A 144,179-nucleotide genomic window follows, 5' to 3' on the forward strand; every position below is an offset into this window, starting at 1 on the left:
TGGAGGGGCAGCTGAACACATCTTCAAAGCAGGTGGCTCCCGCTGAACTGAATTCGGTTCCATGAGCGAATACGGCTCTAGGGGTTTTTGCTCGTAGTGTTCACCACCCTTCGACAATGTTGTTTGTCCGCCACGAGGCCAGAACACAACTTCTGTCGTGGTAGTCAGGAAAGCGCACCGCTTCTGCAAATAAAATAGAATGTTTGGCATTAGGGAAATTCGTTCTTTTTGTCTACTTACACCATGGTTCAAGCATGAGAGATTGTTGGCGTGCTTAGCAAGAAGTTTTAAAAAATTGATGCTAAATTAACACTCACGAGGCGAACATGCTCAGCAAATGCACCAAGTGAATATGTCAGGCAAGTAAATTGAATTATTTTCCCAGTGTCACTTGGGCATCGCCGAGTATAAAAGCTGCAAGAGCAGCTAGTCGAGTGCTTCAACCTCTATAGAGCGTTTAAGCAGACAGCAGTGTTTAGAAATAAGCACTCTGATACAAAACATACACAGATGAAAACAAGTCAGTCATCCCTGCAGTGTGAGGCAGCAAACAGAAACGCAGAAAAAAATGAAGACTCATGTGCGCGAAAAGAAACGGAGGAAACAAAAGCAGTTTCAATGCAATTACAGGAGTACAATCAATTTCAGAGTGATTTGCCCGAAATTTCAGCAGCGCTCACATTAACAGCGTTTAGTTTGTTCGAAGTACGTCGTAATGTGTTTTTGATACTTTATGCACCGTATGTAGTAGATATTTTAGCACACCAGTGTTCGGTGTGTCTGCCGTGGAATTGACGAGTGTTAGTGCTAAGGTCTTCTAAGTGACGAAGGTGGTTGCTAATAATGCGAAATCATTGTTTTGTTACGAGTGAATAATCAACTGGAATTATTTGGACGAAGAAATTCATTAGTTGATTTTGTCAATTCCTCTCACAAATTGAGGTGTATTAACTGAATCGGCGAACAAGTCGTTAAAGAATTATATAAACCATTAATTTATATTACATTCAAGTAATCACTCAAAATAAATGAATGAATTATTAAGTGAATAAATAACCGGCCTAATTAATTCAATTAGTAGCTTACTTAACAGTCATCGGTAATAAAACAGAACTGATTAGTTATTTACTGAATAATGAGTTAATACTTTGGAGTGCTTACTACACGCTCTAGCAACGAGACATGTGAAGATGTGGTAGAACCGAATTGGCTGTATTAAGAGAAATGCTTTCCCATTACTGCAGGTAAGAAAACTGAAGTGCACCTCTTATATTTTTCCTAACTGGTAAGTTCTCCATGTGTCAAGCAGTCTTAAGTGTTAAAGGCCAGATATTTTGGCTATACTGACAAAAAAGATCGACAGTGTGGGCGAGGAAACACTGGTTACATATCGCACGTAAAACATTACTCTGAAGCAGGCAAATCTTGCTTTTATTAATGCAGTGGCAGTTGCCCACACAAGATAAGCTAGCAGTAATTCAGGGGTCAGAAAAATATACATTGATACAGCAGAAGTTGTACATTATATATATATATATATATATATATATATATATATATATATATATATATATATATAAGACACAAGCCAACAGCCACAGAATCCAAGGGGCACAGGGGATTTTTTTCTTTTAAATTAATTTATTTATTTTGTGCTGTTGATCAATTTAGATTACCGAATATATTATCGCTTAAAGCTAATTGATTAGGAAAGCAGAAGAAAAAAAACAAAAAAAAACAACCACATGCCGCCGGTGGGATCCGAACCCACGACCTCCGAATTACGCGTCCGGTGCTCTCTCTCTCTCTCTCTCTCTCTATATATATATATATATATATATATATATATATATATATATATATATATATATATATATATAGACGCCTATGCCGATTTATAATGCGTGTGATACGAGAAAACTTTCTTATTACTACTTACACATGGTCATCCCATCTCAACTGACCCGTAAAGTGGACAAATAACACAAGAATGCTTTACACGGCTTCACTTAGTTCTCAATCTAAGTGCAGATCAGGTACAAAGGGAAGAACTACGCTGTGCAGGTGCCTAGTTCAGGAGTGTACTCATGAAAGCTTTAAACATAGCGACCGTAGTGCATCATCCACAGTATGTTGAGGTATGCTGTTTTGCACAGCGTGTCAAGGCAGCTTTGATATTACAACCAATGCAGGCAGCGTCATCCATGACATTGTGCTGGGAGAAACCAAAGTGTGTTGTAGTGTTTGACGTTCACATCTTTTGAAGCCGTAGCTTTACCACTAGTCGTCTCGGGCTGAGATCAGCAAGATCTGTCAAGGTCAGCAAATAAACAAGAATGTTGGGCTGGTTCGTGCTGGGACACTGTCCCATCTGCTTCTCTGTCTCTGTACGATGTTTTATTCTCGTTAGTTAACATGTCGCAGCCAAGCCAAGGTCAAGCCGGGGACGTAAAGGTCACGTCAAGGTCAACCAAAATTTTGTCAGGTAATGAAGTTTGGGCTTGCTGAAGAGCCTAAACGCGGCATTTACGTAATATGGCGTGACGTCACTCTTTCTTTAACCTAGTACATGACGGAACCAGCGCCTTTAGGTTTGGTTAAATCGACTGAGAAGCGCTAGCTTCACGATGGTTTAGGCTAGCAAGTCTTTTTATGCCGTTCATTGAACGTTTTTTTGGTATTTCCCAGGCTAAACCATCATGAAGGTTTCTTTGATAGTTTAAAGGGTTTAGCGCCCAAATCGACTCAGGCTATGAGGGACGCCTTAGTGAAGAGCTCCAGAAATTTCGACCACTTGGGGATCTTTAACACGCGCTGACATCGCACAGTACAGGGCCTCTAGAATTTCGCCTGCATCGAAATTTGACCACCGCGGCCGGTAGCGAACCCGCGTCTTTCGGGTCAGCAGCCGAGTGCCGTAACCAGCGAGCCACCGCGGTGGCTTCGAGCACCATCGCTTCTCACTCGTTTAACCAAAGCTAAAGCACCGTCATATTTTTTTCGTATCGCTCTAGCCTGATAATTGAAGCGATCAGCGTCGGTTGAAGCTGCCGTTACTCGCTCTAGTCCGCTCTTTTATTGATCACGGCGCCGAGGTTTAACCTGCCTGTGTCAGTACGAATGAGGGCTCCGGCTTCTCCATCAAAGTGGGCGGGGACTGGTGGTGCTTGCAAACGGGATGGATGTTCTTTGAACCCTACGATTTGCGGCGTTTGCAATTGAAACTGGTGGTGCTGGTGAAAAACTTTTATTTGAAAGCTTAAAAAAAATTGTGCAACAGCATTGCGTGCGGCCTTCAGGCTGCTGGTTGTGCGCCCAGGCCGTGCCTAGTCACGATGTTCTCTGTCCAGGTCACTAAGCGAAGCTGGAGATTCGACACGGTGCTGAACAAAGCAGCCTTTCACTGCTAAGAACTGTTTAGGGGCCAAGAGGCAGGGGGCAAGTTTGCTCGGCCCGTTAATAGGGTATGTGCGTAGTCGGCTCCTGGGCTGGCACAAAGCAGCAGGCCGGCGAGTACGGTCCGGGGTTGAGGAGGGCAAGACGTGCGGGGATGAGAATGGTGTGGGCCTGAAACTAGCGTCAAAAGCGTTACGTCTACTTTTCCCACCTGCGTCAGAAACGATGGCAATGCGACAATGACCCTTTACGAACCGGTGTTCATGGGTATGGGTGGACCCCAAAAATACCTCTAAACGCTTTCCTTGTCAGTTGAATTCGGGAAATATGAAACAGCGACTGTCCTTCCTTGGCCTGATCCCACTTTCTCCTTGCTGAAAACGAGAGATAAGTTCAGGTAGGCGATGCGGAGCCTTTCTGGCTTTATCTTAACTCCATAGAACATGATATGATTGAAACAGCGCAAGGCCGAAGGCCAAAGAAGACAGCGGAAGGAAGGAGGAAAGGGACAACACAGCGCTGAACTAGCAACTGACATTTATTTGGCACGTATAAATACATTCAGCCACCAAAATAGAAAACAACGCATATAGCTCATTCATGCACCAGGATCCCTGCAAGCAAACACAAAATAAGATGCGCACTTCAGGAAGCGAAGTTCTTTTTGCGATAAAGACACTGATGCAGCACTTACACATGTATCATCATAATTCTTGATTTTCGAAGCCTCGATTATTTCCCGGCACAGCTGGTCTTTGTTCCTAGCAACAACTCGGCAAAAATTAAACAGTGGGGTGCAATCACACTTACGGCAATGCATGCTAAGGTTACGAGACTTTGTTATCTACATTGTTGCGGTGCTGCCTCAGCCTATCATTTAAGCACTGTCCTGTCTGGCTAAAATAAAACCTATTACAAGTGAGAGGAATGGAATACACGACATTTTTTTTACGCTTTACAAATTTGCACTCATGGTTTTTGGGGCAATCGGGGGTAGTTTTCCCTGGGTTGTTGACACGCGTGCACAAACTTGATAACTTAACGGGGGCCGAAAAAACAGCATCCACTCCGACTCTTTTACCAACACTTTTCAAATTATGTGATATCTTGTGGATATAGGGAATGGCTGCTACTCGCTTCCTTCTTTGACATTCAGCACTGGCGGAGCATTTCAGTTTCTGCAACGAAACTTCGACCACAGAAGAAAGCACGTGAAGCGGATAGCCACAAGCAGTAAGCCTCTCTACCTGGTTACTAAAGCTGCGTTCGGTTAGATGTAGACAGGATTTTGTAAGTGCACTCCTGTAGCTTGACATGACAATTCCTCTTTTAACAAGCTTCGAGTGCGTGGAACTGTAAGGTATCAACGGTTTATTAGCCCTAGGCTCGAAGGACCAGCACACACTGCAAGGTGAAAACTTCAGGCTCAAGTCTAGAAATCTAATTGTGTCCTCTACAGGAGCTTCATGAGTTACGTCCAAAGGGGCAAGAACAACGGAAAATACACCACAAATTTTGGACACTTGCCTACTAAAAGTTTCGCGGTCACAGGTCAGCAAAACAAGATGGTCATCCTCAAAGCGACAAACTGCCGCAACAGCTGTGCCATTTAAGCGGTTACTTAGTTCTCTGGCATGCATTGCTAGAAAGAAATGACTCAAAATTGGAGCAATGCAGGAACCTATGCAAATGCCCTTCTGGATAAAAATTCGACCTTCCCACTCTGTATACGTGGATTCAAGGTAGGCTAATAACAATTCTAAAAAGCTTTCGACCGACAGGCCAGCTGCGTTTTGAAAACGAATTTCACTATAATTTTCAATGACGTCCCTAATGCACAGGAGGAGACTGTCATGCGGAATGGACTGTCATGCGGAATGGAGTAGTACAAGTCCTTTACGTCAATAGAAAACCCTTCCATAACCCTTCCAGGTTAAGAATTCCCTTGACGTGATTAGCACTCTAGATTACTACCATGACAAGCAAATGTGTGCTTTTTCTATTGACGTATAGGACTTGTACTACTCCATTCCGCATGACAGTCTCCTTCTGTACATTAGGGACGTCATTGAAAATTATGGTGCCATGCGTTTTCAAAACGCAGCCGGCTTGTCGGTCGAAAGCTTTTTAGAATTGTTATTAGCCTACCTTAAATCCACGTATACAGAGTGAAAAGGTCGAATTTTTATCCAGAAGAAGGGCATTTGCATAGGTTCCTGCATTGCTCCAATTTTGAGTGATATCTTTATAGCAATGCATGACAGACAACAAAGGAACCGCTTAAATGGCAAAGCTGTTGCGGCAGTTTGTCGCTTTGTGGATGACTATCTTGTTTTGCTGACCTGTGACCGCGAACCTTTTAGTAGGGAAGTGTCCAACGTTTGTGGTGTATTTTCCGTTGTTCTTGCCCCTTTGGACGTAACTCATGAAGCTCCTGTAGAGGACACAATTAGATTTCTAGACTTGAGCCTGAAGTTTTCACCTTGCAGTGTGTACTGGTCCTTCGAGCCTAGGGCTAATAAACCGTTGCTACCTTACAGTTCCACGCACTCGAAGCTTATTAAAAGAGGAATTGTCATGTCAAGCTACAGGAGTGCACTTACAAAATCCTGTCTACATCTAACCGAACGCAGCTTTAGTAACCAGGTAGAGAGGCTTACTGCTTGTGGCTATCCGCTTCACGTGCTTTCTTCTGTGGCCGAAGTTTTGTTGAAGAAACTGAAATGCTCCGGCAGTCCTGCATGTCAAACAAGTAAGCGAGTAGCAGCCATTCCCTATATCCACAAGATATCACATAATTTGAAAAGTGTTGGTAAAAGAGTCGGACTGGATGTTGTTTTTTCTGCCCCCGTTAAGTTATCAAGTTTGTGTACGCGTGTCAAAAACCCAGGGAAAACTACTTCCGATTGCCCCAAAAACCATTGTGAAGTGTCAAAAAAATGTCGTGTATTCCATTCCTCTCACTTGTAATAGGTTTTATTTTGGCCAAGCAGGACAGTGCTTAAATGATAGGCTCAGGCAGCACCGCAACAATGTAGATAACGAAGTCTCGTAACCTTAGCATGCATTGCCATGAGTGTGATTGCACCCCACAGTTTAATTTTTGCCCAGTTGTTGCTAGGAACAAAGACCAGCTGTGCCGGGAAATAATCGAGGCTTCGAATATCAAGAAGTATGGTGATACATGTGTAAGTGCTGCATCAGTGTCTTTATCGCAAAAAGAACTTCGCTTCCTGAATTGCGCATCTTAGTTAGTGTTTGCTTGCAGGGATCCGGGTGCATGTATGAGCTCTATGCGTTGTCTTCTATTTTGGTGCCTGAATGTATTTATACGCGCAGCGTGCCAAATAAATGTCAGTTGCTAGTTCAGCGCTGTGTTGTCCATTTCCTCCTTTCTTCCGCTCTCTTCTTTGACCTTCGGCCTTGCGCTGTTTCAATCATATCATGTACAACCAACTCGCCCATCAGTTCGTACTTCCATAGAACATGATTGATTCTTTCTCTTGCTTCAGCCTCCTTGGCGTTCGTCGAAACTACTCGCTAAGAATGCAACGTCTTTTAAAAGGAAAGTCCGTCGAAAGGCAGATGTGCTTGTACCTAAGCTTATTGATTTTTTTTATGTTCGGTCAGGATGCCAATGCCCCGATAAGGTCCTGGGAACACAGCCGCAGGACAACAAAGGTAGAAGGGCAAGCAACTATGTCCGTTCACCACTACTCGAGCAAAACATGGTCCTTAAACGGCAACTTCATAGGTTTTAAAAATCGACTAAATTTAAGAAGTGAAGGTGTGGAACTTGCAGGTAAAGCATGCGAAATCCTTTTCAGCTCGCATTTCAAATGCTGACGTCTCTTGTCTACCAGGTCGGTAACTGTGCGGCCAGGAAATGCCTCTTCAGTGTCGATGGTTGCATTCTAAATGCACGTTGGCCTCTGAACTGGGTCAGTGCTCCGTTATGTATCGAAATATGGCTCGGGCATGTTATGGTAGTTTTTGTCGTTCGCGTCATTTTAGACTTTCATCGCATCAATTTCGGGCTCAACTTCGTGTGCGGAGTCTTCGCAGTGGAAAGTGGCGTCGTCGTGCGTTTTCCTCTGGGAAGAATCTTAGAAACTCTGCCCTCGGGAGCAGCAAGTAACGCAAACTTGTATCTCGGTCCACCGAGATTGCTGTAACATCCACTTTCGTGACGCATTTGACGGAGCGAATTCGAACCCGATGACTGCCGCAAGACGTCGCACACGCAGTTCGGAGCTAAAGTGACTATTTGGAGAGAAAGTAGGTCCACTCTAGACAAATGTGATCGCAACATTACAGTCATGAAATGTATGAGCGCGAACTCAGCAGCGCGTGCCTGATAGCCTCGAACCCTGGTCGTGGTGATACGCGGCGGCCGCTTTCATAAACAAACCGGAAAAGGGGGCGCGTCCTTCGGCTTGCCGGGAGCAGGCGTGGCGGCCTAAGCCTTTCCGCCACGTTGCTAAAAGCAGCCGTCGCTTATTGCCACAAATAGGGCTTGAAGCTATCTGCCACACGCTCCCGCGTTGAAGCTCATAAACTTCATGGCTTTACTTGACACTCTCGCGGAAGCGATAGCAACCAGCACATTTTACGGTCGTCGAAGAACACAACTGACCGCTGCTCTCAGGTGCGCTAAATTTAAAAGCTGGGAAACAAATTTTCGTAGCAAGGCCCTAATGCTAGGGCTATCATCTGGCAATGTGTTGAACCAGTAGCACGCAACTGCGATAAATCGAAATAAAAGCCGCCACGGTCTCCTCAAGGTTATGGTTCTCGGCTGCTGGCCCGAAAGACGCAGTTTCGATCCCGGCCGCAGTCGCCGAATTTTGATGGAGGTAGAATTCTGGACGCCGGTGCAGTGTGCAATGTCAGAGCACGTTAAAAAACCCCAGGTGGCTTACATTTCCGGAGCTCTTCACTACGGCGTCCCTGTAAACTGAGTCTTCTTGAGACGTCAACCGCATAAACCAAATCGCGATAAATATGGTCACGCTTCGCATCGCAAAATCATAAAGCACCGTACCAAGGTTATGAGTCAACAAACATTACAAAACTTTACGATAGTATAATCGACACCCTAATAATGACGCAGCTTCTTTCTTCTGTTCACTTCACGCTCTAGAATTCACCAGCTGAAGTTAAAAATGTGCGCCGACTTTTCAACTCTTGAAATGAATCCTTGAGTGACAATCGATGTACCAATTATTTAGGTGAAAGAGTGCATATATAAATAACATTCCACTTCCATTCCCGCTCCGGACTTCTAGAATATATTCTATACAGAAATCTGATATTTGATGAAGGCTGCCGGCATGTACACAGAACGCGGGCTGCTAATGGGGAAGGTAGGAAAGCGTGGGGCTTTCAGCGACACCCACATGAAAAACACCAACCGAGCGATGTGCAAGAGGACAGATGTACTCACGCAGTGTCTCCCCTGAGTTGCGTCGTTGGCGTCCCGGTCCTACTTGGTCGTTCAAGTGGTACGCTGCAGAGCGAAGTAGAATAGCTTGAGTTGGCTGCTTGTGGAGCGTCTAGACAAGTCGTGAGAGAGAAAAAGTTCACTTTTTGACTGCTGCCTGATACCAAGCGCAAGGAACAAGAAGCAACACTGCGGGGCTCATGTTAGGCCACACCTCATTTGGCGGACGTAAACTGGGTAGGAACAGCTGGTACACTTTGATAAACAGAGCGAACACGACGGGCTTATGAACAGGTAGACGGAAGAAACACAGAGTTCGACGAAACCATTTGCTTCGTGTCGTCTGGAAATTGGAGCTGAAAGCACAGCTAACACGCGACCCGGGCGCAAAAGTTAGGACGCGTGCAATGAGTAAAAGACTTGCACTGGTTCTCCGTAGAGTCAAGTCTTCGGCGTTCAAGTCCAGGTTGGTCATTCAGTGTACAACTGCGTCACTAAGCAGCCAGTGTAGCTGCTATACACACCGTCGCATCCGTTTAAAAGCTCGCTGGTTCTCTGTTGCACCCTGTACCGTTTATCTGAGCACCACGCCCCACCTCTCTAAAGTTTATATCGTGGCGCCATCTAGTGGCAACCACGAGGAACGAGGCTGCACACTGTGTTTGCTTTGCACCCTCTTTTTTTTATTGAATACTGCCCACCCCATTTTGGTAGCCAAGGCAGGAGCGGGTGTATGACTTGTACAAATTCATGGTCTACAACGGATAACAATAAGGAAATAAAGCAAATGTGCATGCACTCAAATTTCTGCTGAAGAAACCAGCCCACAAACAAATATAAAAAAGTGTCGCATTTACATGCAGCGCAGAAAGCATGAAGAACATACTCTGCAAGAATGAAACCAAGTACTTAAAACTTGCTGGTTTGATCTGACTGCAGATAAAAATGCTTCGGGTGATGACAGGGTAGCCACACCGCGAGTAACAATTCTAACAGGCTATGATACTTGGAAAGAGCGATATCTTGTATGCATTGGTTGTGGACTGAGGGATTGCAGTTGTCTGTGATGTTTATGTTCGCGTTCCATTATGCTCCATACAAGCCTGAAATTCTTTTTTCTGTGAGATAACTGATGATGCCGAAGAGCAATATCAAACCATGCATTTTTCGACGAGATTCTTTCGGGCCCATAACCGTTGCGCCAACGCGAGCACCATAACCTTTGCGCCACCGCGAAATACGCACGCACGCACGCACACAAACACACACACGCGCACGCACGCATACGCGAGCAAACACACGCGCACACACGCACACAAACACACACACACACACTCACACACACGCACGCAAGCACGTACACACACACGCACACACGCCCGCGCACACGTGCACACAAACACACACACAAACACACCCACACGCACACACTCACACCGCTAGCTTCTCTTGTAATGGTAATTTTAACGTACACTGACATCACACCGCGTACGGATTCTTTTCCGTTTCGATTTCATTTAAACACAGCCTCCAATGCCAGGAGTAAACCCGTATCCTCAGGCTAACCAGTTGAGCGCCCTTTTTATTCACTGATCAATTTCGGAGGGCGGAATAGATTGTAGTACCACCGAAGGTGCGGCAACAAAGGTATATTGCCGCTGTGAGAAACCCGGCAGCGGAATGACCAATGGCTGTCCCAAGCAATTTTCCATCCGCAAATAGGGCTCATCTTAGTACTAGCGAAATTATGCATGTTTGCTTCCTAGCGCTTTACCAAACGTATTACCGAAGTAATGTCAGGCCCGCATAGCGAATTATGCTCAACTTGCTTTTTTAAACCGCAGATCTCGCCCCCCCCCCCCTCTCCCTTAAGGCACCCGTCTTTTCAGGCGGAGTACCCGCGTTCCAAACACAATGCGGGGGCCACATTTTGAAGGGGGCCACGGCCATGTGCTTTGCGATGTCGGTGCACGTTAAGGATCCCCAGGTGGTAGATATTATTCGAGAGACCTCGACTACGACACCTCTTCCTTCCTTTCTTTTTTCACTCACTCCTTTAAAACCCTTCTCTTACGGCGCGGTTCGGTGTCCACCGAGATGTTTAGTTATTCATTCAATTATTTATTGACTGACTGATGATTGAGAACTTTTATTTCCGTCAGAAAAGGGGCGTCTCCCTCCTTCCCTTGGCACGTAGGCCTGGGCAGATGGGGAGTCGTGCGCCTGTGGATTAGAGGCTGGCAGCCCTTCGCTTGTTGCGGCCTGTTCCGCCAGATGGATGGCACGTCGCTGTATGGTAGGGTCCGCGCTTCGCACCAAGCCCACTCTGGCTTCTCTACTTACTACATTTTGTCCCACCCCTGTGGGTGGTGGGCACTTCCAAATTATGTGGTCCAGTATCCCTCTCGCCCCGCAGTGTTTTCACTGATCGTTGTCGCCAAGCTCTGGTAGCACGTGAAATGCCCAGACAGGTTAGTGAAGGTATGAATTTGGAGCCGTCTCCACGCGACAATTTCTTTATTCTTGAAGCCAGCATCTGACGGGGGCTGTTGTTGTTGTTGTGACTGAGAGAAGGATGAAAAGGAAATTGCACGGGCCTGCCTACTGGCGCGAGCCAAGCCACCACCGCTGCCACGTGCAGATAGAGGAGAGTTAAAAGATCACAGGAACGAGAAAAAGGAAAGAAAAGACGCGCGTCGAAGGAACAACTGCCTCCGTCGGAGCGGACGCTGCTGAAAAAACAGATAAGCGGCCGAAGCCGCGCTCGCCGAAGCGAGGTTGACGGGGGCACCAGTCTGCGTCCCATTTTATAATGGTTGATGATTGCCTCGTAATCTTTCAGACGATCGTCTTATGCCCAGTGAGCGGGGGGGACTCACGAGCTAGCCTGAGCACTCTAGTACGGAGATACTGAGGCAAATACTGCGCAATTCCTTTCCTCAAAAGACAGTATTGGCAGTGGTTTAGCTGTGGTGAAACCGGGTAAATTGCGTTAGCAATGGTGCGCGCGTTCTTCTGGCGATTCTTCGGCGCGTTGCCTTCGCCTGGTAGCATTGCGGCGTTCCTGTGCAGTCAGGCGTTGAGATTCATCGGTGACCAATGACGTGGAACCACTCTGCGAGGTAGAACGTTGTGGCCGAGCTGCATCCTTAGCACGACGCTTTGCAAGACGTTCTTCACGCTGCTCTGGCGTTTCTTGTGCACGTTGTCGCTTTCTCGCCTCTTCCTGTCGCTGCCACTTCTTCTTGGAGGACTGCATAGCAAAGCATTATCGCCAAGGCAAGCGCGCATTTATAGGCGCTTCACAGAGCGGGAGCATGAGCGCCGCCATACTTGGTCATGTGACCATTCCACCACGCTGCCAGGGAGTCCACAGAACACCATCGCCCGTTCGGCTTTACGCCTTGCTCGTCGGTAAATTGGTTTTTAAGGAAAGGAAATGTATTTGTATCGCATATCTCGGAGGATACCTGAACCTTGCCGCAACGGAAGGAAGAAGATGGGAGTGAACGAAGACACCGTATTCACCAGACGCGCCTTTGTTCATTCCAAACCATCGAGCTGGCATGGCGGAGTGGTTAGCGGGTCGTCTCGCACTACGGAGACCCTTGTTCGATTCCCCAACTCTACCGATTTCCTACTCGGTGTTATTTATTCATGTGGTCTGACTAGAAATTAGGCTAATTGCTTAAGCCATATCATTCGGATGTCATCGATGCACAGCGCGCCAATGCTGCTAACGTCCGGCTTCGAAGGCCAGAAGTGGCGGACCACCTAGTGGCGCCATCTGTCGTAGACAGAGCAAACTGATCGGCGCTGCCATCTGGCGGAGCGCGGCTGAAGCAACGCCGTTCAAGGTCATCTGTTTCTACCGACCGGGCATCGCGACGAGGTGAAACCTACACTAGTGTTGCTAACGCGATAAAAAAAAAACAATTACCCTGCAGCGACCCGAGCGGCAGACAGTGACAAGAGGACGAAGTTGCTGGCAAGCGCTGCAGAAAACGCTTACGGGGCCTTGGCCTGGGCCGGACGCTGCCGCCCTTGCTCTGCCGCTATCATCTATCCGGCAGCCTTCATCTAAACGTGGCCTCAGTCGCCTCCTTGGCGACCTCCACATCGATCTCTAGAAGCCCGTGTTTCTGGATTCCTCATCGTATGTGTCTATGTCAGCGCTGGCTTAACACACCACTTGGCAATCATGGAAGGTAGTAGCAGAGCGAAACGCCACCTGGCAAAGGGAGAGCAGAGGAATGGGCAACCCGAACGTGGCTGCCACGGGAAGGTTCCGGAGGGTGGCTACGAGCGTAACAGCCCACCATCCAGCTTTGGCATGTGGCGTGTGAAGAGCTGTTCATTTCTGTGTTTTTATTTATTCTGCTGTACGGGGGAGTCACTTGTAAACCTCTCCAATGGCTCCCCGCATAAGCTAGAAGACCGATGTGCTTGGTATGCATAGTGCACTGAAGCATGTTTGAAAACTGTGCCCTATATCCAAACAGTGTCGAGTGGTGAGAGTATTTTATGCGAAGCATACTACTTTAGCTACCACTTCAGCCCTTCACCGTGGTTATGCGCCTCCAAATCACGTGATACATGACGTCACACCGCGTGACAGGACGACGTCACGACAGTAGAGAAACGGGGGCCCACCTCGCGCCGTCGCTGTGGTTGTTCGCCTAAAAATTACGTGATACATGACGTCACACCACGTGACACGATGACGTCACGACAGTGGAGAAACGGGGGCCTACCTCACGCCGTCGCTGTGGTTGTGCGCCTCCAAATCACGTGATACATGACGTCACACCACGTGACACGATGACGTCACGACAGTGGAGAAACGGGGGCCCACCTCGCGCCGTCGCTGTGGTTGTGCACCTCCAAATTACGCGACTCGATGATGCTTCGCATTCTCGAGGCTTAACCAAGTTAAGCCTCAGCCATTTTTTATGCGAAGCATACTACTTTAGCTACCACTTCAGCCCTTCACCGTGGTTATGCGCCTCCAAATCACATGATACTTGATGTCACACCATGTGACACGATGACGTCACGACAGTAGAGAAACGGGGGCCCACCTTGCGCCGTGGCTGTGGTTGTGCGCCTCCAAATCATGTGACACGATGATGCCACACCACTTGACACGATCACGTCACGGCAGTGGAGAAACGGGAGCCCACCTCGCGCCGTCGCTGTGGTTGTGCGCCTCCAAATCACGTGATACATGACATCACACCACGTGACACGATGACGTCACGACAGTGGAGAGACGGGGGCCCACCCCGCGCCGTCGCTGTGGTGTGCGCCTCCAAATCACGTGATACATGACGTCACACCACGTGACACGATGACGTCACGACAGTGGAGAAACGGAGGCCCACCTCGCGCCGTCGCTGTGGTTGTGCGCCTCCAAATTACGCGACACGATGGATGATATTTCGCATTCTCCAGGCTTAACCAAGTTAAGCCTCAGTCTTTTTGTTTTTGTAACACATTCTTCAGACATGTACTGCAAAATCTGTTCTTTATTTGAATTTTGAAGTTCAAATGAGCAGCGTAGATACAACAGCAGACACCACAGGCCGAAGTCAACGCACGAGCCTTCTGTGGTAATTTTACTGAAACGAGCAGATTGTCCACCGCCCGCCTTTCTCATTCTCACTGCACGCAAGTATTCGAACGAGCTCTGCGCAGCGACACTGATTTCGGTCGCAATTGTCATGGATGTTTTGCACCATAGAGTTTCTTACTATTACCTAGAGGGAAAGCTGGCAAGCAGTCAATGGGGGTTTGCATAGAGGCGCCTCGTGACCACTTCAGCCACCATGGGCACTCAAAGCATCATGAGGCTAGAGTTCCTGTATATGCTCCCGCAGGGAGCAGAGTTGCGCGAATGTCCGCCATCATGTTCCACGCTGTGCGGGAAAGCCACATCTCGCACGTACAAGGGCTGCGTAGCTCGCTGTGTAGGGCGCTTGGGCTTTTTTTTTTCTCCTTTAAATACATTGACTTAATGGCAAGTTTCTAAACCTAACGCCGAAAATTAATCTGTGATTTGCCGAGGGTGTGCATAAAGCACGAAAAAAAAATATCGCCAAAGGTTAACAGCAAATCGTAATCATGACAAACTGAGGAAAAAAGACTGGAAACGGCCTGCGAGTTTGTTTGTTTTTCTTTCAGGAACCAGCAATTTCAGAAGAACAAGCAGTTCCGTTCTAAATGAGACAGCGCCTGTCCTATCCTGTCTTCCTGCGTGCACGTCTTAAGAAGAAAAAGAGTATAGCGATGAATTGTTTTTACAACTAGCACCGCCGCGTGTTCTGTACGAGTTATGCGCGGAAAATACGAAAACGCATCTCTCTAGAACCACATTAAAATAATTGTGCCGCTTGTTGTAGGCAAGCAGACTAAAGCAACGCCAATGCATTGAACGAGGCGAGTCTGACATAACGAAAAAATTAACACTCAATTGCTTGCCCAACACATTTCACAAAATGTACCCCGTTGCTAAATGCAGTGATAGGGTGGATCTTTCAAGGGCCTTGAAAACTCTCTCACTCGTACATAATTTAACTTCCCTCATTTTTTATCAAAAAGCACTATCGTTTCACCTCAGTTATTAAATTACAATAGTTCTTGATTACTGTGGCAGATTTTCCTGCCTTCTTCATCCTTATTGTTCGGAAAAAGTAATGTAATTTCCGCTTTGCATTTTTGCACTCCTTATTCGTAGATTCGGCTTAGGTCGCAGTATCAAAACATTTCGTGACTCCTGGATTTTTTTTAAAGCTGAGGTTATAGGCTGATTTGCTGTCTTCTAGCTGAAATTATTCGCGGCATCAAGATTTGCGACACTTGTTTACATGCAATTTTTGCCTATCCTACGCTCACATCTCTCACTTAATCCTTGTCAGATAGTTCTTAAGGGCATTTTTACTAAGAACAATACTTTATAGCATAGGCAGACAAATGGTTTAGGGGAGTTTAACTTCCCATAACGACTCAGGCTATGACAGGGAACAGTACATGGCCTCTAGAATTTCGGCTCCATCGAAATTCGACCGCTGCGGCCGGGATCGAACCCGCGTCATTCGGGTCAGCAGCCGAGAGCTATAACCACTGAGCCATCGCAGCGGCTGCATAGGCAAATTAAATGTTTATGCACGTGAGACCGGCATCGAAATGTAGCAAAACTTTGCATGGAATTTGCTTCTTGAACATTCATTGTGCCTTATATTTCACCTCGAACCATCAATGCAGAAGGCTCGAAGCAGCAGTACAGTAAGCAGAGCCTGCCCTAGTGATGGGCCAAAAAGTTGCAGATGCAGACTAAATTCTGAACAATTTTAATGCAGTGATATGTTACAAATGCTTCTTCGAGGGACAGGTATAGGCTCAGACTAGTATCCATAAAAGGACACTAAGTGAAAGATATAGACAAACAAGATTTTCGTTGCCTGTTCTTTATTTGATAATGTGTGGGAGTTAGAAAAAAAACTGATATGTTCAAAGTAAACAAATGTCCACAGATGAAAAATGTTTTTTACCAATGCCATTCTGATTTCGCTGTCGATACAGGCAAACGTTGGTTGTGATGGCACTGGTAGATCTTGGAACATGTTGGAAATTTTTATTTATTTATCAATACTGAAAGGCTTTCACAGCCGCAAGCAGGAAGGGCACAAAAAATAGAAGGAGAATTTCAGAGGCAACTTTTGGTGACAAGCAGTTATACAGCAGTACCGACAGCAGCAAGACAGTAAAAAAAAAACGTCAGGACGCTTAGCGTCAGGATGCTAAGCGTGCAAACACAGGCTACAATGAAATGAAAAATAATATTCAGGAACATGGTACTTATCATTAGAATCAGCCGCAACTCTGACAGTTCGTTAAGCTAAGACTGCAAATAAACTGCAAATAACACCTAACCTGACGCCACAGGTGTGCACAGAAAACAAATGAATGTAGCCGACAGCGCGGGCTCACATGAGGCGTCGAGCTGACAAGGGTTCGCACGGCCCTGCGCCTGAGAAGTCAGCTTCTCCACGGAGTGTTGAACACATGACGTCACGAAAATCATGTGATCGCCTCTCGGCGAATGGCGTTCGGAGCGGCGAGGGAAAACAGACGCGCAACTCTGCTACCTTTGGTAGCATATACAGTAACTCTACATGGGGCGGTGAGCTACCGACTGCAGAACTACAACTTTTGGCTAAAGAATAATAGAAAAATAAACGCTATCCGATAATCAAGAAAGTCCTAACATTCAATATTCCGACTGTAAATTGCAACAAACGAGCAGAAAAGCACTTAAGTGCAAAGTTTGCCCAAAATAAGACATGGGTTGCCCTCCTATTGATCAAGTAATGAACACTACAAAAACTAATATTTCGTAATTAACAGGCGCACTTTCAAAAGTAAATATCTTTCAAAAAAAATATTGCTGCTTGAACACTTTAATAGGTTTTTAATGGCATTTCAGAAAAGTGAAACTTTTTATTGGCGTCGTGTGCTGTTGCGTTTTAATTACTATGACTTTTGCACACTGCGTTCGCGCGAAAGTTGTCTGCGCACACACGAACAGCGTTTTCGGAATGAAACATCTCAGTAGTGCCACTCCGTGTTCCCGAAAAACTACGACTGTCTCGGAACAAGTAGCTCACCGCCCCATGATGCTTTGAGCGTCCATGATGGCTGAAGTTCAGCGCCGCCAGCTTTCCCTCTAGGTAATAGTAAGAAACTCTGTTTTGCACCAAGTGACGCTCCATTAGAAAATGGCCGTGCACTGAGCAGCCAAGGTCGTTGTAGTCTACAGTTTATCAAAGCGAAAGAATTACATGGCCCATAGGGAACAAAACGCGGCGCGAGCGTTCACCAGCAGCAGTAGTCAGAAAACTGCCAGATGACGTCACCGTGTCGTACACAGAAAAATAACACTTCTTCCCAAGGCGCAGGGGATTGAACCCAGGACTTTCAGATTGGCCCGCGAGCGTATACAACGCATAGTCCGAAAAAACACGTTGCTTCTTGGAGAACAAAGGCACACGTACAATATGCGTTGCCTGAAAACTGTATGCTATCGAATAGTTGTGTAATTAAAAAGCAAGGGAAAATAACTAAAATGCTTTTAAAAATGAACAATTAAAAACAAAAACGGTGCTTTCAAATTCTAACCGCGTAAGTAGTCTCAAGTGCCCTCCGAAATATTTGCTTTATATCTCCTGCAGTATACAAACTTCTACACTTCGGATCAAAATCGAAGCACTGATGCTGTGTCCAGATCTAAAATATCGCAGCAATACAATGCAGCAATACGCATCGAGGGATAAAAAATAAAAGGTGCGAAATCGTGCACTAATCTCCCTGCATTAGAAACCAAGCCGTAGAGTATGGATGTACGTCTGATTTTACGAACAATGCGTCTCACGTCACGACTCGTCAAGGATGCTTATTTATCTTCTAAGGCGCATTGTACTGGACTCTAGCGACAAGTATATTCTTGACATTGGCGCGGCCATCTGAAGATTTCACTGCCCATGACCTGACACGTGCTCTCTGAGGTCCTCTCTATTTGAACTTGTGAATGAGCACAGGGTACAGCGATAGACCTCTTCGCTAGCGTGAGTCTGCATATGACACTTTAAAGCATCTCGTCTAGTCGCTGCAAAAGCGCATAGGTCACACTTGAAGTGTCATTCCCCAGTGTGAATTCGCTTGTGCCGATTTACGCTTGAAGAGGCTGCACTTGTGAAAGGGCACATATTGCACTTGAAGGGTTTCTCGCCAGTGTGCGTACGCTTATGTACAGTGAGGTAGCTGGAGCTTGCAGCTGCAAAAGAGCATATGTCGCAATTGAAGGGTTTCTAGCCAGTATGCTTTCGCTTGTGCTTGGCGAGATGGGAAGAGTGCGTAGCTGTAAAAGCGCACAGGTCGCACTTGTATGGTTTTTCGCCGGTGTGCGTACGCTTATGTATAATGAGGCTGCTGGAGCTTGCAGTCGCAAAAGAGCACATTTCGCATTTGTACGGTTTTTCGCCGGTGTGCGTACGCTTGTGTACATTGAGGCTGCTAGACCTGGTAGCTGTAAAAGCGCACAGGTCGCACTTGTACGGTTTTTCGCCGGTGTGCGTACGCTTATGTACAGTGAGGTTGCTGGAGATTGCAGTCGTAAAAGCACACATGTCGCACTTGAACGTTTTTTCCCCAGTGTGCGTACGCTTGTGTACATTGAGGCTGCTAGACCTGGCAGCTGTAAAAGCGCACAGGTCGCACTTGTACGGTTTTTCGCCGGTGTGCGTACGCTTATGTACAGTGAGGTTGCTGGAGATTGCAGTCGCAAAAGAGCACATGTCGCATTTGAAGGGTTTCTCGCCAGTATGCTTCCGCTTGTGCACAGCTAGAGTGGAAGAATGCGCAGTTGAAAAAGCACACATGTCGCACTTGTACGGTTTTTCGCCGGTGTGCGTACGCTTATGTATAGTGACGGTGCTGGAGCTTGCAGCTGCAAAAGAGCACATGTCGCATTTGAAGGGTTTGTCGCCAGTATGCTTCCGCTTGTGTACAGTTGAAGTGGAAGAATGCGCAGTTGAAAAAGCACACATGTCGCACGTGAACGGTTTTTCCCCTCTGTGTGTGCGCTTGTGTCGAGTTAAGATACTAGAGACATTTCTTGAGTCTGCAGCTGTTGAAGCACACGTGTCACGATCGAAGGGGCTTTCGCCAGTGTCCATACTTTCCTGAGGAGTGACATTTGTCCAGTCTGCAGCTGTAGAAGGACCAGTGTCTGGATTGAAGGGGCTTTCGCCAGTGTCCATACTATCGTGTAGAGTGACACATCTAGGCTCTGCAGGTGCAAAGTGACCCGTGTCGCAATTTAAGGGGCTTCCGCCAGTGCGCATTTTATATTGTGGAGTGACGTTTCTCGAGTCTGCAGCTGTAGAAGGACTCGTGTTGAGATTTAAGGGGCTTTCGCAAGTGTGCGTACGTTCATGCCGAGTTAGCATTGCAGAGTCTTCAGCTGTAACAGGCCGTATAGCGCTCTCATATGGTCGTCCTTCTCGCACATCCCTCTTACGTTCACATATCGCAAACACCGCTGCGTCCTCGGAACATTTAAATGACTCTCCTCCTGTCTCAGGGTGCATGTGCCTCGTGACATCGGCAAAGTTCGCTGAAGCGTAGCCGCAGGAGGGGCAGCTGAACACATCTTCTTTCAATGCAGGTGTCTGCTGCTCGAAGGAATTCTGTTCCATGAGTGGATATGGCGCTAGGGGTCTCTTCTGGTAGTGCTCACCACCCTCCCACGATGGTTGTTGTCCGCAAACGAGCCCAGAACACAGCTTCTGTCGTAGTAGTCAGGAAAGCACACCGCTACTGCAAATAAAGTTAATAGAATGCGTGGCATTAGGGAAACTCATTTTTTTAGCCGACTTACTTACTCCGTATTATTTTCTTGAAATGGTTCAAGCATGCCAGATTGTTGGCATGCTTGGCAATAAGTCTTGCAAAGATTGATGCTAAAATAACATACAGGAGTTGAAGATTTTCCGCAAATGCACGAAGTCAACATCTCAAGCAATTGAATTGAATTATTTCCCCAGTGTCACATGGGTACTCGACTAGCTGCAAGAGCAGCTAGTCAAGTGCTTCAACCTCTATAGAGTGTGGCAGCAGACAGCAGTGTTAAAATATAAGCACGCTGATACAAAACATAGAGATCAAAACAAGTCAGTCATCCCTGCATTTTGAGGCAGCAAACAAAAACGCAGAAAAAGAATGAAGACACATGTACGCGAAAATAAAGGGAAGAAAAAAATCAGTTTGAATGTAGTTACAGGAGTGCAATCAATTTCAGAGTGATTTGCCGAAATTTCAGCAATGCTCATATCAACAGCGTTTAGTGTTTTCGAAGTACGTGGCAATGTGTTTTTAATACTTTATGTCCATATGTAGCAAACGTTTTAATATATCAGTGTTCAAGGTGTCTGCTGTGGGATTGACGACTGTTAGTACGAAGGTCTTCTAAGTGGCGGGGGTGGTTGGCATTAATCCGAAAGGATTTCTTGCGTCAAGAGTGATTAATCAAAGGATAATAATTGAACGAAGTAACTAAATGGTTGAATTAGTAAATTACTGATAAAAATTGAAGTATCTTAATTGAATCGACGAATCAGTTGTTGCAGATATATATAAACTGTAAAGAGGAAGATGATCAGCAGTCTTCTTTTTTTATTCGAGAAGTCTGCCATGAGGCATAAGTTGAGAAAAGGGAAAGTGGAATGTAGGGCACAGAAGTCGGAGCAGCAGAACCGGCGCGAGACGCGAGACGAGACGACGACGATCGGCCGCTGAAGCAGCAGAGCCGACGCGCGGCGCGAGACGAGAGCGTGAACTGTTCTGGGACCGGACCTGTCCTTGCCCGCTCTAACCGGCCTTCACAACTGTCAGTAAAGGCCGTTACATCTTGGTAGAGATGCGGGGTAACCTCCACCAATTAACAATTAATTCAATTCCATTCAAATCACTCAAATCAAGTAAACGAATTTAATCAATTATTGGGCGAATAAATAACCGACCTAAATAGTGACTTACATCACACGCGGATGACTTAATTACTGAATAATGAATTAGTACTTCGGTGTGCTTACTACACGCTCTAGCAACAAGACATGTGAACATGTGATAGAACCGAATCAGGGGCATTAAGAGAAATGCTTTCCCATTATTGCACCTAAGAAAACATAAATTCACCTGTGGTATTTTTTCGAACTAGGTATGTTCTGTAAGTGTCAAGCAGTCTGAAGTGTTAAGCCAAGATATTTAGACTATACTGATCAAAAAGCTCGGCTGTGTGGGCGAAGAAACTCTGGATACATATTGCACGTAAAACTTTCTCCTGAAGCAGATAAATCTTGTTCTCAAAATCTAGTGGTTGTTGCCAACACAAGCTAGCAGTAAGTCAGGTGGGATAAAGATATAGATTTACACAACAGAAGTTCCACATTAGATATATATAGACGTCTATTCCGATTTGTAATGCGTGTGATACGAGAAAGCTTTGTTATTGCGGTTACATAATCGTCCCAACTCAAATGACTCGTAAAGTGGACGCCTAGCACACGAATGCTTCCCACAGCATCAATTAGTTCTCAGTCTAAGTGTAGATCAGATACAAAGGTAAGAACTAGACTCTGCAGGAGTCTAGTTCAGAAGTGCACTCAAGAAAGCTTCCAAAATTGTGCCCATAGAGCATCATCCACCGTATGCTTATGTACGCTGTTTGTACAGCGTGTTAAAGCAGCTCTGATACTGCACCCAATGTAGGCAGCGTGATCCATGACGTTGTGCTGGGAGAAACCACAATGTGTGGTGAAGTTTATCGTTCACATCTTTTGAAGCGGTCGCTTCACTACATGAAGTCTCGGGTTGAGATCGCCGTGCATTGCCGATTACCTTCAATAATCAGCCAAGGTCAAACCTTCTGTTTAAGTTTGGAGAACAGGCGGATGGTCAATGGTAAGACGAATGGTCAAACAATTGGTCATGTCAAGGGTCAAGGTCAAGAGCCAAGATGAATGAGATTTCAAGGTGAATTCAAGTCAAGATCAGCAAGTAAACAAGAAACTTGGGCTAGTTGGTGCTGGGACACTGCCCCGTCTGCTTCTCTGTATATGGTCGAGGTTAAGCTGGGGACGCCAAGGTCAAGTCAAGGTCAGCCAAAGTTTGGTCAGATGATCGACTTTGGGCTTGCCGAACAGCCTAAACGTGGCGTTTACCTGATAGGGCTTGCCTTCACGCCAACTTTAACATAGTACATGACAGGAGCGCCGGCGCGCCTGCGAAAAAAATTACCGGTGCCTTAGATTTGGTTAAATCTACTGAGAGGCGAGAACTTCACGAAGGTTTAGCCTCGAAAAGTGTTTTTATGCTGTTTGTTGAGCATTTCTTTGGTATTTTACAAGCTAAGCCATCGTGAACGTGTTTTGTGGTTTAGGGGGGTTTAAGGTCCCAAAGCGACTCAGGCTATGAGGGGCGTCGTAGTGAAGGGCTCCGGAAATTTCGACCACCTGGGAATCTAACGTGCACTGACATCGCACAGTACATGAGCCTCTAGAATTCGCCTCCATCAAAATTCGACTGCCGCGGCCGGGAGCAAACCCGCCTCTTTAGGTTCAGCAGCCAAGTGCCATAACCATTGAGCCACCGCGGCGGCTTCAGAAACCATCGTGTAGCTACCGCTTCTCACTCGGGTTAACCAAAGCTAAAGCACCGTTAATTTTTTGTAATGTTCTAGGCTTATAATTTAAGTGATCAGCGTCGTTTGAAGCTGCCGTTTGACCGCGTGGAACCTGCGAATTTCCATCGTGCGATATCAGGGAAGGCAATCAGCTAAGCTGTCTTGTTATGCACAAATAATTTTAGAATAGGAGATTTTCCAAGCAGGAATGAATTCTATGCTTGAACAAAGCACAGGGTGAAGAAGCCGTGCTTTTATGTACTCAACGAGACATTGTTTGCAGGGGGCATAGAGTCGCTCCTGTGTGGAATGGCTATGAGATAGCTTCGAAGATGGCATAGTGATCACCATATTTAGAGCCTGCGTCGACAGGAACTCGGCAAAGGAAATTCTTTTCGGGTGATTGCGCCCAGACTTTTAAACTATAATGACGAAGGATATTCGGAGTCGTATACCTTCAGCGAGCGAGGTAGCCTCAGTGGTCTTTCAAATTAGAAAAACAACGTAACTCCTGATGGTCGCCGACATCCTCAAATTGCCTTCTTTACAGGCAAGGGTGGAATTTCTATGTATAGAAGATGATCGTGGGACACTATTTTCCAGTAGTTGAACAGTCGCCATCTGCCTCTCATTCCAAACTGCTCACATAGGGGATTACTCGCTCTAGTCCTTCCTTAGATTGAATGAGCAAGGTGTCAAGTTTCAAGGTACCTGTGTCAGTAATAATGAGGGCTTCGGCTTCTTCATTAAAGTGATGGTGGTGGTGGTGGTGGTGAAAAATTATCTGAAAGCCGAAAAAAAACTGCCGACGATTAAGTTACTTCCTAATGCGAAGTTTGAGTGCAGTTCATCACTTGTTTCCGCTTTCCGACACATTGAGGCAGAGAATTCGGGCAAGACATGTATGTACAATTCCAGACGGTTTTTTTTTTTTTTTCAGGCGCATTCCTTCTTCAGGAAGCACTCCACTCACAGTTCTTGAATGTCATGAAGGAAGCTTTGTGGTCGGAGAAATGAATATATGCTCGACTTGCTGCAGCAATGCCTGGTTCTCAAAGACGAGGTCTATGCAAGTATTTCGCGACGTTGTCACAGCCGTGGGAGGTGTAACGAGTGAGGGGAACCGGCTATTCTCTCGCATAAGTGGTAAGAAATTCCTGTTTGTCTTTATATGTGCTCCAAAGTCCCAACTAACCCTGGCAGGCGGCAGTTATTGGTTGATCGCGAGAATTCGGTCACCGTTGTCAGCGCTAACGCATGCAGCCCACATCTCTCTCTCTCTCTCTCATCACCCCACGTACCCATAAGCGCGATTCAGGCTTCTGCTCACCCAGGGAGCCAGTTATGCGCACTTCCTTTCCTTAAAATCGCACAACGTTGCCAATGCCAACGCATGCAGCGCACATCTGTCACTACCGCCGCGTAGCTTAAAGCACGATTAAGGTCTCCACTGTCCCAGGAGGGCAGTTATGTGCCCTTCATTTGCTTTGCAAGCTCCCACTCCGTTGGTTTTGCAGCGTTAAGCGCTACTAAGGCGTCTACTGGTGGTGTCAACGGACAACGGCGACGCCGCGACAATGACCCTTTACGAACCGGTGTGCATCGAAAATTCCAAACGCCTTCCTTGTCGGCCGGATTCGGGAAAATATGAAATAGCGACTGTCGTTCCTTGGCCGGATCCCACTTTGTCCTTGCTGACAACGGAGGACAAGTTCAGATAGGCGAAGCGGAACCTTTCTGGCGTTATCTTAACTCCATAAAACATGATTGCCTCTATCACTTCCTTTAGCCTCGTTGGGCGTTCGTCAAAACTACTCGGTGAGAATATAGCGTCGTCTAAAAGGAAAGTCCGTCGAAAGGGAGATGTGCTTGTGCCTAAGCTCACTGATTTTTTACGTTCAGTCAGGAAGCCTATGCCCTCGATAAGGTCCTGGGAACACAGCCGCAAGACAACAAAGGTCGCAGGGCAAGTAACTACGTCCGTTCACCACCACTAAAGCAAAACTTGGTCCTTAAAGGGCAACGTCGTCGGTTTTAGAAATCTCAGAACTTTCATAGGTCGAACGTGGGAAACTTACAGCTAATGCATCCGAAATCCTTCTGGGCTAGCAGTTGAAATGCTGACGTAATCGCCAATTAAAATGCCGATGGAATTCAAGCTTCTCCGTAGCACACAGCGCCAAGTGGGAGGGCGCATGATGACGTCATCGATGGTACCTGTGCTATCAGCAAGGAATGAAACTGAAGAAGACAACTAAAGCACGGACTGCAAACTATGCTGCTCTTAGCCTGGGAAGCTGAATACTAGCTCCTGCTATTTGAATTTCTAATACACGAAGACTCTTCTTTAGAAGTGTTATTCAACCGCACTTGTATTTCCAATCCAGTAGCTAATACGTTGTTTTTGTGTTGCCAACTGAGTTTTCTTGTTCGCGTTTCATTCGTCGCTTACAGTACATTTCCAACGCGTAAGCGTTTTCTTTGAATGAGAAAGCCAACGGCACTGAAGGCGAATGGCAGCATTAAGAGTAGCGCTGCAGGTTTTGGTTGACGGCAGCGGTAATTTGAAATATTACGGCGGAAGCCTTTAATGCCTCATCGTTGTAAGGAGGAGTTGTCGACAGAAATGTCACGCTTTTCAATTGGACGAAATGGTCGCGACGTCACAGTGCGCTAATTTCAAACGGGGCCAATTGTATTTTGGCTAGTCACCATGCAACCAATTGAAGGGATCGTATAGTGATGCTCCAACGAAGTGGAACTGAGTTTAGTTGCTTAATTAACCAATTAGCCTAATTAAGCTTTCTAGTTAGACCAGATAAATAAATAAAACCGAAAAGGAATTTGGTCGAGTTCGGGAACCGAACCAGGGTCTCTGGAGTGCGAGACGAGCACGCTAACCATTCCGCCATGCCAGCTCCATGGTATAGGACGAACAAAGGCGCGTCTAGTGAATACGGTGTCTTCGTTCATTCCCATCTTCCTCCATTCCCTTACGGCGAGGTTCAGGTGTCCACTAAGATATGCGAGAAAGATACATTTCCTTTCCTCAAAAACCAATTTACCGACGAGCAAGGCGCAGAGCCGAACGGGGGATGGCGTTCTATGGACTCCCTGGAAGCGTTGCAAGGCACTGTCGCGTTCCGTTGTTAGAGGCGTAGCTTAACATCTTAACCACACGTCAGTGACACAAGCAGCAACACTGCGGTGAAAGCTTCCGCCTCACCGCACATTAGGTCAGCAAAGTGCCCCCTGAATTTTTTCCCTTCCGTGACGTCGCACGGACTTTGCCCGCACATCGCTGGCGCATTGAGGAGAAGCCCAAAAATCAATCGCCGATCACGTCGCTAATTTAATACAAGCGCAAAAAACACTTGGCACGTTTTACCTACAGTCTATACGGAGTTGAATCCTTGAATACCGCGGAATTCTCAAAAAGTGATGCAGTTGCCATCTAATGCGTAATAAGGGGCCTTCAAGCTTTGTGGATTCGGGGTCCGCCGTGAATATAGATGACTTTAATCATGACGGCTGCAGGCAGTCCGCTGATGGCAGTGTCGCTTCTCTTGTCTACCAGGTAGGTAAGTTTACTGCCATGGAAAACCTCTTAACGTTTCAGTTGTTTTAGCACTGAATCAATTCTGCCGATAAGTTTTTACTTGCAATGAAATATTCTCGGCATGCTTTGTTTTTCACTTACTGTGGCGCTAAAGGCCAGCTACGGATTGTCGATGGTTGCCTTAGAAATGCACGCTGGCCTCCGAGTAAGGTCAGTGCTCCTTAGCGTATCGAGATATGGCTCGGGCAAGTCGTCGTACTTTTTATCGTTCGCGTCATTTGAGACTCATCTCGGCAATTTCGGGCTCAACATCGTATGTGGAGTCGTCTCAGCGGAATCCGATGTCGTCATGCGTTTTCCTCTGTGAAGAATCTTGGAAACTTTGCCTGCCTCGGGACCCGCAAATGACGCAAGCCTGTATCTCGGTCCGCCGAGAATGCTGCAGCATCCGCTCTCGTGACGCATTTCACCAAGCGAATTCGAACCGAATCACTGCCGCAAGACGTCGCACGAGCAGTTTGGAGCTAAAGTGACTATTTGGAGAGCCCGGAGGTCCGCTTTAAACAAATGTGTTCGCAACAGAAGCGCGTGCCCGATAGCCTCGAACTCTACTCGTGGCGACACGCGGCGGCCGCTTTCGTAAACAAACCGGAAATGGGGGTGTATCCTTCGGCTTGCCGTGAGCAGGCAAGGCGGCATAATCCTTTCCACCACGTTGCTAAAAGCAGCCGTCGCGTATTGCCACAAGTAGGGCTCGAGGCTATCTGCCACACGCTCCCGTTTTGACGCTCATAAACTTCATTTCTGTACTTAACATTCTGGCGGAAGCGATAGTATCTAGCACATTTTACGATCGTTGAAGAACACAACCGACCGCTGCTCTCAGCCGCGCTAAATTTAAAGCTTTCAAATGAGCTTTCAACGTAAGGTCCAAATGCTAGGGCTACTATCTCGCAAGATGCTGAAGCAGCAGCGCGTAACTGCGATAATTCGAGATAAAAGCCGCCACGGTGGCTCAGTGGTCATGGCGCTCGGGTGCTGACCCGAAAGACATGGGTTCGATCCCGGCCGTAGTGGTCTAATTTCGATGGAGAGGGAATTCTGGAGGCCGGTGTATTGTGCGATGTCAGTGCATGCTAAAGAACCCCAAGTGGTGGAAATTTCCGGAGCCCTTCACTACGGCATCACCATAGCCAGAGTCGCCTTGGGACGTTAAACCCCAATAAACAATTTAAAGATAAATATGGCGGTGCTGCGCGTCACGAAGTTGTGAATCCCCGCACCTAGGTTTTGAACTAATAAACGTTACAAAATTTCACGGTAAAATAAACGATGCACTAACAACGGTGCATCCTCTTTCATCTGTTCACTTCGCGCTCTAGAATTCGACCAGCCGCAGCTAAACATATACGCCGAATTTGCATCACCTGAAGCAGTTCGCTGACTGACTGCTGAAGCACCAATTTTAGGTGAGATAATGCATATTTCAGGAACCTTCCACATCTATTACCTCATCGGACTCCTCGGGAATATTCTGTGCAGAGAATGCGATGTTTTATGGAGGCTCTCTGGCTGTATACAAACGCGTGCTGCTAGTATGGGGCAGGTAGGAAAGCGTGCTGCTTTCCGCCACATACGCACAAAAAACCCCAACCGAGCGAAGTGCAAGAAAACACACGTACTCACGTAGGGTCTCCCTGTTGTTGCGTCGTCGGCGTCCCTGTCCTAAGTCGTCATTCAAGGCAGAGTGGGCGCTGCACAGCAAGGTAGAGGGGCTTGAGTTGGCTGCCTGTGGAGCGTATGAACACGTCGCGAGAGTGGAATTAAGCAATACTAAGCTGAACCAAAGCAATTATTTCATATGACCTGAAATACATATTTGCGCTGAAAATATAGCTACAACGCTACCCGGGCACAAAAGACAGGAGGCGCACAATGCGTAAAAGACTCACACTGGGTCTCCCTAGAGCTGGGTCTTCGGCGTTCACGTCCTTCTAGGTCATTCAGTGTAAAGTGGACACTGTGCAGCGTGCTACAACTGCGTCACTAAGCAGCCAGTGTAGCAGCTCGACGCCGTCGCAAGTCTTAAAAAGTTATCTGGTTCTCTGCTGCACCCCGTACTGTTTGTGTGAAAACCACGCCCCCACTCTCTCAAGTTTTTATTGTGGCGCCATCATGTGGCAGGCGCGAGGAACAAAGCTGCGCAGTTTATTATTTTCTTATTTTTTATATTCAATTCTGCCCACCCCCTTTTAGTAGCCAAGGTAGGAACGGGTATGCAAGGTGTACAAATGAATCGTCTATGACAGATAACAACAAGAAAAGAAAGGAAACGGGCATACAAATTGCTGCGCAAGAAACCAGCCTACAAACAAAAATAAAAAAACGCCGCTTTTACATGCAGGGCAGGAAGCATCAAAATCATCCTTTCCGAGAATGAAACTAAGCACATAAAACTTACTGGCGTGACCCGACTGCAGATAAAAATGCTTTGGTCGATGATAGGGTGGTCACATCCTGAGTAACCAGTTCTAATAGGCTATCGGACTTGGAAAGAACGACATGTTGCATTGTTTCTGCACTGAGGAACTGCAATTTCTTTGTCATGGTCGTACCCATGGCCATTCGTGTTCTGCTATACCGCATACAAGACTGAAATTCTTTTTTCTTATTTTGTATGGTAATTGAAGATGGCGAAGAACATTATCAAGTGATGTATTTTTCGACAAGATTGAAAGGTGTGCAATACCTACACCGGTCTTCAGTAGGCACGGCATATAAATCCTCAGTGCTCTTTGTTTTAACCCCAGCACCACTCCTTAGACTTCTAACGTCCCTTTTCGTATGTGGATCCCACGCCAAATCTACATGACGTTGTGGACAAGTAAATACTCTTCTGAAAGCTAATATAATCTCATTCAACACTGCGAAGCGGAGAGTGAAGGCGATAAAAAAAAATTATGGGGCCGCTTAACGCAACTTAAGCGGGCGATGCGATAGCGCTGTGTTCTGGGTCGGGTCCAATACGCACGAATAGAAGTTGATGAAGACGGCGACATCCGAAGCACAGAGATTGGCAAGCATGTGCAGGGCAGATCGGCACATGAGACTGCCAGTTGAACACGCGGGATGTATAGATGCGGCGATGGCGTACTGGTCTAATGCAGGGGCTACTGAAGCAGTACTGTAAGTGCCGCCGTCGGTTCGAAATGGAATTTTTATTTCTCTGTTTATCACATCCACATCCCCCCCTGACACACTGACGCCCTCGCCCAGCTTGTCCTCTCGTAGAGTGATGTCGACACTGCCGCAGCATCCCATCTCCTTCGGAGTGATGGATTTTGAAATTTCACTCTATCCTGTGATTGGTTCTTTGATGTCACATGACCTTGATGATGTCAAAACTCTGTCGACCAATCACTGGATTTCGTGACAGAGGACGCCAGGTTTTTGCCTCGAAGACAGCTTAACCGCTATCGCATAATAGACACAGTAGCACTAAGTTTAATGAAAGCATTTAGCGCATGCAACATGGGATATAGGAAAGTTGTCGAGCGCCGTTAAAATAGTCCGACCGAGGTTCTTCCGACGAGGGGACACGTGTGCGAAAAGTGAATGCGATTCACTGCGACGCACTGTTGCGAACGGCACCGCAACGACCGATCGCAGCTCGCCGCCTGCGTTCAACCGGACAGATGGCAACGACGGACCGAGCGCGCCGTGTCGCATCGACAAGCTACAACAGCCAATGGAAGCGCGGCGAGCGTCACTGCCATGATGACGTAGGGCGCGCTTCTCGGGGCCGAAAAGTTTATAAAGAGCAGACACTAAGCTAAATCTAGCCCCAGGAACTGTGTAATCGGTTGTTTTTATGCCATCCGTTTAGTAGCGCTACCACTGCCGGCGCGCGCGTGGGTACCCCATGCGCGCTGGCGACGGGGCAAACAAGGGGCAGACGAAGGAGGACCAGACCAGGGTTGCCGCTGGGGGCCACATTGCATCAGTTGGGTACTTTACAACCCCATCTAGCGATGAAAATTTCAGGTTGACTCCCTGGCCACTATTAAGTATTATTTTGGCGCGCCATTTCTTTTAGTAACTGCATGTATATACGCTAGCAAGCAAGCGTAAAAATGACCAATTATTTTTTAGCTTTGCTCTCGTAATATCCAATGCGCCCACGCGTTCTCCCTGTCCGGGAGGGGGGCGGGGGGGGGGGGTGATGTCGACGGCAGATGTGAATAGCAAACTTGGAGAGCACCTTCAGAAACCCCTAATCTCTTTATTTGCGATAAAGAAAGCCTCACGTGTACCTTTTTTCGAAGCTCGACAGAAAGTCCGCTAAATAAAAAAAAATCATGCGACTTGCGCATTCGTGCGCCACTATTGTACTGCTCTCAATCCTGGCTTGACTGAACGAAATCAGCTGCTGGTATGGCGCGACGGCCCCATTGCTCCGGCAGGTCGGTATGTCGACGGTGGTTGGGACGCCCGCGCGAGCCAGACTGCAGGCGTGACGGCGCAAGTGGCGCCGCAAGGCCTGCTGAATCTGCTGAATCGGCCGGCATGTTAACCGGCAACTACTGGTGTTGTTGCTTTTCGCTATGACTTACCTTGCTTCGACGATAAAGTTTAAGCTGCCATTCAGCCTAGTTATTGAGATACGCTCTCGATTCTGGAGCACTCGAGCCTAATGGGACTTCAAGCTGCACTGCTACCGTCTGCAACTGCCCGAAACGTAACACAAACGCTTGAAACGAAAGAAAAATAGATTTGGAGCTTTGTCGCGATGTTTTATGAACTTAAATGATGTAACACAAGAGTTTATATTAAATTTACAAGTTTTTTTAAACATTAGAAGTCATGTGATGAAAAATATTCTTGCTCGAACGGTTTGTAGTCAACATTGCCTTGACTAGACGGCGCCACTGTTTTGCGTTTCTTGTTTCACTTTATTTCAATTTCTGGACTATTTTTGATGGTGAAAATAAGCGCTGTTGTATAACTGATTTAAAAGACTCACAAATATTATATTTTGACATGTTAGCGGCAATGGCGACCATTAGAATGACCTTTCGCCGCCATGTCAAGCAGATAGCGTTTAACGTTTTCAGAACTCTATATTAAAACTGACTGTGGGGATAAGTTGCTTGCGGCATGCTAACGCATTTTAAGAACGCTATACTCGAACTCTCTATTGTTTTTCCCAAACTGCGCTGCATTGCAAGCAGTTCCGCTGAGCGCTCCGGCCGCCTGGACCGGCGTCAGGAACTGCTCATTTGGCTTCGGCCTGCCAGCATGTGTGACGAAGTAGTTTCGCATTGACTCTTATACTGGGACGCAACGCTTTTTGTCGTTTCTGACAGCGGCAACGTGAACAAAAATTACCTCTGCCAAACTATACGCTGTATTTTAGCAGCTTAGACAGAGCACGTCTGCCCCACCGGTCGGTGCCGAAACTACGCAGTTAGCAAATGCGCGCCATGGCATGCCTGCCGTTTCGACGCGGGTGTTTTGTGACCCCAATAACGCATAATTTGTTTCAATTCATTGTTGGTCAACATGTAAAAGAAGGGTAAACGTGTCGAACGTAAGCTGTCCGTATGTACGGGAGTGCGCTTTTTAAAAAAGACTACCGGAGAAAAGGTGACGCTTTACCATTCACATGACCCATATTGTCTAGATGATTGCTGGTACAACAGTAGGAAAGAAAAAGTACCCTTATACTTTATTAAAAACGGAAGAACACTGTTTCCAGATACAAACTCTCAATGCACACACAGTCTATATCACACAAGGTTAGAAATGGAAGCTTGTCTCGCACTGAGGACTTAGTTGATCGCGTTATGTCCTTTCTTCGTATGGCAGATTTGATCTGCTAAAGACCCTGGATATTGGTGCTCTTTTTCCTGCTCTGTCTTTTTAAAATCGATGTCTATTAACTGTTCCTATACTCCTTGCTTGCTCAGGTCATGAGCACTCCGCTGTGGCCATTGCCTGCTTTGCTGACTCTGCGATACTGCAGTTGCTGGCTAATGAGTCTTAAGCTTCTTCGGCGCTTGGCGAACAAGGCATTTTTGTCGTCGTTTCATTTCTTGGTGCTGGCCCCTGTTTTTGTGTGCTTATCGGAGGGTGGAGATTTTTTTGTCCAAGATCTTTGTGTTATAGTAATATGTCCTTCAATCCTGCGCATATTAATGGTGTTTTTTTTGCAAACACCACGCAATCTCGGGGCTATGGTGGAATTCCCTCAGTGGAAGAAAACTAGCGAAGTCCTAGAATCTTGCAATTTAGTAGTTTTTAGCATCTATAAATAACATCCTTAAGTACCATGTTAAGGCGATGGCTGATCTTGCTTCGACGAAAAAGTGTGGCAAATGTATCACCGCTTTTTTTTACACAGGGTCGATTCTGGTCGTTTCTCCACTTCATACTTTGACCAAACTGTTTCTCATTAATATAATAATCTATTTTGTGCTTTTTATGTAATAATAACGACAAAAAAGAAGTCAAAACACGTGATGAGGACATCATCATCGCACCCTAACAGACATCTGTAGGGGCAAATAACAACCAAGGCACGGACCACGAGGGCCGGGCACCTATCAGTTGCCGCCTGTGTCTTGGCCAATCCCCCGCAGTGGGCATGCGCCATTATCTAGAGGACAACAACAACAACCGTTCATAGTTCCGGTAGCTGCTCCCAGGACCGACGTTGCTACAAGGTGTACAGTATTCCAGACACCAAGACAGCGGGATCCACTGTGAGTTGGTTCTGCAGAAGGCGCTGTAAGGCGTTGAGCTGCGGCCAGGATTTCTTTTGAGACAGGCCCACTGCCTCGGTATTGTGGAGGATGGACGCCTTGAGAATGCGCTTCTTATGTGGACACGAGCAAAGAAAGCCCTTCATTGCACTTCATGCTCCCTTTGTCGACCATTCTAGGTGTCTGCTGGAACAGAGAGAGAGCGGAGCCATGGCGGAATCAACGGCAGCTCTTTGGATATCGGATGGCAAGGTAAAAAAAAAAAAATCTCTGGTGCTGACCTTATAACTGTGTTGCTAGAAATCGGTAGCTTTTCGAATGCAGTAGGGCCTACTATCAGTGAAATCGAAACGATGGGAAGACATCAAGTGTCTAGTGGCATTGTGTTTTACTAAAAGCTTCAAGTATTGTCCGTACCTCTCAAAGCAGAAGCATATACATAATAACGTAGTTGAAGGATCCCAGCAACTACTTTGTTATAGCCGTAGCTTCATTATAGGCCGTGTTGTAGGTCGTTATAGGCCGTGGAATCGTCATTCCTTGTCATATCCATTATTACATTATAAATCTTTTCATAATAACGAGTCTCGAACGCTACCTTGAATAGAGGACGCTGGAGTGACAAAAAAAGGAATATTCTAAGGGTGACATTGAAAATCAAAAGGAGAGCAATGTGGGTTAGCGAACTAATTTTACTGACTCTTTCCCTAGCGCAAACAAATTCAATGAAATGTTCTTCAGCTGTCATTTAATACGGATAATACATAATCGATTGTGTTTAAAAGTTGCAGAGTAGGTTTCAAGACAACGAAAACAGCCGAGTGCTGAAGAAAATCTGGATGATCACAGTGGGAAGCTTGCTGAGAATAGGTTGACTGAGCTCCTGCAAGACAAGGCTTTTCTAGACCGGCTGGAGAAGCATCTGACATGAATTGAATATGCCCTGGCTGGCGGACATAATGTTGGCGAATAAGTGTTGCATACGAGGCGTGTATAACTTGATCACTATATTTTTATGTTAGCAGCTTCTTTCGCCTCTTGTTGAGTGCAACGACATATATCTTTTGAGAGCATTTCAGGTCGACGCACTCATGCTTTATTAGTAACAGCTCAAGATATCATCCCGTATCTAGCGGCAATGCAAAGGAAGTATGGCTCACGAAAGAAAGGTGCAATGCCGGCCAGAGCAAGAAGACTGGCGACATGCGGTAGCCCTCGCTGGAGGCGGCAGGCAATCCAATACTTAACTGAAGGAAAGTTTGAGAAAGCTTGCTTACTTTATCATAACGCGTTCAACCTTGATCACCATACTTTACAGCACGAAAACTTCAGTTTCCATAATATAAGACCTCGCCACCACCTCAGAGCAAGAATCGGTGACCTGAGATGTAGTTTTAGCATGCGTAGCGCTTCTACGCTAGGAAATAAAAACTATCTTAAATTGCTAAATGAAGTGTTTTGCGACTTTCATTAGAAAATGGAGATAAGAAAGAAGTGAACAAATCAGCGTGTCTTATTATATGACGTATATATATAGGACTCATAATGGGTAAGGAATTGTTTCACTATGAGTAGCTCATTATTTCCGACTTCATAACGTTTACCGAAGAACGTACGCGTCCTATTTATGGCTGCCAAACGCCCAAATTGAGATTACATTCTAAATTTTGTAGAATTTCTTTCAAAAGAAGATTGGCTTTACAGATAATTTAAGAAGGAGTAGCACCGTTGCTGATGGTTCATTTGGTGTTTTGGTAAAACGCAAGTGCCAAGTCATGAACTGCTCACAGCCGACTTAAATAAATGTTTCGACAATTACTGTGAAGAAATTACTGAAAAAAGTGCCTACCTACCAGTGGATCCTGGCCCTAGTTCCTAATGTGGCCAAACCCTTGAGGCTACAAAAAAACGTCTAATAGGACTAACCACAATGCAAATGAAATTCGTATAGGGGATCGTACATGCGAAATTAAACAAATTGGATGTCATATTTAGTAGGACATGTAATGAGAAGAATAGGCTCACGAAGATTATGAGCCGACCATGGATATCAAGGGAAAGAAGGAGTAGCTACATAAGGTATATAATCGGGTGAGGATCTATATTGTTATGAAATTCCCCGTGATCTTGTGCAGGAGAGAGATGTTTTGAGATCAAGCTTGAGAGTTTTGTCCTCCATTGTCCATGCCATTGTCGATAAGAAAGGCAGGGACAGTGCGCTTTTTCGAATTCTCACAAGAAAGGTTGGCAAAATGTTCAGTTATCGCTGTCAGCCTGAGAGGTTAGCTCATTCTATCACACACGAGAATGTTCGCCTGCATATTCACTCTTATTGACCCACTTCCACACTGGTTCAAATAAGTAGTGAAGATGTGGACTTCTTGTTTGCCAGCGCCTTACACAAGAAACGTAATCGCCACGAATGACCCATTCTTTTTTTGGGAAAGAACATTCCGTGCAAAAAAAAAAATATATCTTTTGCCAGGCACTTCTTCGTTTTCAGCGCTTATCAGCAAGGTGTACCTGTATAGCCCTAAACATTACGTTTCTTGAATTCGACCCCACTGGGGCGGTGTGGGCGACGCAATAGCAATGGGAAACTGACGCCACAATATCTGAATTTCTCACAGGCGGAGAAGCAGGTGCCAAGAGATCGCAAGAATGCTTTCTTCAGTGTGTCCGGAAGGAATATATACAAGCTTGGAGTTCCCGTTACCATCTTAGTGATGTGTGCTTTACTGGGACTGACTACGTTGTCCCTATCAAAGGTAAGAGCGTCCACACCTTCTGTAAAGTGCAATAGTTTTGTTACGCCGCACCAAAGCGACAACGAGGCGGCATGGAATGAACTGAAATGCTTATTTAGAATGCCTTGCTCACCCTGGCCTCTTTGCGACAAGAAATTATCGCGTTTTCGTCAGACCGCCTCCAAATCGGCTGCTTGTGCGCTGTGGATTCAACCAGCAGAATTCGTAAAAATTATTGTGTGTCCGGCTACATACCAGAATAGACAACGAATATGGAACGTTAAAGCACAGCAAAGTAATATCCTGTTAAAAAGGCAGCTCTCCATCAAGGCCTACAATAAAAAGCTCATCGATAAGTACCATGCGTTTTGCAGCTGGTTATGACAAAACCTATTTTTTTTTTTTAGTGGCTAGTGTTTAAATGTGCACTGTCACACATGACTGCAGTAGCAGGTCTAGTTCAGCTTCCAAGAGGCATCTAAAGCCGTTGCTTTGTGTGCATTAAGTTAGACCGCGTCTTTCCGCACTGTATATATCCAACAATTCTGGACAAAAGCATTTTTGAACTGCAATGAGTTTATGAGTACACTTTTTTCATATATTGTAAGATTTCGCTATAACAATCAATATATGCGCAGATCTCCCGTCGGCAGTCTTCGATTTTTTCGGTATTAACGTTTTAAAACCGTTCCTCGTTGGTTTTCTAGGACAGTATTAACTGCTGGATGCGATCGATGGAAACACTATAAAAGGAAGATTTTGCTGCGTATCGTGAGAATCGGCCATTGTCTTCAATATTTTTATACCGCTATCTTACAGTTTCCTAACTTTCAAAATTTTTCTCAAATAATGTTGGACATGCTTCTGTGCAATGCTTTCTAAGAAGCTTTTTAGACATCTTCAAGTAAGCGCTATCCCCTTGTATTTCAGAATATGCCGTTTGCAAAACGTGCTAAGTCTGTAAGGAGGCTAACCAGAAAACCGATGGAAAGAACTGGAAGCCCAATGCTGACCAACTGCAACTGTTCATTGCCAATTGCAGTTCTTTATTTTGTACCGGTGTCGCAGAACCGAAATCTGAGCGAGTTGGCGCATATTGAAGATTTACTTCTTCAATATGCACCAACTCGCTCGGTTTTTTGTTCTTCTGCAGCTCATTTCTGGTACTCTGAGCTCCATCAGCGCTTGTTCTCCTTTCTTCGGTCTTGTTCGTCGTCGCCGCGCTGTTTTTTACTTCTTCCCTTCTAAGTACAACTTCAAGAGCATTTGGCAACATGGACCATGCGTTGTGGATAGCGATTGCTTCGCCTGCAAAATATCAGCTGAGTTCGGAAGAATGACAGGTTTCTTTGCCCAGTCAGCCACACGTGTCATGTCTATATTTTGTTGGTTCGCGATAGAGTGCTTAACATTTGATGCTGCGAAACAGGCTGCATGGACCTATTCTTCTGAGCGGAAATATACAGAACAACCAAGCCGATGAATTGAGAAGATTACCGCAAAAAGCGACTGCTGGAGTATCAAGTTTGGGCATGTCCTGTAACGTTTCCAGTTTAGTTGCCGATGAAAGAATTGAGCTGTTTTGTTTAGTATATGGGAACACGGTAAATATAAATTTAAATAAGACAAACTGTAGGGCTAATTGGCTTGACATTTATTTCGTAGCGTCATGTAATAGCCGCGAATTAACACCAGGACAAAACGAAGACGTGTGTCGTCCTCGTCTTGTTCTCTACCGGCTTCACGCTGCTATAGGAAGTAATGGCAAGCATAGAGTGTCAGCAGAAGCGGTCGAAATCCTGAAATCGTGCATAATAAAGCATTCCTGTGCCAATATGAGTCAGTCAAAAGTCATCCGTATTGGGGCGACAACTCCGATCCACATGCGCAGGAATATCATGTCCATCATTCTTGAACAAAAGTTTTCAACATTGGAAAGCTATCAGGCACTGTAATGGAAGTAATGAAGCTAATAGTCCATTCTTCTGGTGCATCGAAAAATCTTTGAAAGTTTTTCCATCCCTCGCATCGAGCAGTAAGGTCTGACATAGAAAACCAATAGGGAACGCTTTTGACGATAGCAATAATGTAAAAAATAGCAAAAAAAATGCAAACCTGCCTACAGGAGATCTGCGGATACATTGATTTTTGCAGCGAAATCTTACAATATATGAAAATACCGCGTTTATAAAGTTTTTCCCGTTCACAAATGCTTTTGTGCATACTTGTTGGGTATGATAATGCTGCAGTCAGTGGCAAAACCCGGCGGTGGGCTCCCTGGCGCAACCTAACGAAAATGTCTAACACTCAGTGATAACGGGTTTGCGCGTACAGTGGCATTGCGTCCCAAACTTAAGCTTACGGAACCTAAGGTGCGCATCGCGTCAGAAACTCGTCGCTGTAGAACGCCGCTCTCTTTTGCATTGCGCCGTATCTCATCTCGCAGTTCATCAGCCGAATAACTCGCAAAAAACACCTCGGTCGAGGAAGTCAAGCATAAAAGAGCGAGTGCATTTGGCCGCTGACTTATTTATAAAGAAATCCCTGTTCTTCCGACAAGCCAGGTAGTATTGTGACTTGGTCGCGCCCTTGACCTAGATGCAACAGCCCGAAGTCGAGAGAAAAAGCCCCGCCTCATTAACTCTTGCAATGAGCGATCCCGTTCGAGCATTTGCCTTCAGTGTGCTGGCTAAGAAATCAGCACAGTAATTGCTGGCGTTATCATTTGCCACAAGTCGGCCGCTGCCAACGGCACTCCACCGGTGAGTTTTCTCATTTCATTGCGTTAGTACGGCGATAACAAAAGCAACTTTTTTTCAAAAGTCTTCACGCCTCAAGCGCAAAGAATGGCGACGGTGTTTCAAACACGCGCGGAGAAGAGTTTATACGAATAAGGTTCAGTAGGGCATCTTTTACGAACGCAGTCACGCCGCAAATTGTCAAAGTGATTCTGTTCATTACAAACCGCTCGACTCTCAATAGAATGTTTTTCCTTCCAGATCATTCCAAGGCAGCCAGGCCACAGACTTCGAGATAATGGGGGCTTCGCAAACTCTGACAATCTGCGTGGTGTCAGCGCCATCGAGGTCCCTGTTCCACCCAGAGCACCTGCAGAGATCGGCATTCCAGCGGTGGTGGCTTTTTCAAGCAATGCTTCATCCCCTACACGCCGAGAGACAAGAAGCCGCTCCGGGAGGCGCATAACACGAAAAGCCAGGCTGTTAAAGGCTGCACAAAATCAAGATAAGAAATTGAAACCTACGCCATGCAACACAGACCACTGCCGCGACCAGAGCGATTATCTGAGGCAGACCATGAACTTCACTGCTAATCCGTGTCATGATTTCTGTGACTACGTGTGCGGGAACTACTGGCTTCACCCGGACGGCCCCTATGCTCAGGTAATTTATGCTTTTCCTGCAGTTTCTAATATTTCATTTAACTTTTAATTCCAAGAAAACAAGTGATTGTACATGTTGCTGCTTGTTTTTATGATTCTCCAGTCAATGTGAAGCGTATATTTTTCCACTACTTTGCTGCTTTGCGCACTTTCGTCGTTTAGTGATCTTAAATGGACAAAGCCAGGACCAGTTAGGTGTCTTACTTTGAATGCGAGGTGCAAGCACCTAATTTCTGTAAAATGCGCTAGGTAAGTTAGTGACTGATTTTAGGAGTTGCCGCGACAGGCAATGTGACATCCACTCTGCGCTAACATGGGCGCTGCGCTTTAGACAGAAACTTTTAACATACAGTTGGCCGTTTGGCAATAAAGCAGTATAGCGCCGAAATCGTACCAAACCTCCATTTCTTATGTAGGAGATATTGTAGCTGGCTTCAAAAAGCGGTGCTTTAAGGTGGCAAAAATTATTAAGCGCCCGTCCTACAAGGACCGTCAAGAAGAAAAAACGCTTTCCATCACATTTTTTAATAACTGTTCCGTAAAGATGCTCCTTCGAAGATATCTTTCCCGTCCTACAAGGAGCGTCAGAAAAAAAAATCATTCTCTCAGACTTTTTTAATAAATGTTCCGTAAAGAAGCTCCTCCAAAAATATATTATCAAAGTCGCATGATGCTGCTAACCATAACATTGCATGGTTTGGTGAGTATGGATTAGAAATGCAGCGGCAAGCCAATATTTTGGAGACGCGGTTCCCCCAGTTTCTTTTCTGCCCACATTGTTATCATTCCCCCCGAAGAAAAATCCTGCAATAATCAATTCTGCGCGGACATGTTAATTTACTCATCTCTGCGTCTCTTATACTTAGCGCTTTTTTCCGTGAATTTTGTGCAAGTGCGATCTCTAAGCCTACCACCCCTCTAAAAATTTGCTCACGGTCGGACAAATTTTAATCAGAACGGCCTGTGGGACCTTCGATATGGGGGATATATCCCGGAATCTGGACGTCTAGTCTGTTCAGTGCCTTGATACTTGCGACATCCCGATGAACTTGAAATACTAATCTTAGCAGTTGACTGCGCAGCTAAGAGACCGTGACTCCGTCGTCAAGCGTTTAGGGAGCGGCCACAAGAGGCGATTGGCTTTTTTTACTAGGACACTAGGCTTCCAAGTTGGCAGTAAACAAAATTAATAAAAATCTTTTCTTTCAAAGTGCCGCGGCATGTAGCGCTAATGCAGACAAAGACTATATATGGGCCACAAAACTACCCACGTGGCCCAGAAACTACCCAGAATTAGGGCTGTCACACGCCAGGCGGCCAGCTCTAATTGCATTTGCTTTTACAAATGTTTCTTCCGTTTACATACTAAAACCAAAAGTCTATTCCAAGAACTTTATTGTTTAATTACCCTCGGCTTACCATAATCAGAATCATCATCGTCAGCCTGACTACGCTCACTGCAGGGCAAAGGCCTCTCCCATGTCTCGCCAATTAACCCTGTCCTTTGCCAGTTGCGGCCAGCGTATCCCCGCAAACTTCGTAATCTCATCCGCCCACCTAACTTTCTGCCGCTCCCTGCTACGCTTGCCTTCTCTTGGAATCCACTCCGTTACCCTTAAGGACCAGCGGTTATCTTGGCTTCGCATTACATGCCCTGTCACAGCCCATTTCTTCCTTTTGATTTCGACTACGATGTCATTGTGGGGAGGTAGCTCACACCTTTCACATGGTTTGGGCGTGTCAGTCAAACCCATCTATCCCCCCTTCCCCCTTCCCCCCCCCCCCAACCCCAACCCCACCAGAGACGACTGGGAGGTGGCCCTGCTCGGCTGTCAAGACCTAAAGACCCAAAAGGCTTTGGTTCAACGGACGCGGGCGGCGTTGCTTGCCAATGGCGCCCTGGAATAGGGGCTCCACCTCGCATTGTTAGGGGACCAATAGGGTCCTACCCCAATCACCTTTCTGAAAAAAATTTAAGAGGCGATAAACGTTTTTCACCACCACCCGCGTTTGTTCCCGCACCCACTCCGGCCACTTCCGATTTCTTAACGTTAGACCTATCATTTTTATTTCCATAGCTCGCTGCGTTGTCCTCGTTGCGTTTCCAATAAGCATATAATGGCGCAGTTCAGTATTGGATTGCAGGTGGTCACTGCTTGAACTTTGATTTACAAACGCCGCAGCCGAGTTTGGTCATTAACAACATGCTATGCCACTTCGCAGATCGAGGAGACGATACGCAATGCCACGATTTCCGCCCTCAGTGTGCAAAGGGTGCCCAACTGGAACCAGAACGCCTTCCAGAAAGCCGCCGCTCTCTACCAGGCCTGCTTGGCATTCGCCGAATCGTATCGCAATGAGGTGATTGTGATTAGAACACAGGAGTTACCGATAGCAACGCACATTTTGTCACTTTTTCGGGCGCTAACAAAAAAAAATTCAGGGTGCACTTTGACTGTCTAAAGTGCGTAGGGGCGAAAGCGTTTTCCGCATAACTTACGTCACCACTGAATTACGTCTCGCATAATTGATGACGAAGTAATGAGAAATTACTAATTAGTGACTAATCACTTATTAATCACTCAGCATAAATGACTGCTAATTAATGCTGCTTAAGCTTCGCCTTTAGGAGTGGAACGTGGCAGTGTGTTGTAGCGCTGCCAGGGAGTCCACGAAACGCTACCATTCGTTCGGCGCGATGCCTTGCCCTTTGAACGCAACGCTTTTGGAAAGGAAATGGCGCTGTAATTCTCAGCCATCTCGACGGACACCTTAACCGCACCGTACAGGAAGGGAGGAAGTGGCAATGAAAGAAGAGAGGACGTAATGAAGAAACTGAAAATTGTATTTGAGGAAAGGAAATTACGCAGTAACTGTCTCACATATCTCGGTGGACACCCGTCAAAACGCGGACACAACTGCCGACACGGCTGCCGACACGGATTGCTAACGACAGCATGAGGCATTAAAGGCTTTCGCCTTAAAAGTAACGCCATTTGCATGGGGCCCTTCGATGTTGAAAGAATGACTGCGACTTTCTTTTTTGGCAAAGAGAAGTTGATCCTCAGAAGAGCCTTCACATCTCTTTGTTTTCGCCCGTGGTTAATGACATGCGCACTTAACATGTCTTGTGCTCACGTGCAGTCTGCAGCAAAAATTATTTCGAAACGCTCACGACAGCCGATCCCTGTAAATAATGCAAATAGGAAGAGGAGAACGTGCTACACCCGCTTGTGTCGATACCAAGCTCTGGGTCTGGAGACACTGCTATGATGAACTTGTTCCGGAGTACGCGTGTCGCGTAAACTTTTGCCGGAAATTCTACCAGTGTACGCAAACATGCTTTGATACAGTGCCCGGTTGAAAAAGTGGTAGTGATAGCGGTCCTGTTACTTCCTCTGAGCATGCCCACTTACCTGGTCCCGTAATAATGGCAGATGCGAGGGAGAGGGCGACAGCTTCCTTCCATCCCGAACTATTAAATATCTTCGTACCGATGTTTTTCGTGGGAAAGAACGAAACACTCCGTTTTTTTTTTCTTGAACAAAGCTCAAGAAATGCATTGTTCTAGTATGACCGCGTCGTATAGTTCCACACCAATGGGCCCATGGCAGATGCCAGTCTAGAGAGCTTACTGATTCCTAGATGGTAGGAAAGTGTTGTCTCGGAGTAGTGACGTCATTGCAATTTTGGTTGCTGCGCTTATAGCGACGATGCTGTAAACTCCAAAAAGCCCGTTGAGAAAGATCTGAGGACGTTAAATTCTGCACCTGCCCAGTCCTTTAAAGACCTTTGTTTCATTACTGCCGTACTATTGAATAAAGCCACTTGTAAATCGCCTATTTCACATTGAACCCCCGGGTGCAGTCGTGCTAGCGCATACCTTAGAAAGGATTTGGTTTTTGCTTTGTTATACCGTAAGCATCATGTCTGTGAGTATCATGTCGTATATAAACACTTTAAATGCAGCATCAATGACCGGGCAGAAAAGCTTTGATAAACTGATTTTGAGAGATCCTCAGTATATTAGAGATATTTTCAATCTCTCATCTGTAGGTTGTGGTTCAATTATTTCGTAGTTTCAATTTTCAACGCCGCAACGCTGAGTTCGCAACTGCAGATGAACCGTGTTCAATGTTTTTCAGCGTGAACAGCTGAAGGCTTTGATGGTCCGCCTCAAGCTGGATCTGCTCAATTTGGCCGCTTCCCGTAAGGTAGACCCCGTGTACACGGTGGCTCGTCTGTCGCTCGATGTTGGCTTCCCGGTCCTCTTCGAGTTCAAGCTCTTCGACGACTATTTCGTCGAAGGGAAACGGGCCATGCAAGTGAGTACATGGCCATATGTTTTAATCCACCCTACGAATGGTGCTGCGAAACATGGTACTTCACCTGTGATAAAGTACAACGACTCGAAATTTCGCCGGCCTGCGTGGCCACACCTTGTATTCTACAGATCGAGTGGTTTTCGAAGGATATATAATCCAGCGAGGGAAAATCGAGGGTTCATACAAATCTATGCAGCGTTATTTTAATCCAAAAGAGCTGACTGTTGTTCTAAAGATTACGCATTCGATTACAGTAGAAATGGTTAAACAACAAAAAAAGAAAAAATTCATAGGGACACCTGGCAGTGCGATATCCTTAAAAGCAGTTGACGGCTTTACATATACTTTTGCGTCTGTATAAAGATGGTGACAGGGACACAACGAAGGTACAGTCTTTGTCAAAAGTAACCAGGCTGCATGGTTTGCTTCTAGCTTGTATAGTGGAGCCCTTGTGGATTTCCTAAAGATGGAAAGGTGTTGAAAGGTAAGAAGACCCCCAGTCCTTACCTTTAACGACCATTTTAGCTTCAGGGAAGCTGTAAGGGCTCCATTGTACGAGCTAGAAGCAAACCATGCAGCCTGGTTACTTTTGACAAAGGGTCTACATCGAAACGTATAGTTGTCATTCTTGGTCCTGGGGATTATGTGACCGAAGGTGCATTTTTTTTGTTTGTGAGGCTTCTAATAAGATTCCATTAATTATTGCGAGGCGATACAGGCAACTTTCCAAAATATTAAGAAACTCTCTTTTACGCTAAGACATCTTTAATAAATATGCTATATCCGCAGGTAAAAACACATCGGTGAACTTTTTTTACCCTCCTTTAAAGACATCAGGGAGGTTCAACTGCAGGTTCTATGATAGAGCGTTGTGTATTTCGTCGTCACAGGGTCACTGAGAGAAAAATTAGGTTTCAAGAAAAAATGTTGGTATGCCGCACAGGATTTGAACTAATTGAGTTCAGTCTAATGCACAGTGTTCCGCACACTGCATTTAGTGTTTCTTTGGTTGCACATTGACTGAAGACTGTTATGCACTGACGAATTTTAACAAGCTTGGGTGAAAATGTGCGGTACCGAGCTCAGGTTCACGCTCGGAAAAGTACGCCAACTGATTTAATATATGCGACACGGACGTCCCACCCCACAACAGGCAATGAAGGGGACAATTATGCGCTTGCCTGGCTCGTGCCCACGAGTGGGAGACGTTCACTTCTTTTACTGGCTGTGCAGTCTTGCAAGCCACTTAAACATTCTGAATTTGGGATCAGCAATTATTTAAGCTATGGCACTAGGCCTAACCGAACTTGAACGGTGAGGCGTTATTGCTTACTAGGCTTATGCTATAATTTTGAAAGCATTCGAAATTTTACACGTCCTGAATATTCAGGTTTCCGTATACATGCTCAGTCTTCAGTCTCACTGATTATAATTTTTTAGTGACGTAAAAAGTTGTTCCACTACATTTCCTATTGATAAATTCGACGAATAATGAAAAAAGTAGAAACATTCCACCATGCTTTTCTAGGTTTCAGTGACTGTTGGCTTTCGCCATGTGTTTTTCGTCACGAATCCCCCAATTACCTGTCCTTGTGTGCTTGATAGGTTAACGATGGCCTCACTTCCGTCACTCTTGATGCTAAAGAAATCACAAGTTGGTTCTCGCTCAGCTTCCCCCCTCATTGTTCGTATTTGGCACGCGCGGAATAACAGGACGTCTCTATGTCCACTATGTCAAAGGTGGCGCTGGTGAGCATCCTGAAGGTTAGGTTACATCCAACATAAATACCCTCGAAGGTAAGAGAATGGGACAGCCGTCGTCGTAACTCAGTTGTAGAATGGCTCATGGGACATTTGGAGGTCGTGGGTTCGGGTTCCATCGGTGTCTTGTGGCTCTTTTTTCTCTTAATTTCTAAGCAATTATCTCTGAAATAAAGTCGATTACACAGCTAACTTTCCTTTGATCAAAGCCATGAATTAGAAATAAAATAAACAAGAGAACCATTTCTCTTTATTTACTTTGCTTTCAGCGACTGTGTTGGCCTTCTTAATTCTGAATGATTCTTTAGTTGCGCGCCCTGTGTGCCAGAAATGTGCTTCTACTGCAATAAGACATGTACAGCCTCACAGAACTTACCGATCACTCCAAAACTTCGGCTCAATGTCCAACGCACACAATTTATTGTCAAAAATGATCACCATGTTAATAATGCTTTAACATACTAATATTTCGACCAAACCAAACAACCTCTAAATGCATTGTAATATATCCTGTTGTGTATTTTCTAGGAGGCGTCCAAAGAAGGATCCACAAAGAATTCAAAGCTCTGTCTAAAGTGCGGGAAACGCGCATTTATTTTGAAATTGAGAGAACGACTTCGAAGCAGCTTGCTTGATTTGCGACTGAGCACAAATTAGGTACCACCCTATAATCTGCTTGCTGTGCTGATGAACTTACTTGGTACAGTGGTTGCCTCAGACATGCGGTGGTCCCTTGTTAAACAACACTGACCAGGAGGATCGGCCCCAATTTCTACTGAGAAGATTCCGAGAAAGTTGTAACGCTTTTCTTTGTAACGATATGGCACCACGTTTGCGTATGCTAATCTCTAATTAGACGGTAATTGTTTCATAACATTCCTCCGCAGGTGCGACGGTACTCCTATCTCTTTACTGGAATCGTATAGGCTGCTTAAAGGTTGCAGGGCGTGTGGAGGTGTCGTAACTCGTGAATGCTACCTGTTAGACAACGTTTATTTCCAGACTGCGTTGAAAAAGAATGCAGGGTGTGTGCAGTGCTCTTGATTCGTGAATCCATCCCTGTAGACAACGCCGTTTTCCTGCGGTGTTGGAAGTAAGGGGAATATTTCAGGATATTTAGAGAATAGGTCAGTATTTTTTATGTACCTACAGATCTGAATCTGCCATGCACATACTGTAATACTGCCTAAAATATCGTAAAAGTACAGGTCTATTAAGTGAGCGTAAAAAGGGGCAACAAATAAATCTTCCTGATTGAGTCAGATCTATATATAAGGTCACAGGAACGAGATCACATCAACGTAACCCTTTCATTCCTATTCTCACCGCCTGGGCAGTTCAGGATCTGCGACTCGAGAGGAGACTGGGAGAAGAGACGTGATCTGTTGAAAACACCGGATAGAGTCCGCGGTTACATCTCCGACCAACTTCTCTACTACTCCGGCTACGATCCTGAGAACCAGAACCACAAAGAACTTACAAAGACTGTATACGGATACGACGAAGCATGTGAGCGCATTTCTCTCCTTTTTTTACGATTGGAAGCGCCTCCCACCCTACTGAAAGTTTCGACATGACGAGTTCCATAGTTCCATACGTTTCCTTAAAGGGCAACTGCAGCACTTTTTTGAGAATTTCGCGATATTCAAGGATTCAAATCTATATAGGCTGTAGGTAAAGCATGCCAAGTGTTTTTGCGCTAGCATTGGAAATAGTGACGTAATCGACGATTTAATTTTGTGCTTCTCCTCAATACACCAGAGAAGTGCAGAAAAACTCAGCGTGACGTCATGGAAGGTATGATTTCAAATTACCACTGTCGTCAGCCACACCCAGCCCTGACTCGTTAGACGCTGCCAAACAACTTTCGGCAGGGTTCGCCTTCGGTGGCATTGGTTTTTTTTTTCCTTCAAACCAGGCGTTTGTGCGTTGGAAATGTACCGTTACCTTCGATGACGTCATCATGCGCCACCCACTTGGCGTTGTGCGCTGCGGAGAAGCTTGAAAGGCGTCCGGATTTCAATTGGCGATTACTTCCCTATTTCAAGTGCTAGCCCAAAAAGACTTCGCATGCTTTACCTGCAGGTTTCACACATTCGACCCTCTTAAGCTCGTTGATTTCTAAAACCTATGCACTTTCCATTTAAGAAGCTCTGTGGAGTCAGTGGGCTTCTTCGATTATCCGCCTCTGGCAGCCCGCGGGTTGCTTGCGGGCTGCCCGAGCGCGCTCGATTTTCTCGGGTTGCTCCGCCCACCTCCGGTGGCTGGCCGGAACGCGTTCGTTTTTCTCTGGCTGGGCGGTTTCGGGCTGCCAGCCGGCGGCCAGACTCGCCAGGACGATTTGGTGCTGGCAGCGCTCGGGCAGCTAGCAGACGACAGAGAGGTGTATGGTAGCGGGAAGCTCGCGCGGCCATCTTTATAAGGACTAGAAGGACCGCGGTTCTTCATGCGATGTTTTGCGCGATGCAGGCGCTTGTTTCGACTAGGCCACGGTGCATATCGACTGTATCGCCTGCAATGGCACCTTTTGCGGTAGTTCTCGCTGTTTATTGAGATGTTTTGCGTGCGTATGCGCGTTCGTCTCACCACCTCGCAAGCCCAATTGCTCGCTTCATATTACGATCGCATACTTCTGATTCACAAAATATGTCGGCTGTTAATTTCGTGCGCCCGGCGGATATTGCGATGGTGTTCGAGGCCTTTCACGAGAGCGGCCGGATTCCAGTTCCGAGTACGCGTTCAGACGCGCTCATATATGCATGCATGTGTTGAACGTGTTTTACGAAGTGTTGGTAGAGCGCGATACGGGAGCGTATGGTCTTCATTGCGTTTGGCGCAGTGCAAAAGAGGATATGCTTTGAAAAACGCTTGACTGAAACATGTCCTTTATTAAAAGCCCTCACGAGCACATTGCTCGAGACATCTCTGCGGGCATATATGAGGCCACACAGAATTGTCGCGCCGACCAAGTGCTGATTCGGTCATCGCCAACTGTTGTACAGCTTCATGCTGGGGCCTTCTGCCACATATACTCAAAATATCTGAGAAGTACCGCAGGCATGCACCTCCTCGCGTTTGGCTCATTAAAAAAAATAGCTCTAGTGCTGTTCGTCATGCAAACACACGCGGAACGTGAGGCGCCGACACGCAGCTAGGGCTTATTGTAGCGCCTTTCATTCCAGTGCCAGTTCTCTGCTATAAAGCTGTATTATTACTGAAACGATACGCAGCTAAATTTATACAGTGCACCCGCTTGTTCCAGGTGGACGTTCAACAAGCTGATATGCGCTTTTGCCGAGATTATGCGTTCCTTCCCCGCAGCAGAAGCCGGCGGCCGACAGACTACAGTTGAACGAACGTATCCCGATTCTTTTCTGCTTACAGCTTACAGGAAGCAGGTTACGAGCGTAGAAATTGCAACGACCACAGCAGAGTCCACCAGGGTCGATCGTCGGCGGTCATACTTACTGCGTAGTAAGCAAACACGCAATGATCCGAGAGTACGGCTTGTCGTTTGATAAACAATGCACGGGCAGTTTTTCCGTCCTATGTGGTGTCGACTGAAACACGTTAGATTGCGATTGCTCATCGCATGCTTTTGAGGATTTCTTGAAGCTTACACAGTGCACCGAAGGCACACGCTCGCGTTGTCGTTGCCGATGTACGAGGGGGTACCCAAAAGAAACCGGACTTATTTTTGTTTGAACTTATTTGTTCACATTTTCAGCACAGACCTTCAATATCCTTCAAAGTACTCACCACTTACAATGATACGTTTGTCGAATCTTTCATTCCATTTTTCAAAACATTGTTTAAATTCATCTTTTGTAATGCTTGACAGTCTCTCCGTCGTTTTTTTCTTCACCTCAGCAACATCAGCGAAACGCTTTCCATTCACATGTGTTTTCATTCTACGAAACAAAGAAAGTAGCACGTGGCAAGGTCTCGTGAGTATGACCGTTGAGGTACAGAGGTCATGCCATTTTTGGTCCGAATTTGTCGTAGAGACAGGGCTGTGTGAGCAGGGGCATTGCCATGGTGGAAAAACAAGTCACCCGTCTGCCACAAATCAGGCCGCTTCCACCGATTACTGTTGCCCAATCTTTTCAAAACATCCAAACAGAAAGCCTGGTTAACTGTCTGACCCTGCGGAACAAATTCTGAATGGACGACTCTTCTCACGTCGAAAAAACAAATCAGCATTGTTTTGTGGTTCTGTTTCACCTGACGAGCTTTCTTGAGGCGAGGTGAATTTGTAGTTTTCCATTGGCATGACTGTTGCTTTGATTCAGGATTTAATTCAGGAACACTTGAGTTGTCCCCATAGCATCGTCCTTGAACCTCTTTCTGAATATTTCAAGAGCTCCGTTCCACTTTTTCCGAGAAAAATCAGAATTTCACCGGCGCGCGCTGTTCACGAAAATCAGCCACTGCAAAAACGACACTCACACAAAACAGTCGTCACTCTAAAACTCTGCCTAAACTAGTCTGACCTCCTTCAGCGACGGCACTCGGCTTACTGACTCTGAAATGTTCGTTCTATGCATTCCTAGCGGCAAAACGCGGTACCACAGAAGCTGTGCCGATTCAAAAAATTAGTCCGGTTTCTTTTGGGTACCCCCTCGTATACGAGGGCGAGCTTGATCAGCTGCATGTTCTGCAGTCTGCGGCACGCAGCCCTCAATAACTGCAAGTCGTTGTTTTCGATACCAAGCTGCCTATTTCTACCGTACGCGTGCAATGAGACGCAGAACGCGAAGCTAGAGAGAGCATCTGCCCTCCGTGATGCGCGACTTGCTTGCCGCCGTGATTGCCGGCTGGCTGGTTCCGGTGGCCGCCAGCCCACGTGACCATGATGCGTTTTCCTGTCAGAGACGAACTTGCGGGCCGCCAGCGGGCTGCCCGAGCGCGGTTAATCGAAGAAGCCCAGTAAGGAACATACGGAGTTGGTGTGGACTGTATGGAAGCACGTATGGAAACTTACGGACTCCTTATGACGTCAAGTATCCTATACGGAAATCGTGTAGGAATTGCGTGGAATGCTTATGGAATCCGTACAGAGCAGATATAGATTTCCATATATCTTTGCGTATCTTATGGACTGAATATCCCCGTAATTACATACAGGCGACTCATACGGAACGTTTCAGGACACTTCATTGTACCTGTGTGGCCTTTGTATGCCTACCAAGAAATGCGTACTGTGCAAGCTGAAACATCCGGACATTCACAAACGCTGAAGGAAAGAATGAAAAATGAGGAAAACGACGATTTTGCAGCGCCTACCCGGAGGGTATTTCTTTTAAAGTTTACAGGTTTTTATTTTTAAAACTGTCAGAGATACGTTGATACCGTTTGTGCAGGTGGGTTATAATGCAATCCTGACGTTATTATGTACATGATAGGGCTCAATATTTACACGACGAATCGACCAAGAATATTTAATAAATTTTCAACTTTTTATTTAAGGGTTCAACAATACATTGTGGAACTGAAGGTCGTCTTCATCGAAGGCGAGTTCAGATTTTACACCTTCTTAATCGATAATGTGGCTCGAAATATAGGAGGCAGAAAGTATGCATTCTAATGTCCGTTTCAGTTGACTTTCCTGTGCTGCCCATTCATAAAATGCTACCACTGGCATTTTTATGCATAAAATACAGACACCATTTTACGACGCTGAAGTAGTTAACGTTATTTTGGCGACGACACTACGCGCAGCGACACAATTTATTAATGTGCATTGAGAGCAAGCCAACTGAACGAGATTTCGCAAGTATTTTTCGCATTCTATACTTCAAACCACTTTACCTATTAAGAAAACTAAAAAAAACGAGCTCAGCTTCGATGCCGACGTCCTTCAATTTCTCAGAATAATCTTGCCCCTTAATGTCTTAAGTATATATAAGACTGCATTAGTTAATTTTAGTTGATAAATTTGTAATAAATGAGCTCTATCAAATACATATTCTCCACCTTGCTGCACAATCTACCTGCACAGACCAAACCGAACTACCTTTGACAGTTTTTAAAATAAAAATTTGTAAACGTAACAAAAAAGGGCCTTATAATCTTAGGCGTGCCCTCCTGTCTTCTAGCTCCTTTTCTTCGGCTATGAAGAGCTTCACTTGTCGACAATCGAGGCCTTAGCTCACCCTGATGCATTAAGGCCATACATTCCTTTAAAAGCGTGCGCCGCAAACACAGCGGAATAGGCAGAATAGTGAGAAGATTAAAAAGAGACCGACTATCAGAACGTTACGTAGTAGAGGGACAGCATAGGCTCAATGTGCTACGGAGCTTCTGAGGGCAATCAGCGGCAACTGATTTCTGCACCATGACATCCGAAGAAGCAAGGCAATCTAGTTTCTTTTTTTTTTCTTCGTAACACACATTGACACTGTTTAATCTGCATTAATACACATATTCCATGTGTCGCACCATTGTACAACTTTCTTCAGAGCACTATTAAGCTTAATTTGGTCATTAATATATTTGACTTCTTGGTAGAGCACGCAGTCATCTGCAAATAGTCGGATTTTAACGTGAACTTTGTTTGCTAGATCATTTATGTATAGTTCGAATAGAAGCGAAGCTAAGACGGTGCCCTGTGGTACACCGGAAATAACTTTAACTGTATCAGAAGTATGGCTGCCAAGCTGTACAAATTGCATCCGATCGCTAAGATAATCGCTTATCCAGCGTATGATCGGCCCGTTTCCGAGAATGTGGGTAAGTTTGAAAAGCAGTTTTGTGTGGGCGACCCGATCAGATGCTTTTGACAAATCAAGAAAGATCATATCAATTTGCGACTGGTTGTTAAGAGCCTGAGCTAGGTCGTGTATAATTTCCACTAGCTGTGTAACGGTGGAAAGTCCGCGTCGGAAGCCGTGCTGATTTTGGTGAAGTATATGGTTAGTTTCTAGAAATTCTGTAATGAACTTTAAAATTACATGTTCTAACATTTTGCAGCAGCTACAGGTTAATGAGATTGGTAGGTAGTTAGTCACGCATGATTTGTCACCAGATTTGTTAACTGGGATAACTTTGGCTAATTTCCACTCATCTAAAAGGCGGCAGTCTTGTATTGATTTCGAGAAAATGAGGTGTAAGTATTTACTGACTGGTTCGGCGTATCGCTTTAAGAAAGCGTTCGCATTCCGTCTGGCCCGGCACACTTCTTTGGATTGATATTTAATAATATGGACAGTAAACCAGATTCTGAGACTGTAGGCAAACCTAATAGCTTTTTGTCTCCCTTTAAAGGCATAAATGACTGGTCTGGAGGGTTCACATCACGTGTAAATATTGAATTAATATAGCTATTAAAGGTGTCTGCCCGGCCTTTGCTATCCGCATGAGATACGGATAGCACACATATTGTGTTAGTTTAGCACAGCAGCGAAAGGCAGAATGAAAATGGAAATAAACTAGTGCTGGCCTTTTTTCTTGTTGCTTAACGATTTACATTGCTAAAGCACCCAGTTAGCCCTGTCTTACCATCGGCTATGCTGCATAACTGGCTATAAACAAAAAAAACGAAGCATGCGCTACTCTGAAAACTGCATTCAGCAGCCTTCAGCCCACTGAGTGCCGATTTTCGCTAGCAGTTGTCGGGATGTGAACACTAGTAATCGCGGTAATAGCACCGCGAGATGCCAACAAAAACCTCATGGGCTAGCCGCGGGACATTTCTAACTGCACTACATTATTTCAAAGATAACTGCGAACAGGCGAATGTATTTACAGCGCCCATATTTTGCTTAACTTCAACAGCAAGGTCCACCACTATGGACACGAGGAGATTTTAATAACGCAGTTCTTTTATGAACGCTTTTTCATTTAAATTTATTATTAATTACTCACTGTATGGACTGTTTTTCTCGAAAACCAGAGTGTTCACATTAACGATGCACAGCTTTGTACATATTCAATGTATCATTCTGACTGCATGTGTCTCCTATTTTTCATGCTAAACAAAATTTTCTACTCCTGCGTCCTTTTGGGAATAGTATCTTATTTCGGTTGCAGGTGACGATGTGAAGTCACGAACAGATAATCAAGTGTTTGACATTGCCTCAGTGCATACTATTAACCTCCGGAAAAGAAAAAACAGGCAGTCTTTATATTCTTGAATTGCATGCAAATAGCATCCGAACACTTTTCGAGATCCAAAACAATGGAAGTACCAAGAGGGCCACTGTACGCATATAAAAGCTGATTTTCAATATCACCTGTGGCAGTTCACGCTCAACCAGTCTTCGACCATCCAATCTACGACAATATACAAAACTCTTACCTTCGTCCTCGGATGTTCAACAACTTGGTTCATCTACAGCAACTTCAAACATCACTGCTAGGGCACCAACAGTCACTCTGCTGCCCACATCCAGCTCCGGCAGGAATACTGGCTCCTCCGATGACTGGTCGCTAGTGGCTGCGGCATTCTGTTGCTGACATCTCTGTCTTTTGACCGTGCCTGCATAAGGTTGCAACAGTATGTGGGACTGAAGGTGTAATTTCTCAGCAGATATTAAAGTTAGTGAACCAAGCCAGTGAACATGAGGCTACTCTTGAACCCTAATATGACCCGTCTCACGTTGTGATCAAGTGCTGAAAGGCCAATATTACAATATTAAAAATTGTCGTAATGCCGCATGTACAAGCTACGTGAAAAAAAAATGCAGAGAGCTGGGGCACTTACGTGAAATTAGCCTTTTCCATGGTGGGTAGGTCTTCGAAGGGAAAAATCTTGGCAACTTATCTACGTATGCTCTTCGTCGCGCCTTGTTGAAATGGATTCCACATATTCCGTGGTTAGGCTTCGATTCTAAAACTGCATATCATCCTCTTTAAACCTTTTCGATTCACCCTCTTCAGCAATATACATATGGACAGGATCTGCTGGAATTTTTTGCCACGATAATCTTTTGCTCTTCAATGTATTGCTGTTAAAGCCCGACACTCAGCAGGTTTCTCCACTTCTGCCCCACGTTAGCGACATCCAGAAAAATGTAGGACACACTGTTGTATACCAGTTCCTTAGTGTGACCTTGTTAAGAACCATTTGGTTTCTGGAAATCCCTCTATTCTTTGATGTCATAAATGTTTGCACTATTCGTGACTTAAGATAAAGTGGTGGGCAGAAGTACAATATATAATAAAAGCTCTTCTACGATATTACATGCATATCAAAAGATCAGCTCTTCTAAGATGCTTAGCATGCACAGTTACAGCTACTATGCACCTTATAAGCTTATTATTTGGTTGAAAGAATAGCCATGCGCTTTAGGAGAAAAAAATCAGTGCATTAAGTTTTTTGTACATTATTTTTCAGGGACTAGTTCAAGAGTTCTAATTTCTCGGTAAGCAGACTGGACTCCCGCAAATAGCGGCCCATAGCCGGCCGCCGCGAGTGTCCTGCTAGCGTTGCGCTATCCTTTTCGTACTGCGAGGCCGCTGTGATTTCCCAGGCAGTCTAGAAGTCGTGGTCGAGCAACTTTCGCTGGAATGAAGGCTACAAAGCTTGACATGGGCGCGCTAGAGGCAAGCCGGACGCCAGTCTGATGCCAGCGTCGAGCCACTAAAGGCAGCGGCTTGCGGATGAAGTCCGCGTGTTAGGGCCGACGAGTGACGAACATGCACTGTAAGTTGCAGATCGGCAGCCCGGAGTAATGCGCGAACAGTGCACCTCTTGATTGCGATATACAATATTGCGCGCCCCACCTAATCGCACCCACTCGTGTCGGGAACTGAACTCCCACGCATCGGAACAAATTCTGAATCTCACCCTGCAAGCCACAAAACAGCGCCGCAGTTTGCCGTTGACCACAACTTGATGTGATACAACTGTGTAGGCACTCTTGGTGGTGGTGGTGAAAACTTTATTTACAACTGGGGAGTTTGGGACACACAGGTCCGTGGGCCCCCGCACGGCCCCACTGCACTAAAACATTCATACCCCGGAGGCTCATGACGCTGGCAACCCGGCCGGTGGCGATGGCTTGCTTGGCCGGGTCCTCAAGAAAACTAAAAATAACTTTGTCTAAAAATAACTAAAAATAAAAATAAAAAATAAAATAAGCTACAAATAACTGTCGTCAGATCGTCGACGAGCGAGTGCGTTGCAGTTCACAAAGTCGCAAAACGGCTGCCGGCAGACTGCGCCACGGGGGGCCACACACTTTTCCCATAAGCCCTTGCGTGGCCGCTGCAGTGCCTGAAGAAGGACTATCTGACATATTATTTCTCATAAACCCATGGATTGTTTTAGTTGTTGCTAAGCCGAAGCAACGCTACCGGCGAGAGGCGCGGCGAGATGCCAGGCCGAGACGCTATACACTTGGTGCTGCGTAGTCGAGACGCAGCACCCGAAGAGACAAAGTCCACCGAGGCCGCTGGGATAGGAAGACGTTTATTGGGTAACCGGCCAGCGCTTTTAGCGGTAGTCGAGGGAGAGAGATAGAGAGGGGAGAGATGCACGCGCTGTCATGCGCATGTGATCAGGTGCGATAACGTTACAGCAGTTGTACTTGTTGTTACCCTCTTTCACTTCTTCACAGTTAGTCAGCTTTACCCAGGCAGTTGATTGCAGATAACAACCGAATTAAACATTTGCACTCGTGTCCTAGAAAGTTATAAGGGTCGACAATAACGTGATGTTATTTTCGCAAGCTAAGCCGCTCTGCTTAACATAAAACATAGAATGCTACTGTTATTTTCGTTCCGGGTAGAGAAGACGGGCCAAGTAAAAGAGGAAAACAAGAACCGTTACAAATCCCCAGCGTGGGCTCGTGCCACCTTCACTAGAGAAAGAAGAAGCAACAAAGCCCAACGAGCGGCATCTTTCCGAGTGTGGTAAGCCCTTTTTGTTCTGACTGAGAGCTGTCTGGTTGAAATGGAACTGTTGCCTTTGGTTTTGGTTTCTTATTCCAGTAGCCTATTTGTAGGAGGCGCCTGGAGGCAGGACAGGTTGTCATTTAATCGAAAACTTTCTCCGGTAGGAAGAGCACTGCTGAAATGGTATATCGATTGTGAACGCCATACCGTTTAGACTTTAACCTGGCCCCCACAACAGCTGCTGGTGTTCACACTGCCAACTGCCACATTGCTCTCGGTTCTTCTTGCCTTTTCTCGCCAAGTCCCTTCTTTCTCGGTTGTTTCAAGGCAAAAAAATTCGCCATAACGCCGCGGGCGCTCTTCTAGCGCGTGCTTCGAGGCCTCCCCAGTGGGTTAACCTGCAGACAGCAGGCCATATTTGGCGTGTTATTCGACCATGCAGTCACCAGGGCTAGGCAGGCGTTTAGTTGTAATTTGTGACCGACTTCTGCCAGCGGAAGCTTGCCCACCCCGCTCCGCTTGGATCGCTCCAGTACCCGATTGCTCCGTCGTGGCTGTCTTTAAGCTACGGGCCTTCTCACTTGCGACACTCGCTCTCGGGACCGCGCTTGCTGCTAGCCTTAGTCCAGGCAGGTGGCGCTCACATTTTAAATTTACATATGGCATAAGACATGCTTTCGAAATTAGAGAAAAAAAATTGACCGCTAACCTTCTGCACAAAGGTACATAGACCATGCAGACTCTCGAGCCGCACGGGGCATGGCCGCCGGGAACTAAGTATGGCCTGGAACGGTGTGCTTTGATCATCTCCAGGTGATCTTCAGAGAGGATGCATTCGTGGGAAGCATGGTTTGCGAGCGAAGTAACTATTTTCAATTCGCCGCCGAAGCAGGCCTAAAGTATGCGAGGTTTCCCTTGCTCGTAGATAGAGGCTACATTGGCACTCGATGTACAGGGTCAATCACATTTAAAGGGAACACGGTTCCGCGTGGCCACGTGCGTGCGGAGTGCCACTGCATCGAACCCGTTCATGAATCAATGCAGAGTGGCGCACGAGAAGAGGGACCTCGATGTGTTTCTCAGTGCCATCTGCCCCTTTGCGCGGCTTTTCCACCGGCTTGGTCGTAATAGAGCTCCGCGTCTGCGCAGCTACGCGGAGCCGTGGTCCCTCTGAGTGCGATTGACCCTGTACATGGAGGAGGTCAGCAGTGCTATGCGCAAAAAGAGAACGGGCTAATTTGTGTGCAAACCGAGTTCATCGCCATAAATGGCAGCATTCAGATTCATCAGGCACTCAGCCTGCGAGAGCGCTAAATGAATACATGCCCGAATTCGATGGACTGCACATGCGAGTTTTTCCTGGTGCTCCTTACTGAAGTTATAATCTCCGTTTCTACTTCCTTATAAGCGTGAAAAATTGTTTCCGCAATGTGGTTTCATGCATTTACCCCGAGCACTAAGCTCGAATATGTGTCGTGGTGCTCTGGCGCGAGTAGCCGGGCCTATAAGTATGTATTATGTGACCGCCATGACATTCGTGTATTAGCTCTATATTGTTAAATGACCCGTTTAGTGGAAAACCCGGTGTTGTCTTCGTTGGCGGTGGCGGTGGGATGAAAAAAGAAATTGCCACACACGCAACCTAGGTTGGAGGGGGACCCACTACTTCAATTGACCTTGCGGCGTCATCACAGCCTGCCGACTGGGTTTTCAGCCACCTGTCATCGTGGTGGTGGTGCCAGAAAAATTAATAATTTTTCGGGGAGAGGTTGCTCAACCCGAGTGTCAGAAGTCTGTGCTGGGAAGAGACACCTTCCGGAGCAGTAGGCAATCGCTTAATCGCTGCATCACTGCGCGAAGAGTTGTATGAGGAGTATGTATGATTGTCATGTATAGAAAGACCAATTCCGCATATATGGGCATTAACCCGTTATCCCTAAGTTGACGCTTGTGTACCCTGAAGGTTTTTTTTTTTTCAACATGTCAAGAATCCTTAGAGAAAACATTCGAATATTAGAAAACTGTAATGTAGTGGTATATAAAAATTGATGAAAATGGCCCTTTCTTCAAACAGGTAGCAAAATCTTTATTTTATAGTGTTTCCATCGCTCGCATTGAGCAGTTAAGACTGCCATAGAAAAAATGGCTGATATTTTCATTTTTATAGGAAAATCTTGAAATCTCTTTCATGTTAATAAATGCTTTTGTCCAAAATTCTTGGGTGTGCGCCTCCTGTTCGCAAGAAGCACGCTCCACAAGCGGTAAGCAGCGGTGTAATGGGGCATACTTCTCGAATATTGCAAAACTTGTAAAACGAGTATTACAAAGCGATGTCAACGCTGCCAGATAAATTTGGATATTAAAGGAACAAAAAATTATCATTTACATTACAAAGCGGTTAAGCTACAAAACCGGTAACGTGTCTCTTCTTTCCAGACGCTCCAAGGCCAATTGGGGCTCATTCTTGTGCCTTACGTGAAATTCTTGTATAGCGATACTTGTTACAGCGTCTCTTTATAATTCAATAGTTAGACAAAATCATTACAAGCCACAAGCTAATAGCCCGGAGAAATGTTTAAGTATTTACGCTGGCTCCAAAGAGTATTATTCCTTTCAGCTCATCGTAGCTGCCTTTCCCAGCAGTGAGGCACAACGGTACATATTAAACCCTTGTGTAGTGGACCTAATTCAGTTGGGCTTATTTCAACCTGTACAGCAAACAGTTCGTTTTCTGCGTGAAGAGTTTCTGCGGGGGCTTGTCACTCTCTCTCTCGTACACACACACACACACACGCGCACATACAGACACACGCGCGCGCGCACGCACAAACAACCATGCGTGCGCACATAGGCTTTGAAGTGGACTCTGTTTACAGACCTGGACTCTGTTTACAAAAACTCGCAACCAGTGCACCCGTCTATACATTACTGGTTGCCTGTCGGTACTGGTCAGGACAGCGAGCGTTTAGCGTTACGAAGGTGGATAGACTACACGGTATTATCCTTGAATGACAGCTGAATAAAACTTCTCACTTCTGTTAAACATGCAGCTGGCTTGTACGAAATGAGAGGCCATTTCTCAGACTCTTCTTGCTTAGCAAGGATCTGAGCGGCCCAGATATTCCTTAGTGTGGCAGTGATTAGAACCCTGCGTATATCAATGCGACAGCATTATACTTCCCCTCATGCGATTTTGCCTCCTCCGTTAGTCACAAAAGTTGCTGATTAGTGCGTTCAAGTGCACTAAGAATAGAAAGGCAACCACGGCGCGAAAATTCAAAACTATAATACAAAGGTGAAGCGCGCAACTGGGATACGGCCAGAAATGAAGGTTGTGTTACGATGGGACCCCGACTCCAGCCTGAGGATATTATAAAGCACGCAGTGCCGACTACCGGCGTAGCCACTGTGGTGACGGCGACTGCAAGTCTCCTCTGCAAGCGGCCAGCGCATCTTTGCCAGTGCACCGTATGTCTACGCACTCACGGCCGGTCTTGTTGACACCGGCCGTGACCCACGGTTCAGTCGTGGTCCAGTGGTTTGAGCGCCCGTCTCGGCTGCGGTAAGTGGTTGGTTCGAAACCCACCGCCAGACACTCACCGCTAAAAATGGGTACAAGCGTCCCCCGGCCTGCCGCCCGGCTTTCTTTAGGGGTGTACCCCGGCCTGCCGCCCGGCTTTCTTTAGGGGTGTACAGTCAGGGACAAAAGTCTCCGGACCACGTGTTCCTCTGACGAAGCCGATAGCTCTGCTATTAGTAGGCGGCTGGAGACTACACTTGTGGAAGTAAAAGTTGATTTTTTGTTCTTTCATCTCCACAAGCGCGGTCTCCAGCCTCTGTCTGATAGTAGAGCTATAAGATTGGTTTCAGCAACACGTGGTACGGAGACTTTTGTCCCCGACTGTACGTTTGGGAGAGACTCCGTAAACCCCGCTGCGCCCCTCGCGGGCGAAGCCCCGTTTCGAACGACCTCGCAGCCTGTTAAAGGTTGTACCCTTCTCTGCTGAAAAAAGTTCTATGATGCAATAAACTCATAGAGTTTACCATACAAATCATACACTTATCATACAAATTATAGAAAATTATTCAAATGTCATACATTTCTGTAAAATCATACAGTCATCATAGAGATGTCATAGAATATCATACGAAATGTATGATATATCATACATATTGTATGATATTCTATGATGAATGATGTATGAGGTTATTGCATCATAGAACTTTTTTTCAGCAGGCTTCAGCCAACGCTATTAGAACGCCAGCAGATAATCACAACGGCCGTTCCTCATACATGAGGACAAAGCAGCCCTAAAAACTCCCTCAGCGCCTACACACTGTGGCCTGCAGTTCTCTCCACAGTACGCATAACTTTCGCACTATCCGCTGGCTCACAGCAGCATCACTAGCAGTCATAAAAAAATGACCGGAAGTTGGGCTACTACCGCACGAGGTGGAATTACGGTTGCTTGACGGCAGAACTTATCTCAGATTCGTCAAGGCAACTGTGGTCTAAGACCCTTTTCTCAAGAATCTCACCCCAGAGGAACCGAGCACCACGCCAGGGGAAATGTTGTACCCATTAAAGAAACCCGTGGGTAACCGGCGGCACTGGGGATCGAACCCAGCACCTCCCGAATGCGAGGTGGGTCCTCTACCACAAGGCCACCGTGGGCCGTGGGCCGTAACCCACGGCCCACGGCCGCTGTGGGCGAGACCGGCCGTGGTCTACTTTAGGAATATTGGTCCCCAAGTCTGATGTAATGCACTTCCCGGAATGCACAGCGCGCTGGCGTCCTGACAGCAGCTGAGATGCATTCTACGTGGTTGCGTTTAGTGAGACTAGTATACGGCGAGTGATGGTTAAGCTGATCATTGCATGGTCGCCTGCGAGTGGTTGCGAATGTGTGTATAGAGCGCGTCTTCGTTTGTTCGCAGAAAGCATGGAGAAGTCTGAGCAGCAACCCCAGCGTGATAAGTGGGCCAGCAAGATCGAGTTCGTCCTCTCGTGCATCGGTCTGTCCATCGGCCTGGGGAACATCTGGAGGTTCCCGTATCTCACCTACGAAAATGGAGGAGGTATGCGCGACCGGTCCGTTCTTCTGCATTTATTGCCATGAATTCGAGACTAGTGCTTCGATTTCCCTCGGCTGCCACCGCATGGGGCATGGCTTTGAGCATTCAAAAATACCGCTCTGGCATCATCCATGACATAAGAAAGTAAGAGAATGACCGAGTGGCTTACGACAGAACGCGATAGGCCTCTAGGCTTAGCGGCACTGGCGTGAAGTGGTCCCGAATTCCTGATAAAGTCAATGCATGCAGTGGCAATGCAAGCTTAAATTTTACACATAGCTTAATACAGGTGCCATTTTCCTCCGTGGAATAACACATATGGAAGCTATTTGCCCTTTAACGGGGCATATACTCGTTCCGCGGTTATATTACAAGCACTTCTTGAACGGCGTCCGAATTAAAATAGCACAATTCTTTGACACTGCTTTATGGCTATAGAGCGGAGCCTTTATGACAGAAAAATTGAATGTAATTCGCTCCCATTTTACCCTACTACACTGGAGATGGCCTTGAGAGGAGCATCGTTTGGAAAAAAAAATTAAATTCTCTCTAACAGTGAGGTGTGACCGTCGTTGTTATGCATCTTGGAACCGACACCGACTTTCTCTATTTGTTACAAAAAACTAGGAAAAACTAGTGCTGCAGACAGCGTAGCAGGATGCTGTGATTTTTTTTTCTTTCAACGCCTCGCACAGCCTATTAAATCTTGCTAGGCCGATGAAACAGCGATGTGGGCTGTACCGAAAACTTTAGTATTTTAGTAAAAAGGTGTATGGCGCGGAACAACCCAGTACTCCGTATTCGATCATAGGTAGTGGTTCTGCATGCATCGGGTGCTGTTTCTTCAGTACGAAAATAGCGCATACACACAAAAAGGTTACATCTGTTTCCTATATTAAATCGAATTTTTGTATATGAAAGTTATCGGCTGTTATTACTTAGAATTCTGCACGCGTTTGCAGTAAGCAGTAACATTTCGCCCAAAGAACAAAAAAGTACTGCTTTGTTGCGTCTACCGTTATTACTTAATTTGGCATTGCATAGATCGTTTTTCAGGGTTTAAAATCAGAGGAATAGAATAGAAACGGTTTACACTTGAATACTTCTCCAATGCACTTCCTTCTTCTAAAGATACCACCTAAGAAGTAACATTAAAAACAACCAGCGCCCAAATTTTGTTGAGCGTTCTCTCCTTGGAATGATGCACGAGACATTAGTAAACAAGGCCTTCCACAGGATACGCGCCATTGGCCGGTGAAAATTTACTAGTGGCTATCATTTCTTATTTTTCAGTCTCGGTATCAAGAGCCGAACTGAGGCTGTTGCGATAAGACAGATTCAAGTCCCGTGGGGCTTAAAATAACTGCACTACAATTGTTTCTTCGTCCTCTTGATTCATTCCAAGCCCTCATCTATCATGCCCCAAGAGTTGCAATGCCAACAAATGAAAAGGCAGCTTTTATATCGCAGTTTTTTTATGCCTCACGTGACACAACTTCTCTTGAGCGTCATAACCACTCTTCAAGTTTTATTGGTTGATAGGGGTTTACCGTCGCAACGCGACTAAGGCTATGAGGGGCGCAATATTGAAGGGCTCCGGAAATTTCAACCACCTGGGGGTCTTTAACGTGCATTGACTTAGCACAGTGCGCGTGCCTCCAGAATTTCGTCTGCATCGAAATTCGGCCGCCGTGACCGGGATCGAACGCGCGTCTTTCGGGTCCGCAGCCGAGCGCCGTAACCACTGAGCCACCGCGGCGGATTACCGCTCAAATGCTGGGACCATAACCACAATGACATCCTAAATATATGAATTGTTTACTGCTAGGAGGTGCCATACTTTGCGATCCACCGATAATGCCTTACGTGTAACTAAAAAAAAACACACCGCATAAAATGTGTTGTCCTTGCTCCCTTATTTATCTGCGTTGGGACAAGGCATCCCATGCAAGCGGCGGCTGCTGTTGTCTTTTTCCTAGCGTACGCGTCGTAATTATTCGCACTTATTTCGAGAACTTCAAGGACCCGCTTCTATGACATTTTAGACTTGCAAGTGGTTCTCGCCAAATTTCGCGCTATCTTCGCGAGACATCTATTGCTACTTCCGGAAACAAAACTGGCTGAAAAGAACAAGGATGTTTTGCAGCAAGCGCTATGAAAACCGACGCCCACATCGATAACTAGCCCTAGAGAGGCAGGCTCTCATTGTTGCCCTGCTAGAGGCACTGCTCTGGACAGCAATGCACAATGACGCTTCCTGAGCGATAGCAAGCCAGACTCCTTACTTTTCTTTACATCTGATTTCTCTAGTATTTTCCTCTTGGCCCAAAGAAGCGTTATTGAGAAGAACCTTAGTCATGAGGGCTTGCAGGGGCTTCGAGCTTGCGGCCACCCTCTTGAATGCGTTTACTGTGATCACGTGAGTCAAAAAGGCCAGGAAGTTGAGGAGTTATTGAAAACTTATTTAAGAAGTGGCAGTCCTATTAAAGGTTTTCATATGACGATGCCCATATTTCCGCAACTTGTCTGAATGGCTAATATAGAAACCATACTGGCTAATTCGAAGTCCATTCAGTCTATGTACCAATACGGAAAAGTCGACACTCATACGCACACACTATCACTTTTGAATACACTATGTAAAAATGATAACATTATTGGAATATTCTGTGGAAACCATACGGAAGCTGTAAAGAAAGCATACTGACTTGCATTTGAAGTCACATATATTTTTCCATGTCATACGGACTTTGTTTTGACAACTTCGTATGCGCCTCGCATATGGAAGCATATGGAACTTATCAATAAGACAGGCTGTTCTATAGCTATCGCTGCGACTTGGTCTTGAAGCCAGCTTGTAGTTTGCCAGCCTTCCTTCAACAAATGGAAACCTGACCAACATATCTACTGCGCTAGCGTCCTAAATGCTTCAACATGATTTAAAGGAGTACCTGAACAGTTCGTGTGGCAGGCTCTAGTTAACATTGCGGGCGCTTATAAATTTCCATCGTGTCAATACTTCACTCTCTGCGTGGTGGGCATCGCAGCTGCGTTCCTGGTGCCGTACATCTTCCTAATTGCGGTGCTCGGGCGGCCTATCTACTTCTTGGAGCTCATCCTGGGGCAGTTCTGCAGCTTCGCCAGCGTCAGGTCCTTCGCCTGCGTTCCCCTTGCCCAGGGTAAGGGACTGCGGATTTCTGCATAAACTCTTCGGAGGAGGATGCGGATAAGTTGTGGCATGGCATAAATCTAGCAACAAGCGAGAATAACAATGGCTTAACGATTCTTTTTTTAATAAATGCATGTGACCAGCGTAGCTCTTCGTGCTTCTGCTATTTGCTATCAAATGAAGACTCCACCAACACATGTAGGTAGCACGCTCGAACGAATTGTCAGTGCCGCTGAGGTCACCGAGCGTGTGATGCCACGTTACCGGCTATGCACCAGTGAAGTTACAGTCACGTGATATCAAAGAATAAAAGATGTTTTCACGTGATGTGTTACGCTACCCTACGACACCACTGAGGTCTAAGAGGGTCACTAACATATTCACTGTAAAATGCAAATAGACGAAAGGGCACTGAAAAACTGATTATTCCGCGCTTATATTCAACGCTATTCACTAGCCCCTGACTTGACACTTAACAGTCCAGTCATCGTTGCTGTCGCCTTTCAGTACCAACATCGAGGCCGTCAGAGTCATTCTCCTGAAGTTTGCCGACTTCGCTGACTTGTTTTGACTTCCAGCACCATACTCGAAAGTGACTAAAACCTTGGGAAACGTAGCACGCTCTTACGGAATGCTGGGCATTTTTTCGATCTGTGCTTGCGGCTGTACCACGTGCACTAAAACTGCTGCTTGTCGACCTTTCGCTCGTTTCTCCGTGAACCTGCATCCCTTTAAATCGAATAAACGCAGTCGTCTGCCTTACGCCGCAGGTCAACTTGCCGTACGACTGACTCAGCAGCCTTGAGTATTTATTCTACTATTTGCCACGTCAACACTTTCTCAAGAACACTTTTTCACGCAGTCTAGGGCAGTCTGTAGAGAAGAAGATCGGTTCCCTTGCCAGTGAGGCCTGCATCAATCCAAAGTTACATTGTGAGGCTTCCTTCTTTAGGTCACGTGCCAATATTCCTCATTCTTCTCCGTCCGTTTGGTTCCCTGTGCACCAAAGTTTTCGTTCATGCACTTCACTGCTCACAGCTGAGCAGTAGGGCGTCGAACTTTTGCACCAAAGTTATGTCGCAATCCGAGTTCTCGTGTCGCTCAATATTAAAATGGTTTAAAACTTTGAGTGCCTCGTGCCCGACAAAGCTCAGCAGTAGCTAAGCTTGCCAAGCGTAACTTTCGGGTTCGTCCTGCACTTCCGATACTAGCAGAGACAGTACGAACTTTTCCTTGAAATACTTTCCGATATGTTCCCCGTGAGACAAAGTGCTCCTGTCCCCCTCAACCTTTTCGTGATTTGTACCACGCTGTCGATTCGTGGTTCTGCGTGTCGTCACATCAAAAATGACGTCATTTTACACATGCCGTCACTGCAAAGCACCCTACTGGGTGGTCCGACCATGGTGACACAACGACAGACAGCACAAGGGCGCTACGGTTGGTTTTCTGAAACAGCTGTTACCTGATCTCCCGTTGCATAGTGCTTGCCGTCCTGCGGTCTTTTAGATTAAAAAAAAGCGGCACCATACTGACATGCCCATGTGAAGAAATACAAAGCGAGGAACCCATGAAGACGGGATTTTACCGTTCTGCTCAGTATGCAGTAGCGCATGCAGTGAAGCATTGAGGAGAACAGCGCCTTCAGTTTGTCTCGTCTCGTCCTATGTCTGTATTCGTAAGTGCTGGCTTTTAATACGATGGATGCACTAAAGACCTGATATTCGGAACGAATTGACCGCGAACCTTCGAGTCACTTCTACTTTATTGCGAGGTTATTGTCTGTCATGTTTTCCTCGACTACACCGCATAGAAGCCAGCTTCAACAGAAAGACAGCGCGAAAGACGAGGCACTATACTGAAGAGCCTAGTCCGTAGTCATTCGCACAGTCTTTATCTTCAGTGTGCATCACTTAATCGCCCAGTTCGCTTTGCTACGGCAGTCTTGCCCTTGGCCGTGCACAAAAAGGCGGTGAATCTGCGCAGGAGTTCCACTGGTCATGATGTACGCCGTGTTCTTCCTCGGCATCTACTACAACGTGATCCTTGGCTACTCTCTCACCTACCTTTACTACTCCTTTTGGAAGATCCTGCCTTGGACGGAGTGTAACCCGGATTGGACCAACGAGTACTGCTTCGTGCAGGGCTCGGAATTTGTAAGTGACTCGGGTATACTTTCAGAGCCGGCCTCCCACGAACGCCGCATTCACTCAGTGACGCATAGTACAGGCCGTAGAAGTCCTCAACGCAACCTTGAAAGCTTGTGCAACATGTTTCCAATAGCGCCCAAAATGTAAACCTGATTTGTGAGGTACTCATTAATAGCCAAGCGTAGAGAAGGAACAGCGAGAGACAACAAACGCAGGGACTACCCTGATGTTTCTTTCAGCTTTTGCCATCCCCTTGGTAGCATCTTATTCGTCCTCCTACTGTTGGCATTATCTTCTTTGTGCTGTAAACATGATTACATCACAAGGGTTAACTCTTGTAAATTCTTTCATGCGGTTGACTGGGGTCTCTCACGGAATGAGGTGGGCATATGTAGCGCTTAAGGCAAGTTAGGTGCTTTTAAAGTAGTGGATTGAGTGCGCGTATCAGTTCGAGTGGCGAGGTATTCGATTTTCGAAACCTCAAAATATTCGTTTGGAGCGAATAACTTTACACGCTTGCCTCGCCTTGGTCCGGTTCAGCGTACGTACCTCCTCCGGGATTGAACCGCAGCGAGTGCGCAGCCCAAGCCCTGACCCCATGAATACTTCCTAGTGTACTCGCCTCATGCCTGCGCATTCTTTAGTATGCCGGAGCCGGTCTTCACGTGCGCGCGGTTGCAGAGGCGAGCAGGCGCAAGCGCGGCGCACAGATCTGTACTTTGTTCCTGCACTCCCGCGATACGAGCCTGCACTGATTGCAGCTGCCGCTGCAGCGGCAGCTGTACGAACGGGCGCATGCACTAGACACAAAGGGATGAGGGCCCCTTTCCGGCTCCTGGCGCGGAACGGCGCTGGCCGCTGGTTGTGCGTAATTGCTTACGCCTAGCAGGTGTCTACAGATTCACCACGAAAGCAACAACTCCGCAACGACACATGCGCAACAAAAACATCAGTCAGAGCTCCCACATACAGGTCTCACACACCACAAATAAATCTGCCTCAGATGTAGGTCGACTCCTGGTAATTATGATGGCAATATTATGAGAAAAACCTCACAGTTTCAGTGAAATTAACAAGGCTGTAATTACTCTTTTTTTCGTGTACTAATGGCCTTGTAACCTTGAAAAATACATAATTTTGCGAAATGATTACTATGCCGTTGAATGCTTTTGTGGTCGAAACCTATTCAAAATATTTGCATCGAAGTTATTCGAAGTTGTTGCCTGCGGTGCAGTATGTCTCACCTTGAACACATGCCTAACAATACAGGTGTCCTGTAAAGAAGCCAACGACTCGCTCTTGGTGCTCTTCCGGCACCAAAACTCCACCGACAGGGATGCAGTTGCCATGTACGATGGCCCGACAGTCATCATGGTGCCGCACAAGGAGTTCCTGCGACTACACGTAGGATGCAAGAACGTAAACCAGACTTCGACCGAACAGTTCTTCTAGTGAGTGAGTTTGGTGCTCTAAAAATGTCCGCCTCCAAAAATGTTTCCGATTTCTGCAAAATTTTTGATTTCTGTTTCGGTTCCGAACCTTTCTGAAACATGCGATAAGGTGATTCCCATAATTGTGTTTTGCGCATACCTAATTGGTAACCCCATCGCAATGAAATCTATACGGCCTATGCGCACAAAGCATGCCTAAAGTCGGAATCGATACCACGTCAATGTGACTTTATTCATATCGAACGGATATCAGGACGTAATTCCCATTTTATGGCAAGAGCGTCGAGACTATGTGGAGAACAAGGGCGGTAAAAGTAGCCAAGCATTGGCGGCATGAACTGGGAAACCTCCGATGTCCTACTCCCGCGGTAGTGTTTTAGATGATATGGAGACAGTGATCAGGGTTTGATATTGCATATTGCAATGCAGACAAGCAGCATTGCAGCAATAGGCCGCAGCATGACTTCACTCTGGTCATGCAGGCGGGACTTTCCCTTGCATAACCAGGGTTATCTGATCTAATCCGCAGCCATTTGTTTCTTCGCAATGCTGTTTGTATCAAAAAGAACATACTGTATCTTTTTCACTGAATCCTTCTATCAAATAATTTCCGCGCTATGGATGGCAGTTTCAAGCAAGGGAACAGCTGTGCTGCAGATATGCCGTGGAAAAATACCGAATCAACCGTGCTGCCTTTTTTTTTATTTTGTCCTTCCAGCAAGAGATTTCTTGCCTTGACTTCTGGTATCCACGAGATGGGTTCCATACAACCCGAGATATTCGTCTCGCTGATCGTAGCCTGGATCATCGTGTTCCTTACTATCTGCAAGGGAATACAGTCCTCTGGAAAGGTTTGTGTGGCCTTAGCTTTTATGCCATACCGAAAAGGTGTTACTCATAACTTACGGCAACAATGCACCCTGAGTAGAAAGAGAAAAAGGACACAGAAAATGAAAGTTCTACACTAAAATCTGCAAGGAAGGAGCGGTTGCTCCTTTAGAGAAAAGGCCTGTGTATTATGTTAAAGAAAAATGTAACCGCCACTAGCCTTGGGTTATAAATCCAGTAAACTGCAAGAAACTTTTACTTCACTGCGTGAACAATAAAAAAAAACGAAAGCAAGCAAGACAGCTAGGAAGAAGATTGACAGGGAACTAAAGAAAAGACATAATAAAAATTAAGAGAAAGTGAAGAAAAATCGTGAAAAATAAAAGAAATATAAGGCATCAAGTTTATGAATATGAAATAGAAAGAAAAGTGTCGTCACTATCTATGCGAGTTTCTTAAAGAGCACTTCATGTTCCATGGAACTGCTGGAGTGCCGAGGTTTTGTTTAGTTTGGCTAACGTTACGCCGAAAGCGTGGACTGTACCTCGAAATTCGTAGCGCCGACGCAATCCTCTCCTCTATGCACAGATTAAGTGCGTTTATCATTTCTTCCATAAATCTGGCGCAACTGAAATTTCTGTGTCAGGCCGTTATGGAAACTTGGAAGGATTTGTTCAGGACATTCGCATTGCCACGGCGGAGTCCACACTTTATGCCCAACGATTGCAGAGCCAATTACGAAACCTCATCTCTCCGGCGTTCCTGCGTTCTCCACTGCGGAGGAAGAGCAGCGCCACCAGCTTTAATTTCGAGACACTCTATAATACGAGGTGCTCTCAATTCAGCCACCTAAACTGACCTTCCACGTAATAGCCTGCTCGGGACGATAAAGTTACCCTAGGATGCCTGAAGAACGCCCCGTTTACCATCCCAGCTAAACAGTGGCATGAGTGCTCAGGCGAGTTTCTCAGCGGGGAAGCTCGTACAGTGTGGCCATTTAAAATCGAAAAGCCTTATCAACATTTGGACCACTATTCCTTGAGAAAAGCGGGCGGCGCAGGCAATTTCTTTGTTTTTTTTGCTAAACTGCATTTGTATCTTCCACTTTGAACCTATATGAAGATTGACTGGGAAGACCCCTTCCTTGAAAGCGCATCTGTTCTTATAAGTGTAATGCTCGTCAGCTGTGTGCAAAAGCGGGTTCATTACGCACCGTGATCACATCAACTTTTTTTCAAATTGTTACCAACAAGTGTACTGTTTTCGCACCTTTGAGAGTAAATCTGGTAGAGCTCAAAACCGTCGCGTCGCGCTTGCAACGTCCACTCCATTTTTGTAACCTCTGGGAACAAGCTGCAATTTGTTTTGTGCCACCTATAGATTATATCTTTAGACCGGTGCAACACGCTACGATCATGGGACCGATTAAGATGTGGTTGTTTAGCAGTTTGCCGAAATGGAAAATTGGTTTTCGGGAAACCAAATGGCACAGTACCTATCTCACGTATCTCGGTGGACACCTTAACTGCGCCGTAAGGAATAAGTGAGGAAGTGAAAGAAGAAAGGAAGAAAGGGGTGCCGCAGTGGAGGTCTCCAGAATAATTTCGACCACCTGGGGATCTTTAACGTGCACTGATATCGCACAAAACACGGGCGCGTTTTGCGTTTCGCCTCCATCGAAACGCAGCAGCCGCGGTCGGGTTCGAACCGGGTACTCCGGCACGGTAGCCGAGCGACCTAACCACTGAGCCATCGCGGCGGCAGCTCCTAACAAGCGCGATTTCCCACAATGGGTAGTTTTACGGCTATCTTCATGTGTATCGCCGCAGTGCGATGGCAGTTAAAATAAAATCTGAGGAAAATTAAATTTACATCACTTTCTCGTGGCTTACACAGTTATGGAACGCAAGCAAGCGGCACATATATTAGTAAAGTAATAGTGTATATTTAATGCGAGAGATCAAGCTAACTGTTTACCACCCATAAGCGATTCTACGAAGGAAAGCCTTAAAATTTCTTCTCAGTCGAAGCAAAATTCTTCTAGGTCCGAGGATTGATTCCGGAACCACCGCCTCTCCTGTGTGTTTTCTATAAAAACTATGTTGACCTTGACGGCTTGCAATTGGTAAAGCGAGGTTTAATTGACCGAAAATTCCGAGGTGGGAACGATGTTAGTCTGATGTATTTAGGAAAAAACTCGAAGGTGGAGATTTCAACCAAGGAGTAATTTTGATTATCATCCACTTATCAGCACCCGTGAAAGCTACAACGAAAAACCTTACACCTTTCTCAGAAAATTGTAGAGCTGTAAACACAGGAAGTTGTGAAGTTTTCTTTCGTACTCAGTATGCCACACTTAGGCAAATGCTAACAATTACGTGTTCTTTCGAATGAGACGCAATCAACCTGGACGGATTCCTTTAGCCACATCAGACTGACTGACAGAGTCCAACTGAGGGCTTCAGAACAATTTCGACCACGTGTGGTGAGGGGTACTCATTACATACGTGTGCCGAAAACTTAGGATTGGATTGTTCCTCCTCTTTCGAAATACGGTCGCCCCTTCCCCAACAGCATGCTCCTTACACCACGGACACGAATAGCGCGCGCTTGTTTTCAAAGCCGACCTGCGTTGTGGTCGAAAGGACCGTTGGCAATGTTACGTTCAATTTAGAAACTGAGCGATGCTCCATACTGCGCATGCCCCTGGTTCTTTTCTCGCATGCGTTCAGTATGCAGTAGAAATTATGGCGCACAACCGGCTCTACTCTTTCATGCACGCAGGTGGCGTTCTTCACGGCAGTGGTGCCCGTCCTCATACTGGCTGTCCTCCTCACCCGTGGTGTCACCCTCCAGGGTGCCGACTGGGGCCTCGCCTACTACCTGCTGCCCGACTGGAAGAAAATACTCGACTACACGGTGAGTGTTTGCGTGACCGTTCATTTGAATAGTTACGGGACAACATTTTCCTCATCATGCCATGGACGTTTCATAAATCGTATGTCAATGGAACGGTCACGTGCTTTTGGCGACAGGCACATTCATAGTTTTATGCCACAGACAGCAGGCCGGTGCAGAACCAAAACTGTCTGCTGGGAAAACTTGTCCCCTAATCAGAAACCATCCCAGCTGCGTAGACCGTAGGGTTATCTGGCACGATATTATGTATAATTGGGCATTTTTATGTAACTATTTAATTGGCTGAGAACCTTTGCGATGAGGTGCATCAAACATCGAGTACACTAACGAGCACCATAGCGGCTGTCAGCGGTGGTCATTATCATTCCAGGTCATCTTACCACGTCTTGTGTAGGAAACAGAATGTTATCAGGCAGTGTGCCACCTTTGAAAAATAAAGTTTTTATAGATATTGGAAGCGTTAACTGTATCGTACAATATGTCATTTAGTGTCACTCTCAGTTTGATCAGTTCCTTCCCGATGGAGGAACGGTATTGGAGCAACGAGCAGTAGGCTGACGAGCTTCCGAGTCCCGCTATTGGCAGATGTAAGGAAGAGATGAAGCGAAATTAACCGGAACAAATTTCACCAAAATTATTACGAATTAGAAACACTTTTGAGAAATAATAATTATGGAAGTCTTTTGTACCCTAGGAAATGAGCACGATGAGCTTATTTATGAAATACGTACCTAGTGAAGTTTTTTTTTAAGTCATCGCAAACCGCAGCTTTACTCTGATTAAATTTGCGGACCCTGCTGACTTCACTTCTTGTACATGCCTTCAGTTTCGCTAAGCCCATGCGGTCTTCGAAATCCGGTCGGTGGTTTGTCATACTTTATACAAGCTTTCTTGGGCCTGTGTCTCAAAGTGTTTCACCCATAAATCGTCCTATTGCGATGTAACTTAAGTATGGTGTCTCAAAGTGCTCCACCTATAAATCGTCCTATAGCGATGTAACATTGAGTGTGGCGTTGAGACTTATGGCCTATTGTGTCATGGATATTAACATTTAGTCGAAAACGTTGTGGACAGCTGGATGCCCAAAAAGAGTTCTAAATCGCTGCGCTTATAACTTTTTTTAGTCCCTAGTCGCAGTCTTCAAGTCGCAAACATTCAAAAGCGGCACTCCTTTGCTTTTGAGGAGAAAGTTACCGTCTCTCGAAGTAGGTGCTCTCCAAAGCTCAACATTTCCTGCTTTGAGGTCGTTATATTCGCGCTAATATGTCCAGAAGTGACGACCTGTTCCCTGGCCAAGCTAGAGGTGTGCTTCGCAACAGGAAGTCGAAGGCATATTAGAAGTTTCCGCTTAAGAAAACGCTAACGGAGATAATTAAGTGGTGTCGCGCAAATACTTTGCATATAATCCTGATAAGATCTTTGTGGTACATCAGACGGCTCTATAAAGAACAATTTCCATGTTTGCACAAGAGGCTCTGATTATTATGCATGCATTTTTGTCTCTGTTTGAGATGCGGCACTACATGCGACTATTCGACCTCAAATGGTTTCCGCAGGTGTGGCAGAAAGCGGCGGAGCAGGTCTTCTTCTCCCTCGGAGTGGCGCAAGGAATGACCATCACGATGGGCAGCTACAACAATTTTAATAACAACCTGTACAAGTGAGCCGTGACTGAGGTCGATAATGTATCTGTACGCTGCCCTCTAAACACAAATACGCGAATATGAGAGTGCAAACGTAGTCAGTTGTCCTCCAGCGCACTCTCTTTTTTTGTAAAAGAGAATGCGCTAGCTTAGAGCTTACACCCTGTTTTCTCCTATCTTTTTGTTTTGCATGTGTTACCAAAGGTAGTGGAGGCAGACACTAGTTTAAGCAAACGGATCCACTTAAACCACGACAAATATTTAGCATCCTTCGACGTCTCAGTACGCAGTAACTTTTGAATTAAGCCTGAACCAAAGTGCAGCGGCAGGTGGGATTCAGACGGGATCGAATTTAAAAAACTTTCAAAAAGCAACCGTTGGCCGTAGAGACTTAGCCGCAGCGACGGCTGAAGCAAGCAACAGGATATTTCGTTCATAGTGGAAAATTTTGAGCATTCTAGCTTGTCTATTATAGAAGGAAACTAGTGCTTTTAAGAATGCCGTGCATCAAGCGCCTCAGCTTATTGGCATGTATAGCCAAGTTGAGGCGAAGGCTCCCTCAAAACCCACTGCCGTGCATTGATCGCAGGGACGTGTATATCATCGTGTTCGCCGACTTGATGGTCAGCTTCGTCGGCGGCCTCGTAGTGTTCTCGGTGCTGGGCAACATGGCCTACAACCTTCGCCTTGCCGTGCCGGACGTCGTCAACTCAGGTGCGCCTCTCTTGCAAGAGAACAAACCTATATGCGACGTCATGCCACTCGTGAAAAGCGGAGTGTATTTTTAACGCCGAGCTCAACTTCAGGGCTGTTAATCGTCTTCGCTTAGGTGTCTAGCTTCTAAATTGGGCACGTAAGTGAAATATGTTCTAAACTGTCCTAGATAACGAAGAAGATGATGGAATACCTTTTGCTATTCTCCGCAGGAAAAAGACCGCTATAGTTGTTGAAATCTCCCCTCTTCCCCCCCCCCCCCCCCTCCCTATTATTTGAAGTCCACACACAATATTCGTAATAATGATAATTATCATCTTTGCTCGCTTCCTGACACTAAAAAATCAAAAAATCTTTCCGGACCAGTAGCCAAAACCTAGCGACAGGTCTTGTAAAAGGATAGATTATAGGCAACAAATAATGCCAAACGACATAAAAGCGATACAACTTACAAGTGGCATTTACATCGCCAAACTAATGTCTGGAAAAATGTGCAGCAGCAAAAACGAAAAAGACAGGCCCTTTTCACAAAACCTAACATGAAACAACAATGTGACAGCAAATTTTCCTTGACGTAAGAGCAAATATTTTCAGACTATCTCGTCGTCGAGAGTGGATGTACTTCAGATTACTCCGATTTATAGATATTAATGAATTGGTTTGCTCCAGTAGACATCTGTTAATCGGCAACTCTTCGCAGGTACAGATGTTTTCTGGCGGAGGTGTGGCTGCGACATAGATTGTTTTTCTAGCGCTGAATATCAGTTCATGCGCCAAAAACCAGCTAGCAATCTTATCGCGCTCTGTAATAGCGTTGCTTCCAATTCTATATCTGGGATCCGTCTGTTGCTAAAATGCATGCACGTATTGGTTTGGTTTGGTTTATGGGGTTTAACGTCCCAAAGCGACTAAGGCTATGAGAGACGCCATAGTGGAGGGCTCCGGAAATTTCGACCACCTGGGGTTCTTTAACGTGCACTGACATCGCACAGTACACGGGCCTCTAGGATTTCTCCTCCAAAGAAATTCCAGCCGCCGCGGCCGGGATCAAACCCGCGTCTTTCGGGTCAGCAGCCGAGCACCATAACCGCTGAGCCACCGCTGCGGCCGCATGCACGTATCAACACACATAACAACGACTCCACCTTTTATATTTAATGACAGGTTTTTGAATTGCAATGGCAATAATATTAGACCTTACAGACATTCTTGCGGAACCCCTGTTTTTAATGGCGTTTTGTAATCAATACTTTCTGCTCGCGCGCCTACATGTACTTTGAGAATAGCTGAAAGCGTTGTCACTGACGCAATATTTCTTTAGCTTACTCCTGAGTATTGAATAATCCACCATATCGAATGAATTTGTAAGTGCGAAAAATTACAAATACCTGCATGTTATTCTGTAATCCATGGTTATTTATATCAGAAAGTCAAATAACCGTAGACGTGAAGTTTTCTACTCTAAATACTTGTTTTTGTTGCTGACCTAAACCTTTATGACTTTCAAGGTAACGTGGATGTATTTTGCTAGTTGTTTCTCGAATATTATATTTATTCCACTTATACAGACACCTGTCAATAATTAGATGAATGCCAATGGAACAAGTTGAAGGTGATTACAGAATAGAATGGGCGCAGCCTCGAGATCTCCGTTTGATCAGTTTAATATTCTCACAGCTCGTCAGGTGAAGGCTGTAGTTTCTGCTTACAGCGTCCGTTGACGCCTTTGATGCAGAAGCCAGTAATGTAAACAGCAATCGTTCACGTTACCACCGTACACACTCAAGAATCAAAACACGCGAAACATGAATTGAGCGACACACATGTCCACGAGGCGCCTTTTTAGCTGGATGCCCACCTTGGGGGGCCGTGGCTTGCGCAGGGTACGCCGCTAAAATGCGCTTGTAAATCACAGGGTTCGGCCTGGCCTTCATCACCTACCCGCAAGCCGTGTCGGCGCTCATGTTCCCCAACCTGTGGTCGGCCGCCTTCTTCACGATGCTCTTCTTCTTAGCGCTCGGTTCAGAGGCGAGTGCTGCATCTCGTTCCTATTGAAACACCCAGTAACGTCCAAACGGGCATTAGCGAACACACCAACATATTTTAATGCGATAACGTTAAAGGCCCCGTTCACCGCAAAATCCGGTGTCGGCCTTGTGAGCGCCGGCGTTCTGAGCGAACAATTACGGGCATGGCTCTGGAGTTGGCCCCCAGACAGAAACCTAGAAGCACTGGGCCACCTAGGTCACGTGCGTCATCACAACCTGCCCACTGGATAATGATAAAACTGCCCACCGTGGCAGGTGGCAGTTAAATTAATGATTGGTCGCTCCGGAAGATCAACCTCGGCAACACAAGGCCCACCGCCGGGAGCACCTGCCATCGCAAGGCAGTGGTGTATCGCTTAACCGCAGCCCCACTGCGCCAGGAGGGGAATGAGGACTCCTAGGGATCTATAAATATAAAATAACCTTCGGCATGTATGGCGATTAACTCCAGTGCGCTATCAGGTCAAGCACTTAAGGCGGAGCTCAAGGGCCCCTTCCAATTTTCTTTCTTAATCATGCACGTTGTCTAATTGCAAACTAACAATGCAGGTGTTTGACTTAATGCTCTTAATAATGTAAAAAATAGGCTGCTTGAGCTAAAAGAACGCTCTCTTCGGCATAGTTCTTGTCTGCATGAACTCGATAGAGTCGAGTCGAGTTTGCTTGTCGGGTACAAAACCAGTTGTCGGGTTCATGTAAACGCTGTTGGGTCGAGTAAAATAAGTGGCAGAGCGAGTCGAGTTAACTCGCCTGCAGGGAGTGGGTTAACTGGCTTGACCCGCCTTTCTAAAAGCATGGAGTCGAAAAGTCGGGTTAGTCGGAGGGCAGAGGATAAAAGCCAACCTGTTTTTCGCCTGTGCCGTCGCGCCTCCGAAGGTCCATAACACTGGCAGCACGGCCGGTGGGGTTGTGCGGGGACCCTGGGGCGTGCCCCGAATTCCTCTGTAAATAAAGTTTTCTCTCTCTCTCTCTCTCTCGCGCGCGCCTCCGAGACAGCGGTTCCGTGCCGCCATCTTGGAGGCTGCCACTGCCCTCTCCCGCTTGCGCTGTTTGACGCTTGGTGTCGCTGTAGTTGAAGCGGTCTCGATTCTCAAAAATTGAGTTCATGTAAACACGCAGTCGTCGAGCAGGGCTGACATTGCACAACTGGATCCCCTGATTCGACCCGCCGCTGTCGGGTTCATGTAAACGCCGCTATAGCTTTGTCAGTCACGGGGTGCATGAGAATAGAACCAAGGTGTGATAATGACCTGGCTGTTTAAACAACAGTTAATAGTTAACTGAAATGTTACAGTGAGGCTCATTTACGATACTTTCGTAGCCCATTGTATATTATACATGTGAGATTTTTTTTTATTTTCTCAGTGCCATTCTCGTCGCAGATATATCACAATAAAATGCGGGCCTCGCGCTGGAGAAACCACCGCACGGCAGCAGATCACGCTAGCCAGCCTACACACCCTCGTCACACAGCGGCGCCGGGGTGTGGGCATCGAGCGGACAGAGAACACGGAACACGCACCGCTGTGTGACGCACACTCTTAAGGGTAGCTAGCGTTGTCTCCGTCTGCGCGATTGTGGTTTCGCCCGCGTGCGGCCCCAAAATTCCTAGCTCTGCAGCGGAGACCAGAATGTAATTTCCGAAAATCTAAAAACTGAAGCAGATGTTACTTTCACTTGGCTACAGATGTCTCATAGAGGAGGAATCTAACTGGAGCAGTTAAAAGGTTATTCAGTATTAGTCAACCAGCCAGGTAGTTAACCCGTCGTAACTGTATTGTCTCGAACCAGGAGGAGGGCAGCTGACGAGGTAGGAGGGGATCTCAAAGCGGGCCAATTTAATCTCACAAAACCTTGCACAGCTTGAGCGCTCCTCACGCGGCTGCGTCCGCTTCGTCGTAACCGCGGCTCAGCTCGGAGGCGCCGCTAGTCATGATCGTGGAATTAATTCCCCCGATGAAAAAAAAAGCATCGTCCTGATGCGGAACTTAATATGTACGAAAGAAGTAGAAAAGCAAAAAAATAAAAGGACAGGAAAACTAAAAAGAAAAGCGGAGACACTTGTTAAGGACGGAAAGCCGTCCTTCTTAAATCTCGCGGCTCAGCAAGGGTCAGGCGCGTGTCGCTGTTCCGATTCCCACCACCACTGAATCTGCCATGTCAAAAAGGCTCTCAACGAACTTTCCGTCCAGCTTAAAAGGACTATTCTTGAAAACTGTCGGAAGCTTCGGTGAAATGCCCTGGATTACGTATATTGTAGTATGCCTGGCATTACGAAACACTCAGAAGTTAATCACCATGACACCAACGCAAGCCGCGGCAGTCTAATTTCGATGGAGGCGAAATTCTAGAGGCCCGTGTACTGTGCGATGTCAGTGCACGTTAAAGAACCCCAGGTGGTCGAAATTTCCGGAGCCCTTCACTACGGCGTCTCTCATAGCCTGAGTCGCTTTGGGAAGTTAAACCCCATAAACCAAACCAAAGCGATACGTTGAGCAAGTCATTTGCTAGAGTAACTAAGGTTAGCTAGCCCCGCAGCACATCTTTAGTTAGCCGCATCTACCTTGTAATGTAGAAGTTAAGCAAACAAGGGAAGGGGATGAGGGGCTCGTTATAAATATGACAGAAGCCAACAGCCACAGAAACCAAGGGGCACAGGGGATTTTTTTTAGTTATTTATTATGTGGTGTTGATCAATTTAGAATATTACTGAATATGTTATCGTTTAAAGATAACTGATTAGAAAAGCAGAAGAAAAAACAACCACCTGCCGCCGGTGGGATCCGAACCCACGACCTCCGAATTACGCGTCCGGTGCTGTACCTCTGAGCTACGGCGACGGCTGTCAATTCTTCTGCTTTCGGGGGTATTTATGTTTACAAGTAACCTAACCTTGAGAGTGTTCATCAGCGCCACCCACGTTCATAAGCGGCGGACGTAGAACGTCCTGAGTTACCGCAGGTGTGACGTAGAACGTCATCGAACGGAGAGGGTGGAAGCTGCGTGAGAACCCTCTTATGCTTCCTAAGGCGTCAAGGCTGCCAGAATCGAGGCCCTCGCTAAGCAATTAAGCAAACAAGGGAAGGGGATGAGGGGCTCGTTATAAATATGACAGAAGCCAACAGCCACAGAAACCAAGGGGCACAGGGGATTTTTTTTTAAGTTATTTATTATGTGGTGTTGATCAATTTAGAATATTACTGAATATGTTATCGTTTAAAGATAACTGATTAGAAAAGCAGAAGAAAAAACAACCACTGCCGCCGGTGGGATCCGAACCCACGACCTCCGAATTACGCGTCCGGTGCTCTACCTCTGAGCTACGGCGACGGCTGTCAATTCTTCTGCTTTCGGGGGTATTTATGTTTACAAGTAACCTAACCTTGAGAGTGTTCATCAGCGCCACCCACGTTCATAAGCGGCGGACGTAGAACGTCCTGAGTTACCGCAGGTGTGACGTAGAACGTCATCCAACGGAGAGGGTGGAAGCTGCGTGAGAACCCTCTTATGCTTCCTAAGGCGTCAAGGCTGCCAGAATCTGCCAGAATCTGAAAGGCTGCCAGAAGGTTAGGGATAATTGGTGGATCCAGTGGCGATCGGGAAAGAGAAGAGGAAACGCTCCATATGAGGACAATACGGAGGGACGCAATAACTTGCAGAATATTTATTTATTTATTCATTTAAATATTTAAAGCAACTCAGGCTATGAGGGACGCCGTAGTGAAGGGCTCCGGAAATTTCAATTACCTGGGGTTCTTTAACGTGCACTGACATCGCCCAGTACACGGGCCGCTAGATTTTCGCTTGTCGGATAAAACAAGATGAAGACAGCTCATATAACAGTCTACCGACGCTGATTACAAGAAAACTGCACTCTTTGAATAATATTAAATTGATTTGCTCTGCGCTTGCCAGCACCACCAGATGCCGAGGTCGTTGCGCATTTTTTTACACACAGAAACTAACTGCAGGCCTTCCTTTTGTCGGTCTGGTTATCAGATCTCCGTGCACAAAAATGCCCAGTCATGAACTCATCGTTCTTTGAACCGCAAAAAAAATGTATTTCTCTTTGTAAGAGCCTTTATTTGATATGACGAAACCGACAGCAGCGTGAATCCTTATGTTACGGATGTAATGTCAGAAATCTCGCCTGTCAAAAGTAATGTTATGCCATCTTATCACCAATGCGTGTAGCCTTCAGAGCCCAATCGTGTTTTGAGGCTTGTTGTTTGGAAGAAATGGGGGGGGGGGGGCTACGGCAAGCCTGATTTCTAAAATATGTGGAAGGGAAAGCAAAACCTTCTCCTACAGACTCCTTACATGATAGCAGAGCTTCACATGTGCCCTATCTTCCCGCCCATACGACTCGCTAGTGCACACAGTGTATTTAAGACTTTTCTTGGAGAGAGTGCCTGCAGATGACTGCCGCAACAAATTTTACTGCAAGAAAACACCTTGCAATAGATAACATGGACAGCAGCAGTATGATGTATGATGCTCACAAAGAACAACTGCCACTGTCACTTCATTGCTCTCATTCGGATGTCTGTAGTTTATTGTTGCGTATTCTCCTCTCAGATCGCCTTCGTGGAGAGCCTGTTGACTCCACTGAAGGACAGTTTCGACTGCCTCCAGAAGCATCGCACCATGCTGGCAGCCGCGGCCTGCCTCTTCGGGTTCGTGCTTGGAATTCCGCTCACAACGCAGGTATGCACACTGTGTACACCAACTTTCTACTGCCAGTACAGTCGAGACGCACCAATGTAGAGATGTACGGAAGTAGCCCGATGTCTGATGCCTGTGCACAATGATATAGAGTGCGTCTCCGCTTGGAGATTGCGCATGCGCAGCACACTCCCGGGTGCTCCGGTAGACGCCTACGCCTGCACGCGTCCGCTTTGCTGGAGCCGTGTATTAAACTATGCAGCTTAGCTTGAACTATATTAGGCCTTACGCAAGGAAGTAACGATGTGGAACTGTATTGAAGCGCAGCAAAGTACCTGGGCAGGGCATGAAAAAGGGCAGGGGACGACCGAAGGTGTCATAGACTAAGGAGTGGATAGCAATGGACAGAGAACATACCGGATAGACGAGATGAGAAAGCATTGTGGGCAAGCATGTTTACCTGCCCAATGGTGGCTATCAGAAAGGCACTGAATACGGAAACACTCATTCAGAAAAACTGAAGATGTTCCGTTAGTGACCTCATTGTATCTTGCACAGCTAGCTGAAATAACAATGACTGACCAACGCACGATTCCCTGGTGACGTCAAGGCGACATTGTTTGGTGCCCTGTATAACAGGCCCCTGATCAGAAGGTTCCAGCTTCAGCTGGTGTGAAGTAGCTCTCTTTTAGGCAGAGCGCATGTGTAGAGGGAAAAAGTGTCACAGACTTCAGAAAATTTACAGTGCGTAGTAGCCCCTCCGTAAACAGCTTCCTGGGAGACGCACCTGATGCAGGAGAGACCCACATATTACTTTTGATGAAGAAGCTCCATTCAATGGGCGTCCGGAGGGGGGGCAAGGGGGGGCGGCTGCACCCCCCTGGAAAATCACTCACTCTAACCGTGAGTGATGGCCGCACACCAGGGGCGGCGGTGCGCTCAGCAAAAAGAGTAGAAGCGGCCCCGCTCTCAGCTTTGGGTCACATCTGCGAAGTGCCGCGTCCGGGGACGCGTCGTTGCAGACATACAGCGGCACCGGCGAGCATGTGTTTCGAGGCGTCTTGAGATGGGTGCCTGTTTCTTTGATCTCTAGAGAGATAGCCACATGGAGGCAGACAGTGCACAATCCGGCCACCGATGAATTCTTCAGGAGGGAGGGACAAATCAGCCGTGTCCACCCCCGCTTTGTCGGGCTGCTCAAGGGCAAGCAGGCGATGAGTTGGCGCCGCCGCCGCTCGCTGTCTCCTCCGATCCACGGGAGAGCGCAGTTCGGTAGAAGCGCCGCTTTCAGAATCTTCGGCAAAGGGGATTAGCAGTTGCTTTTGTTCACGGCGACGCAGTCTCCAGAGGCGCCCCCACACCAGCGTTCCTTGCATCTTCTCCGGAAGCCAGCGCCTTTGGTCAAGGCAGCCCGATGGCGCCTGCCTGGCTCGCCTGGCTCGCCTGTCACCTCTGGCTGGGCCTCAAATCCCAACAGCGCCCATGTACTGTGCGATGTCAGTGCATGGTAAAGAGACCCAGGTGGTCGACATTATCCGGAACTCTGTACTACTCCGTCCCTCATAGCCTGAGTCGTTTTGGGGCTCTGAACCCCATAAAAACACACAAAACAAATTTTCCGACCGGAGTGGCGAGTGTCTCTTCCCCTCGGAAGTCGCGAGGCGTTCCTTTCACCCCCAAAGTGCTATTAGGAACGACGACAACAAGTCTCGCCGGGTGGCCGCCAGCACGCCTGTTTCTACTGTGTATGGCTGCTAGCGACTTGAGGGCGATTGCTTTCGGGCTTGCCGCCATGGACCACAAGCACCGAGAGGACCCAGGTGCCAGCTGACTTCAATTACGGAGTTTGCCCGGTTGGAGTGCAGGAACAAAACCAGACCCCCTTCACAAAGTGCCTGCACGTGTAGAACGCCGCCGCCGCCTCGGGGAGACGAACGTTATCTTCCCCATTTGCCGTGACCGTGCCAGGGAACAAAGGGCCTCGTCTCCGGTTGCTCTTTGGCGTGCCCAAGCACCGCGACAAGCTGGCGGGCCTCATCTACGACCCAAGCACGAGGAACCACTTTCGGCGTTTTCGTGACCTCGCGTCTGGCCTCGAGCGGCGGGTGGCATTTGATGATCAACAGATGTCGGTGACCCGCAGAAACCTTCGGCTGGCCGGAGGCCATCACCTACCGCCGTCAACGCTACCTCGACGACAACCTTCTTTCCCTCAGACTCCACATGTGAAGGGGGCGTGACCATGAGTGCAGTGTCGTGTGTGTGCGCACAGGTGAAAGCTCTAGGCCCCTCCCACTCCGGCAAGGGCGTCCTCAACCTAGGGACTTTAGGGAACAAGAAGGATATAAAACTCGACAACGGATGCGGCAGAATCGTCTCACTTCTAACCACCAATTTAAAATGTAAATAAACCTATTCTCCTTTCGCCATCTACCTCTTCGCTCAGCGGCACTCCTGTCCTGAACCCTCAACTCCAACAGTGCGTATTCGGGGATACTGCGGCAAGTAGGCCCTTGCATGTGTGCGCGCCTCTGTGTTTGTGCTTCGGTATTTTCAGTGGCCGGTTGTCAACGAAGCTGAGAACAATCAAGACAGCGGACGAGAAAACGACGAGCGGCGAGTAGTGTGTGTGCAAATACTCGACTGTGCGGTTGCGCGAGCAAGATGGAGCGAGGTGTATGAAGCTGCGAGCGTGCATTTATCTTGTAAATAAGTTTTCGTTGTATATATAGTCATTTTTTGTTTTCAACGTACGCATTCAACCGTTTTTTCAATCAATGTGTATATATTTTTAACACTACCAACCCCGAAGAACTCCATAGCCAGCTTTGTCTCGCGCGGTTCCGAATGTTGGACATTCGGCGCTTCTTAAAGCGTCAGCGGTTGTCTGACGAAGCGTTATCCAAATGCGCCCCTGCAGATTCTGGTGTGATATGTGACAACGGTGTAGCATTTGAACAGAGTGATGCAAGCTTTTATCACCGGACAGTAGCTGATGTCGTCGACTCCATGGAAGGGACTCTGTCAACAGTGAGTTCAGGTAATGCAGCAGGCCGAGATGATTCCATTTCTCCTTTCTTGGGATTTAAGTCCGGATTTGACCAGAGCGCTGCAACCTTTCATCACCGGACAGTAGCCGACGTCGTCGTCTCCATGGAAGGAACTTCACCAGCGAGCTCCGGTCACGCAGTAAGCCGAGACGATTCCCTTTCTCCTTGCTTGGGATCGAAGTCCGGAGACAACATCAAGAAAACAAATAACTTGCCTCAAGAATATGACTTAGGAGAGTTTCTAGGCAAAGCTAAACTCACTGGCATACCGGACTTTTTGAAGTTACGTCTTCTTACTAAGCCATGGTCACCAAATGTTACATACGATTTTAAGAAGGATGTAACACCTGGAAAGAGGCCTTTTCGACATCAATGGCTGGGAGATTACGCCCCCTGGCTTGCGTACTCAGCGACAGCGAAAGGCGCTATTTGTCGTTTTTGCGTCATTTTTCCTCCACGTGTTCACCGGGGTACTCAAGGAAGTTTTATCGTGCGCGCTTTCAGTAACTACAGAAAAATGCACGAGGCGTGCAGGGATCACGTAAAATCCCAATGGCACCAGGAGGCAATGACGGCCTCACAGAACTTTATGGATGTGATGAAAGGCAAGCAGCTACCCGTTGTAGAGCAGCTGAACAGAGCACTCCACGCGCAAGTTGAAAGGAACCGTGAGAAACTATTTCCAATAGTTTCCACCATTGTCTTTTGCGCGACGCATGACTTGCCAATTCGCGGCAAGCAGTCCGATAGTGGAGTCTTCAATGATCTGCTTGACTTTCGTGTAGAAGCTGGAGATACTCTACTTCAGGAGCACTTCGCTTCTTCTGCTGGCAATGCCAAGTACACTTCTGTCCGCGTCCAGAACGAGATCATCACAATCTGTGGCGACATCCTGAAAGAGCAGATAGTTACCGAAGCTAACAAAGCGTTTGATTTTTCCGTTCTTGCTGACGAAACTGCAGATATTTCAGGAAAAGAGCAGATGTCTATAGGCGTTCGCTTTATTGACAAGGCGGGAGCCGAAGTGTGCGTTCGAGAGCAGTTTTTGGGATTTGTAGAGCTGGAGCAATTAAACTCCGCTTGCATCGCCGCGGCAATCTTGAAGTTTTTGACGAATGTCGGGCTGATTCTTTCGAACCTCGTTGGACAGGGGTACGATGGATGCTCTACAATGGCTGGAAAAGAAGCTGGAGTGAACAAAATTATACAAAAACAGTTCCCGAAGGCACTATTTTTCCACTGTGCAAGTCACAAACTAAATCTCGTCATCAACGATCTGAACGACGTCTCTGAAATTCGAAACACAATTGGCATAATCAAACAAACCATAAACTTCTTCCGCGAGAGCGTACTCCGGAGAAAATTGGTGCCGAACATTCCGATGCTGTGTGAGACAAGATGGTCTGCAAAATATAAGTCTATTAGGATCTTCTCTCAGCATTACGTGGCCATAGTCGAAGCACTCGAGGAGCTCGCGTCCACGGAATCATGCTCGAACGCTGCAACTAGACAACGAGCTCACATCCTCTACTGCGCAACAACAAGCTCATCTTTCATCGTCTGCTTGCATATTGTAGCGAAGTACAGCGCTCGGCTCGAACCAGTTACGAACATTCTGCAAGGTGTATCCATGGACTTCCATTCTGTGCATGACCACATCACTGAGCTGCAACGTATTTTTCGCGGCCACCGGACGAACGCTGTAGAGGAGTTCTCTAACATCATGAATGCAGCAAGGGAGGCAGCCAATCACTTAAATGTGGTGATATCTGTGCCAAGACAAGTCTCTCGTCAGGCCCACCGAGACAACTACGGGATTCAGTCGCCGGAGGAATACTACCGTGTGGCAATATATGTGCCGTACTTGGACTCCCTCACTGCTTCTTTAGCTCGGCGCTTTTCTGAAAGCAATGAGAGGAGCTTCAAACTTCTCCAGCTGCATCCATCAAAAATGAAGCACTTGAGCCGTGTTGAGTTCGCTGTTCTCGCCGAAGAACTCCAGTGCTTTTACGGCATCGACAACTTCAAGGAAGAGGCCATCTCTTGGTACGAGATGTGGTGCAACAAAACTGGGGACCCATCAGAAATAACTTACTGCGAGCTTCTACATCAGGCCAAGACATTCTTCCCTGGTGTTGCAAAAGCCATTGAGGTGGCTCTGGCTTTGCCAGTTACTACCTGTACGGTCGAACGCTCCTTCAGTACAATGAGGAGAGTGAAAACGTGGCTACGCTCAACGATGACAAACGACAGACTGGACGGCCTTTGTATGATGAGTGTGCACCGAGAGCGTGTAATGAAGCACAGGAATGAATTTATCACCCGTGTCATCACGCAATTCGCCCAGAAAAATCCGAGGCGTCTACAGTTGCTGTTTACTGACTGACTGTCGTTGCGTGTTTCTGAACATATTGTGCTGCGTGCTGGTCATCAATCCGGGTGTGTCGAGAACCCGTATGCAGCAAGACTGAGCACTCTTCTCCACGAAGTGATAGTATCTATTTGCATTTTTATTAATTTTAATTGTTTCTTCGTTGATAAACTCCAATGTATCTCTCCTAGCCACGCTTTAATTTGCTGTTTGTAATTTTTCTTTCATGTGTGTATTTTACTTATTTATTTTATTTATTTATAAATAAATAAATTTACTCCGCAAATAGTGCCTTTTTGCTACGAACATAACCCCCCCCCCCCTCCGGCGCCAACAGCCAATGGGGCCCCCCCCCTGCAAAAAATTCTGCGGACGCCCTTGCTCCATTGATTTCTTAGCGCGAGTGGGTGAGAAAAAGCAAACTTCCACCTCGACATGAAAGAGTTCGTGGATGCGACCACTGCCTCGGAGTATGGGACCCACCACTCTCAACAGTGTTGCAGGTCTGTTGGCCTGCGGTATTTTACAACAGGCTCTACATTTGAAGAAAACAACAAACATAATGCGTTGCCTCCTCTCATCGCCATCACCTCTTCATATTATTTCGAAATCGCCAGTGCATCGACTTGGCTCTGTGGGGGCGCACCATATTACGCAGTGCGGCCGCTTTAGGCGCAATATCTGCCACAGTTCTGTACAGCAGGCTGTAAATGTTTTATCTTTTGCATAATAAATCGGAGCTACGACATAACTACGCGTAAGGTGTGTCGTTATATTATGCTTTGTACTCACGCAGAGATATATCTCATGTATCTCATCGTAATACTTCATACCGCGTTATTATTTAATATTACTCGCTGTGCAGGATAATAGCCCAGCATTTTGCTATGGCCCGGATAGTGATGCACGGCTCTAGCAAGGTTATGTTTTTTGTGAGTTTTATGTATGATTTAGCATAATACTTGTAACCGGGTAATGTTTGCGACCATTGTACTCCGTTTTCGACCTAAGCTCTTGACCACAGTGCCCCTTCAGCCCTTCATGGGGTTTCTACCTGTCTACTGAGTAGGCTATGCACTCTCACACAAAACAAACGGACGAAGGCCATTATACTTTAATCATTGTAAATTATCAAACTTCACTAAGTGTGCCTAAAAATATATATTAGTGCAGTTTGTAGGTATTACTCCAGTGGCGGCTGCAGTACGATCGCTACGATGTCTGTCGTGAGGTTAACAGCACAGCAAAGCGCAAAAGGGAGCATCAGGTATATTTCAGCTCCAGTTTTTTTAGTGTTACTATTATGTGTTCAGCATAACTTGCAGACGATAATATATAAGGTAAATCTGGTTCGAGCCCCTAAGATATGCTACGTAAAAGAAAAACAATATTTTGCCAGGAAATGAAACCAATCTCTTTGATGCCGACGATATAAAATAAGAGTACATAACTTCTGATACGGGCATAAAATAAGAGCCATTGGATGCTTTTTTTTTGTTCTTTTTGAAGAATATAAAAATCTCGCAAAATTACCGACTCGTGCACTCTCAAAACTTGCAGGGAGGCCTGTACATACTCAACGTCATTGACACCGAGGTTGGAGGAGAGCTGCTTCGATGGATCGCGGTCTTCGAGACTGTTTACATAGCCATCGGCTACGGTACGCTTGGCAGTACGTTGTTAAATTTGTAGTGCAAATAAAACCAAGGGAGAGTATGTAGTATCATTCTGATTAGTAAATATTATTCATAATTGCGTAGTTCTGATGAAACGATGAGCGCCAAATGGATGCTTTTTATTTCACGTTCAGGCGTAAGCAGACTAAGCCTGGATGCCGAGTTCATGATGGGCTCCCCAACAGGCTGGCCCGTGCAGCTCTGCTGGACGTACGTCTGCCCCTGCCTTCTAGCGGTGAGTTGGTGTACACAGTAAATTTATCTGAATAATGCGAATGCACGCGCGTCACTGCAAAGCAAGAGGAGGACCTTTAAGCGCGAAATGGTTCGTAGGATCGCAGTGAGTTTATGTTGAACAGTTTTTTTTTCCTTTAATAGGACGGCTAAACAATGGCAACGCTTGAAATTGGATAAGCTTGCGTTAGCCCATTCCAGTGGATTGTTTTGACTTCCTTTGATATCGATTGTACGTCACGAATATACAGTGCAAACAAAAACTGAGGATATCTGAATAAACGCTTCCAGTTGGCACGTGTGGCGAGGCGCTGAATGCTCGAAATAATCGAGGGAACTTCAAATGTTTGGTACATCCCATTTGACCGTTGCATATAGTTGCTGCAACCGCAGGAAGCTATTGATAGGTCATATTTTACAGCGATGAGGAGTCGGTTACCATAATGACCATGCTCCCTCACAATCTCGTGACTCTCTGATATTGTCAAAATTAGATGTTTAAAATGTCTTCAATGTGTTACGCGGTGTTCGGCAACATTTGCTGCTAGTTGCTATTTTTTGCTAATTTTTCATGTCCTGTATCGCGTGTGCTCAGCTGTTTCCAAAAATATGAGGTACCAACACACCCAAAATGAAACCCTTCTGAACCAGTTGCTGATATCCAGGAAAGCAGGGCAAACCCATTTGTAGACATGATCCTCTGAATGTTCGCAGACAGCGAAACGAGAACACCAATACTCTATTCGGAAACGACGCACCTGCAGCTTGCTTCCAGGGTGTCAGGTTAGTTAGCCGTTCCCCTGTTGCACAGAGCTCAAAACGCCCAATGCGCAGCTTTCCTGGAGATTCAGAAACTAGCGCCTTCTCTTGGTCGTCACTAGAATCAATGGGGATATATTAAACTCGGGAAACTAAAGATTCCCGACGGATTCTCCGTCAACTGGGGAATTCTCATGGCCAACTCTTCCCCATCGCAGCAAAATCTCACCTATAAAATCCTTCCTGCGCTCACAGCAACCATGATCGAAGGCCATAAAATATCCATCGGATGTAGCGAGCAATCTATGTTCTAGCCCTGATCTGGAGCTTTCACAGTCACACTTGAAGGAACTGGTGAGCGCTAAAAACCACGGAAAAAGGACGAACACACAGGACGAAGCGCTTTCTAACAACTGTTTTAATCTCAAAAGGAACATGACTATATACACACATTTGACGTCATATCATGCACAGAAGAGGGAAGAACGCACACGCTGACAAGAATGAAAATGAAGGAAAAAAGGAAAACAGGTAAAAACTACGTGCGCTTAAAACAGCCGAAGATTGCTATTCTTGAGATAGGTTAATTCAGTTCCCCCTAACATCACCGAAGGGGAGCTGACGCATTGCTTATCCGGAGCAACGTGCATTGCGAAAGCTTCGATAATTTCTCTTTATCGTCTGTTTCGAGCCCTACCTATTACCTTGGTGTTTTTTAGCAGTGGTATGCATTTACAGATGCACAATGAGGTGCCAGATTCCCGGATTTTGCAATTTGTTCACATAATCTTTCGTGTTCCCGGAGCCTCTTGTTAAGGCATCTGCCCGTTTGCCCAACGTAAGTTCGTTGGCAGCTGAGCGGAATGCTGTAAATGACGTTTTCGTCACACTTTACATAGGTGTTTTCGTGTTTGATATTGCACCCATTCTTTTTCATTCTTGTCTGCGCGTGCGTTCCTCCCTCTTCTGTGCATGATATGACGTCAAATGTGTGTATATAGTCATGTTCCTTTTGAGATTAAAAGTTGTTAGAAAGCGCTTCGTCCTGTGTGTTCGTCCTTTTTCCGTGGTTTTTAGCGCTCACCAATTCCTTCAAGTATGTATTTCCAACTAGCCCCAGTAGTAGCACTTTTCACAGTCACGCCACACGTACCGGCAGCCATGCAAACTTGAACCTTTTGTCCAGATTTCCCGGGCTTGCTTCCCCAAATATAGATGCAACTAGTTAAACTCTTTTTTAGATAGAATGACGTCGAGTACATAAGCTCCGCTGCTTAAAAGCACGTCTTATAAAAATGTGTCAGAAATAGGTTTTGCCAATGAATTTTACAATAACTTTATCTCTCAGGCGTTATCTGCAATCCTTTTATGGTGCTAATTAGAACGACTGAATTGAATTTTTTGCCCAAATATTATGTTAAATTAAGAGAGATTGACATCTCGCAATTAAATGGCGACGGGAGACCCATCAGGTGTCTCAAGAAATTTCATAACTGCTGGGCTTATAGATCATGGTTTATGAGATTTAACGTTCGGAATCTCCTAAAGCTTTTTAGGACGTCGTAGTGGAGGGCTCCGGATATTTTCGAACCCCTCGGGCTAATTTGCGTGCACTGACATTGCACACTGCACCGTTTTCCGCATTACGCCTCCATGCAAAGGCGACTGACGCGGTCATGATCGCGCCCACGTTTTAGGCTTAAGTCTGAATGTTTGGTAAACTGTACTGTGTTTTTTTCAGTCAGATTACTCGTTTTCATAACGAATGTTATATCAACAATCAGTTGAGTTCACAGCTACGACAGGTGTGACTCATGACACAGTCCATGCGGCGCCTTCACAGTTGGCCTTCACAGCCTGAAGTGAGCTCCTCGTTATAGAACCACATGTGGAAGTCATTATTCGTCGCTGTTTCTTCGGAGCTTGACTCATTGTGCTTGTATAGATCTTGAACACAAATCGTAGTAATATACGGTTTTGTTGGTGTGCTTCAAGGGGCTCACTCTAGAGGTCTTTTGTTTCACTTAAAGGGAAGCTCAAACGGTTTTTTGAGAATTCGAGGTTATTCAATAATTCTAATCTATCAAGCTTTAGGGTAAACGATGCAAAGTATTTTTGCACTAGAATTTAAAATGGTGATATAATCATCGATTAAAACCGCGATGATGTTTAGGCTTCTCCTCAGTGCGCTGTAGGAGTGCGAGGAAACTCGACTGTGACGTCATTTTTGCCGAAATTTCAGATGTCCGCTGCTCACGCCTGCATGCTGCTGTGCGTCGTCAGATGGAACCAAACAATGCATCGTGAGCTTCACTTTCGATGGCGTCGGTTTTCTTCCATGGAATCACCGTTTCTTCGCTGGAAACGTAGTGCCGTCATACGTGACGTCATCATCGGGGCCTCTGCCAGTCGCTGTGCACTTCAAAGAAGCCTGAACGCGGACGACGACTTTTTTCGGCGATTACGCCACCGTTTCAAATGCTAGAACAAAATGATTTCGCAGGCTTTACCTGCACATTTCACACATTCGGCAAACTTGAAATCATCGAATTCTAATACCGCTTCTGTTGTCCTTTAAGTTATTTACCTCCGTTTTATTTCACCCCGTGTCACAGCGACTTTCTTGTTTAATCGCCCGTAACTCACATGACAAAACTGTCTTCGTGCTCTACCATTCGCAGATGATCTGCGTCAGCAGCCTCATCACGAGCGAGCCGCTGACTCTTGGAAACTATATGTACCCGAAATGGCTGCAAATCTTCGGCAAACTGTTGGTGGTCTTCCCAATCGTGGCCATGCTTGGAGGGGCGCTCCTCCACTTGGTCAGATGCAAAGGGGTGAGTCAGAGTTTGGGATGATCCAGTATCGAGCACACATCCTGCAGTCTGAGTGGGAGCAGCAGACGGTAAAAATGAACTCTTCGATGGAACTTCATTTCCATCAACCTGCATGTGCGTCAGTTAAAACTCCATTTTTCTATTTAACATACTCGCGTGTTTTAAATCCTTACATGCAGACTAGGTAACGGCAACCAGATTTATTTTCGTTGATCCCAGAGGTCTACGAGTTTTGAAAATCCAAAAAAGTAAAGCACTATTTCGAAGTTTCGAAAGATGAAATTTGAGGAGATGATGCATCGGTTGTGGCAGCTATCGATCGTTTTTACTATAATGTGTATTTCTCTATTAAGCCCAACTATTCAGACTTCTCTAAGTGGAGGAGGGAAAGCTGGTAATAGTACCTCTCATCCCCTCCCCCTGCCTGTCTTCAACAGACCACACATCGTAAGGCTGACGTGAGTCTTATACCAACACAGTACGCATGCATCCAGGTGACATAGAATGGATGCTTCGCGTAATTCTGATGACAAACCCAACTTTTTATCTGCGTAAGAATTGACTGTGTCGCTCTTTTTGTCTATATCGATGTTTGTTCGCCAGCCAAAAACTCACTGACTGGGGAAAAAAATAATTTGAACTAAACACAAATTTTTCCTGGCTACTCTACTGAAATTTACGAACGCAGCAACAAAGCGGACTGCGGGAGGACCGTCTACAAGGAACGGCGGTGTAGGCAGTCCTTATAGGTCCGCGAATAAAGTTGCTTTTTCGGTGATCACTATAGCGTTTTCTTGTGAAAATGGCAGGTGGCAGCGGTATCCGTATTTCATTCCTTGGTCTTCTCGATCTTATCAATACTCAGTTTTCAGAGGAAGCAGCCTCGTTGTCATCACCACCTGATAAACAGAATCAGGCTACCTTTAATTCCTCCTCAGGGTATCTTAAATACAGATCTTACACAAAACGAAATCAGCGGAATCCGCTTTACAGGACAAGGGCTATTGTAACGTAAGGATTCCTCTCTAATACGGTCACTTTTCATCTACAGCGCAACTTTTATGCGCCCATTCCCTGGTTCCGTGACGTAGGGCGATGCTGGTGCAATCATGAGAGCGCAAAAAGAAATGCGACGGAAAAGGGCAAAGGGATTATAGCGGTGTAGCGATGTGCGGCTCCCTCTCCCCAGATGGCGCCTATATAGAAGGCCTCACTAGCGGCGTTTACATGACGGGGTTGAGTTGAGGAATTGAGTTGAAAACCGGTTACGGGGTTCATGTAAACACGGCAGAGTAGGCTCCGGGAGTCGAGGGAGCGAGTCCAGTCAACTTCGCTGCAGGGGGTGGGTTGACTCGCTCGACCCACCCCCACCCGCAGAGCGGAACAACAGCGGAGTGGCCACAAGTTCACGCCGTTCGTGCAAACAAAGCGGATGTGCGGCGGCGCTTGGACCCCAGTGCGCACGCGGTTGCAGCTGAGGGTATGCTGCTCCGTCACGAGGATCCAGGACTGTGTACTGCCGATTTGGAGGCGACGAGGCGGAAATCTTGTATCTGAAAATTAAAAGTTTTATGTTGTGCTTCTGGCACATACTGCGCGAAACCATAAAGACCTCGTGTCGCAGAAAAGACACTGTCGCCGCTGCCGTCGGCATGACAATAAAATGCAGACTGGTAGAAAAGGTAGCTGTTACATGAGGCTCCCATAGATGGCGCCAGCCACATCAACCAAGCATCAGAAACCCCTGACGCACGTATGGCGGGGGAGACACGCTACCATTACGCCACGCAGGCAAGTTCGTACGGCTTTGTTAAAGCGGGGCATCATATGTATGCCGTGTGGTCTTCCGCATAATGATTCTGATTGTGATTGTGTGCCTACAGTGTCTTAAAGTGAGCCTGTCGAAAAACAGCCCTCCACAGCTGCGCTGAATTACGCATGGCCGGGTATGGAAAACACTTGCGATTTTTTTATCTTCAAAATTCGCAGAATTAACGACATGCTTCATCCATACCTGTGCTTGAGTTGATAACAAGGAGAAACGCGGCACGCTGATGATTGAGCTAACCACAGAAGAAACTAAAAAGAAAGAAAAAGGTAAATCTGAAATGAAATAGATTGTTATTTTAAACTGGACGCAGCAAGTAACAAGTATACAGGGTCTGTTCTGAAAGTAGTAGGACTGATTTTTTCCTGGGCGAACGGGCGGACGAGAGGTGGTTTGCGCGTTCAGGATCGTTGAAGGGGGATATTGGGAATACTGGGGAAAATCGACAGTCGGCTCTCGGCCGTTGAAGAGAGGAGGTCGCTTGTACTGTGAACCCCTGTGGAAACGTCTCGTCACGCAGAATCGTCGAGCGTTTACTGGATCAGCGATACGCGACCAAATTTTGAGTAAATCTTGGTAACACGGGCAAAGAGACTAACTACATGATGAAGGATGCCTACGTGACGCTTCCATGGGTAGATCAGGTGTTTTTTGAGTGACACAAGCTTTTCCGAGGTAAGGAAAGAGCGGAGGAAGACGACCGCTCCAGACGCCCTTCGACCAGCAAGACCAACGAAAATGTGTAGCGAGTGAAACATTTACTTAACAGTGATCGTAGAATGAGTATAAGAATGATTGCTGATGACTTGAGCATTCCTCAAACCCAAGTTTTTGAGATCGTGACAGAAAACTTATCCATGAGGAAAGCGTGTGCAGAGTTGGTGCCGGGAGTGTTGTCAGAGGAGGAAAAGGCCAACCGGTAGGATCTTCATCATGTGAATGAAGACCTCGATTTTTTGCCCAGCACAAGGTGGCAAAGCTGCCTCAGCCCCCCTAGAGCCTCGACTTGGCCCCGCCAGACTTTTCTCTATTCCCGAGAATAAAATCGACGCTCGAGGGGAAACATCACGGATCGGTAGAGGTGGTTCAACAGGCCGTGACGAGGAAGCTAAACAGCATTCCGGTCCAGGCGTTCCTGGAGGCGTACGAAAACTGTAAAACTCATTAACAGCAGCGTGTAGGTGCGGAAGGGTGCTACCTTGAAAAATTGTAATCGTTTCTACTATTCTCTTGAATAAATTTTGTTTAAAAAAATGAGTCCTACTACTTTCAGAACAGACCATGTATAAGGACACTTTGCTGAACTTCCCGCAGCCTTGTGGACCAGTAAATTCATAAAACAATGATTTGTCCTCCACCCTGATCACCGTAGCCGCGTATTTAATATGGTTGGAAAGACATCATTCTTGATATCTAAAAGTGAACGAGAGCTGGGGGGGAGTGCAAGTTAACTTTCCTGAACAATGTTTCGACAAGAAGAAATGTCTTCTTCTGGGCCCACTAGAAGACAACGCTTCGTTCCTAAACATTATTCTATAAGACTAGGACAAATCCTAAAACTGGTTTTTGAGGAAAGTAAATGGCGCAGTATCTGTCTCACATCTCGGCGGACACCTGAACCGTGCCGGAAAGTAAGGCAGGAAGGTGGGAGTGAAAGAAGAAACAGAGAGATAGGTTCCGCAGTGGAGGTCTCCGGAATAATTTCGACCACCTTGTGATATTTAACGTGCACTGACATCGCGCAGCACACGGGCGCATTCGGCGTTTCGCCTCCATCGAAACGCGGCCGCTGCGGTCGGGTCCGTATCCGGGCGCTCCGGCTCGGTAGACGAGCGCCTTAACCACTGAGCCACCGCAACACATCCCCTAGTTGGAAATCCAGGCGGGCGAACATAGCAGTGGTTCCCGCCGTTCGTTCATTTTTTTGCCCGTAAACACGCGTAACACACGGCTTCACGACCGCAGGACTTCTCCGAGGCTACGAAACCTCGACCGGAATGGGGTCCCAAGGACCCGGATACCCTTACGCGGTACCGACTGTTCCTCTTCGAGAGGGGCATTGTCCCGCCTGGAATGACCAAGGACGACCACGAGCCGCTCAAGAACGCGGCGGCTGTTGATGCCGACGCTGAGGCCGCTGCCGTCGGTCCTGAAAAGCCCGAACCGGAATCGAGTGGTGCCCCACCCACCCCACTTGCACCGCCCGTGGTTGGCGCTGATGCGCCCGCTGGCAATGTCGACGATGCGCCCACTGGCAATGTCGACGATGCGCCCGCTGGCAATGTCGACGATTCCATGCCAGCTGATGGTTTAAATGCCTAACTGAACATCCCCTTGCAGAATTCCTAAATATATATCCGCATTTTCTCTCTTATTGGTCCAAGCCTACATGTGTGGAACTTTTTAAGGAAAACTGCGCAAAACAGACGCCCTATTGGAGAGGAAAACCACAGGTTTGTACAAGTGTAGTGCACCAATAACAATGCGCCTGCGCCTAATAATTACTCGGATGGACTCTTTTTTGTTTCAGTAAAGTTCCAAGTTGGCGTTCGTATGTGTTTCCCCTCCCTATGTTATGTATGTTTTGAGCAGTTTTCCTTGAAATGCTCGCTCACTGACTGGCCCAACCGTATGCGCTGCCCGACTTTGTGTGGTGGACTTTCTTTGCATAAACGGGGTTAACGTTAGCGCAGCAGCAGCCGCCCATGGGCAGCTTTGCTTAGGTGGGCCTCAGCTGTGTCTTTGGGGCAGGGCAGCGGGCGTCGCCGGATTTGCGCTCCACAGACCGGTGGTCACGTGGTCTGATTGCCGCTGGTGTTACTGGCCTGCATGAGGTGACTTAATTTATATGAATGACTTCGGTTTTTTTCAGCGGCGGAGTCCAACAGTGAATGAGGGTGGAAAGATGGAATTTAGGAGCGTCCCCTTTGAAACAAGTTGGAGGCAGTTGCCACAATCCTCCACCTTATTTCAGGCACACCGTCGGATTTATGGTATTGTCTATAAATTCGCCAATTTGCTTCAAATACAAGTTTTAACCCTGAACTTGTCCCCTCACGTCACCGCCCTGCTTTGGAGCCACCAATCTTCCTACAGCTCTTTGCTAACTTCTACCACAGATTCATTCACAGTTCGTTGTTATCTCTGAATGTTAGACCTCAGGGAGAATGTCTGAGGCTGCAGCGACATTCGGATGATTACTGCCAGATTTTAATCATATTGCACATCTGTCGTCTTCGTTAAGTTTGTTTTTGTAGCTTCGCGTTCTAGGACAACATCACCTAGCGGTAAAGATTGCGGCTCTGCGTTTTGAATTATTTTAAAAGGAGTGCTTCCTAATTTGACTTTTCCTATTTCTGTACAGTTCTACAGTCTGATTATTTTCCATTGAAGTAATCCAGTTTTACCTTTCGCGTTTTGTACCTGCCTTTTCAAGTTTATTTCTTGGTCCTTGTTTTCTGCGCACTTACTGGTTAGTCTCCTAGTCCTTTTCTGCTAAGCTGTGCCACCTCGCGGCAACTAAGATAAATCCCGGTATTCTCTGCAGCAGCGATGACCCCCTAAAACTTGCGGTAGGACGAGTTAATTGCTTTGGCAAGTCACAGCTGTCCAAGTACTTCCTTCATACTAGAAAGTGATGAAAGGTAGGCGACTTTCCTTTTGTATACGTGAAAATGAGAAAATGTGAGGAAAGCAGTTTTTAGGCTTTGGAGCTGAATCACGTATGTCCGACATCAAGATGAGGCTCCAAGATTGATAACTTGGAGCCTGGCGACCTTTTATAGTTGTGTACCTTAGATTGGGAAAATATATTTTCATTAAAGATTTCTTACATTGTGACGGTAATCTCTTGTTAACCCCCATTTTCGGGCCCAATTGGAGAACATCAGTATGGGGCCATTTTTTTTCCTTATTTGCGCTACTTGGAAAAAACGTGCATGGTGGTGGATTACCACCTGCATTCACCACTTTGATATGTATGTAAATTAAGTTTGGACCGAGTAAATTTCAGGTTCTTCTTCTCTCCTCGCACCAGCGGTGCCCCGCCAGAGACGGGTTGGTTTCAACTCGAAGACTGAAGCTTGATCTCTGCACCAGCGGTGCCCCGTCAGAGACGGTCTCAAGATGTGTTGACACGCAGGGATAAAGAAAGGCAATAACTGAAGATTTATATACAGATATTTACAGGATGTACAAGTTGGATACAACGGCAAAAAGACAACAACAAAAAGGGTGGAACTGGCTAATACTAGGGGAGGCCCCTACTCGGCGTTGCCGAAGATGCGTAGCATCTCACCTTAGCGCAGAACCCCGCTTCCAGCTCCGGGGCCCGGTTTTAAAGCCCTAAAGGCCCAGCCCACATTCGGTAACTTCAAATCATGTTGCGCTCTTAACATGGTTGGTTCATCCAGGGCATGGCCAGCCCTCCAGCTTCCGTAAGGTAGAGCGCTCTCTCCACCACAAAATAAAACAAAAACACAAATATACCTTCGTGCCAGAAAGTGCTCGAATCGGTTCCGCGGGGCGGGTGGACACCCGTACTTCCCGGCGCGTTCGCGAGCGGCCACGTTCCAAGAAAGGAGACGCTTTGCTTTGAGCGCCCCAGCCGCGTTCCGATGACCCCCGCGAACGCTACCGATACCTTACACGCCCTTCTTAAGATTCTACAAAGGGCTCAAATGGCACTTTTAGAATTACAAACAAAAGGGATCGGTGTCTGACACGAAACTACCCTTCGGGTGACATAACATAAACAAAACGTACACATTCAAATGCGCGTTTCACACCTGTAAAACCAGCGCATTCACCGAAGTCCAAGCTGTCGCGCTGCGACCAGTTACACCAACAAAACCAAAAACAAAAAAAATGCACATGGGCAACAACACATCACGCAAAATGCACGCTTAAATACACACAGTGGCATGCCTGCCGTGCGCCGTAACACAGCGTCCAAGTTGGTGCGTTACACCCAGTTCGCCTGCATGCACGCCATCGTCCTGCTCGCGAATGAGCACACAGACACAGACACTCGCGACTGGAGCGTTCACAGCACTCGCCCAATGCCCACGTGAGCCTCCTTAGTCGCACCGAGCGTCCCTGTGTACATTCGAGCCACCACGTGTTGTCAGTAACACAATTAACGCCTAAACGGTAACTCACCCATTAGGCTGGCGCCACAACGGGGCGTGAACTGAAAAGATGGTGCCCTCCAGGATCAAAAACGTTCCGGGGTTTGATGGGTCCAAACCCCTCACTACACGACGCACCTGAGGGCCCGCTCTCTCTGGCGCGCCGGTACGAACCGCGTGCTGCGTAAGGAACATCTCTCTTGCCGAGTTCAGCTGTAACAGTGCGGCCGGCTTTGCTGAACATAATTTGGCGTACCGCAGCACGGAACGTACTGTTCCACGCGCCGTCATTCACTGTGAAGGCTATGCGCCATGTCCCCTGGTACTTTGGAGCGTTTGGAGCTATTTGCACCGTTCCTGCACGGGCAAACATTTAAATCACCGCTCCCTGCTTGATAGACGCTGGCCGGCATCGTGGCATCGTCTGCTGCACGAGCTGACACGCCGTCGCTTGACCCGAGCTTGCCTTGCGGCAAGTCGCCACTCATTTCCGGGTACTCAAATGACCTGGCCAGACACACATCGGGTGCGTTCCACAACTGTGTGGCGCTCTGCCCGGTCGGCCTAGCAAGCCCGCCTCCGTTCCCTGGCTCGCATGGAACGCTCTTTCCATCAATGACGCTACGGGGCCCTTCATGCCCTATGACCGACACAGTGTGCGGTTCCAGCAACGCTAGACTTTCTCCTGTCACTAGGTCCGCGATCTGACATCTGTCGTCGCTGGCCGTTCCCTGCTGAGCTAAATGCTCTTTTCCGCAGCTTGCTTGAGACTGCGTTTTTGGAATTGTGAGACTCACTTCCAACAATCCTGAGCACGCGTCCGCGTCCCTGGTGTCATTTGGGATTGAGCTAACCTGGGCGGCCGTGTCGTCGGCGTGCGCGTTCACCGCCTCTGATACCGCGACGCTGCGTTCCGTCAGGCTGCTTTCTTGAACTGCGACTCCAGCTTCGCAGAAATCTGGCTCACCCTTTACCTCTGCCCGGCTGTCCTCTTGACCTGCGCCCGGCAGGCATATGCCGTTGCCTTCCCGCACTGGCGACCTCTCTGCTCGTGACTCGGAGCAGTTCTCCCTGGCTAGTTGGCTAGCTCTCCTAGACTCCTTGATCTTAGAAATCTCGAGCTCTACCTGCTGGCGTCTCGCTTCTAATACCCCCAAGACATACTTAACATCCTGAGGTTCTTCCTCGCGAAGCAGCGCCTTTCCGCCATTCACTTTCGCGAGTTGAGCCTGAAGGTCCGCTAAGCGCGCCTTCGCTAACTCAACTTGGTACCTCACATCGAGTGAGGGCCGGCATGGATAGCCCTCCATACCGCCGTCTGTACTCCTCAACTGTCCTACCAGCTCGAACACAGGGACGTGAACAAAAACACAAATATACCTTCGTGCCAGAAAGTGCTCGAATCGGTTCCGCGGGGCGGGTGGACACCCGTACTTCCCGGCGCGTTCGCGAGCGGCCACGTTCCAAGAAAGGAGACGCTTTGCTTTGAGCGCCCCAGCCGCGTTCCGATGACCCCCGCGAACGCTACCGATACCTTACAGACCGCTTGGAGTTTTTTAATGTGCGCTGACACTGCACAGCACATGGACGCTTCTGTATTTAGCCTGCATGAAAATGCGCTCTCCCCGGCGAGGATTCAGTTCCGAGTAGTGGTATTCTGCCTCCCGAACAGCATAGCCACTAAGCCACCACGGCTGGTGCAAGATTACGAAGGCCGCCTGTGAGCTGACGTATACGTGCGTGCTAGCTTGGAGAAAGTGAAAATTTACGCGCCTCTCTCTTCTTTCCTTGATGAGCAGACAAGTGAAGGGAAAAGAGGGGCTCGTTATTACACACATAGCGGAAGCCAAAAGTCAGCGACACCAATGAGGTGCTTATTTTATTTATTTTTAATTGATTTCGTTGAATTTAATAGTCTGACCATTTTATGGCATAAACATAATTAATAACAAAGCGGAAGAAAAAACAACCACATGCCACCAGTGGGATCCGAACTCATAACCTCCGAATTTCGTGCCCTGTGCTCTACCAACTGAGCTGCGGCGACGGCTGTCCAATCTTTACTTTCGGGGGTATATATGTGTTGCGTAACCGAACCTTGAGAGAGTTCACCTGTGCCAACTTCGACCATAGCGCCGGATGAGGTACAGAGGGCAAAATGCTTTTCTGGAACACGTTCTAGGTGTGTTTCGGGCTGAACACGCGACGTCTAGCGATAACATTTCGTTAAATATGGACTGGATGTAAGCGTTCGCAGTCAAACTCATAAGATTTCATCGTCATTTTTCGCCTTCCTGCTCGCAGCAGCTTTGGGAGCTGCGGGACACATAGTTAGGTAGTTCTAGACATGTATTTTGCGCTCTGTACATTCTGTGTTGCCGCGCGTGTTGCGTAGGAAAGCGATCGATCGGTGAAGGCGAAAGCTCTGAGAGAAACCTCTTATGCAACCTACGGCATCAATTAAGACTGCCAGAATCGAGGCCCTCCTTAGCTATTAAACAGATAAGGGAATGGAAAAAAGCCTCTTGTTTTGACAAACATGACAGAAACCAAGGATCTAGGCAATAGTTCTTATTTTTTGTGGTGTTCATGCAAAATTCAGAAAACGATTTTGTTTAATGATTTGGTTACCGAAATAAATAGGTACAGCGCAGTTAAAATCATGAGAGAAGCATTTGGTAGAGCTGAGCTGGGCCGGACTCAGACAAAGAAACGCATGCCATCATAAGCCAGCTACCGGGAGGACGTCGCTTCCTACCGAGGTCCGACCTCAACTCCCGCCCACCCACAGCTCGCAGCCGTCGCAGTGTTTGTAGAGAAAAACAGTTAAGGCAGCGGTCCCACTCTCCTAAACACACTTTCCCAGAGTTCCAGGTAGACGTGAACTGCCGACGGAGCTGGGATGCCGAAGCATCTGGGCCCGCTCTGCATTGTTAGGAAACCATTCCTTCAGAGAACCGCAGAATTTACATGTGGCTCCGAGGTCCGTTAAAGAAAAGAAAAGTAAACCCAGACACTCAACGGTCGCGTGGGGTGTGGTTCACCGATGGCGTCCGGAGCCACTTGCGCTAAAAGAAGTGCGAAGTGCCGTCTACGGAGACACTCCGTCCCTCCCATGTCAATGCCAGACCCGAGTACTCACAGCTTGAGTACTCACATGAGTGCTCATCAGTACTTACATGCTCGCTCTACGCGAAGCCCGAGTTCACCCGCGAAAACAAACACATCAAAATACTGGTGATGAACGCCCGGGCGTCGCTCCGAACGATAAAAAAAATTTAAAGCAGGCTCTTAAACTTCCGTGCAGTAATGCCAAAGCATTTTTGCTTGCTTTGTGACGCCATCTGCTGTGCCAGCGTCGTACATTGCGAGGGGGGTTTTCAGTGGGTGCCGCACGATGGCGATACAGCACTCCAAGCAGGCAGTAAGTTTACCGGAAGCGTACTTTGTGCTCGGTAAATTGCGACACCTGTAATTTAGATGCTCATAATTACTTATGTGCGCTTCTAAGAGCACTCTGCATTCACTAGACGCGCCTTTGTTCAGCAGCAAACGTCGAACCGTCGCGGCGCCTGGTAAACACAGCCATAGGAGGAAAGGATAGTATGCGGTTTTAGTGAAGAAAAACCTTGAAACAAGCTGATGAAAAAACTAGTGCTGAACACCAGCTCCATCAGCCTCAACATACAGCGACCGACGGTTAAGTGCTCATTTGACTATTGTATTTGCGCCCACTGGTCATAGTAGTAAGGGGTCTTTTTGGGGTTTTCTTAAAGAAGTCGCCGACACATTCCATTTCCTCACTGTACGGCTTTCCTTAGAATTTCTATAGACCTCTTGCATTGCCCAGGGGGCACTGCGAAAATGGTGCTAAAGAGCGCCCTCTGCCCTCGGCTGGGTAGTACCAGGCTCTGGCGTCTGCTTCGGAAAGCACGCTGGCAGTATGGACCCGCGACTTTCGCTTGTGTTGTGCCATGGCCTACAGCGAATATCGAGCGCCGAAGATTTTTTCAGGGCTGGCACGCTGTGTAAAGGGAAGAAATTATGCAACGCCAAGTACGTGCACTCTGTTCAAGAAATAAGCGGCGAAGTTTCAACGTGGTGTCATTCGCAAGTGAAGAGAGTCGCGTACGAAGTTGAACTTCAGATAAGGTCTGCACGCTTCGAGATTCAAGCGCACCAACGCGATGAAATACTTGCAATATATGAATTCGCAGCAGTTCTAAACAGACATGTATACGGGACTGCTCGAGCGCACGACGGTACACGCCGCGCCAGCAGCGGTCTTTCAGCATGCCACGAAACGGTGGGCCTCCTGCAGTCTTTCTTGACTGCATCTCGCTAAACAAGTAGTCATGCCTGCCTTGTAGTAGCCGCCATCTATTCCTTCAGCAAATGCTAATATGATGCAATGCATATATGAGCTCGCAGCCGAATAACGCTGCAGCGCGAGCTCGTGCGCTGCGCGCTTGTTGTCGTTTTCTTAATGTAGATTTTCATCCTTAAAACGACATCGCTCGAACACGTTCGCTGTTATCAGTGATGCCGCGCTGCCACATACGTGCTGGTTTGAGGTCGACAATGTGCACATTTCACTCTCGACGCTGGGCTGCTCGTAGTGCGTCGCGAATTCGCACCTAATCAACCCGCCCATTTGTGGTCATTTGCACGCACCTGGCCACCTAACCACGTTGCACAAGTAGAATTGTCTCAATTGTCGCAGTGGCCGGGTCTCTAGTCGTGAATCACCAGCCATGCCTGCTGATTTGTCGATTTGCCTTAATAGTGATTATCTGAAGTGAGATGTTGACATGACATATGAATTATACCATGTATTTTTTTTTGCGCTCTTTGCTGTGTTGTGCATTCCCTTGATATGATCTCTGAATTATGCTGTTCGTTTCTCATTTTTTGCTGCTTGCTCTGTTGTGCATTCCCTAGTGTTTGGTGATTGTCATGGTACACTTTTTGCTGCTTTGCAGATGCTTGGTCCAACTGCCTATGAAGGGATCTACTAGACAAGTTGTGTTGTAGAATGCATAAATTCTCATTCTACGCCTGCATATGCGGCTGCTCGCTACATATACATTTTTTGAGAGAGGTAAGCGCCAAAAGAAGACGAACACAAGGAGGATGAGGCCGACTGTAGACTGCGGGGAAGATTGTAGGGACATATGCGGGATGACTGGCCGAATTGTTTTTCTCGTTACCCACAAAGTCGCGACTGCATATCCTGATGTTCGGCACTGCATCCCACGGTTTGCCGTCCGGACTGCATGTGCAAAAAGAACGAATTTCAGCAACGCGGATAACCAAACAAACATCAAGGCAGGCGAAGCAGCCAGCACAACGCGAAGGTTCGCTTACTCAGTGCGTCGAACTGCAGCTATCCAGCGCGTCCGGCGCTCCGATTCGTGAGACCTTGAAGGAAAACGGTGGAATTTGATATTGGGATTCAGACCTTCTTGCTCGTGGCAGCCCACGACGCAGCAGTAACGACGGTGACGCTTTTTCGAGACTGAGCGAGGTCTCTCGGGCGGATCGGCTTTCCCGATTCCTTCTGCTGCCTGCGTTTCGTGCTGAGGCACACGGAGCGTCGGTTTTCTAAATACTAAGCCACGGCCAGGCCGCGGCGTGGTTGGTCACAAGTGACGAGCCTTATCGCACTCACAACAGTGCAGAAAATGTGCGAATCGACGCAAAACGCAGGCTAGAAAGGTGCGCCGCCACAGCCAGGGCTCACTACTGACCCAACCTGGCACTACCCAGCCAACTTCTCCTTGCCGCCACCAGGCGCCGCCACGTTACCTGAAACTCCAGCGCAAGAGGCCTATACAGTCTATCCAGAAGACAGATGACGAAAAAAAAAATTCGAAGGTGCACTCTGGTGATCCAAAGTGCGATGAAACGAAAGCCTTTGCAGCAACGCTCTCCAGCGTCCTTACACTAGACAAGAACTGCGGAAGCTTCGGCAGGAAGTCGACGTAGCATGGCGGTTAGGAAGCTCGGCTTATGGAGCGCAAGGATAGTGGTTCGATTCTCGCCGTACAGGAGATTTTAGGATCTATCGTTTTTCTCGTGAATGACTAGTTATGACTCACTTCAGATCAAACGGACGGACAGAGTCGTGGCCGCTAGTATATCAGCCATTAAAGGCATTCACCTTACAATTTTGATTGAGACGTTGTATCCTGTACGTATTATTGGCAGCCTTACGCCTCCTCTCTAGGCAACAGTGTATTAAAGCGGGTGCAAGGGATGTATGTGTAGGCTACCGCAAAGACTTTTTAAAATTCAGATGTCAACTGTGCCTGTGAACACGTGGCTTCCTGAAAAAGTGGCTTTTGTGCAATCGTCTACGAACTGTCCCTTGTGTCAGCAGCCAGAAACTACTGATTCTTGCGTTTTGTCGTTTATGTCGTGTTGTTTTCTTTTTTTTTGGTGGGGGAGGGGGGGACATTCATCAACGGACTCTCAGAAGGCACATTTAGATTACGCCCTATACTGTAAGATTTTTGCCTAGAATTCAAGGTTCTAAAGTTACATGTGGTCTTTTTGTGCTCATAGGATTGTTTAAACTATGAAACAGCCGCATGACAGATCGCCACGTCGAGCCTCCACGTTCATCGAAGTCTGTTCTGAGAGCAGTGTGCTATGGTGCGGAGGGCAAATGCTGCGCAAGATCGACCTCCTGCCTGCTCTGTTTCCTCGATGCTTGTGTGTGTCTCCTGGAATTTTCATGTGTCGACAAAGCGAGACTGGATGCTGGTGTGATCGTGTTTGACAGGTTACTTATGCGACCTGGTTAAGTCTGACTTGAAGCCTGTCAGGGTAGGTGTACGTCAATGCAATGAAGAATAAATAATTGTCTTGGCGCAGTGGAACCGTCCCGGAGTGGAACCGTCCCGGACATCATGAAATCATGATGTAGACGCTTGCCGCAAATTGACAGTCATTCAAGAGAGCTGAAGACAGCTTCAATGTCAGCAGATGAAGATGAGGACTTTGTTTTGAGTCTGAAAGGACTCCTAAGGGGATGAACGCAGGACGAAGCACACAAAGCTTCAAATCTAACCCTTCGAATGCTACGGAGTCTTAAGCACACAGGGTAGCCTATATACCTCAGACGTATCACAGCTGATATTTATCATGATTTTTCTCGTGGTCTGCTAGGTGCAAAGTCGACACACTGGTGTTCTTTTAATTATTTTTTCTTGATCTGTGAACTAAACTAGAGTGTTTTAGTACAGGTTTAATATTTTCTAGTGATCGATTCCAGTTTTCAGTGTAATTTTTTTTACTCGTCCCTTGAAATTTTCAGGGCCAAATAGCCAATTTTGAAACAAAATTCTCTGCGTTATAATAATTCCTGTTCCTAGAACTCCACCGCGTTTTGCGAGCTACTGGGAAAATTCGTCGTTCTAGCATTTCTGGTTCCTAAGAAAAAGGTTGCGTTTTTTCTCAAAATTAATATTTTAGATTATAGGTTTCGGCCTAAAAACAAAAAAGCTTTATTCCTAAATTGCGCGCGAGGAATAAACGTTGATATTACTTCAATAGCCAGCAGGTCACTATATTTACTCAGAATCATTTGTGCTTTATTTGCTCTGCCTATTTTATTGCATCTAAATTATCGAACAATCTTGTCATGGAAATTTCACGCTGAGCAGAGGTCATTTGCCTGGGAATAGAGGCTTAGCTTGTGTTTGGAGAGCATGTATTGGTGATGATATGTTGGCAGTTATGCGATCCAGTCACACCAAAAGTAAAGGTCACAGTTAAATGGCAACCGCGACGTTATTAGCAGCTCATTTTCGCTTTCCACCAGGTTCATTGTGCCGTCCCAGTATCAGTTCAAAAAGAATTACAGAAATCGGTGTGCAGAAACGAGAGTTATTCAATTTATAAAATTCAAAATATTAGAAAACGAAAACACATTGTGTGGTAGAGCTTCCCTCGCCTATTTCACTGTCTCAGTGGACGAACTTGGCGTTTCCAATGGGAACACGACCTGTCGCTGACGTAGCGGAAGCTTCGGCACAATGGGTGCCTGTCCAGGTCAACCGGCACCCGCGCTTTTTGATGGCGTCGTTTCTATAGCAACAACATCCACGTTTCTATAGCGAAAACACCAGACGCTCTTGTTCACATACACCCCCTCACTGTTGTACGCCTGTCGCCTCCAGGTTGGGACCTCGAACGGAAGTGAGCTTTTCCGACTCATCACAGATCGAATGCAAGCTCCTGCGACGCGTTAACCATCGCACCATGCGCTGATACACCGAAGAACCGACAATTGCGAAACCGTCTAGTCAGGCACGCTGCGAGGCTGGCGGCGTGGGTGTTGAAGTAGGCCCAGCCCCTCTGCCTGAAGTCCCTGTGCTTGGCGATGGAACGGATTATCATATAACCGCTCATAAATTTCCTTCTTGGGGCCTGTCGACATACAGGCGGTTTCTCCGTGACTTCAGTTGTCGATGCGGGCGGTGCGAGGCGATGCGTACGGTGGCAGCGCGACTGTGCTGCCGAAACATGCTGCAGTGCAGAGCATGCAATGCGTATGCGAAGGCGAATATACAGGGTGTCCCAGCTAAAAGTAACCAAGCTTGTAAAAAAAGAGGATGTTCCCTAGACCAGTGAGACCAAATGAGGATTGTTGACAGTCGCGTGTCCTAGTCTGCAGTATTTTTTTTATTACGCTAACGTGATTAATTAGCAGAGACTAATTAGATAACTTTTTAATTATTGCGTTCAGGAAGAAAGTGTCAATGCAGGAGTTGTAGATCTCATAAAAAAATAACCGTTTGCCGTGTTTGCAGCTAAGTACCACTGATACAGCTTCTTTTATTTGACTTAAAAGAAAGCCCGCGAAATACAAAAAGAACCACGTGATAGGAAAGCAGTTTCAGCGCTCCCAAAGAACCCGAATAGGGTTCGGCGTTTTTAGCTGGTGGCGAGATATGCGCCACGAACTGCTTATGCGGCATGGAAAGTGAGCGGGCACTGCTTTTCAAGGAAGTGAAGCGCGGCTCGCATGGAGCGCTTTATCACGCGAAACCTCGCCTCGAGTGATAGGAATGTGGTCGTGCCGCGAACTTGCACCGTCACGCGCTGAAGAAAAGTCGCCCTAGCGCCGATGCGAGAGTTGCTGGCGTATATCTCGCAACCATCGCAAAACGCCGAACCCCGTGCTGGAAAGCGTTGCAAAGATAAGCGATGTCGTTGCTTGGCCGGTCGTCTGGGAGCGCTGAAACTGCTTCACTATCACGTGAATCTTTTTGTATTTCGCGGGCTTTCTTTAGGTCAAAAGAGGCTGTATCAGTGGTACTTGGCTGCAAACACGGCAAACGGTTATTTTTTTATGGGATCTACAACGCCTGCATTGACACTTTCTTCCTGTAGGCAATAATTAAAAAGTTAGCTAATTAATCACGTTTGCATAATAAAAAAATGCTGCTCACTAGGACACGCGACTGGCAGCAACCCTCATTTGGTCTTACTGTGCTAGGGCACTTCGTCTTTTTTACAAGCTTGGTTACATTTAGCTGCGACACCCTGTGTGTGTGCGTGCGCGTGTGTGTGTGTGTGCGCGCGCGCGTGTGTGTGCGTGCGTGCGTGCGCGCGTGTGTTCACTTTGTTTAAGTGCAGAAGTGTTGCGTATGGCGTACTGCGAGCTTATCGAGGAGGACGAAGAGCCCGAAGTGGACATTCACACATAGGTGCTCCTTTTTGTTGCCATATTATTGCGGCCGCGTCAGTTTCATGCAGTTAGCACAGAGAGCATACGGTGAGTGGGCGCGTAGGTTTTTTTTAATTGACCGCCCTAATCGAGTAGCGCTTTTTTTTAATGGCATGAGCGCACGTCGAGGATGTGCATCCAAAGCTAGGGCTGCCGAAAGGTTGTCCACAAGCTTTGGCTTCATGAAAACAAATATAACAGGAGATACAAACTGGCAACAATTCGAGTAACTAAATTGGCAGGCAGTTTGATCGGTAATACAGTTATGAATACCGATAAATCTCATGCACCACTAGTTGCACCAAAAAGTTCTTGGGCCAATGGTGAATGTGAGTGCATTACCCCACATGTGTGTTGCTGAAACGGCTGCTGAAAATTTTTAACGACCCCAGTGCACAGGTCCCTGCACAGGCACGCGCTTACTTCACGGCCGCCCCGCGCCGAGAAGTTCAGCAACAGTTGACTTTGACTGGTCACTCAGAACAACTTTGTTTCCACTCGAACTCTAGGTAGGCTGACAGTTTCAGATTCGCGTTTCATACGCTATGAAACGCGTATATTTTTTGTTTCCATGCATAGGCAGCTGCAGGGACTAAAATGTGGCTCTTTTTTTTGACTGGCCTCAAACAAACTGTATTCGAGGTTTTCACGACTGAAAAGCCGATCCGAAGAAAACATTGCACATGATTGGAGAACTCAGAATTTAATGACACACAAAGCAACAGTGGATTTTCAAAGCAGGGATATTTTTAGTGTTGTCAACAAGTGTTATGCGCTGTCAATTCCTTGAAAAACCACACGTGCCAAATGTAACCTAGGGCTCTTGGCTCTAATTGTGGCTCTAGGGCTCTAATGTATTCTTGGGCTGTAACATAGTAAAAAGGGAAATTTCACCACATATAACTGTATTTGGAATGAGAGGTGAAAATACATCACAATAATGGTTGCCACCGTTGCAGTGCGAACGCAATTTTATTCGTTACAGAAAATACCAATACACAGCATACGGACAATTCATGACATGCTACAATCGCCACAATACCAAGGCTTCAAATATCCTGAATTGTGAGCGAAGTGCAGAAAAAAAATGCTCCTCTCAGTTTGTGTACAGTGTCGAACTTGATATTAACATAAAGTACTTTCTAGCCGTATCAACGCCTGAAAAAATGCTGTAGTAAACGACCACAGGAGCAGTCAAAATTATAATAAGCGAAAAAGGGTTTTTTTGTATTGTTGGGTAGGGGGCAGTTAAATGGCTCATCGCAGTAGCGGTCGCAGGGGGGGGGGGGGGGGGAGGGAGAGGGGGTGCGGACAGACTTACGTGTACCAAAAAAAAAATAAGTACAAACAATGATTTTTTTTACATTTTAATTGTACAACAATTTTTAGGGGCTTTGCTGTTGAAAATATTGGCAGTGGTTTAGCTCTGGTTAAACCTGGAGGATTGCGAAAGCAACGAGGAGAGAGAGAGAGGCGCTGGAGAGCGCGCGGCAGCATCCCCGGAACGCTAGCTATGAGCCGCTACTGCGCATGCGCAACTGGCGAACGCGGCGGCGGCACCCGCGCAGCGACGGCGGCGGCGCGCCAGCCACTGCTCCTCGCACATGCGTAGTACGACCTTTCCTCGGCCCCGCCAAATGGCTCAGCGACTCGCGTAGTGCTGCTCTCGCAACAAAATACATGGTTTATGGGGGTTTAACGTCCCCAAGACACTCATGCTATGAGGGACGCCGTAGTGAAGGGCTCCGGAAGTCTCGACCACCTGGGGTTCTTAAATGAGAACAATATAGAACACGAATTAATGCTTTGAATGCTAAAGGTTACGTGCGCTATATGCATTTTCATACCAGGGGAAAGCAGGTCGTCGGCTGAGATATTCCGCCACGGCGTGTCCAGGACGGTCAAAGCACCCGCCCGTGCAAACCACGAGTTAATCACGGCTGGTCGGCGCTCCTTGTCAAGCAACAAAAGGGATGATTTCCTCGCTGGCGTCGCTGTGTCCCTTGGTGGGATAAAGACATGAATGGGTGGCTCCTTACCGCCCCGAGGAGGCTGCGGCAACAGCCCGTTAATAGCACCTACACCGCCGTCGTCGCCCCGCCGGCGCCACACTCTAAGAAAAAAGGGTGTAAGAAGGGTGCATCTTCACGACTTATGCTATCTGAAGGCGCATGGACTAACGATACACTCTGCAGAGTGCATCGTTACACCCGCGTGGAGGTGGTGGAGGCCGTTAGTCTTTTTCAGAAAACTTACACTCTTTTTTACTCTCTAAACCATCTGCGTGAAGACGCTGTACAGCAAAGTATGCAGCCCTCACCCCCTGACCGCCTCCCCTCTCGAAGACGGCCCTCTCCCGAAAGCGGGGTGGCGGGGTTATTTTGAGGACAATAGTTAAAAGCTACGCTGGCTCACGCTCCCCCACTGCATTGATCCTTTCACCCGCGCTGGCGACACTGACCGCGCCTCCTCGCTTCGGCGAGAGACCAGAAGCTATTTCTTCGAAGGACACGGACAGCGATCTTCTGCCCATTTCCGCCTGACATGGTCGGCAATAATGGCGGACGAGGTGGCTTGGCGGATGCACAAAACGTTACTGAAAAAAGGTGCATTGGCCGCGATCGGCCACGACAACCATCACGCATGCAAACATTCTCTTGGTTGCTAACGGCCAAAATAATCACTAATATTCGGTGCATGTGCTTTCATACTCATGATTCGACACCATGTTAAAAAAGAAGTAAGTCAGCAAAGACAGATGGCATGATCGGTGCTATGTTACTCCTCTGACCAATCGCAGCTCTGAACGAAATCAGCAGTTTAGCTCTTCAACACACCAGAGGCATGAAAATTATTGCGCTTACAATTTCGGCTCGTGGTTAAGCTCTTATTAAAGAGGTAATAAAAGCTTTAAAAGGAACAGTTTTGCTTCACAGCCAGCGTAAGCACTATTAGTCAGCGCTGTTCTTCATTTTCTAATAGCGTACGATAAACACCACGGCTCTTAATTCCCACCGTACAATTTCGAATAACGTGCACTGCTTTTCGAATAACCCCTCGTTGTGGCACATGTTCCTAAGCAAATAACAGACGAATAACGGAAAGGGTTCAGGTTAACATGCATACAAGTTATTAAATCAAAATCGGACAAACGAGCGAGATTGTTGACGCAGTAATTTTATGTTAGCTGAAGATGCACTGTAACGCAAATCCCGAAGCATTTACATCGCTTTTTTAGCCAGTTCTATGAATGATTTAGAGGTACAGGAAGGGCAGTTTATTGATACATATTTCGCAGTGCCTCCTGTGCGTGGTAGTAAATGAGAGCTGACGAGAACTTCCGAATGATGCTCGCAACTTTAAGCTGCAGCTGCTCTGAAAACTATTCTGTTCAATACGCCACACATTTACGGCAGCATCTGCGTAATTCATACTGCGTAATAGCTGGCTGCATTAAAAGCTTCAAAGGGATACTGCAAGGACTGACAAGACGAGTCTCGCCCCGCTCGTTGTCTCCGATAACGGAAGAGTTTGCACGCACGCCGAAAGCGCCGAAAAATACGTGCCACATGGGCAGAGAGGCGCATACAAAAAGAGTAAGCTACCAGCACATTGCAAGGACCGAAGGTTGTCGCCCCGCACGCGGGCGGCTTGACCTAGGGACACTACTGGGAACGCAGACGTTCTTTCAGTCAGCGGAGAAAAGGAAAAGAGGGGAAGCGCGGGGTCCGGCCGAACGAAAGCAAGGAGCGAAGCATGGGGGAAGGAAAACCTCCTCTGTAATTCCTCTATGGCGCGAAGCAAGCTTTGGAAGCAATGGCTTGCAATGGTTTGTAGTTTCTCCCTTCTCTCTTCAGGTCACGTGCCTGTCTATTTGGATTGGCTGCTCCCCTAGAGTCGAAGACGAAGCCGCTGTTTACCGCGCTTGTACAGGGTGCCGTGCCGGTGGGCCGTGCGTGCATGTCGCGGCACGCATTCCTCTTTTCGTGTTGTAGTACGGGCCTGTGTGCGATTCGTGGTCGGTTCTGTTTAGCGATTACTTCATCGTGCAAGCTTCATCAATGTGTGACGCTGCAGCGGGCGACATCTTCGTGAAAGAGTCAACGTCTGAAAGAAACAACGTACACCAGATCGTCGCGGCGCAGCTCATCGTACGGATTCTTTGAGCCCAATTTCAACCGTACAAGTAAGTGACCTTTTCATTTGGTCATACGGTTTGTTTCCTGCCGTCAAATTATGGTGTGTTCAGTACAGAGTTTTTATCACGGATTGTGTGCGCGAGCCGCTACTTGTTGCTATTTCTTGTTTTGAGCCGGTCGCGTGCGGCCGGAGGGAGCCTATCGTGTAGTACAACACACGATCGCAGCGGTGCAATCTGCAGGCGTCTTTCTCATGCTTTCTTTCGCTGCAGGCACTGATCCTTCGTCTGCTGTGAGAAAGAACATTGCCGGTCGTCTCTTCAACGCAAAGTGTTTGCCCCTGCTCACGACCATTCGGTCAGGTAAGTCCAAACAGCGGTCTCCGTTCAGAAAGGGGCGAGTAAATTAGTGTGCGCGCTTCTGTGGCACGTACTGCGCGCAGTGCTCACATCTACCGCAGCACTGTGTGTGAATATTATTGGACAATAATCCCTTTATAATTTTAGCTCTACAGGGCAACTCCTCCTTCCAGGCCGCTTTTATTTTTTTGCGAATGGACGGCGTCAATTTTTTTTCTTTACCACGGAGTTGCAGCAAACGATAAAACAGTAAACGTGAAATTTATTTATTCATAGGCAAGAAATTAGCAGCTCATTTTAGCGCCGCGCTTCCTTGCAATATTTTTGCTAGCCCAGAGAGTGACTTATCATGCCAGCAGTTTTACTGCATTTGAATGGCAAGATGCGGGTGTTAATGGTGTTAAGTTGATATGTAACTAGCTCTTCACTCGGGCTGAGAACTAATAGAGAAAAGTGAACTTGTTTAGTTCTTTTTACAAGTGAACAGGTCAGGGCTGGTTGGTGGCCAAACATTAGCTCACAAAAGCGTACAGTCTAGTCACCTCTTTTTGTGCTCTTGTATTCTTTTGTGAAAGAGTGAGACTTTAGGTTTGATGTCACTCTAAGAGATTGAATAGAAGAATACGCTAGTCTCTAAACTTTTCTGTTATGAACAATAAGGATTTTGGTCGCACTGCGGTAATCTGTCGACGAAAAAAAAAATTCTGTAATGAATACTGTCAATCTCGTAACAGTATAGTTTTTTCTTCTTTCTGCAGTGGCTGTTAGAAAATATGTTAATTATGTTAGGCACTTAGTGACAATTCACTGGTAATAGGCCATTGTGCTGTAGAAGTTTGTGTAGGCTTACTGTGCCAGTGCATTGCGTCAATTATGCCTCTTATAAATATGTGGCAAGTGCTTTAATGGATAAAATTTTGAATAAAAAGTTGTTTCTCATTTTCAAAATATTCCTGTAGTTTTTTGAGCATGTGTGCTGCCATTACGTGGTTTAATGAACATATAAGTTATGACTAACCATTACACTAATGCTATTAATGACGTCTCTATTGCAGTGCACCTGGGAGAAGGAGGGATGAAAAGGGGCACAGCCATTGTCACTCCTAGCACCGAAGTTCAGCCTGGATTCTTCAAAACCGTACAAGTGGTCGGGACTAGATTTGTGTGGTATGTATGTTTTTATGTAATTGGGACATTGTTGCAAGTTCATCATCACTTGATGTCCATCCATGAACATAGTATGCTATGTTGTGCAGCTGGAGCCATTCTATTAAAGAGATTTTAGAGCTTTTCAGTGTTTTCGAGGACTTAGTTCTGAGAGAAATTTTGAATAATGGTTTGAATAATTGTGACCACTTTCTATTGCGTGAAGTATAAATGCAGTTTTTTTTTCTGCAAAAGTAGGCTGAACTTCAGCAAAGATTTCATATTCAATTAGTTTCAGAGGCGCTGCCTACAATTCATGTTGCTGTAGAAGTCAGAAAAAAATGACGCAGAGTTATGGTAAGGCTAGGGAGGGTGGCATGCTACCAAGCTAATATGACTAGCACCGTTTATGCATGTAGAGCTTAATGTGATATGAAGCTATGTGAGGCTGTTCATCTTCTTTGCACTGTTCACACTTTCTTTTTGAGTAGGAAGGTGCTATTCACTGATGTGAATAATTTCAATAACTCACGTGAACCCGTATTAGTTTTATTTCACATTAGAGTGAACTTAAAATTTAACTAAGCTCACGTGCCCTGTACGTGACATCAGATATGAAAGGCAACTGTTTTAATAGCCATTCTTGCTTGCTGTCAGTCAGTGTTTACAATTTCATTATGCTAAGCATCTGAAAAGATGTAGAAAGGTTGCATTCTACAGTGCCGGCAAAATGTAATTCATGAGAATTACTGCTGCTGAATATGCTGCAAGCATTGGATGAAGCAGCGCTGTCTAAATAAAAAGACGAGATTTGTAATTTGCTCAAGCAAAAATAGTGTTTTAGAAGGAGACTGTTCTATGATGCTTGTGTAGTTAATGTAGTTTGTTAGTGAAGGCCGGTCCATGACCAGAGCTTTTTCACAGGCGTAATGGAGAGGTGTAGTATGAAACAGGCTATGAACTTGAATAAAAGTACCTTTATTATAATATGTGGTCCAAATAATTTTTAATAAAAGGTACCTTTATTATAATGTGGTCCAAATAATATTTTCGGTATGACGTTACCTCATGAGTGGAGACAACTCTTTAGATGTGTAAGTTGCCCTTGCTATTATTTCACGTTTAGCCCAAAGCTTTTCCTTGTTTTCCAGGAGCGGTACACTAAAATTTATAGGGCATAGCCTTTGTGCATGGGCCTTTTACCAGGTATTTAAACTGCATCAAAAGGTTGTGACAATGGAATGCACCCAGAAATGCCATCACAGGCACAAGCTTCCTGCTGTTGCTAATCGGAAATGAATTCATAGGCAATATATACAGGGAAAATTACAGTTGGAAGCATCACTCATTGATGCTCAGATAATCACCTACACTTCCCTTTTAGGAAGAAAATTCGGTGTTTGGGCAACAAAACATATAATGGCATCAGAGACCAGAGCCATATTGTTAGCAAGGGCTGCATGAAACGTTAACCACTCTAGATATGGAGAACTAAACACAAGAGAATGGAGGGAAGGGTTTGTGTTTGTAAACGGCATTTCATTTTATCACCTTCTAGTAGCTTCCATTTCATGCACGTGTTTTTCTGTTTCTTGATATGACCCTCTCATTAGTCTGGCATCCGGGATGCCTACAGCCTGACCGTGCAGCTGGGCACAATATTCTGGATTTTTCCTGAGAAGCCAGTATGCTTGTGATTATGTCAGCATATGTGAGTGATTAAGTAGCTGTCATTTAGGACATGTTTTGGTTTTCTTGCATATCTTTGCTGATTTTGGTTCTCATTAATAACTTTGTGGCACTTGTGGCATTGTTTTCATGCATCTCCCTTTATCCCTGCCTTTTGTGTGGTTTACACTTTTAGATCTGAATAAGTAAGCCCATGGTCGCGTTGTTCTGAGCTTTGTGGTTGCAAAACATTATGTTTTCTTCTCTGTGCAGGTCAAATACATGGTACGTACTGCCCCCACCTGTATGAAGAAGACTGCCAGGGTCATTGCCGTAATATGGTGTAGCATGTGGCGAAATAAATATGACGGTATGTAAATATGACGGTATGAATTCTTTGTGTACATTCTGCAGTAGTACCTGCACCTGAACACAAGATGACACAGACCATCTCACATGAAAGATTCGTCGCAACATTTTGACACTTCCAGAAAGACTACGGCTTATACCATATAGGTCAACTTTAGTCCTGCATTCAGTGGGCAGGTATATGCTACAGAAGGGTAATAATGTTCTCGTGTGGACAGCATAAATACACCACCGAGAAGTGCACAGATACCCTTTGCAGTAGGGCATTACTTTGTACCACTAGAAGGGTAACTTTATCCATCATGTAAGGGTATAAGCTTGCACCACAGGGGTGCAAACTTTGCTCCGTTTATGACGGTATATGTTTAGTCTTTGACAAAGTAACTTTGCACTTCTAGACATTGCATGAATTTACCTGCTAAAGGTGCAAACTTGCACCTTGCATGCTAGGATATGGTTATGCTTTCCTCAGACTAACACTTACCCCTTCTAGAAAGGCGTAAGGTTATACCTAACTGGTTTAAAGTTACTCTTCTTATGTCAGTGCAAGTTTAGGCTGTTAGAGCGTACCATTACTCTATGTGCAAGAGCATAAATACTTAGTCTCCAAGAAACAGCGTAACCTTACCCCCGAAAAGATGTCAGCTCAGCGACAAGTGTTTTACCCCCCAAAAAGACTAAGATCACACTTTTTTTTTTTTAGAGTGCAAGGCAAGAAAACTGTGGGGACGACAGGTCGGCACACTCCCTCATGAGTGCACACACATCCACTCACGCGTTGCAGTGTGAGTGAGTGGATGTAAGTGGTTGTGTTCGTGAATGTAAGTGCGAGTAAGCGGATGCGAGTGCAAGTGGTCGTAAGTGTGAGTGGATGCAAGTGCGAGTGTGAGTGGATGTGAGTGGCAGCGGTCGCAAGTGTGAGTTAGTGTCAATGGACTCAGCGGACGCGAGTGGGAACGGACGCGAGTGGACGTGAGAATGAGGGCATTTGAGTACGTGGCGAAGAGATTCAGGAAACTTTAGTGTGCCCCACCATATTTTAATTACGATTTAGTATGAACCTTTTTATTGCACAAATTCTCCTTTTGGCACAAACTGAAGGAAAATACATGGGCTGGATTCTTTGATACACGCCAACAGGGCTCGAAGCTAAGATCCGTGTGTTCACATGCGTGCCTGGCTGGCGGCTAGGGCGGCAGCCTTGGCTGCGCAGATGTCGTTCTCAAGTTCCCGAGAAGTGGTCCAGCTTTGCCTCCGTATCAGGAACGGGCCAGGTGTATGAGAGCTGGTTGGTCAGGACGCCTTGCCGTCTGGAATCAGTACAGCGTCTACTCGAATTCTCTGCAACGCTACCTAGTTGGCGAGTTACTGCCACGAGTAAGGTTACATCTACGCGAGGAAATTGAGTTTGGAAGTAATCATGAATGATTGCTCCACAGGGCGTCGCATGGCAACTGAAATCATGGGATGTGTCAGCATATTTAATTTGTCGTGTGGGGTATTAAACTGATCGGAATTCGCTTTTAAAGCATCGCAGCATGACACTGATAACGGTATTTTGTCACATTCAGTAGCTACTTGTTTCAGCAAAAAAATCAATGTTTTGAAAATAACGAAAAAAAATACGCTAACCAGAGAAGGTTCACTCCTTTCGGAGCTCTTTGCCCTTTATGTGTTATACTATCAGAAAGAGCTTCTACACAGTTGATGGTAAAAGGCATGCTGTTCGGGCTCTCAGTAGAGCCCCCGCTGTAGAAGACAGCCTCTCAATAGCACCTGAGAAGGCTGGCGCTCCATAGCAAAAGTTAGCAATTTTCGCTAGACGGGGGTAAGTGTTCTCATTCAGCCTTCACAACTGCAGAACATATTTTATTGTTGCATAACTGGCGATATAAGAATCGAGTTCCGACGCCTCTTCATTCTCTTCAGCCGGACAGACAATATCCAAAGCAGATAATGGATCTGCTGTGTACCAGACGCTTCTTGCTTGCTCGCTCTGCTCGCAGGCGTCAGGTGCAGAAGAATCGTTTGAATCAACCTGCGGAATAAAAAAACACTGCTGTTAGAACTTAAGCCTGGTCAAAAAATTACTCAAAAAGAATACCAAACCTCCAGCTTAAATGCGCCTAGAGAGGGTTTCAAATGTTAGCGAGAGCTCAGTGGCAACAGACAATATTTCCTACTCGATATTAATTTTTGTTTGAGCTTTCAAAGAAAGAATCACTGCATTCAGGTTAAAACGCTCTGCCGCGAGGCTTTCTACCGCCGCCAGCATTGTTTACAAGCACAATCGTACTTTTAGTTTTGGAGATATTTCCGGTTGCGAACACCAACGCGCCAGAGCATCTTTTAGCGGGGGTCTTTTTGCAGAGGGAAGCGTGGTACACTGTGCCTACCTTTAGTCGTACGTATTACAACAAGCTCGACACGCGATGCTCAGCAGCCGGCATTGGGTTCCACAGTTCGCTTTTTGAATGAAGATTTGCAAAACCTTGAAATCAGTTTTGCTGCGGGGCAGATATTCCTCTGCTACGCCAGCTTCACCTTACTTTGGGCGAATAGTTGAGTGCAACACTGACACTGACAAAACCTAGGTGTGTGCACGTCCGCTTCATTTAATCCCCACGCATGGACAAGTGTGTGCAATGGAATGAAATGAAACTCCGATGCTATTAGCTCGGGCGGCCCATTATTGTGCAGGAATTTCTGCCTGTGAGGAAAGCTAATTCGCAGGTTCTACAACTCATCTGTTGATGACGATAGTTGGGACATCCTGTGTAGCTGAAGGCAAGGTAACCGAACTATCCGGCAAGGAGCCGAGCAAGTCTTCAGCGAATGTCATGATCCCTCCTCTGTTTGCAAGAAGCGCGGAGTGCACAGCATACCTGCGTATGTATTTCCATGAGCCTTTTAACGGCGTAGAGGGAAGCTTCCTGCGCCGTTGGTTTCTTTAGGCCTGGGGTAAGGGCCGGCCGGCAAACCCGCAACTTCTGCCGGGGGTGTAGGACACTTGCTGCAGCAAAGATGTCATCTTCAAGAATTCCTTGCAGGCGCTCATTTATTTCGTCGAGAAGGGTCCACCTCAAGTTCGAAAACCTGAAATCAGGGTTAAAGCATCACATTTAGGGTGGCGACTGGTTGCGAGAAAAAGCGGAAAGGCTTATCCTCTGCCTGTGTGCATCACATACCTGCACCGCGGCAGTTTTAATCGTGACTGTGACGCACACGCTGCACCTTAAGCGCGCCTTCGCTCTAAAGTAGGGAAACTAGAACATCTGTATCCTAGCGCAGTGCACCTTGCCTGGTCCGCCTGCTCATGCCATATTTAAATTCATGCGGTTCATTAACGGGAATGGTGCATTATTCGAAGGATATGCAGGAAAACCGTGAAAAATTGTTTCGCTTTTCTTCTAGATCTGAATTAGGGCTTGCCATTAGAACTTTTCGGTTAGTGTTTAAACGGCTCAAAGGGTTATCGGACAAGAACGAAGCTCTAGCTTCGACAAAGTCGAGTGCTTACTAAATTCGATTAGTCTGCTCGACGAAAATGGACGAGCACGTAGCAGCCCGGTGAATAATTTATTATTTTATTCCGTTTCAAATCTAATTTCATTAGCGCTTTCAGAGCTAAATGGTGGTTATGTCATCAAATTAGGTTGAGGTCACGTGAGGTAAATGCCTCGTCGCTGGGGAGGGATACAAAATCGCATATATAATCACTGCTTTGTCGTTTTATTTTGCTCTAACTTACGCCAGCCGTGCTCGGGCGCCGAAAAGACGGCGTGCAAACAAAGACCGATTCTTTATGCTTTCCCCGATGTAAAGCCTACTAGTGACACTGTTAACCTGCTGAAAACGAAACTGGAACTGCACTGAAGAATTTTAGTTCTCATCTACGGGGCATAGCAGAATTACACGTGAATGTATTCTAGTGTTTGACGCATCACTAAAAAAATGCAGGATAGAAAAAAATGGAAGCTGCGTGCACTAAATAATGTCTTACATAGGTGTTCTTAAGCAGCACGAGACGCACAAAACGCAAAATAACAAAATAATGTTTCTGTGTGCGCACCTCTCGGCAGCACGGCAGGTGCTCACTTGAGCGTAACTGCTCAAGAGCAAGTGTAGCTCCGCTGACGTCACGCCGTCCCCTTGCAGCCTATCAGTGGCGTCGGCTGGTGGTTTGAGCAGGTTAAAAAGGGCCTGCACCCTTCCCATGTTGAATCCTCGGGGTGGCAGCGAGACATGTTCAGTGCTCGGATGATCATTGTACTCGACGATGACGTTCATCACTGCGCTGAAGACGCCACTCTGAAAAAGAATAAATTATTGCGTAAGAAGTATGAGCGGTATACTCATGTATGTACATTCAACATGTACATTAAAGCACTACTTAACAAGCTTAAACACAACAACGAACTTTGTGAAGCCTCGGAGTAATTGGGGCAAGCTCGGGTTAGTTCGGAGGAGCATCGTGCAAGCTGCAGCCAATGGGAGGAGTGTGTCGCGCAAGCTGCCGCCGAGTGGAGAGAGCTTGTGGAGGTGATTGATTTATTGGTTTATAGGTTTGGTTTGGTTGGTCCCTCATAGCCTGCGTCGCTTTGGGACGTTAAACCCCATAAACCAACCAAACCAAACCGGTTTATAGGGGTTTAGCGTCCCAAAGCGACGCAGGCTATGAGGGACGCCGTAGTGAAGGGCTCCGGAAATTTCGGCACCTGGGGTTCTTTAACGTGCAGTGACATCGCATAGTACATGGGCCTCTAGAATTTCGCTTCGAAATCCGGCCGCCATAGCAGGGATCGAACCCGCGTCTTTCAATCAATCAATCAATCAATCATTTTATTTCCTTAGAAAAGGAGGAGTACAGGACTAAAAGCTCGAACAGCTTGACGAGGTCCCGACCCCTTGTTAGTTGGCATGACAGCAGGATGACGGCAAGTCTTACACAAAAATGAAAAAATATCACAAAGCAACGGGTAATACAGAATGAAACAAGACGGTAATCAATCGGAGAAGCAACAAAAGGTAATACAGATAAATCAACACACATAAGCAACATTAGTGAACAAAATTAGGCGAATAGGAAGGCATGGTTTAGTCTTGCGAATGAAGAAGTTGACAAAAACGTTTAATGCGACAGTTTCGGTTTCTGGAGGGATCAAAATTTTGTCGGTCTAGTAAGTTAAACAGCGAAGGTAATGTATAAGATACAGATTGTTCATCATAGGAGGTTCTCGGGGTGTGTACAAACCACATTTCTTTATGTCGGGTCTGACGAATATTTGTGTTTTCTTGGAGTTTTGCCAGATAAGTTATGTAATCAATGCCAAACTTTACAAAACCTTTGTAGCACAACATCAACCTGTAATTATAAAAACAAAACACAGGAAGAATTTCATATTTTGGAAAAAGTGGTTTTGTGGAGTATGTATAATGGACATCAGCTATGTAACGTACAGCTCTTTTTTGTAGCAAATGTAGTTTCTGCAAGTTTGTCACGCCAGTTGTGCCCCACACCACAATGCAATACTGCATGACAGATACCACCAGTGCATTGTACAACATTAATTTTACCTTGGTCGGGAGAATGCGACGCAGACGAGCAATGACACCAATGGCAGATGACAATTTTGATTGTAGGTGATCAACATGCTCATTCCAGGTAAGGTGCTTTGAAAAATGCACCCCAAGGATGTTAACGGAGTCCACTATCTCTAACTGCTCACTGCCCAGACACAAATTCATATTAGTTTATCGCGGACCAGCGTTCTAAATCAGACAGCGTCTTATTAGCCTTTATTTCTAGATCTGTTTCCACGTTGCCTGTAATAAAAATGGTTGTGTCATCGGCATACGAAACGAATGTAGCATTATCTGTGCAGCTTGCAATGTCATTTATGTAAATTAAGAATAAAAGTGGGCCCAAAATGCTTCCTTGCGGCACACCAGTGGTAACTGCCTTCCGTGAAGATATTGCGTTATTGGCATCTACAAACTGTGACCTGTGGGACACAGTTTGACCTTCGGGCCAGTAGCCGAGCGCCGTAACCGCTGAGCCACCGCGGCGGGGCCTCGGTGTGACGATGAAGAGCGAGAAACTAGACTGTGTGCATACGCAGAAGGCACAAAGAATATAGTGAAGAATGAACATACGCTTTCGTACATCTACTCGGTTCAACTGCGTTAGGACCCTACCACTTTTTTTTTTACATGACCGACTAATATGGCGAATGAAGCCCAAACTGAGGCTTCACAATAAGTGCAGATATCAAATCGCCTTTGCTACTTTCAGCGCCTTCTCTTATGCGCGGAATTAAGCAGAGTGTCTCATATTAAGAGATGCAAACCGTAGTCCGCACTTTCCAAACTTCGCTGCGCCTATTGTATGCCTGTATGAAAACTCATGCTTCATTACTCCCATCTCATCTTACTAGACGCTTGGTGGAGCAGAGTAGCAATATACCGTGCAAACGTTGAGCAACGCTGAAATAAGAAAAATTGCTGGCTGTTTAGCGCTGCTAAGGACGAAACGCTGGGTGAAAGCACGTTTTGCAGCAGGACAACACCGCGACGAGGTGTCCACTGACCCAGGGAGCCGCTTAAGCGTTTTCATTTCCTGAAAATCAACGAAGTTGAACATTCTGTTGGCTTTGAGAAGAGAAAATGCGCATAACTGCCTCAATTTTGAGGTGGACGTCACCGCCTGCTCACAGCGCGCCTGAGGTGTCCAGCGAACCAGCGAGTCAGCTGCACTTATGCTCTACGCACAGGTTCATGGGGAAGTAAATATTTTGTGTCGCTTCAACCGGGTAATGCTTCAGAATGAACACATGCAAAAACCCATGCTGTTAAAAGCCTTGGCTTGTGTAACCCAAGTGTGAGAAGAATACTATTATGGCACGGATTCTTGCATTGTAACCTTTTAAATTCCTTTTTTGTAAAAAGAATGACGTGAGGTTTCATGAGTTACAGCTCTCTTTCATTGCTTGCTCAGAGAAAGCGTTTATTGTAAGTAAGCAGTAGTCGCTTTTTTCTATTGTTCAAGCAGCAGCATCAGCATGCCTCATCATTTTTGTTTTGAATGACTGAAGGTGCTTCCAGAGCATTGCCTTCTTTTTTTCTTCAGGCCCTGCTCCAGAGGCAGAGTCTTTTGGGCCAGCAGGTGCCTTCTTAGAGGCGTGAGGCGAAGGTCCAGTTCAGCAGAGCTGTTCTGGGTGTCTGCCGCCGAGGATGCCGCTGCTGAAAGTGGGGCCTGAGGGCATCCGGCGAGGATCGCGTGGTCTTGCCGCGTAATTTTCAGCCCTGTGGACTGTGTCACCGACTTCTGTGGTGGGGACTTGGTTGTCGACCCCAGGTCCTTCGGATCGACCTGTTTGCCGACAGAAACTGAAGGCGGCGGCGGTCCCCGCGTCACCGCTTCAGAGTATGTCCCTTTCTGTTGGAAAGAGACGCGTTTTTTTGCTTCAAGGTAGGACAGGTTTTCTGTGGTCTTCAAAGTTATGATTTGTTTTTCTGTTTTCCAGACTGGGCACGACCTGGAGTACGCGCTATGTGCGCCATTGCAGTTGATGCATTTTGGTGTGCGTTCGCATCTTTCCTCTGTATGTGCGTCTTCTGCGCATGTGACACAAGTGGGTTTACCGCGACAAGCCAACATGCTGTGTCCAAAGCGCTGGCACTTGAAACATCGTCTCGGGTTCGGTATGTATGGGCGGGCTTTACAATGGAGGTATGCGGCGTGGATGGAGTCTGGCAGAGTTGTGGTATTGAAAGTTAAGACAATGTGTTTTGTCTTGATTTCAACATTGTTTCTCCTGATGGTTATTCGTCGGGCTGCTATTACTCCTTGTTCAGATAGTTCTTCTTCCATTTCCGCATCGGTACTCTGTAGGAGTTCATATTCAGATATGACGCCCTTTGAGTGGTTCAGGGTGCGGTGCGGGGTTACCTGTACACTCGTTTCTCCAAGATTCTGCAAAGACATCAGTTTGGTGCTCTGTTCTTTTGTGTTTATTTCTACAAGGAGATCTCCGGTTCGCTGCTTTTTTGCTTTGTAGTCTTTGCCTACACACCTTTTTAGGGTGTTGGCGATCACAAATGCAGACAAGTTTGCTACAGGTTCATCTGTATTTGAGTGAACCATGAAAAACTTTGGAAACGTTTCTGGTTTCTGTGGCATCAATTTTTTCGCGTCGGTGCGACCCCTTTTTGGGGGCCGATCAGATTTTTTTGCAAATTTTTCCATACGGCATGTACTGGCTAAGAGTTCCTCATACTCTGTCACCTCTGATTCACCCTTATACACAGAGGAAGGTCCCGGGACTCCCCGCCTGGTAGACAGACGAGGAGCCCATCGGCCGAGGATTGACCACTTCCTCGACCGCCACCGTTCAAGGTTTCTTCTCTCCACCTTTCAACCTATCGCCACGGTACGGATGACAGCTTCGGTATGGGGGCTAAGGGTCCGTGGTGGCGCCAAGCACCAACACCTCGTTACACAAGGTGCCCCTGCGGGCATTTTGAAAAGGTTAACATGCCAGCGGCCTTCGGTTAAATTTCTGCAAGGAGCCCTTTGTGGAAACTTAAGCATCTGTTCCTCGTGAGGCGCACTGCAGAGATATTTGAGTTAGTTAGTTATATGGGGTTTTATGGCGCATAAGCAACTATGGCTATCATGCAGAGATATTTGAATACCTTAGTGAGCTGCAACCAGCACCTGTGGCTGCATTTTCACTGACATTAGAGATTAGTACATTTTCTTGCAGATGCTGAGATAATGGAAACTATGACTGAAAGCATAAGGTTTCGGGGAAGTATGCTTCCTGATTGCTTGTGGGCAAGTGCTGGGTAACCACCAATCCAATGGGTACAAGCTTTCTCCTCATCTGGTGCTCGTCTTCTTTAGGGTGAAATGTCTGCCAAATGGTTCATTGCCCCACCTTGAGATGAAGAAAATACCTTGTGCCATGGTGCTCTTTGTCCTCAGATTCCCTCGCGCCATCAAAAATCCCAATCATCATTATGCTTGTGGGCAAGCGTCTGGCCTTTTTCAGATGTTACCAATGTTCCTTGCTCACTAAGTTGTGCATTGAGTACTATGTAATGAAAGGCATCTGCATTGAATTGTATTTGGCACCTATCCTTAGCTACTTTCTATTTGCACAAAATTGTAGACAACCGTAAAGACTTTCATACACACAGTGGTGTCCGAGTAAGCGCATTTTGTCTGCTTCTTCCTGGCCCTGTGGTTTTTGCTGTTTACTGTTATGAGAAATGAATTTTAGGCAATGAATCATGTTGGTTTGGTTCTCAGTAAATGGCTTTTACAAGCTTCTACTAAAGCCGATTGTTCAATAGCGGATGGTTCAAATATATTTGTGAAATTTATAATAGGTGTTGTGTGGCTACTAAATGAGGATTTTTTTTATCTTTTCAGATGGATCCGACAGCAATGTTTAGAGGTACAATGTGTGCAATTTGTCATGAAAATAAAACGTATGTACTTGTACTCAACCAAACACTTGCCACTCTTTCATTCTAAGTTGCATTCTTTGTACGCGTGCAATACATAAAATGCATTAAAGTCTTGTACATAATACTTATTTCCTCGGCCTCTGGACTGCTATATCTTGAGTGAACGTTCTGGGCAGAAGCTATACACAGATGCATGTGCATGTAATACTGAAAGTATTATCGAGAGCAAAATTAACAGACCCCTGCCAGCGCGTGCCGATCTGTGCCACACTGTATGCAAGCGCCGCTTGACGAAGCACTCCAGATGCTGAGACGAGCGCAGTGGCACGCAATGCGTAGCGCTCCTCGAGATGGGCGCACGCCACTGCGCTGGTCTCGGCACTAGGAGCGCTTCGTCAGGCGGTGCTCGCATGCAGTTTGGCGCGGATCGGCACGTGCTGGCAGGGGTCTGTTATTTTTGCTCCCGATAGTACATAATTACAATGCAGATTATTTCCGTTCTAGATCAGATGACTTCCAAGTGAACGGAGGAAGTATGCATACACATTACGGGACCTTTAATAAGAACACAACAGAAGCATTCGTTGCAAAGAAACGATTTCATTCTCGTTCATAGCATAGCGTAACTTTCCGTTACCAAGAATGTGACAACCGTCGGACGGAGTCGCTGTATTCATGTTGCGGAAAACCCTCCGGCAACGCATTACCAGCGGGTTTCTCTGTACTGAGGAGCATTTTTTTTTTACAGTGCAGAGATGCGGCCCTGAACAATGACTGCCGCGCGCGGTGCCGCATACAGAATTCGCACCATTTGGATGAATCCTGTCCCTAGGCGTGCATGCTCTAGTTGTTTGAGCAAGTAGTTATGGTTGAGGCGGTCGAACGCTTTCTTCTGATCAAGGGAGAGCAGTAGGCCCCCCAGGTCACCAAACCTCAATCACGTTAACAAGTCTCAACGCCAGTCCGTGCAGCTCTACCGAACGCCCTGGGACGCAACAGGCCTGCTGTGGTCGATGGTAGAGAGAGCTAGCGTAACCCGCAACGAGAGGCACTTGGTGAGCAGCTTATAATCGCTTTAACAGCGTTACAGGCCGCCATGCTCTCAGATCAGTCGACTTGCTGCTATCCTTGCACAACAGGGTGATCAGCCCTTCGTTCATAATCTCCGTCAGCGCACCTTGCTCCACCAGCTGGTTGAGAAGGTTCGTAAAAGGCCGCTTCAGGAGAGGCCAGAACTTCTTGTAAAAGGCTGCCGGAAGTCCGTCCGTGCCTGTGCTGCGATTCGGCTTCATTACTTGTAGCGCCGCGTAAATCTCGTCCTCAGATATCCAGGTCTCGTCTACTGCGGGCTGCTCGCACGGGCCTTCAAGAGGGAACTCATCCGAAGCACAGGGTTCGGCTGTGTATAAATCCTCATAGAAGCACCGCGCGGCATTTAGCATCCCATCCGCGTCGGTTGTTAGAGCGCCTGTGACGGGGTCAGCTACCGCGGTGAGCGTGTCGCTCTTTGTCGCGAGTCGGCGGTGCATCAAGTGTCGAGCACACCATGCTTCTCGCTCCCATCGCTCGGCCCGCGCAGTTGCGCGCAGTTGCGCGCAGTTGCGCGCAGCCTGTCCCAACGGCGGTTAAGCAAGTGATGTAGCTCCTTGCGTAGCGCCGTCAGGGTTGGAGCAATGCTCGGTCCCTGCGAGAGGGGGGCGGATAGCGCGATAATACTATCAGACACTATTCGGATTTCCTCCCGTTCCTCTCGCGCTAACTTAACGCCCCACTCTTGAAAAGTCTCCTTAACGCGTTGCTTCATCTCGTCCCAAGATTGCGCTGACATCGATGGGGTGACGTGCTGTTTTATCACACGTGCGACATCTTGGGCTACGCGGCCGTCTTCTAAGAGTCTGACATTCAGCCTCCAGCACCCCTTGGCTCGCGGTGCAATGTCTGGGGCACACAGACGGGTGACAAGCAACCTGTGGTCGCTTAGGGCGGTTGGAAAAACCCATGCGGATTGCAGGCTGCTCTAGAGGCTCGGCGAGACGTACGCCCTGTCGATACGGCTCTCGCTGCCGCGGCCCGTCCAGGTCATGCCTGCACGACCTGGCTGCAGCGCACGCCAGCAGTCTGTCAAGTCCAACTCGTCCACAAGGTCACGCAGTGCCCGTGCGCCAGGGGGCTCGCACACTTTGCACAGAGACCTGCCGCGCTGTGAGCGGCGATCGGTAGGAAACAAAACACAATTAAAATCGCCAAGGAGTATGAGTCACGCAGGGCCCACCAGCTTATCATCTAACCCCTCGAAGAACTGAAGTTGGCCGCGACGGTTAGGTGCGTAGATGTTACACACGCGCATGCCGTTGTTCAAATCAACTGAAATGAAGCGGCCTTCAGTGTCTCGGTCATGGCGCAACACCTTGAGTCCGAAGTTGCGAAGGAAAACAAAAGCCGGGGCTTGCTCCACGCTGGGGGTGGCCTCGGCTGCAGCGTTGGCCGTCGAGGAGTCTTCTGTGGTTGAAGCGGCCGCCTGGCTAACGGTGGGCACGGGCTGCTCCCAGGCCGCTGGCGGCGCTCTTTCCTCTTAATCTTCGCCCACAATTAACGCAAAAGTGCGCTTCTTGCATGCCCGCACGTCGTGGTCTTCTCCGCACTTCGGACACGCGGCCTCGCAAGTCTCGTGCCCGTAGGCCCCACACCTAACACACTGCGGAGTTTCGCAGTTTGCCCCCATGTGGCCCTCAAAGCCACACTTCTGACTGACGCGAACAACGCCCTCGTGCTCGCATTGCACGGTGGCGTCGATCACATCAAGGAAGTTGGGGACGGCCCTCTTCATCTCTATCTTAAAGCGCCTGATGCCCGTGGTCACAGTGGGGAATCCCGGCACTGTTTCCCGCGACACGCTAACGATCTTGCCAAACGGATGCAGAGCACATGCGAGCTCTACGTCATGGTGCTCCGCGGAATAACCGAAGACGCGCACCATCTTCGCCCTAGTGCCTCTGTACTCGAAGGGCACTGCCGTGCCCTTAACTTCAACTACGGGGTCCTGCAGAAACTTTTCGAAAACAGCACGCGTCTTAAGAAAGACCTCATACTTTCCTCCCGTGAAATCCTGAACGCCTCCAAGCTCAGTCTTGTTAAAGCGCTTGACTAAAATCTTATTCAGCTCTAGCGTGGTTGTGCCATGCGGGACACGACCGAATAACGTAAAAGGCTTCAGCCTTTTCGCTGCCGCCATGGCGGCGGCGCCGGGCGCGCGCGCGCCCTGCACGTGGTCGCCTTCTCTGTTTGCTCGGTTCCTAACTCAACGCGGCACACAAAATGCTACCCGCGGGTCAGGAAAAAACGGCCAGCTGGCCTACTTACTACTGCGCAGCGAGGTATTGCAAACCGCCAGGGTTCAGCAGGCCCCTCGTCGTGATGGGGCTAGGTAGTCCTAGCCGCAGGGAACACACACACACACACACGGAAATCCGCCTTTGCCAAGACCAGACGTCACAATGCAGGAAGCGCGGTCGATCCTAAAGATAAGGCGCAGAGCGCTGTGCAAAAAAAAAAGCCTGTTCTCAGTACCCGGCGCTGCAGGTTGGGGCAAGAAACTATTTCAAGGAAACGATGAAACAGCACAAAGTTGATGTCAAAATGAGCGAAGCGCAGTGGCCAAGCACTGAGAGGCATCTGACCACGGGATAGTGACGCAATGATTGTGGGCTGGAAACCAAGCCAAATACGCGCACGATGCTGCTGCTTCACTCGTGGCGCGTTCAGCAGATGCCAGAAAATATTAATCGCTCCCTCGGGAAAGTTCGCCCTTTCAAGATTTGCAGTTAAGGTTCAGTGAACTGGTGGCCAACTATATGTCTGTTTAAAAGCCAAGCTAGCGGCAACTAGCCCGCTGCCACAACTTGATGAAGAAACCGAGTAAGGTTGCGAAACAGGGTCTTTTTTTTTTGCAAAAACTTGGTTTGCGTTCATTTCTCTCATAAATATGCATCCGAAATCAGACAGACATCTGTCGAACGCTTTCATTTAAATCGCTTAGCTACGATTAAACGATATGCCGCATATGAAGAGCATCCGAAATCAGACAGACATCTGTCGAACGCTTTCATTTTAATCACTTAGGTACGATTAAATAGGATGCCGCATATGAAGAGATTCTATGGTTGCTTTGCCTTGCTTGGACACGTCGAAGCGAGTATAAAATGACTATCCGAGTCTTGCTGAGCACGCCTCAGGTGGTCTGGCCGCACCTAAGCTGAGGAGAGCGACACATGCTTGAGCCTCTATAAAGTTTCTGCAGGGGATAAGTGAGCGTGTTTCTAATTTGAGAAGAGGCGCTTCATGGCAGTGGTGACACGCACCTCATATGCGAGAAAATCGAAAGAACTGTGTAATATGGTTAAGCCGTGCTTCTTTGACAGAAACCACTAGACATCAAACCAAGGACATGCTCTGCATGCAGCCCCTCTGACGAAAGTGTTTGGAGAAGAGTAGGCTTGCTTTGGTCGGCTTGAATTCTCCCTCGTCACAGCAGCGAGCGCCTGCGCTTTGAGCTTATGATCTTCTGGAAAACAGTGGAAGACGACATAGTCGCGACCGTAATTCGTGGACACGAACGCAGAGCAGTACCTCGTGTTGAACCTGACGCTCAAGGTCGGATTACACGCTTTGTACCTCACAACGCACTCAGGACGAGGAATAATGCACGCAGCACGAGAAACAACGCTGGCTGAAAGTTCGCTCGGGTGCGTCGATGTATCCCCGGCTCCTCAACATGACGTCACGTTGGCCAACATGGACGCGGTTTCCCTCTCTGCTGTTCTCCTCTCTTGCGCTCGCGCGAGACGCGGTAGATTTAAACATCGCGCATTCAATTCGTGATTGCGTCACTCCTTTAGCCAGAATCAAAAAAGTATCTTCATAGACGTTATTAGCAATGACACTACATCAAAACCCTAGAAGGTTAGTTGATTCGAAAACCGCCTCAGTATCCCTTTAACGCTGACAGCGAACTTTCGAGATAAAGCTTGGAAAGTGACTAGAATATTCTGGGACAACCTAGACTAGGCTCCGCCTGGATGAGATCAATAGAGATAAATCTAGGCGCGTCTTGCATCTCAAACGAAGCGATAAAGCGGCATGTGGGCAGCTTTGAAGAATGAACAAACACTACAAATATTCGCGGCGCGAAGAACAAGACACCAGATGCAGACACTAAGAGCGCTTGTAGTGCCCGCATCTTTCTTGCAAAACGAAGTTCCCCGCACATCATGGAACTAGCGCTGTGACTGACGACCTTGTTCTGTCTTTGTGCAACGTGGAGCATTTCGGCGCGTTTGAGGGGCGTAACATCGCGACTCGGGTGCGCATGTGGACGTGGAAATTTTTAAATCTTGTAGACTTTGTTTTAAGGTTTAAAAGGATTTACGCGAAGGCTATCAACGAAAAAGCTAAACTTCGGATTTCTCGACATGCTGAGCAAGGTTTACTTTGAAGATGTTTTGCTGAAATCAAAGCAAAAGGTACCCAATTTTCCCGTGAATTAACAAATAAATTGCATTTAAAGATAACGTTGAGTTGCTGGCCTGGCCAAGATGGATGCTCAAAACCTCTTCCTAGTTGAATCGTCCGAGAACGCGGTATCGTTTCCAAAAGCTGAGTTCGAGGCGAGCCGAATTTAAATATGCAAGGCTGCGCTCGTACATGGGAAGTAAATAAGATGACTTGGCGTACGTACCTCAAGGTGCCGTCGAAAATTACTTGGGTTGGACTTCTTCTCCCATTTGTCTTCCCCACAGTGCCGGAACTTGTACAAGGCCCTTTGCCGGTCGGTGGTGCTGCCGAGGTATTCGTAAAGGCCATTCAGGTCAGCAGGAATTCGATGTCCCGGGTCTAGAATCAGCTTCTCAGCTGCACTCTGTGCAGCCATGGCAGGTTTTTTTTCCCTTGCATATGGCTGCGCCTTGTATCTGAAGCTGACTTTGATGGAAAGGGCAAAAATGTCGAGGAAAAAGAAAAGTCAAGAACGTTCCATCTTAAAATCTTCTCTTCATCTCGGAAAGTCGGCCAAGAGACGTTGTGTCGCATTCATGTAAACGTGCCTATAGTCCAGCAGGATAACACCAGGAAACAGCTGTGGCATCAGAGTGATGTTCACTACAGAGCGTGTCTCTTCCCATCCACATAAGAACGCCCAGTAGCAGGGCTACCAGTGTGGAGTAGATGTAACCAAATTGACAACTTGCAAAACAGCAGTAGAGCTGACTTACAGGAAGATGCTTTCCAACCAAAAACCCTCGTTCACAAATACGTTTTCGCTCTCTGCCCTGCTGCCTGAAGGGGTTAACGCGAGGGGAGATGAGTCAGCAGCCTTTTGCTGTGTCCTTCTTCGAAAAAGTGTGCGGGGCTGCCCTCCAAATCTGCGTGAACCTGAAGCCCCTCGCGACATTACCAGCTTTCGAGATAGAGTGTAAAGGAAAGCTGTGGAAAAGTTGCTCCCTGGCTCTATTGTTTCCTTTCAACAATTTCCCTCTTATACAGATAAAGGGACATCTCTTCCCTTCCTTTTCGAAGAAGAATATGAGATAGTTGAGAGAAAAAACTGACGCCAACCAATATTTTAATTTTGCCCAACGTTTCGGAACCAACTCGGTCCCTTCTTCAGGGGTGACAGCAGCGGGGTGTTGCCTTCGCGCTCTCTTTATTAGCACGTGGCGCAGTCCACTAATGTACGCAGAGGGGAGCCGGATGTGCCATGACTCCACATGTCGCCTCTTGAACAGGTTTGGCTCCACGGCCAAGACGCTCACCTCCTCGAAGGCTTTTGGGTGGTCGGCGCGCTCGCAGTGTTCGTCGAGGGGGTTGGCTTCCGAATTCATTAGCCGGACGTCATCCTTGTGTTGCCTTGTTCTGTCCAAAATTCTCAGCCGCCAGCCACAGAAACTTTCGCGCCTGGCTGATATTGCGATGGTGTTTGAGGCACGAGAGCAGCCGGATTCCAGTTCCAAGTACGCGTTCAGACGCGCGCATATATGCATGTGCTCAACGTGTTTTACAAAGTGTTGGTTGAGCGCGATACGGGAGTGTATGGTCTTCATTGCGTTTGGCGCAGTGCAAAAGCGGATATGCTTTGAAAAACGCTTGACTAAAACATTTCCTTTAATAAAAGCCCTCACGAGCACATTGTTCGAGACATCTCTGTGGGCATATATGTGGCCACACAGAATTGTCGCGCCGACCAAGTGCTGATTCTGTCGTCGCCAACTGTTGTACAGCTTCCTGCTCGGGCCTTCAGCCACATATGCTCAAAATATTTGAGAAGTACCGCAGGCATGCACCTCCTCGCGTTTGGCTCATTTAAAAAGAAACGCGAGGCCACGTGTTAGCACAGACACTGGCTAAACACACTAGAAAGGCGCGACAGCGCGGGGGGACGGCCACGTGGTAGCACAGACACTGGCTAAACACACTGGAAGGCGCGACAGCGCGGGGGACGGCCACGTGGAAGCTCGGACACTGGCTAAACACACTGGAATGGCGCGACAGCGCGGGGGACGGCCACGTGGTAGCACAGACACTGGCTAAACACACTGGAAGGCGCGACAGCGCGGGGGACGGCCACGTGTTAGCACAGACACTGGCTAAACACACTGGAAAGGCGCTACAGCGCGGGGGGACGGCCACGTGGTAGCACAGACACTGGCTAAACACACTGGAAAGGCGCGACAGCGCGGGGGGACGGCCACGTGGTAGCACAGACACTGGCTAAACACACTGGAAAGGCGCGACAGCGCGGGGGACGGCCACATGGAAGCACAGACACTGGCTAAACACACTGGAAGGCGCGACAGCGCGGGGGACGGCCACGTGTTAGCACAGACACTGGCTAAACACACTGGAAAGGCGCGACAGCGCGGGGGACGGCCACGTGGAAGCTCGGACACTGGCTAAACACACTGGAAAGGCGCGACAGCGCGGGGGACGGCCACGTGTTAGCACAGACACTGGCTAAACACACTGGAAAGGCGCGACAGTGCGGGGGGACGGCCACGTGTTAGCACATACACTGGCTAAACACACTGGAAAGGCGCGACAGCGCGGGGGACGGCCACGTGCTAGCACAGACACTGGCTAAACACACTGGAAAGGCGCGACAGCGCGGGGAACGGCCACGTGGTAGCACAGACACTGGCTAAACACACTGGAAAGGCGCGACAGCGCGGGGGACGGCCACGTGGAAGCTCGGACACTGGCTAAACACACTGGAAAGGCGCGACAGCGCGGGGGACGGCCACGTGGTAGCACAGACACTGGCTAAACACACTGGAAAGGCGCGACAGCGCGGGGGACGGCCACGTGGAAGCTCGGACACTGGCTAAACACACTGGAAGGCGCGACAGCGCGGGGGACGGCCACGTGTTAGCACAGACACTGGCTAAACACACTGGAAAGGCGCGACAGCGCGGGGGACGGCCACGTGGTAGCACAGACACTGGCTAAACACACTGGAAAGGCGCGACAGCGCGGGGGACGGCCACGTGGAAGCTCGGACACTGGCTAAACACACTGGAAAGGCGCGACAGCGCGGGGGACGGCCACGTGGTAGCACAGACACTGGCTAAACACACTGGAAAGGCGCGACAGCGCGGGGGACGGCCACGTGGAAGCTCGGACACTGGCTAAACACACTGGAAGGCGCGACAGCGCGGGGGACGGCCACGTGTTAGCACAGACACTGGCTAAACACACTGGAAAGGCGCGACAGCGCGGGGGACGGCCACGTGGAAGCTCGGACACTGGCTAAACACACTGGAAAGGCGCGACAGCGCGGGGGACGGCCACGTGGTAGCACAGACACTGGCTAAACACACTGGAAGGCGCGAGAGCGCGGGGGACGGCCACGTGGAAGCTCGGACACTGGTTAAACACACTGGAAAGCGCGACAGCGCGGGGGACGGCCACGTGTTAGCACAGACACTGGCTAAACACACTGGAAAGGCGCGACAGCGCGGGGGACGGCCACGTGGTAGCACAGACACTGGCTAAACACACTGGAAGGCGCGACAGCGCGGGGAACGGCCACGTGTTGGCACAGACACTGGCTAAACACACTGGAAAGGCGCGACAGCGCGGGGGGACGGCCACGTGTTAGCACAGACACTGGCTAAACACACTGGAAAGGCGCGACAGCGCGGGGGACGGCCACGTGGTAGCACAGACACTGGCTAAACACACTGGAAAGGCGCGACAGCGCGGGGGACGGCCACGTGGTAGCACAGACTCTGGCTAAACACACTGGAAGGCGCGAGAGCGCGGGGGACGGCCACGTGGAAGCTCGGACACTGGCTAAACACACTGGAATGGCGCGACAGCGCGGGGGACGGCCACGTGGAAGCACAGACACTGGCTAAACACACTGGAAGGTGCGACAGCGCAGGGGACGGCCACGTGGAAGCTCGGACACTGGCTAAACACACTGGAAAGGCGCGACAGCACGGGGGACGGCCACGTGGTAGCACAGACACTGGCTAAACACATTGGAAAGGCGCGACAGCGCGGGGGACGGCCACGTGGAAGCTCGGACAATGGCTAAACACACTGGAAAGCGCGGGGGAGGGCCACGTGGAAGCACAAACACTGACTAAACACACTGGAAAGCGCGACAGCGCGGGGGACGGCCACGTGGCAGCAAGTGTCCGCCGGCGTCGAGAAGCAAATCACTCACCCACCGAACTGTGAACGGGCCGCAAGGGCAGCTGGGGGTTGCAGCACGTGGCCGGTTTCCTGGCTTCAGCTGCGCAGTGATCAGCCCCAACTCTAATGGTCCATGGGGTGTCGCCGAGGCAGGAGGGGTTCCGAGCGGCAGGGCGCGCACAGAACACGCGGCAAAGCAGCGGTCGCGGTAGCGACTCGAGCAGCAGTGTGCGCGCAACACGCACGGTGAACCAGCAGTCGCGAGAACGAGTTTCAGGGGAGGGCGGCACGCGGCGCAGGCGAGCGCACGCGCGAGTGCTCGGTGGATCGAGCGGCGCATGCGATCGACCACGCCGACGGCTGCGGGGCTACTCACGCGAGGCGGTGGGGCGACGGGAGAAGGGAGAGCGCGCGAGAAACGTATGCTCTCTGTGAATGTCCGTTCGAAAGAAACGGTGAGCTACCTGCGGCGTTAAGAGGACTCCAACGAGGGCCATGTCCACGCCCCCACAACTGGTTTTCTCATCCGTTCGCGCTGTCATCTACCTCACCGTCTGTCACGTTGTAGTCAGCGACCTTCACCCTTCGTGAAACCTGTGACCATCATCCACACGGAACATCTCAAGCACATCTCGTCGCGATTTGGTAATTTTGGCATTTATTCGCGGCTTCGTTGACCTATTTCTAGCGCCTGCCCCAGATATCTTCATTTTTCCAGGCTGGACCGCTTCGCGATGAGCAAGCACAGCAGCCTTCAAAGGAATTTGACGACTTCGAAGGACGAGGACGATCGAGAAAGTGCCATGACAGTGAAAAGAGCCCGAAAATCTTATGACGCCAACAGGAAGTACCTCGAATCCTGGGAAAAAGATTTCCCATGGCTGACCAGTGTAATATCACAACGTACCAAGCTTCCATTCTGCAAGTTATGCCAAAAATCACTGCAACCACACCGCGGCACACTAACCAAATATGCACAGGGGGATCAGCACAAAGCAGTTGTGAAGTTTGCATGTTTCCAAGACGCTGTATTTTCCAAAGAAGCAGCCGGACCTGTCAGATGATCTGAAACGTGCAGAGTTGGAGTTAGCTCTTGCGACTTGTTGCCACTGCCCTACCTTCGCGATTGACCATTTAGGGGAAGTGATAAAAAAATGGCAAAGGGAGTAAGTACTCTTGAGCACCTGCGTCTTCATCGCACAAAATTCAGAGCTTTGATGAACTCCGTCTTGTCCCCCTCACTTCAAGACGGATTTAAAGCTGACATCAAAGGCAAAAAATTCTAATGCTGGATGAAACCACGGACGTCGCAGTTGAGAAGCTGTTTGCAATGTGAGCACGATATTTCAGCGAGAAATCCGGCAAAGCTGTAACCGCCTTCCTGGGGATTTATCCAATGGTACAGGCTACTGGTGAGGCACTTTTTCATATTGTCGAAGGTTCCCTTTCTGAGTATGGGATGTGCCTTCCGGATTGTGTTGGAATTGCCTGTGATGGAGCAGCTGTAATGGTTGGGGAAAACAACAGTGTGTGGTCACAAATCAAGGAAAAATCTCCTAACTGCGTACTGAATAAGTGTGTCTGCCATTCCTTAGCCACCTGTGTTCAAAAGGCTTTTGAAACCTTGGTTCTAGTCTCGGCTACCTTCTAACCAAAATTCCAGGGGAGTTTGACGCCATGCTTACAAGGAACTTTTTGAAGAAATGAAAGAACAAGACGTGAATGAAAAAAGTGAAAAGACATGCCATTTTTGAAGATATCTGGCACATGATGGCTTGTTCGAGGGCGTGTCATCAAGAGATATCTTGAAAACTGGAACGAGCTGAAGGCTTACTTTCAGTCAGCCATGAAAGAAGGAACACAAGAAGTCATTTACAAAGCACGATTGATACATGACATGCACTTTGATGATGTGAGCTTCCTTTTTTTGTATTATTGTCTCCCGTCGTCCAAGAGTTCGAAAAGATAAATGCTTTCTTCTAGTCCGTGGACATTGACCCAGACAAGATGTTTGAAGAGCTTGACCTTATTCACCGAACGCTGAAGTCCAGAATATTCAACAGGCAAGGGCATAAACTTTCGTTGGGTATGACTGACTTTGGAGATCAGTTTCACAGCGAACCCCTCCGTTAGAACCACCAAGAGTCCAACCTCAACGAAGCTGCCGTGCAAGGGTTGAAACAACGCTGTCAAGATTTCCTCGGTGACTTGCTAAAGGAAGTGGAAAAGCGTCTGCCTGCAAATCAAGCAATATATCAAGGCATGAGTGGACTTCATCCTTCGCGAGTCCTGTCCCAAACTGCACGACTTTGTTTTTCAGCTTCCACTTCATCGCCTGATGGAAGAAAGCCTGGACCTTATTGAAATGCAATACAGGAAAATTGTGATGCATCTTTGGAGTGAGGAGCACGTATCTGACGGCAAACTTCCAGAGGATTCGGCAACATTCTGGGCCGCAATTTTCAAATATGAGAAAGCCCTGGGTGAGGAACCCTACAAAGAACTGGCATTGTATGCACTGGCCTGTCTTTCGTACCCAGTGTCAAATGCGGTGGTAGAGCGGGTCTTCAGCCAAGTCACTTTTGTGAAGACGAAGTACCGGAACAAGATGTCACTGAAAACTTTCGATGTCATTGTACGGATTCGCACAACGTTGGCCTTCAGGTAGATGTACTGCTTGAAATTTGTCATCGTAGTCGATATGCTACGCAGGTTCCGTACAGACATCTCTGACGCTAAAAGTGACGATTAAAGGCTAAACGAAATGCTTATATGTTATTAATAAAATGAGTGTTCGACGAAGGCTGATTCCTGTATTTTTTAGTGTAATTTTAGTTTCTGGCAAAAAATTTACGAGGTTCTGGTATCGCCACCACTATTCAATTTGGCAACGTTGCCTGCGCCCTATCTGTGGTATCTGTGGCTACTCCCTGTCCTGCCTGAGTCGGTTGCACGTGCGGCGGCGGCGTTTCCTGTCGGTTGCTATTTTCCTAGTCCGCACGACGGGAAGACATGCCGGGGTGTTGTGTGCACAAATCACTCCCGAAATGGCTGAAGAATGTTTGCATTTCCGAGAGATCCGAAAAGAAGGCTCCTGTGGACTGCAAAGATAAAACGTGACAAGCGGCAGCCGGCCAGCAGTTCACGCCTATACAGTGTAAGTACCATATTCCTTGATTCGTTCACTTCCTGCTTGCCCCATAGTCACGTGTCCTTCTTTAAATTATAACCTTAGGTGTGTGCTAAAAACGGCGTTAGAGATTTTGCAGGCATTAAATTCTATTTAGCGCATGATACTAGGTACGATATTTCATGTCAGCATATATCGCGGAATCGTGCATTGTGTTTAGAGTCCTCAGCCAATGTACACTTCATGACGAGCAGTTGCGGTCATGAATCGTATATTTAGTGTAAAGAGACTAACTTGCTTGGAATAAGGGACCGTGATATAAATAGAACCCATGAAATGCATGCGTGCATTGCCGTGGTGCCCGGGCCTTTATGCTCTAGCCCTCTGCTCTTTTGTAATCTGTTTGCTTAAAGATTCAAACCTTTATATTACTGATTAAAATGGATATTTAGCGAACCCATCAGGGATCGTTACACTGTACCTTTAATCCGAGGTTCTGAAGAAAATACGTAAAGGTGCGAAGAGTGGGTGATAAAGTATTCAAGTTTAAGATTCCATTGGTTTAAGAATCCTTTCAATGATTTCCACGTACATTTTTTTCTGTAATGGAAAATAAATATTCAGCTAACGCGACGCGAACTTTTAGCCGAAGTAATCTCAATAGCTTAACTCAACATTTCTGCTTAACTTATTTGGCAGGTAATGTAGAAGAACATCTTGCTGGGCGAGTTGGTGCATAGCTTTCTTGGGATGGCGTTGCGCACACGAACAAACATACACAGGAAAGAGCAGAAGATGACAGATAGAGCGCAAGCTATGAACTGAATTTATTGCTTTGACAACAGAATATATATGCAATATTCACAGGCTCAAAGAAATAATTGGGAGAGGGAAAAAAGGAATAAAAGGGGCGGGGGAGAGGGAATAGCAATTAAAGCCTGCAAAGGTAAGCAAAGGCCACGGATAAAATTCCTTTTCCTATCATATAAAGTGACCGCGGTATCGCTAACACAACTGTCGCCTTTTTCTTTGACGTGGAAAGCTTGCAAAAGTTCGCGGGCTATTTTATTTTTAATCTTGCACAGAATCTTGATGTCTTTGAGCATCGGCTCACAACCAGAGCATGAAATGCAATGGGCAGGCAAGGTTGCCCCGTCTCTTTTTCGTACAGAAAGAGGATGCTGCCCTGCGCGCTCATTGACGCGGCGTCCAGTTTGGCCGACATATACGCGTTCACACTTGAGCGACTTTGTGCATGTATGGAACAACCGTCGGCTTTGTACTCCGCAAGCGCTCATGGTCACAACAGCGCTTGCCTTTCTATATCTTCTGGAGAAGGTTTTCGGCTACCGCTGTGATGAGCGAGCAGGGGAATCCGGCTGAAAGCAGCCTGGTGATCTGATTATGGCAGATGGAATGCAGTTCATGCTCGCATGATTTGGTTAAGGCTGATTCTAGGCACGAGTTCGCAACTGCTCTTTTTACAATCTTTGAATGTGCTGAATCGAATGGAAGTGGGGTTTTCTGTGCTCGAGGAGCCTACTTTGAACAGACATGCTGCAAGCCAAGCAGCAATTTAATGTCTAAAAACTGCAATGAACCGTAGGTTTGGAGTTCATGCGTGAAAACCAAGCCTTTGCCATATTGTCCAAAAAGAGTTGAAACACTGCTAACTGAATCAGTCAGCTCAGGTTAAGAAAATGCTGTTCGAGGCCGTCCCGTCGCAGTGGCTAAGGCGCTGAAATACTAAACCAGAGTGCCTGGGTTCGAACCCGATTGCGGCGGCAGCGTTTCGGTGGAGGCAAAATGCGGGTGTGGGATGTCAGCGAACGTTAAATGTCCCCAGGTGGTCGAAATTATCCCGAAGCTCTTCCCTATGTCACTTCTCTCCCTATTCTACTGCTTCGCTCACGGCCCGGTTTAAGTGTCCTCCTAAAAGAATGACAGTTACAGCGCCTTTGTTTCCTATCACCACAATTATCTTCAAGGCCCAATAAAAAGCCTACTTTACATGAACAGGCTTCTCAAAATATCGCATCATGTTCGATGTCGCAAATACATTCCAAATACCGCACTTTAGCATCGTTTGTGTGCGTGAGTGTGTGCTCTGGAAGAATAACTGCCTTATAATAACGCAGCCGCAGAGGTCTTTGACTTTGCCAGAAGTATGCCGTTTTGTCATTTGAGTCGTCTTCCTTCTATTTATGTTGATGCGAGTCGCTCCATTAGCAAAACAGCTTATTTTCAAGTAAGCACGTTCGGTCCCAGTGCGCCCTACCGAAGCGCGATGAAAATAGTGGGCACAAATATGTCCGACGCCGTAGCAGTCGACGGTTGTTGTACCCGCCCTCCACGTAGTGGCGGAGGGTGGCGCGCATCGAGTTCCCCTTATTGCCGCCTAAGCTGCAGTCTTGGCTTTTAGAAGTGCAACTCTTTCGAGGCGCCCTTATTTGGGAGCGAGCTCCCAGAATAACCTAAATTTCTGGAATTTCCGCTTATTTTCTCTTTTGCTAGGATATGGGCGTCTTTGTGCGATTAATACTGTGGCTGACACGGTTCCGTCCCCTGCTCATTTCCTTTGTGCTGGTGCAGTAGCGGGGTGCAGCACTACTTGCCTTGCTCTTAGGAGGCCAGTGCGAGGAGGGCAGTAGAAAACAGCTAGAGGGCGATGACCTGGGACGGAAAAGCTTACCGCAGCTGGCGTTCCTGGAGAAGAGTTGAGCGAAGGTGTGCCATTTTGTTCCAAGCTCTGCGGAGAAAGCCGCTTCTCGTGTGACAGGAGCCCCATTGCAAGGAAGATTAGATGCACCCCTCCTCATCCCAGTGGGGGCTTCACAATACCCCCTCACATGGATAAGAAACAAGACAGCGCTCAAGATGGGAGCACCTAGCCTTATCTAGATTCATCCACCTCCCGTTTGGGGCTTCACTATGGCCCCTAACTGGGATAACAAAGCAGGCTGTGCTCAAGATTGGAGCCGCTCTCCTGTCATGTTGTACATGAGCCGCCGCGACTGGCAACAAAGTATGTCAGCGGGATCATGTGATCGCCGCTCCTCGAATGATGTTACGAGCGGCGCGGGGAAAACAGTCGCGCAACTGTGCTCCCTGCTGAAGCATGTATCGCAACACTAGGGTGACTAGGCTTTCCCATCCGTCCGCGCTGTCCTCTACACTCGCCGTCGGTCATGCGCATACGAGCCGTTTCCGCCCGCGAACGATGCCGAGCTCAGGCCGATGCACACGACTCACGAAATCACCGATTCCAGCCCCGACATCACTGGCTCCGCCTAGTGACGTCGTGTGGGATACACAGATTATTTCACGTTACATGAACCAGGGATTTATAAGAAAAGGGGCTCACCGGAGCTGGGCGAAACCAAAGGCAAAATGCTTCTCGCCGTGTGGCGCTCGTTATAGTATTTTTAAATTCCGTTTAATAAATTGAATACCTAAGATTAATTATGCAATTCTTCTAAATCACTGTATGGTCGTGTTGGTTCTCCTAAGTGGTAGAATGTGCGAAAGAGAGCCAATGCAGCTTTTGCGGCAACGTACCTCCTACGTGGTCGTTTTTTTCGGCATTTAAAGAAAGCCCCCCTACGAAATATGAAAAAAAAAACGTGACTGCACGCATGCGATACGTATTCCAGAGCAACCGTGTGCGCGCTGACGGTGCCCAAGTGAGCGGACGCCGCGCAATTCGACGGGCTGTTTCCCTTCCTTTTTTGTTTTGCCTCTGCGATGACACAACAGAAGCTCCGTCTCAATTTTGCCGTCAATGACCGGCTTATCGCTGATCACGGCGCGCGCTTTCCATGTTCAGGATGAGTGTGCTGACACACTTTCAGGACTGTGCTGAGGGCGGCGTCGGCCACTCACTTCGCGACGGTGAGCGCGCATGCTCCGTTCACTCACGACACACTTGGCAGCGCTACAATGCGGCAGCATGACGCGCGCGTCCCACCATGTGCGAACTGTGGCGCGACGCGTCGCGTAACGCGTCGCTGACGAACGTTGGCAGCACCAGAATCGGGGACACACGGGAGCGCCGCCGGCGACGACGGGTCGGTGCGTTCAAGCTCCGCCTATACTCCAAGTTGCCAGACTGGTCCTGAGGTATTTCTATGAGCAAAGAGTTATTAAACTAAAAAGAGCAGTTATATGTAGTTAAAACATTTGGTTCTATTGTATTTTGTTCTAAGTATACTTATTTTTTAATTTTGTAGTGCTAAAAATGCTTAAACTAAATTGTATCAAGTACGCGATTACCCACTGGCAAAATCATCTGTCTGCAGGTGAGTGGGCGAGCTGAGACGTAGCTTTTCGGTCTTCTTGCAGCGTTTCTTTGATCCTGCTGTCCTTAAAATTCGCGGCTATGTCTGTACACCTTTCGCTCCGACGAAAGCTGCTGCTGCTTAAAAAGAAGCTGCTTCTCCTGAAAGCCAAACATGCAAAAACGAAGCGGAGATGGTGGGTGCGCCCAGCATGGAGAGCTCGCCACACGGAGAGCGAATTCTTAACTACGGTAAGAACTGTGCTTTCCATTCATGTTGTTTGGTGTGCAGTCGATCATCGAAGAATCGGTGACGTTGATCCACTGAGCGACGCGCTACCGCAGCTCAGCAGTTTGCTGCAGTTGTACTGCGCGTGCCCAGAACGCTGTGTCTGGCGACCTTAGTGCGACGTCGTGGAGTGGTTAGCACATGTTCAGAGCGCTGGAGCAATACTCGTCGGAGCAAAACAAGGAGAGTTTGGAAGCATGTACTGAGAATTTCATCTATACGACCATCGGTAAGAACCCCCCCCCCCTTTCTGCCGTCTTCGTGCACATAGACACGCACTAGTCTGTTGCGTAACTGCACCGGCGCGAGCAGTGAGTCTCACCTGAGGACGTTTTAGTTTCAGGAACTGGCTACTCACGGCCGGCTGGCGAAATTAATTTTGTAGACTGCGAACAGCCGTGCGAGCGGGATCAGTCACCCCAAGATGTACGGCTGTAATCACATGTGTCTTACCACATTATAACCTAAGTGCCTGTATTGACGAGCGTACTTTATATTCGACACTGTAATGTTGTCTATGTCGTGAGCATCAAAGCAGGCCGGAGAGACTTCCATGCAGCGTTGTCTGCGCATTTCTGCTCATTCTATTTGTTCCTCCTGAAGGCAGAAGTTTCGGTAGCTATAATCGCCTTTTCTTTTTTCAGACGAAAAAAGTGAGGGTAGGGGACGTAGAGTATTTCCATAAATACTACCGTATCACCCCTCAGCAGTTCTACTTTGTCCCGGGGATTATGAGAGATGACATACAGAGGATCCATGCCATCAGAAAACCAATATGCCCAGCTGAAAGGTTGGCAATAACACTGAGGTACGTCAAATGCCAGGCTAAGCAGTGGAAGCTTCGAGGTGTTGTTATGCCTGCAGTTTGCATGAAGTA

The 144,179-nt window shown here is 47.2% G+C and overlaps 3 protein-coding genes and 1 pseudogene across 3 annotated transcripts; 3 read left to right on the top strand and 1 right to left on the bottom strand.

The window, feature by feature from the left end:
• Positions 1 to 18,486: 18,486 nt before the first annotated feature.
• Positions 18,487 to 19,443, bottom strand: LOC149337298 (uncharacterized). The gene has a single exon (XM_089554383.1). The coding sequence runs from the start codon at positions 19,441 to 19,443 to the stop codon at positions 18,706 to 18,708; it is 738 nt and encodes a 245-aa protein (XP_089410509.1). The 3' UTR covers positions 18,487 to 18,705.
• A 22,252-nt stretch (positions 19,444 to 41,695) lies between these two features.
• Positions 41,696 to 54,091, top strand: LOC149337299 (uncharacterized). The gene is made up of 4 exons (XM_089554384.1): positions 41,696 to 41,909; positions 43,694 to 43,873; positions 46,972 to 47,143; positions 53,973 to 54,091. The coding sequence occupies exons 2-4, from the start codon at positions 43,715 to 43,717 to the stop codon at positions 54,089 to 54,091; spliced, it is 450 nt and encodes a 149-aa protein (XP_089410510.1). The 5' UTR covers positions 41,696 to 41,909; positions 43,694 to 43,714.
• A 7,325-nt stretch (positions 54,092 to 61,416) lies between these two features.
• LOC149337300 (sodium- and chloride-dependent GABA transporter 1-like) lies at positions 61,417 to 96,213 on the top strand. Its single transcript, XM_089554385.1, has 14 exons — positions 61,417 to 61,552; positions 64,597 to 64,728; positions 66,705 to 66,874; positions 68,138 to 68,319; positions 69,038 to 69,170; positions 71,932 to 72,066; positions 73,623 to 73,726; positions 74,299 to 74,423; positions 76,339 to 76,451; positions 81,050 to 81,178; positions 88,118 to 88,217; positions 88,368 to 88,468; positions 91,908 to 92,063; positions 95,857 to 96,213. Exons 1-14 carry the CDS (start codon positions 61,417 to 61,419, stop codon positions 96,211 to 96,213), a joined length of 2,073 nt encoding a protein of 690 aa, XP_089410511.1.
• Positions 96,214 to 142,705: 46,492 nt separating this feature from the next.
• Positions 142,706 to 144,179, top strand: part of LOC149337301 (uncharacterized) — a 7,703-nt pseudogene continuing 6,229 nt past the window's right edge.

Source organism: Amblyomma mixtum, chromosome 7 (genome assembly GCF_055824585.1).
Source record: "Amblyomma mixtum isolate Tamu chromosome 7, ASM5582458v1, whole genome shotgun sequence".
In the NCBI taxonomy this organism is placed as follows: Eukaryota; Metazoa; Arthropoda; class Arachnida; order Ixodida; family Ixodidae; genus Amblyomma; species Amblyomma mixtum.

What these genes read in the sequence shown, in the direction of transcription:
- LOC149337299 (XM_089554384.1), top strand. Translation starts at nt 43,715, where the DNA reads ATGGTCCGCCTCAAGCTGGATCTGCTCAATTTGGCCGCTTCCCGTAAG. An exon ending in AAGGGAAACGGGCCATGCAA is followed by an intron (nt 43,874 to 46,971) that starts GTGAGTACATGG and finishes CCGCCTGGGCAG; the next exon opens with TTCAGGATCTGCGACTCGAG. An exon ending in ATACGGATACGACGAAGCAT is followed by an intron (nt 47,144 to 53,972) that starts GTGAGCGCATTT and finishes GTTCATCTACAG; the next exon opens with CAACTTCAAACATCACTGCT.
- LOC149337300 (XM_089554385.1), top strand. Translation starts at nt 61,417, where the DNA reads ATGGAGAAGTCTGAGCAGCAACCCCAGCGTGATAAGTGGGCCAGCAAG. An exon ending in TCGACCGAACAGTTCTTCTA is followed by an intron (nt 68,320 to 69,037) that starts GTGAGTGAGTTT and finishes TTGTCCTTCCAG; the next exon opens with CAAGAGATTTCTTGCCTTGA. An exon ending in TTACATAGCCATCGGCTACG is followed by an intron (nt 88,218 to 88,367) that starts GTACGCTTGGCA and finishes TTTCACGTTCAG; the next exon opens with GCGTAAGCAGACTAAGCCTG.
- LOC149337298 (XM_089554383.1), bottom strand. Translation starts at nt 19,443, where the DNA reads ATGTGTGCTTTTTCAACTGCGCATTCTTCCACTTCAACTGTACACAAG.